Source organism: Ceratosolen solmsi, unplaced genomic scaffold (genome assembly GCF_000503995.2).
Source record: "Ceratosolen solmsi marchali unplaced genomic scaffold, CerSol_1.0 scaffold30, whole genome shotgun sequence".
Classification (NCBI taxonomy): domain Eukaryota; kingdom Metazoa; phylum Arthropoda; class Insecta; order Hymenoptera; family Agaonidae; genus Ceratosolen; species Ceratosolen solmsi.
This window is the reverse complement of record NW_011948421.1, coordinates 6,741,768-6,852,475: the sequence shown is the minus strand read 5'-3', so window position 1 is coordinate 6,852,475 and position 110,708 is coordinate 6,741,768. Positions and strand designations below refer to the sequence as shown.

Sequence of the window (110,708 nt, the reverse complement as noted above, 5' to 3'; positions counted from 1 at the left end):
TGTATTAAATTATTATTATTACCGAATGTTTCTAATGAATGAATACATTGTGTATTATATTTTAATAACAAATATAGTTACAAAAATAAAGTTATTTTTTTATGATTGTAATATTAATATATTTTCAAAATAGAATATAGTATTGAGAATTTAAATAGTTTTATTATTTTATATGTAAAATTTAAATACAATGAATTCAATTTTTTAATTGAAAATTCAATTTTATTTTACTAAAAAATAAACAGGAATATATTGGTAATCATTAACGATGATAAAAAAGTAAAGTTGAAAAAAAATGAAAGTAGAAAACTTGTACGATATTAAAATATCTTATTAATATTTATAAATTTGTTAATTATATGTGGATATATGTTGCTTAAGTTACTGAACTTCCGATGTGAAAACTGTGAAGAATACGATTGTACCTTTATAGCATTTCTTACCATAATCATGTTATCTAAAAGTAAGTATTTGACACATAACTTACATTAATTCCTTTATTTCATAGATTATATCTACAGCTTTATTATAATTCGCAAATAATTTAGTTATGATTCGATTGGTATTAAAATCTATTATTCAACAAATTTTATTTATTATGAAATTTGTTTTTAGGGGCGTACACGTAGTTTATATATTATTTACAAAGAATACAAATAAAAATAGATAATGACATCATTGTGAGATAAGTATCGAAATTTGTGAATTAAAATTTTATTAGGAACAATTGACAATCAATTACGAACAAATGAATTACAATAAAAATTTCAAATGAATACTTTATCCATAAATATGAAATTGACAATATGTTAATCGTGTATGTGATATCTTTTGTATTTAATACTAAATAATCGTTTTACTTAGGAACTAGAGGCTTCTACAGAGTATGTAAATAGAAAGCAAAATAAAGCATAAAGTAAATTATATGTATAAAAAATATATTGATTTATTTAAATTAATGAATAAATAGTATAATTTAAGTAAATTAAAATACAAATATACAAAAATATTTAATAATAAAATATAAAAACATCTACTCAGATTTAGATTAAGCAGTCATAATGAATTCAAATTTTTCATCTGTTATGGATTGTAAAAACAATAACACCAAAGGAAAACAATAGTGGAAATTGAAATAGTTGTGTAGAGTTAAATAATAATACAAAATTATTAATAAATAATTAATTACAAATAATACTTGTGATTAAATGAAAGTAGTTTATAAAAATATTATATTTAATTTAAAATAAAAGTTTTACAGAATATTCAGGACTACGATTTATGTATTTAATATCTTATAAACTAAATCGGGTTCTGTACACTATGATAATATTCTAATTTTGACCAAAACTTTTGGAAAAAAATAAAGAAAAATACGTATTATGAAAAAACCTGTTAATATATAATTATCATAAAAATTCATATATTCTAATGAATTGTTCATTTTATTAAGATACAAACTAAAAGAATAGGCCCTGATAAAGGTAATTTAAAATCAATATCTAGCTTGGTTTTATACCTTAAAATACGTATGGGTTTATTTATTTTTCGTCAAAATTTTTTGAAAATATACTAATGTTTATACGGTTTATTTTTTCTCTTATTTTAGTTGAATATTTATTTTTTGTAATTTAATATTCTATTAAATGTGGTGTGGTGTAAAATTCTATTACTTGTGGTACTTTAAATCTTTTTTATAAAGTTAATATTTCGAAAATGAAAAACATTCACATAAGCATAGCTCTTATAATAATAAAAATTTGTATGTAAAATAGATATTGTATGTTTTCTAAATAAACTTGTTTAATTTTAATATTATTTATTTTACATGCGTAACTTAAATATTTTGAATATTGAATGGATTGTTATTATACGATTTATTGTTAATAGGATTATAATCCTATATAATAAAATATAATAAAATATTAGTTGAAGTAGAAATTCAATAATAAATATTTAATTTCTTCATATTAATTCTGTTATTTGTATATTTTTGCTTATAGAGTTATATGAAGTATAGTGTAATAATTTCACGTAATAATTATTATAATTTTTTCATAAAACTCTTAAATCGTACAAAATAAAAATAATAAAGATATTGTCAAAAATTAATAATTGATCCAAAAAATATTAAATAATTATCAGATATATTTCAGATATAAAATACATTATATTATACTTTTATATATTTGTCAATAATTCTTTTACTATATTATCTAAACAGTTCTGGTATTCAGTTCTGTTCTGATAATGTGTATCAATAAAAATAAAATTTTTAAATAAAATAAATATGCATATGAACTGTATGAATACACGTTTTTATATTTGAAATATTTTTTATTCAATCACTTTTCAAGGAAGAATATTTGTATGTTTTTGAACAAGATTCCAAGTTTAATAATTTAATTTTCTATTCATTTAATTGTCAAATGTAAAATATCGAAACTCTAATTATTATATATATTTATTCAAATTCAAAAAGGGGGACATTCATGATTTTTTTCGTTAACTAAATATACGATTTTTATGATATTTGAATATAATCGTATGGTATCTGTATAGATCATCAGACTTTTTAAATAAAATACTCGTCCAAATAAAAATATTTGTCAATCAAGAGTATATGAAAAAATTACATGAAATGTTTTTACCAATTTTATGCAATAATTATAATTTTTTTTTTATTTTCCTAACAACTATTTATAAGATTATTTTGGTAGGAATTTTTATTAAAATTTAAACAAATTTTTTTAATAAATTCAGTAAACTATAAGTGAATTAATCTATCGATCTATATTATTTTCTAACTAACAAGTGATATTAGTGGCAAAAAATAACTACAGTCAAATAATTGAATACAATTTAAATAGACGATCTCTTATTTTAGTAAAACATTTCTGCAATAATATAATACAGCGCCACATAGTGATGTGTTAAGAGAGTAAATGAAATTTGAATGTGTACCGACCTGTGTCAGAATCAAAGAGGTTTCGTCGGTAAAAGCCACTTCTTTCTTAAAATTAAAATTTGAATCTTTTTCAGTCAATTTCCTTCTCTCACTTATTTAAATTTAATAATCTTTTAATCTTACGATTACAATTTTCCATATTAAGAAAAAAATTAATCTAGCAGTGTAGAATAATTAATAATATAAAATGATATATGCAGTTAATACATTTAAATACAAAATCTATTAATAAACCAGGGTATGAAAATAATTTGTGAAAAACTGCAATTGTATTTAAAATTTTAAAAACGAAATTTATCTTATAAGTAAAAATTTTATTAATTGAAATTAGATAACTAAATCCAAAATCTAAAAACTAGATCCAAAAATCGAATTCAATCAGACTTGCTTATACATATATCATTTATAGAAACTAGATGCAAAAATTAATAATAAATAAAATTTTAATCGGAGAATGATCTTGATGCGATTTCTCAAAATATTGATCAAAAATTGAAAATTCACAAATAACGAATGTATATTTTATTAATAAATAATAGAATAATTATTAAAATTAAAAAATTGAGCGTAATTTAAAAAATATTAAATAAGCTTACAAATCTATTAAACAATGATTTATCAATCAATTCTACTATTCATAAAAATTTATTTAGTATTTACGTAGTTATTTAAAAAATGTTTTTATGATTTTTAATTGTAAACATAAAAATAATTAATATTAATTAAGTAAATTCATTCAATTTCGGACCTTCAATATCACCTGATTAAGTAAAGCTCAAAAAAATATTAATTCATATAATTGATATAGTATCAACATCAATAATAATAAAATATTATTTTTTAAGGTTTCCTTGTATTATTAAAAAAATAGTTAATAAATATACAAGCCTTCTCGTTTATAAAATAAATAAAAATAATAAATTCTTAAGTAAACAAAATTATTCGATACATAATATTACATATTATACATATTGATTATTGGTAACACTATTTTAAAAGAACACCGTACACCAAATGATTTACTCTTGTTGAGTTTAAGATATTCACCACTGAAATAGAATCAATCTGAAATTCTTAACCTTGACATAAGTGTCGGGAGATATCAATAACAAATCGACCTCAATAAGTGACGATTTTTAATAGAAGATTAGGTGTAAAGCCTTCCAGAATATGATTTAATAATATTAATGATTAAAAATAATGCATTTTGGAAAAAGTAAAAATAATCGAAAATTTAAAAAAATTTCTTAATTTTTATTCAAGATATATATATATATATATATATATATATATAACATAAAACTGAATATAAGCAGAATTAAAAAACTTTATCTTGGTACTGATAATGTTATCAAGCAATTACAATTATGATAAAGAATAAATTGAATAAATGATCAAGAACTAAGATAGTAATTCGACTTATTGTAGAATTAATGAATAATCATTTAGTTCATTATTGATTATAAAAAATATTATAAGTAGAAATATATTTAGAAACTGTTTATTTTGGATTTTTTGTTAAAAAAATAGAGATGTTTTACAAAGATATTTGGTATTTTGTTTTATTTGATGTAATTTCATATTTATAATAAATTTATATATATAGATTTATTTTTACGTAATCTCACGTTACTTGAATGCATTTAGAGCTATGTATTCGAGCCGTCGTGCATATATTCATGTATCCATGTACACAGAATAATAATATATAATCTTGTTAAAATGTTATATAGAGACACGAACAAATTTAATTTGTAATTTGTACATATTAATATTAAGATAATTTCTCGTACACATTCGGTTTAGTGTATTTTATAATATATTTAATAAAACGGTATATAAATAGTAATATAATAGAATATAGGATAATTACAGAATAGTTAACTAAATACTCAAATAAAGAAATGAATGTTTTTGTGTATTTGATAAATTTATTTATAAAACAGTAAATTTCAAAATGTCTACGATATGAGAATATTATTATTTTAAATGATGCGTCATTACATAATGATAACAAGAAGGAGGCGAAATTTGGGATGAAAACTTGATTGGCTGTAGTTGATTAAGCGTCATTAAATATAATTTTTTATTTACAAGATAAAAAAATTTATTACATTATTTCTTATGTTGATAAATTAACAATATTGAAACATTTTGAACAATTAGAATATTATATTTGTAAGACAATATGTTATTTCCTGACTGTTCTAACATATTTTAACTTTTCAGAGAAAAAAATATTTCTCGCGTAGAAATAGAAATAGATATTTTGAATAGTTTGATTAGATACCCTACATATAAAAAAATCACAAAATTATTTATGTGTATACCACAATCCTTATAGAATAACAAAATCCATTGATAAAATACAATCAACGAATAAACAAAGTTATGAAGATAGCAAGATTGTTAGTACAAAACATAATTTTGTTTGTATTTTATTTAATTCATTAAGTTTTCTTTTATTTACTATAAGTTTATAATTAATATTGTTGGAATTCTTATTTCTTATATTTATATTTATATTATTCTATATTTTCTTTATATTTTTAAAGATTAATCTATATTTGTATGTTGTATATTGATTATTCCAAAATTTTTAAAATGTATATAATTGATTATATTGTATATATATGTATTCATTTATAATAAATATGGTATAATGAGAAGTTTGAAATTTAATAATATTATCTATAAAATAAGGAATAGTTTTTATGTACATTACTTTAAAATGGCATTATATAATCTATTATTTTATAACACGCTTGAAACATTGTATCTACTAAACTTTTCATAAATGACGGAATTTAATATTATATAAGTATAACAAATAAAATAGAATAAAACAGTATCTGAGACTTTCGTTTCTTACAATTTGTTACAATACAATAAAAATTGTTTGTCAATTTTATACATTTGTTCTTACTTCAATAAAGAAAATAATTGAAAAGATAAATTATAATTTTTGTATTAGATAACTAAAGAGAATATTATAAAATATATAATATAATGTTTCGGATTTTATGTATTCTTTGCTCTATAAATATACAGTAAATTCAAATAAGAACAGAAAAAAAATCCAATAAAATTATATAAATCATACATCATAATAAAATAAATAATACACTATTATACATTTCATACTTATTCATTTAAAGCATATTTAAAAAGTATAAATAATATTAATATAAAACTATAAAACGTTATTATTATTCATTATTACTTAATATTATTTTACTAAATATTTATTTGATCAATTTATAATTAATACAAAATACAATATATCGTATCTAAGTTTGAATCGAGTATTTTTGCTAGGCATAAAAACTTATAATAATTTTTTGCAAGTAAAGAATAGTTTTGTAGTTCACTAAATTTTTAATTTGACAATTGTTTTATAAAATATTATAATTGTATGTATTCTAATTTAAAAGTAGAAAATATGTTGTTTTTGAAGGCTTTCATGATGTCACTGTATTCTTGAAAGTGTAATCTTTATATATTTGTATGTAATTTTTATATCTTTAAAATATTGAAAAGGATTTTCTAAATGTGTGTCATTGAATTAATAGGATATATTACTATCATACCAAATGGTATATCTGCATTGCTAAAATATTTTTCTTTTCGTTAAAAATATGAATAACACATATATTAAAAATTATAAATGTCAATGAAAAGTTTTTAATTTACTACAGTCAATACACTTTACATGATAAAATATTATAATTTAATAAAAAATTAGATTGGAAAATCTAAATAAAAATGAGTATAATTTACATTATTCAAAAATATTTAAAAAAAAAGGTTGATATATAGCTTTTAATACATAAAAATAAGTATTCATTTCAATTAAATTTATATTAATTTTATTATTTATTTAAGCAATAAATCTTGTTTTACTTATTTATTATTGTATTCTTAATATTAATACTGCTATAATTAAAAATATAGGTTATACAAAAATGCCTATACATTATTATTTCATCTTTAATAATATATTAAAATATAGTTTTTAATTAAAATTGAATATTTGATAATTGAATATTAAAATAAATAATTCATATTTTATTTTGATCAGCTAATTATTAAATAAAATATTAAATTAAAATTTAATTAATACAGAAATAAAGTCAATAAAATTATTATAATTTCAATAGCTAAATGATATATATAGAATTAGAGATGAACATTAGTTAGTAATAGTAATAATAAGTAATAATTAATAGTAATATTACACACACAAAAACTGATGAAAAATATAAAAAAATTAAAAGCAAAAATATATTTTCTGAAAGTTAATTTCTTTAAATTAATAATATGTAAGTTATTAATTATTAACACTAATATTTTGAATGCATTAATATGTAGAATATTTTCTCGTTTCTTTTTTTTAATCTACAAATAAATTTAATTTATAATCAAATATCGAAAATGTATGAAGTTAGTACGTAAAACACAGGATAAACAATAGTAATTTCACTCTGTTCCTTTAAGAAAAATTTATTAAACTGAAAAATTTAATATATTAATTCAAAACATATATTAAAGTATTTTTATTTTATTTTTTATCTTTTAATAGAATAGTTTTTATTCATTTTAGAAAACAAAAATACATAATATTTATTTATTTATGCAATAAATAGATAAACTCTATATTTTAATTTCATAAAATAAGTATATAAAATATGTTTGATTTATCAAATATAGATCAAAATTATCAAATCAAATCTGAAAAAATTAATGAAATTATAATTTGTTTATTACTACATTAGGATATCTATCAACTCGTTATATAAATTTCAATATATTGCTCACTTTCCAAGACAGGTGTTAATATATTTTTGTACTCATAACAATATTATTCTTACTTCTAAGATAATATATTAGAAACAAAATTTATTATGTTTTAATATATTTTATTTAATTATTATTTTATAGATAATAATTTTTATTATTTAGTCAGGGATGTTGATGCCCCTTTGAATTTTTAAAACACATATATCAAATGTGTTTGATCAATACGGAATCAAGCGTGAGAACGTGTAGCTATTATAGCATCTTTAAATGAGTGCTTTTGATTGTAGGATGGAAAGGAATTATCAACTAGTGATTGGTAAGTTTTGTGATTTAACTATTTTGTTATATAATTATCATATAAAAAATATTTATATATATGCTTAAATTTAATTAAAATGTAAACATCTATGTACCTAAATTTCATATAGTTTGAAAATCTCTACAAAAAATTAATAATTTATTATTTATGTAATTGTACTACAATAATTTGTTCCTATACATATATTTTAAGATTCATATTATGTATAATATTTATAAATATTTTTTTGTTCTATATATTCTTGTATTGGTTTTAAATTTTGAAACTCTTAATGGTTTTGATAAATAAATAATAAATATAAATAATCAGCGTATTTATATAATTTTTTAAAATATTAAGATTTAAACATAAAATAATTATGTATTTAATGATTAAAAAAAACAAAATACTTATTCACTAATGAAAATATTGTGGTGCCTCTTCTTTAAAATTGAATTTGATTATTATTATTTCTTAAATTATTATTCGTATCATTATTCTTAACAATGAAAGTTCATATTGAAAATAATAATTCTATTTTTTACATTTATAATGGATACCATTTCATTAATGAAAAATACTTATTAAATTTTTTTAAAATAACCATTAGAAATAAATTTTATTATTAGATAAATCAAAATTAATAAATATAAACAATTTTATATTAGTTCAATATACTATTTAAAATTATTTGAAATCGCAATTAATTTTAAAAATTTGACTAATATTTGTATAAACAAAATAAAAAAAAATTATTTTGAAAATAAATAATAAACATATATTAATATTAAATAATTTATGCAAATTTCATTATGATTAAAAAATTCATTTATAATTCATTTTAATGTAAACAGGGTATAAATAGGGCATTATTTTTAGTCTATAATTTGTTTGTAATGACAATATAAAAAAATGATACCAATTATGTACTAGCATCTATATTTAAAAACTGTTTTAATAGCTTAAGATGTGCGTAAAAGAATGCTTGTCCTAATTACAATTATGTTCAATAATATAATTCAAAACTACGAATTTTAATATATTTTCCATTATAAATATCAATAAATATAACTTAAAATCCGTGATATGTATACAAGTGATTTAATAGTTGTTGTATTACACAACGTAATGTAGTGTATCTGTTGATTTCTTTTTGGTAATATATATTATTAGAAAATCATGACAAATTAAAATACTATATAAAGCAACATGTAACTGTAAATAATTTTAAAATAAAATAATTTCTATTTTTTAATACTAATATATAATACTTAGATTAAATTATTCCTTATGTTACTTGTGTATTTAATAATAGTTTAAATATTGTTCTCTTAATTTAAATTTAAATTACTTATATATTCTTTTACATAGATTTATTTTACCAATATATATATTTAATATAAAACCTGTTTATCAATAGAGTTATTCTAATCTCTACATTATTCATATTATAATTTATTATTAGTACTTCGTATAAAATATATTGTATTTATAACACTTGCTGTACATAACTACTACTAAAATATCTTTTATTTCAAATACTAAGATTTAGTTACAATTGTTAATATTAATATTGTAATAGGTTACACTATAATCGGAATAATATTAATCATTAAATGTTCTGGTATAATTTACAAATATAAACTTATCTATAGTATCTGTCTGTGTTATATATATTAATTTAATTAAATTAATTTTATTGCATTCTAATTATTAGCAACAGTAAATAAATGTAGATAATGATATTTTTTTAATTATTGTATATTGTCAACAAATAAACCATATAAATATGATTTAAATATTAATAGTTTTTAATTTTTAATTATTTAGGAAATTTTATAAGAGATATGTTTTTTATGTTACTTTATGTTAATTTTATATGAAATTTAATAATTTTTGTATAAAGTAGATTCTTTTATACAAATTATATTTAACTATTTTTTATAAGATAATTATAAATTATAAATTATTATGGAAAGTCATTTGATAGTGTTCATACCATATGTGTACTTTTGTTTTTATTTAAGATAAAATGAAAATTATTAGAAATATATCAATATTCAAATATATACTCTGACAAATAATTTAGTTAATTAAAGTAAAATTATTACTTAGAATTTATTTTACACAAAATCAATCTAGTATATCTGATATAATTGAATCTATGTTGGTATAATAAATAAAATTGAAGTATGTATACTGTATTAGTAAATAGTAACATTTTGAAAGTGAATTCAATAATAGACGTTGTAACAAAGATTTTTTTTAATATTATTATTACATCAATTTTATTGGTATTATAGAAATTAAAGAAAATCCAATAAAGAATGGAAAAGAAACTAAGAATGAAGATCATCTTGAAAGTGAGTAAGATGGCAAAGCAGAAATTTTTGTTTCTCCGCTTCTTATTACTGAACATACTGGGACGTTTTTCATGAGAAGCGTTACAATTTTTCTTCAGTTTTAATATCCAGAGGATCGAAGAGCCCCATTCGTGCATTTTGAGTAGCGTAAGAATTCTAGCATATCAAAACATGTGGTCCAGGAAATCGCCGTTAAATTCAATTATTAAAAACGTAGATATTATGGAAGTACTTAAAAAGAAAACAAAATTCTCTAAGTAAATTTCTATTTGAATTTGTATTTATAAAGACAAATAATTTTTATATTTAACTATAAATGAAATATAGAATAGAATTTTCTCAAAGAATATTATTTGTATTAACTTTTATTTTCGATAGATACTGTGTAAAATGATCTAATTTTTTGTTTCAAATAGTCAATCTTTATTAGATCAATTTATCTATCGATATTTTTTAATTTGGCTATTGAGTTATATGAATCATAAATATTTTTTTATTTTATTAAATTCTTTTATAAACTAAAATCAATCTAAAACTTATATAATTATAATGCTATTTTAATAATATTTAATCATAAATAGAAAACCGTAAAAAACGAATCGATATGTTGTACCGACTTTAAATTTTTTTAAAAATTATTCATTCTATTGGCTAGTTGCTTATGAATAATACTTTTAAACTAAATCATTTAATATCTTATTTGTCTGCAATTTAAGTTTGTATTATTTTTCAGAATTAATATAGAGATTAATTTATGATTTGAAGTAAATAAACGATTGATAACGATTCAAAGATTAAAATCTTCGAAATATTTTTATGATTAAAAGTTTAAATAATTATTATACACTAAGATTGATTAAATGAATGTAAAATTAAAAATACCTCTTAAATAAATATTTCAATTATTCAAAACTTATTAATTAAAACAAAAAATTTAAGATAAAACAAGTTCTGTAAATAATATGTGAAATCTATAATTACATATTATGAGTAGTTAAGCAAACTGTACAATATAAATGACAATAGATCATTAAATTACAATTTGAAATTGTAATAATTTATTTGAAATATTTACAGAATATTTTAATTGAAATAAGTTAATAATTTTTGTAAATAAAATACTTTATATATATAAAATCATTTTATAAACATAAGTCTAATTTAAGCATTTTTTATTTAAAAATAAATTAATTGTTTTAAAAATTTATAAACTTATAAATCATGTTTAAAATTCATATAACATTAAAAAATATGTTATAAAATTTTAGAGAGGATTTGGAAGCATTAAATAAAATATACGATAAACTAACAAATACGACAGGCATTAAAATAAACTCTCTGACTAATGATGGCAAAACAGATTTTCTTCCTTCGATTTATGTAATTGATACATTTATTTTTACTATTGCGTTTTACTTTTATATTGAAAATCATACCATGGAATACCATGGAATAATTCAATATTAAATTGGATATCACGTTTATTTAGTATAGTATTATTTGATAAAATATAAATTATGTGATTATATTTATATATAATTAAAATTATTTTAGGGTATTAACAGAGCTGTCTTTAGACAATTATTACAGAATACTTTTAATCTTTTTGTAGAAGATTTGTTAATAGAGCGCATATTTTCTTGCTGGGACAAAGACAGCGAAGGTACAATAAGATTAGAATTTTGGATTATTGGCTTAAACATATTTTTACATGGGAGTTTTATTGAAAAAATGGAATTTTGTTTTAAAGTATACGATTTAAACAACGATGGTTTCATAACTAAAGATGAAATATATCAATTGTTAAAGTGAGTTTATTATTATATATTTATATTTAATAATTACATAGTATTTATTTATACGATTATATAAAACAAGTTTCTAATAATTAACAGAAAATTAGAAATTTAACTAATAATTGTACTAATTTACGTTTTAGAACATTTTACTATTTACAGTTGAAAACAAATAATAAAACTACGTTTATTTACAATTTGCTTAACGAAAGTTTATATAAAAATAATATTTATATATTATTTTATTGTTTTAATTTTATTACTAAAGTTTATTTAATGAAGTTGTACATTGAACATGTAAAATATATTTCTTGTTAATTTGTAATAAATTATTCTGAAATTAATATATAAAAATTTTATATATATTACTAAGAAATATTATTGATAATATTATTGTTATAAAAAATAAATATTTTGTCAAATTATAAATATTATTGATTAAAGGAAAAGTCATTATTAATATTATAGGAATTGTTTAATAAAACAACGATCCGAAGAAGATTCTGAAGACGGAGTAAGAGATCTTTCAGAAATGATTTTAAAAAAGCTGGACGTCGATCACGATGGTAAAGTTTCGTTACTTGATTATGTAACTTCTGTTCAAGAGGAACCGTTATTATTAGAAGTCTTTGGTAAAATTTTACCAACTGTTGAAAGCAATTCTGCATTTTTATTAACAATTAAATCTGTGTGAATCTTTCTTTATTACAAAAGAAATATCGTGTAGAAATAAATAAATAATTAATATATATATATATATATATTTAATAAAATCAACTATTTAGATCTTAATTATAGATTAAATAAATAGTGAATTAAATAATTGATATTAATTTTTAATGAAATCTATAAACAATTGTAATAATATTAAAAACATTATATTAAATAAACAATTAATTTTTTGAATATATATTTTTAAAAGACTGAAGTTTATTATATAAGTTATTAAGGAAGCGACTTTTTAATACACACATTTTGTTTATTATAAAAAATATAATCTATTAATAAAAAAGATATTCTCTCAGTATTATTTTAATATGTACTAGAGTAATATCATTAATATAATAATATAATACATTATTACATAAAGATTGTTCTAATTTGTATATTCTTAATTAAAACATTACATTACGTTAGACGAAATACATTCGTAACGCGAAAAAATTAGATTAGATTATAAACGTATATTTTAATATTACTATGATTTTAAATTATTATAAATATAAAAATAAAATTTATAGAAAATATAAATTTTATATTTCTGTATTAATTATGTTGTATGTGAACCATAATTATAAATACTTAATTTGTAGCTACTTAATATAAGTGTCTAAATTTTGTCCTTTGAAAAATAGTAATACTTATTAAGTAATACTCACAAGTTAAAATTATTTATAATATTAATTAATAAGATAAAATTTTGCGAAGTTTAATATTAATATATACGAAGTTAGTACTTTTTAGTTTTTATTAATATATTATATAGAAAAATATGATCTCATGTTGTAAACAATTACAATAATTTATATTAAAATAAAAAAGTATTTTAATCATGCGAATATAATAAACTAACAAATTTAGAAATAACAGTAAAGAAAACTATTCGTTATTATACATTACATTGCCTCACTTGTTTCATTGTCTTTGCATTATCTGAAACAGTATACAAACTCCAATTAATTTATCATAAAACTTGACATTTATGAATATGTAACAATAGTCTTTCGTTCGATATTTATAATATACTAAGAAATTGCATGAAAGCATTACATATACTTTATTATATGGAGAATAAAATGGCAATTCTTCCAAACTCAATTTTCTTGAATTATTTTAAGCCCATAAATTTTTAGAACAAAAAGTATACATATGTCTAAGGAGTATTAAAAATGCTTTGCCATTCGACTCTTAAAAAAGTCTATTATCAATGTGTACATATCGAACTATGTTTTTATGGGTTGTCGAGTGACCGCGATAATATCGAATAATGCATCATATAGAACGTAACCAAAAAAGTTTTTTTATGCTTATTATTCTCTCCTTCCATCCTCTATCTTATATTGTCTTTAGTATTTTCTTCCGCATATCTATTTTTTTTACTTTTAAGTATATATATATATATATACATATATCAATACATATTTATTTACAAATAAATATTGTATTATGTTAATATATTATTGTATATTATATTATTTTATAATATACTCTATATTACTGAAAAATAAACATTTTTATTGTGTTATGCTATACTATTATTTAAAATATCTATATTATACTACACTATTATAATTATTAAAAATGTATAAAATTTACACTATTAAAGTCTATTCTATATTATATTACATTGTTTTCTACTATTGTATAATGTTATGTCACTTGTTTAATATTAAATTACAGTATATTGTCATTTTACGTAATGTTATACGATACTAGATTATTTTTAATTTTAATACATAACATATTATATTATGTCATTATATGCTATAGTACACAGAATGATATTATAAAATTATATTTTATACTATATTTTATTATATTATTATATTCTGTTAAATTAAAATTCCAATACATTACTTTAACATTACAATATAACATTGCATCATTTCACATGATATTCTATTATATCAAATCATATTATAATATACTATTTCAAATGATATCAAATCACATTACATTACACATATCAAATTATATTGCATAGCATCGTATCACATCAAATCATATCACAACACAAAACATTACAATACATTTGTATTATATCCTCATTTACTGTTTAGTAAATTAAAATATCCTGTCTGATATATCTAAAATATTGCATTGCATTATATGAAAAAGTAGTTCATTATGTTGAATTTTAATATAATATAATTAATTATATTAGAATGCACAATACATTATATGTGATTGTACTACATTCCATGCAGTACATCAGGTCATATACTTTTTATGACATCGTATGGTATGTATCTTACCATATTCTAATATATATCAAATTAAAACATATATATTATGTTATATCAGGCACGGGCGTCCGTGGACACACACACACACACACACAAATAAATATATATGTTGGCTATTATACATCATATCATAATTGAACATATATTATATTGTATTAAATTATGCATGTACCTATATATATTTATATATTTTTTTAAGACAAAGGTTCTACTCATAGAGTTGAATAAATTACCACGTCCATTTTATGCTCGATTGATTATCGAATAAGTATAAGAGGCAGCTTTATGATATAAGCTTTGTAGAAGTTTCGCTTCATTGAACGTCGACACTGTGACGTTTTTGAAACTCAACCATGCGGCACTGGCTAGCTTTTCTTGCGTTATTCATCGCTACGCCTTTACAAGTAAGAACGAATAAATTCATTTAAATGTAATCATTTTTATCAATATAAAAATATTAATTCAGTTTAATATTTTTATTATACATTAATTTCTTGTGGTTGAACACATTTGCTTCAATCAATGTAATATAAATTAATTCCTTATTATGTTCAGTTTGTTGTTAAAAATGAATGTTATTAAAATTTTTTAAATATAAAATATAAGTAAAAGTTTTCAAAATCTAATTAAAATAATTTTTTTTAAATAGTTTACTGTTTATTTAAATAAATCATCTTAAATCGATTAAAATTTCTGATTTCAAATAATATAGAACAGAAAGATTTTATATTCAAATTGGTATATAATGCATAATATGTTATTTTTATTTATTATGAATAATTATTTAGAAAGAGTCCGTAAAGAAATAATTTACAACTATAAAATTTAAATGTTGAAATTGAATAAAAATTTCATTCTAAGTAAATGTTATAATTTCATAGTATAAACTAAAATAGTTATATGAATATATATATATATATATATATATATATATATATATATATATCTGCTGTAAAAATTTTAATTATTTGAAGACTTTATTTTTTAAAGTTTTTTAACTATATAAAGTTTTTATGTTACTTTATAAACACTTTTAAAGCATTATACACATTTTTAAAAATTTCATTATATAAAGTCAGTTGACTTTGTTTAAAAAAATGCATGAGTATGTTTAAATAACTCAAATGAAATTTTATATATAAGAAATATTTTCTGATATATTTTACATCTAAAACACATGCTTTTGAACATAAATCATTGATTCATACATCAATAAAGTATTATTAATTAGGTGATATTTAATTAATATATAACCTCAGTTAAATAATTTAATTAGTTTGAAATTAATCTAGAGATTTATTATGTTAATTTTATTTTCGAAATTTTTCATAATTATATAAATACTAATATTTAATTACTTAATTAAGTAATATTATTTATACAAAAATAATAATATATTTATAGTTTTCAATTAAGTATTATGAATTATAAGTGCATGAAATTACATCAAGTAATTTTTTGAAAATTTTAGGAATTAGAAGCTCAACCATTTGCACATAACATAGGTGGACAGCCAAGGAAGAAAGTAAGTTATTTAACTTATATATACAATTTGAATCATTATTTCAAAATTTATAAAACAAAACTCTAATGTAAAAAATTTGTTTTAACTGTTTTAATATATTGTAAACTAAAAAATTTTTTAGACGACAAAAAAGAAATCCAAGCAATATTTAAATAAATATTGTCAGTTTTAATTCACAAAATTTCTGGCACAATTAGCCTTTTCAAATCTATCTCTATATAATATTATAATATATAAATAAATACTATTATTCCATTTGATTAATTTACTGTATTATAAAATAAAATTGATAAAAATATATTTGCAGTCTGAAAGAATTCAAATTATTATGAAATAAAATGAAATATTAATTAAAATATAACTTTTTAAATATAAATTAAATTATAATTTATATATAAGTAATATAATTTATAATATGATAATTTGCTATTATTATATTTAAATACTGTATAATATTAACAAAAATTTATTAAAATGCAATAAAAAAATTGTAAAAATTAGTGATAGGTTCCAAATAAATATATATGTTTTAAGGCTTTTTTTTAAAAGATGTCATATTTTCTTGAACAGTATTTGTATAAAATTAACATTAATTGAAAATTTTTTCTAATTTTATAAAAATGTTTTTCGTGTTAATTTATAAATTAATATATACTTGTGAAATATAAAGTTCAAAAAATTGCATTTCAATCTTTCAATTATGAAGCTTTAATTGGACCTATTAAAACACTTAAAAAAAAGAAATATTTGTGATAAAATGTAAAAATATATAGTGTACAAGTTTTGTAAACTTTGGACTAATTTATTGAAATGCATGTTAAAGATAATTAAAATATGAGAAATCTAGTACAATAACTTTTAATACTTGGATATTTATTTATTATATATATTTAAATAAGAAAAGAATCATTAAATCACTAAAATTTAAATAATTTCAAATAATCTAAATTATGTCAGTACGATCTGTTTGCAAATATTATTCGCTATTCCATGCATTTATGTAATATATAGTATTGTAGTATTATATAGTATTATATAGTAGTAATTAATTGCTTAAATACTTAATTACTTTAAAAAATTCTGATTTCACTAAGTGCATTGTAAATATATTTCAGTTAAACAATTAAAAAAAATTATGATGAAACATAATTTTATTTATATATCTTTCAAAATGTATTTTACATAATTTTGTAAATTTAATATTAAACTTATAATTCTTTCATAAATATATTTAGCATAATTTTTGCTATATAATTGAAATAAATATAATATATATTATATAAAATTGAATAAAAATTCGAACTTCTCAAGTACATAATTTATATATGAAAATAATGCTTATTTTATAAGAAAATGTTTTAATATTTATTGGAATTACATTATAATATTTCTGAAATTATATATTATAATTTTGAAATTTTATATCAATTATATATTAAATGTACACGGATAATTTCTTTTTGTGTTTTCTTATTAATAACAAATTATGCGTTCGATAAAAAGAAAATAACATTTTTTAAATGTAATACTTATATTTTAGACTTTTCATAAGAAAAGCTTATAATTAATATACGAATGCCAATTTAATATGAAAACTAAAACTTCATTTATTCCTAGGCGAACAACATTCGTAATAAAAATGTTAATATCATTGTCAATATGGATCCAAAACAAATTGCGAGTGAATTATGGAATGTTATCAAAGAACATTTGGGTACAGCTAGTGCAAAGGATGCAGCCGTCACCATGCGAGAAATAGAAAGCGTTATTACTCCAGTGGTAAATCCTAGTCGTCGAGGAGGTGTCATTCCTGTGACTCAAATTGCTGACGATCTTGAAACTATCACTCGTCGACTTATTATCAACGAAAATCCAAGCATAGATCCAATGAAGTTAGAAACAATTACGAAGGAAGTTTCATCAGATCTTATGGCCTCATTGCAAAGCTTCTGGTATGGAGTGAATATAGATGATAAAGAAAGTAAACGAAAGAAGTCTATCGATTCTCAAAATAATAATGGTAATGATCATTACGTTGATCTGCGAGTAAAGATCGAAAAAAATGATCTTGCCAATGCCATTTTAGAATTATAGAAATGAATTGTGACCAAATAGTGAGTCTTTTTCACAAAAACTTGATTCTAATTTGTTGAAAAGACTTCGTTTGGAAAAATAAGTAAAAATAATATATATACACCCACACATATACACGCACGCACACACATATATATATATACATTTGTGTATGTGACAAATTGTACGTTAAATAAAATATCACCGTGAATAATATGGTTATTAAGCTTTCGGATGATTATATTTATGTTTTTTACTATTAATTAATAATAGACAATATATAAATGTGTGTTTTTCAATTAAAATAAATAATTAAAATTCGATTTTAAACATTTTATTAAAAAATAATACTAAATAATACTAAATAATAATAATGTTATACTATATTCATGATATACATAGAGGATGCATGTAAAAATGTAAAATTTTATTAAGAATGTAGAAAAATATATAAATATATGAATCTTATTTATTAGTATTAAATACTACATATTTTGAGTATAAGCACAATTAATACTATAAAGTATTACAGTGTACATTTTATAAAATTTATATTTCATTTTCTATTACTTAAAATAAAATTATAAAGCAAGTGATAAATTATTGATAGTTGACTGAAAGAATCTTTAAGCAGAGATTCTATTTGAAATTATTTTAACAAATGTTATTATTACGTTATAACTTATGAATAATTAAAATCAACTCTAAAAAAATTATTCTACATAAATAATATTAGACTTATATGTAAAGTGAGTAATTGTTCAATTTTTCATATAAAATATTATTATTATTAGTTGTATATTGTTTATTATATTTTATATCACATTATTATATTGTATCAAATTATTTTATTATATTTTAAATTTTAATTCATAATCTCAAACAATAGACATAATAGGAATATAGTGCATAATATTAAAGATAAGTTTTATAAATTATGTATTATTTATTTGGTTATTTAATTAATTTTCGAAAACAGTTTTAATATAATCTAATTAATAAAAAAAGATAAAATTGATTTAAAAATATAAGATTGATTTAAAGATATAAAATTGGTTTAAAGATATAAAATTGATTTAAAGGTGTAAAGTTTATTTAAAGATATAAATTTGATTTAAAGATATAAAATTTATTTAAAAGTGTAAAATTTATTAAGATATAGAATTACATATATTTAAAAAAATACAAAGAAAATAATGCATTAAAATATTTTTTGTTTATTTATGAACAATTTCACAATTAATAGATTTTATTTTTGTCTAATATAATTCTTATTAAAATATTATTCTTCTCCAGTTTATAAGTCTTTACATAAGCATTTAAACATTTTAATCATTATCAATAAATTGAATGATTATCTTTATGATAAAATTAAATTTATGAGTATATAATTAATTTTTGAAAGATTCATAATACTTATTTAAAATCCACATTTACTCTACTATAATAAGTATTCTGTAATATTATAATTTTTAAATTTCTATTAAATTTTAAACAATGCTTCTTGATACTGTTTTGTGTTATGTCTTCAATATTCAGTAAGAAAGAGGGAGAGGGGGTAGAAAAGTAAATTAATATTAATAAAATATTAGTCTTTTAAGATTTGTCAAGTTTCAAATAAATCATAGCTTCTGTGTGTCTGCGTATTTTTAATTAGAAAAATATATAGACATATGCAAACATACACATTTATATATTCACTTCCACTATAAATATATTTACCCTTTTATTGCTAGATGGGAATATAAAATAGATTTAATAGCATATACTTTGCAATTACCTGTTTTTCAAATTTGAAATCCTAATATTTTAATAAACTTTAAAAATAAAAAATTATTAAAGAAATAGTATTATACAAATGTATCTTTATTTTTCTTCCATTTAGTAATTACATTATGTAGAATTTTTATACTCCAATGATAAATTTCAAATATTTTTCTATTATTTATCATATATTTATACAATATATATTTATTTAAAATAATTATTTATATTTATATATTTATTTATATAAATAGTAATTATATTATTTATATTTATTATAAACAAAAATAATATAAATTATTTTTTAAATTAAATTTGTTTTTGATACAAAAATTTTTTAAATTTTTATAATAATATGATTTTCTTTTCTCTACAAATAATCTAAATTTTTTATTTAAATATAACTATTTAAAATATTTAAGATGATATATATCATTTTCAAAATTTTTATATCTTAAATTTATTATTTTTAATTTCTTTTTTTACCGAAATAATGTATTGTTTTTACTAAAACTATTTATACAAACTATTTTTCTTACTAAAGAAGATATAAAGTTTGGTTTTAACTTATTAAATTTAGAATTAACTTGTAATAAACTAGACAAGTCATATTTGTGTCAAAAGAAATAATCCTTTAAAAGCATATTTAAAGTATATATAGAAATATATTTTGAAGTATATTATGTTAAACATTTCTGTTAAAAATAATTTTATAATAAAATAATAAAGCTGTATCTTCATTAAAACATACATTCTTCTGTGCTTGTTAACATCCCATTTATACATAAACAATTTTTATCCTTACATTTATTTGTTTCTTACAAATTTATAAATCAATTAATAAAATATGAATCAAAAGTTACACGTTTCATAGATTGTATTTCTGAAATAATATTAATTTTTAACCAATTAAAGTAAACAAAACATTTTTTCTATCGTCTAGAACAATTATCTGTAATATAATATTATACATTTTTTCATTCAAACTTTAATAAATAAATTAATTTTAATATTTTTAACTATAAATGATATGTTTATCTTTAATTGAGTATTAAAAGATATATTACTATTTTGAATTTTATTTATATAAATACAATAAAATCTAGATATTATCAAAATTTCATAATTTATTTTCATTTATCAGTAATATTAAAAATTAATATGTAATAATTTATTTGTAAATGTTAGTTTGTATAAATCAAGGTTTTATGATGAATATCAAATTAACTAAGTTAAAACTGGGTTTTAAACAATACCTTAAACCTGAGCCTATTGTATTATTTTAAATTAAAAAAGTCTATTCATTAGAACTTACATAAATTATATTTTATTCTATTCAATTAAAGTAATATTAATGTTAATTAATGTTAAAGTAATGTTAATTCTTTAATAATTTAATGTTATTATAATATTTTTAATCTAAAATGTGATTTTTATCAACAAAATAATTTACTGAATACTTTGTATATGCTACATTTAGGGAGTCCTATTTTTCCTAAATTGTATATAAATTATTAATTTTACAATTTATATGAAATAGAATGCTTTTGAAAGAATTTACTTGTTTATCTAAGTAATAAATTATTTATACACATATTTTTATGTATATTTATTATTAAATATATATTTAATATTCATATTATATCTTATATATTATGTATTATAAAAATAAAAATACTAATAAAAATAAAAATAAAAATTATATTTCTCATTATAATTCTATAATATATAAAGTGTATATTAATTTTAAATTGATGTGTATGAATATAATTATACTATCATAATAATTACTTTATTTATAAATGATTTATTGAGTATAATATATTTATTGTTTTTCGATATTTTGTTATTAAGTATTTTTTAAATTAATTATATTAATTGTTCAGAATTTTAAACAAATTATAATATATGATAACATATAGGTTGTTCGACACAAGCAAATAAACTCTGGTTTAATTTTCATTTTACTAGCAACAAACTTAATAATTTGCCGCATATCGAAAATGAAGCACGTGCAAAGTGTTTTTTCATAAAATTTTTATGTTCAGCGTACTAACCCACTTATTTTTGGCAATAAAATGGTTTACTATATTAACTGCTTAACTCTGATGTGTCAAACTTTCAGTTGTAACAAGTCATCAAAAACATGTCGAGCAGTAGTGCATCAAAATTGATCTTACCCATAGTGAGTGAAACTGTACTCAATATTTTTAATATAATTATTTGTTTAACAGTTTCTATTTATATTTAACTGAAATGAAAATGAATTATATATTTAGAAAATAAGATATTCTTTATCTGTATTAAATTTGTTGTTAATATTTATAATAGTTATATATTTTTAAATATACACATTATTATATAGTAAAAATAACATTTTACTAAAACTATCATTTATGAAATTTCAATCCTGTCATTTTTAAAATATTGGTTAACTAAGAAAGCAATCATCTTACATAGGTTCTATTTCTTTTAATACAATGTCACAATTCGGAAGCAGGAAAAATGGCCAATTTAATGCAATCTATTTTAGATACATTAAAAAGTATCGAGAGTCTATTAAAAGATGAAAATGCAGTTGTTGATAATAAATCGGTCTGTACAATGTTTTCTTTTATTGAATCTTACACTTTAAATAATATGACAAATAACTTTTTATATTAGAAAATAAATTAATTATTTATATATTTGTTAATATTAGGCAATTACTTATGAAACTGTAAATGGTGGAAAAATTAATGCAGAATTAATTAAGTTAAATGAAAACTTTAATTCGAATACTAATAATACTATTGATGAGGTAACTGAAAAACAAATGGAAGAAGAACCAACAGAAAATACATTTTCATCATTTAAAGAAAAGCAAATTCACAAAAAACTTGGGAGAAGAAATTCAAATGCTAATCAAAATATAAATCAAAATATCAATCAAAATCAAAATACCCATTGGCCAAAACTTCGTTCAATTATGGAAATGAATGATCCAAAAAAAAAAATCAAATTGATCGCTAAAAATAGTAACAATGAAAGCGATCACAAAAATGAAGATATAGTGAAACGCCTTTTTGAACCATCAAGCGAGGAATTTGAATGATGAGTATTGAAAGAGAAATGAAGTGTAAAGCCTATGATGTTTGTAGATAAAAGTATTAATTTGTTATATAAAATAAAATTTGATTTTGATTATAAAAAACAATTTTCTTAAATATTGTGGTGAATTTTGAATTCACCACATCTTGAACAACTTTCAACTTTGACGAGTGATATGAAATACAGAAATTGCAAGCTTCAAGCGGCAGGTAATTTTATGCTTTAATGTCAATTTACATCATGAATTTTGATTCGCGTACGTTGTCACCTTTGTTTTCATTTTATTGAGTTATTAATCATGACGGATTAATGAATAGTAGCTTATACTTTTTTCTAAGATACCAAACTCAATTGTATTAGATATTATTATATAAATTTAAATTTATTTATATTAAAATTATTATTCAATATTTGATCAAATTATGTTTTTTTTCATTTTGATATACTTTATTTGATTAAATTATAATAATTTTCTAAATTGCTAGATCACTTTAATAAGGACTTTATTAATTTATTTTCATCATTATTATGTAATTACATTCATATCATATTTTGAATAAATATCATAATTATATTTATTTAATTTATTATCACGTTAAATGATTGTAGTATATAAATATGTTTTGTAAATAATTAATTATAATTTTGAAAACAGAATGCAAATTTAAATGCAACGCCGGATTTTACATCAATATTTTGACTTAAACTTTGCAATTTTATTCTTGCTTAATAAAAAATTTTATTTTATCTGTATCTTATTTTGTATTCAAAATACTATTTATAATTTATTTTAAATATTCGTTTATACTAATAAGTTTCGATCGTAAAATTTATTATACTGTTTAATTGAAGATTTTCTATTTATGATTGTTGATTTAGAAAATTTATTCATTTGTGGTTCTATGATAAAATTCTATTAATTATCGATAAATAAATTTCTGTAATTCTCTAGTTACATACAATATATATTACCGTCTAAATTCGAACTGCAATTTTTATTTTCATTTAAATGGAATGTAATACACAGGCACACACACAATTATATATAAATGATATATATATATATATATATATATATATATATATATATATATATATATAAACTATGAATAAAAACTAATATAATTTATAAATTACATTACATTATATTAAATTATATAAACTCATTTAATTCATGTTTAAGACATTTTACGTTATATTCAGTATTTTATGTCCAATTTCATAACGTTTTAAATTAAAATTTGATATAAAAGATGAGATATAAGATAGAAGCTAATCTTATAAATGTAAATTAATAAATATTTTCAAATCTTTAATTAGTTTTAATTAATTTTACTACTTATAATAAAATTTTTTTTTAATTTTTAACTTTATTATTTATTTATTAATATTATAAATTCTATTATTTTTATTGTTATTTTTGTTTATTGTTATAATGGTTGTGTTGTTGTTATTTATTGCTATCATTGTTTTTCTTATTATAGCTATTTTGTATTTTTTTATTGTTATAATAACTATTATAATTGTTTATTGTTAACATTTTTATTATTATTATTTTTATCGTAGTAATTAGTATCGTGGAAGTTCTTATTCTAAACTATCCAGATTCAAAGGAAGTTATTTTAATAGAATTATTTCATTTTGCTTATTAAATAATTTCTTTGAAACTTGTTTATTATATTAATATTATATTCTTTATGTAAATTATTTGCTTATCACAAGCGCGTAATTAATAAAAATATTAAAATTTATAAACGATATTTATCATGAATTTGAATTAATGGACATAGGGTAGATATATTAGCATTGGTAACAAAATTTGACATAAGCAAAAACTCAAATGTTTTATTTAATTTATATTTATTAATGCATTGATAATTGCAATAATTATTACTGAAAATACAATAGAAATATACATATATAGAAGAAAGTTTTGATGAAAGAACATGAGACGACAACATTAGAAAATACTCTTTTAATTTGAAATATAAATAAAACATAATATTCTTAATTACAATTCATTGTCTTATAATTACAAAGCATTAAAATTATACTTTACAGCTCAAAACTGAAAAATGTATAAATTTTAGTAATAAGTACGAATAAATCGAATTTAATTTATATGATTTTTACAAATGGTAAGAGATCTTTGATCTTGTTTTTTAAATAGTAATTTTAAATCTTGTGTATATAAAATATCATTTTTTCATTATAATCTTATTATAAACTGCATCTATTTGTGATACTTATAGTAAAATTAATTAATGGTATATGGCTTATTAATATTTAAATTTACTTCAATATTAATTAAAAATAATTTTATTTTATGATTTAATGCATTAATTAAAAACAAGAATAATTTAAAAAGTTATATTTTTTAAACAAGAATTCTTTCAAAAAAGAAACTATATAATAAATGAAAACGTTATATAAAATTACATAATAAAAGTATTTTTTTATTAGATATAGTTAACTTTTATAAATATATTTGCTTAAAAATTGTCAAATACTGTCTGAATACAAAAAGTAAATCCAGAAGTATTTTGAATTCGGGCTGCGGAACGAGATTTCATAAATGAATGACGGGCTTGAAATTGGTTAATTTTCGATCCTTTTGCGTACGCTACGTCGTATAAGTCGACACGGTAAGTATAAAATAACCGCTGGACTTTATTAACAATCGCGGTAACTTGTGATTTAGACAGAAAGAATCAAGGAAACATGACTCCGTATACTGTGTTTGTTTTCTTGGCACTTAGCCTCATCATCACTGATGTAAGTTGAACACAGAACTTTTGCTTTGAAATGTAATACAATATAAGTATAATAAAGTAAAATTTATTTAACTTAAAAAACTACTACATTCACTCTTTCTTGATGTTGAAACTATTGTAATGATTATTTCTTCAGTATCAAAATATGTTGCTTAATATTATTAATATCATAAATAATAATATTAGTTTATCTTTTTAATATTTCATTAATTATTTTACATATAAATAAAATTTTAAATACATTTTAAATAAAATAATTATTTTAGGTACGAGTAAAATCATATTGTTTAATGGAATACTTGAATATTTTAATATGCAGTTTAAATTAATATTCAATTAATTTTATATTAAAATCTAAGAAGATATTTAATAATTTAAGAAAACTATTTATTTTTTTTTATTTTGTTATCTTATAAAAGCTAAATAGATAAACGATTATAAGATATATGTTATAATTCATTCTAGATTTTATGTATAATTTAATTTAAAATCTCTACTTATATTCCATAGGATATTATTTTAATGTTTAATATATCGTATTTTTAAATTTTATTCAAATATTATTTTATTTAACAAAATTATTAAATTTTACTAACAATTTTAACATAATTTTAGTAAAATCCATGGAGTAATTGAATAGAAAATACGTTATAATTGTATTGAATCTAAAAAAAGTTTTAAAGTAGTACTTGTTAAAACGTTAAAATAGTAACTAACCAATTTACGTGTTTGTAATTCGAATTTTTCGATAAATAATATAAAGAGAATATATATTTTTTTGTATTAAAAAATTTTTTTATTGGTATTATATACATAACAGTATTTAACATAATAATATTTTAAAAATCAAATTTCATAATTTAAAGAATTTTACTTTATATTTAGATTAATATTAATAAACAAAAGTTTATATTTTATTTTAATTAATAATTATACAAATTTTTCTATAAATAGCTGTAAATATTCTTTTTTCTATATATCCAATAATATATTATTATTAATTTATTAAAATTATTTTCATATTTAACATGATTTTAAAGATTATTCCAGTCGAAGCACGTTATAAATCGTATCAAAGACGTAGGGCTTCAAGATTTCTAAGGCAAGTAAGTATTAAATGGTTTATAATGAAAAAAAGGTATTTCTCATTATTAGATAAACTATATGATTTTTTAAATCTAATTTTTATTTTATTTTTGTATAACATTTTTTATTTTCTAGAGGTAGTAGATTGTACAAATATTTAATTAATATGGGGATTTATATTACCAAAGAGTATAAATATAATTAAGCTTGTGATATTTACCTATACGTATAAATTGTAGTTACTGACTTCTTGGTTATATAGTTAATCAAGTATTTTTAAAAGGAGAATTTTAATTACTTAATTAAAATTATACCGATTACAATTATTATTATTCTATTATTGAAAATAAATTCTACTGAATTTTATGCTGAATATTTTAAATGTAACCCTTTCATAAATGGCGTGGAAAGTTATTCTCATCAATATTTTGTTTATATCAATTTTATTAACTGTAATGAATACATACGCAACCACAACCACACAGCTACACAGCCACGTAACCGCGCATGCACACACAGACACACACATGAATACGTAAGGAAATATATCGTGATGATTTTCCATTATAACTATATAAAATACTATATAAAATAAAATTTTCCATTTTCAACAACTATCCATATATACTATAAATTATTTCTTTAAGCGGCGACAATTCGATGAAGATTTGGGAGACACCGGAAATGCGTTCCAACAGAAATTGATTGATGTCTTAATTCCGGCAGTTTCACAAACTATATATGCAATCGTAAATGATCCAGCATTCGGGTCTTGTACTTCTTCGTTACGTAGAAGAAATGCTAATTATAATTCTAATACAAACATTAATACAAATACATTTGCTGATGCAATGGGAAGGCAAGGAGATTTGGACGAATTGGATATAATAGACGACGATCCAGAAATTGGTAAATAATAATAACATCATAGTTCCTTCAAAAAGATTCTCATTGTCTCATTCATTAAGTATTATGGTATGTATTTAGATTTATTATAAGAAAGTTCACTGTTATGCATTACAAATTATATAATATTTTAAGAAAAGGACGGCAATATTAAATATATATATATATATATATATTACATATATACATATATATATATGTGTGTAAGAAAATAATAACAAAAACTTTAATTAAAAGAAAAAAATTTATATAAAATTAAAATAAAATAAATATTTTATTGGATGGAATTTTTAAATAATTTAATTTTTATTTATTATTTTTATTAAAATATATAATATTTATAAAAAAACCTATCTTTTAATATGTCGATTGATCTAAACAGAAAATGAATTTACAAATATTCGAGTATTAAAATATATTCGAATAAAATAAAAATGTTTTAAATTTTATTGCAAAGCTTCAAAAAACGTTTTATAATTGTTCACGTATAAGATATAAATTATATTTTTTAAATATTTAATTTAATTTATAAATAATTAAATCAACTTTTAACGTTTAATGTATAAAATTACGTATAATATTTATTTTATAATATAATAAAATAGTCAAACACAGATAATAATTTGTATTTGTTCATATAAAACAAATTTTTCGTGTAATTTAATAATCATTGAAATGTTTTGAGTTTATTTCAATAAAAAAAAAGTTTATACTCTATTGATATTTCATAAGTTTAAATAGCATTATAATTGATTAAGTAATCAAATAAACAAAATTTATTTATAAATTCTATGGTTCTCTTTAAAAAAATTTTAGAATTATACAGTTCACTTTAATTTAGATTAGTTCAATATGCTTCCCTGATTACAAATTCATTAAAATTACCATTGCGTGTATTTTCAAATATTACTTATGTATAATGTAATTACAATATAGCTGTATTTTATTTTTTACTTTTAAATATATTTATTACTTTTTAATAGTTTTATCCAAGAGTTAAGTTTTTATATTAAAAATTTTCAAAATAGGAATTAACTTTCATTGATTTCTAATGTATTTTATTTTTAATATTTTTATTATAAAAATAATTGATTATTAAATTGCAATTTTTATATTTCCCTATATATTAAATTAATTAAAGTTATGTGTAAATTTTTCAAAATGTTCAAAATTATTAAAAGGATATAAATGAAAAAGAATTATTTTCAATTTGATTTAATATATTCATTTTTTAGTACGTAGAGTATACAACAAAAATAAATATACTTTTTAGTTGGTGACGAAGACATTATAAATTTAAATAGTGATGATATTGAAGATGATATTGCAAGTAAACGCAGTGTAAGTAAATTCATAATTATTACGAATTCTACCTATAATAATTTTGTCTTAATATTATATCGTGAAATTAGTTTCAATCACTTTAATTGTTAGTGTAAAATTGATATTCCTCATTCAAAATTTCGATAATAAAAATATTTTTTTCAATATGATTTAAATTTTAAATACACCAATTGAATTAATCTTATTTTCAAATATAATATTTTTTTAGTTTTAAATAAAATAAAAAATGATATTTCATCAACTAATATTATTTGTTTTAATTTTTTTATTTTATTGATTATTTTCATTAGTATAGGAAAATTAGTTGTATTCGATTGAAAATCTAATAGTATAAAATGTATATTGTAATAATGTTTTATAATTTATTTTGAATGATTCTATGATTTTTTACAATGTTTAATCATTAGTCAAAATAAAGCTTCAATAAGAATTTTTTTAATTTATAATTTAGAACTTAAGTTAATTAAAATAATTTAGTTAATGTAAAGTTTTAATTAGTTTAATTTATAAATAGTTTTAAATAATGTGTAGAAACAAATGAAATTCATTTTTGTACATGGAGATACTTCTAAACACCATTCTTATAGATTAAATAATATTTTGTAAATTTTAGTACTTCTCTTAATTATACTATATTTCCAACCTACATTTAAAATACTATAGTTAAAAATAAACTATATTATTGTTTATTGTTTCTCAAACTAAATTTTTTTTACTTAATATAGAATATTTTTATACGATATATTTTAAATAATTAATTTCAGATTCTGAAGTTAGTTATTAAAATATTTACGGTTATTAAAATATTATACTGAGTTTCATTTTTTTTCTGAAATTGTAATATACACTGCATCACATTTTTCATTCTACATATCAATTCTTAGTGTTTGAATTTAGTTATTAAGAGTAATATAATCAAAGGAATAATTAAAAGAAGTAATGTAATCATGGAATAATGAATCATGATAAAGGAGTGACAATAATTTTGAATAATTAATGATGATTAATGTTATTTAAAAATTATTTTTTAATATGAAATTTTTTTTTCTTTGAATATACCTTTTATTTAGGAATAGATTTTTTTTAGTATCTTATATAAATACTGTAATTACAAAAAGTAAAATTTCTATCATTTATATAAATTTTTCAAAATCATAATTACGTTAAGAAATTAAAATTTTAATATTCTAATGAAGTACTTTTTTGATAAAATTAAATTAATATAATAATCATACATTTTTATTCTACTCAATATCTTTATCTATTAATTTATTTTAAATAAAACAAATATTTATGAAGTTCAAATAATTTATTAATCATTAAAAAAAATTGAATTTTAATCATTAAAGATATGAATTAAAGAAATGAACGAAGAAATAAATTATATAAATTTTTTTTATATATTTAAAAAATCTTATGTTTTAAATTCTTATTTAAATGAATTATAAAATATTAATTATATGCAATTTATTATAATTCAAATGAGCTGAATAAAGTTAAAATAATATTCAAACTAATAATTTTATGCAATTTTCATATATAAATATATATGTCATAAAAAATGCATTATTATGTACTGTCATTTTCAGATTAAAAGAAGGCTGCTGAGAGCTAGAAGAAGAAATCGAAATAGTAATGTAAACGTAAATCAAAATTATAACGCCAGCGCTCGTAAAGAAGAGACCAACACTAATCCAAGTGCAGAAGCATCTAATGAAGAAGAAACTACGACTGAAGTATCGAATCGCCGTCGTCGACGTAACTTCAAATAATTAAATTCAATGCATTCTCAAATTTATTTGCCTTGAGATGGATATTTTATTGATTTGTAAACATTATGAAAATTTATAACAAATACAATGTTTCACATATCACATATTTTGCATCATTTATCATTCCTTTTCCTATTTTACTATTTATGTTATAGTCATATTTATATAACGAAATTATAAATCTACTATAACTAAAATTAGAATTCATTTTTATAGTGTTTTTTAATTATAATTCCTAGTTATTTTAATGTTAATTTTATTATTATATATAATTTGTATAATTTCTATAATCATTTTTAATAAAGTATTAAATTGAATAACGAAAATAAAAACTATAATGGTACTTTATTATACTGAGAAATAATATATAATTTAAGTAAAGGAAATTTTTTTAATTTATAATTTATAATTATTTATTTTTTATTTTTTATTTCAATTTTTAATATATAGTATAATATATTATGTTTATAATAAATTTACAATAATTCGATTAAAAATAATAAGTAATGGAATTACTTTACACTGTTAAATTCTAACAAAATTACATTGAAGTCTTAATTTTACAGATTTTAACTGTTATTAAAATAACAGATAGATAAAAATAATTTGTTTATTGTTAAAAAATTACGATTAATAAACCACTCTATATTTACTCAGGCATAGTAATATTATAATTTATTTTCTAGAATTCATCAAACGCGAAGAAAATTTCTATTTTTTTTAATTGGATTAAGATAATGACTTAAGGAATAATATTATTATAATGATTAATTTAAAAATTCATTTGCTTGTCATATAAGAAATTTATAACGCTATTGATATTAATTTTAAAGCATAAAAATCTTTTATAAATAGGGATAACTATAACATAACTATATAACTATATATATATCTTACATAAAATATAAGTGTGGTGAATGAATGTACATTAAATTTGTATAATATTAGTCTCTATTATGATTTATTAATAAAATAAATTAACCTACTTTTAATATTTTTTAATATTATTTCTTATAATAAAATTATTATACTATTTTAATAAATAAAAATAATTAATGCATATATTTATATTAGAAATATAAATAACAATAATATTACTATATTTATAGGGATTTCAAAAATTCTGGTATATAGTTAATATTACAATATGTACATGCTTAAATTTATCTATTAATATAATTATTGTTGAGCTTATAGAATGGGAACTATAAAAATATGTAAAATTAAAAATTATATACATTTAGTAAAACTTTCATAACATAAGATTATCGAATTTGTTTAGATGTATATAATTTTTATCGTATAGAAGATAGATCCATGAGCAATTATTTTACAACTACTTTTACTTTACTGTATGATATGTAACTATAAATTTTGTACGAGAATTAGTAGGACTAAAAATAGAAATGTAATGAAGATAACAGATTAGTTGCAAAAAATAATATACTTAATTATTAAAGAACAGCTCAACTACTTTGATTGAGCATAAATAACTTATCATTTGTCATATTGAGTTTTTTAACCATTGTTAACAATTCTCCTCATCAGCGAATGAAGGATGTATCGAATGCATTGTGAAATCCAATATAATAAATGTTAGCTATAAAATTAATCTATATAATAAGAATGATCACTTCAATAAAATAGTTTAGAATTATAAAATCCATTGAGTTAACAACAATGTTATTGTTCTCGTTCATCCTAGTTTTCATTTGGATATTAAATTTAGTAGAACCGGTATATATTTACAAAATTTTTTTAATAGTTTAAAATACTTAAAATTTAATTAATATTCAAATTAAAATAAATAATACATGGTAATCAATATTTTAGAAACAATACGATATAAAAGGTTTGATTGAAAAATATTTAGATGACAATAATTATCCGATTTCAAATTTAGAAGAAGAATCTTTCCCTGCTATGCAGCAAGTTATGATTTATCCTGATAGTTATCCAATAAAAATAATTATTCTGTCACCTGTTAAGTTTTCACAGCAGCCGTGTTCGAATTTGGTAAATATATATTCTAATTATATTAATTTATAAAATAAATATTTATAGAAACTTTAAAAAAATTAATAAAAACTTAATCATATTATTACTGAAAATTAATATTAATAAAAAAAACAGAAAAATCTATTAAATTAATAAAATGAACTAATGTAGTAGAAACGTAATATAAAAAAATACTTTCCCAGTGTATTGTTCCATTAATTCAAATTCCTATAAATATTTTACATTTATATATCAGAATTTCAAAACAGGCCAAATTGGTAGACGAACATTAATAAAACCGCAAACACAAAAGGAAATAATGAGAAAAACATCTGACAAAACATTAATGCAATTTTTTGAAGTAAGTAGTAGTAATAAAAGTTTCAATTTAACTTACATATTAAAATTTTTAATCATTTCTTAAGAAAGCTGGACTTTCCTTGCCAGCATTACCACTTATACCACCGACATCACCACTAAGGAAAAAACGAAAGCTGAAAATGAATAAAAAAAAATCTAAAAATAGATACGAGAATAAAAATATTGAACACGATAATGATAACGATGATACTAATGATAAATCTAATGATAAATACACAGAAGGTGACCGAAAAGCTCTTTATTTATTTGACAATAAATTTATTCTTTCAAAATGAAACATTATTATTATAAATAATTTCAAACAACTATTGTTACAGATAATACACAAACATTTAGAAAAGAATCTCAAGCTGTATGTATACTAATTTAAATGTTCCTTAATATATAATATGTATAAAAATATAGAGATATGTATAAAAAAAATCAAAATGTTTCTTTTTAGGGATTGCTTTCTGATAATATAAATTCTGATGAAGATGAATCAACTTCATCGTATGAATCTAATAATGAAAATTATAATTATAATTTTAATGTACTTAGTCCCCGACGAAATAGAAATATAAAAGTACAAAGGAAAAAATTAAATAAACCATATGATTTACACAGCAGTTTATCATTTTAAGATAAATTTCAATAAATTGAAACAAATTCAATGTAATAAATATTAAGTTTTATTAAATTTAATATTTTCAAAAAAATTTTGAATAGCAGATTATGAAAATTATAATTAGATTACTTTGTTTATTTCCATAACTCATTTCCAAATGCTATTTCATTAAAATTAGATAAGATCAAATATATTGAAACTTTACATATATAACTTATATGAATAATATTAATTCGTTAATTATTATCTTCTATGATTACGGTCCCTAATATTAGTTACTGTTTAATTATAATCACATGATTTTAAAAGATATATAGCTATATCTAATAGATTTTAAAGATTATAATAGTCAGTATGTGATAAATAGAATCATTCGTGAATTGATAGACAGAAGAGTATAATTAAATAAAAGTATGTATAATGCTATTGACAATACTTTTGTAAACAAATTCTCAATTTTAATTTCATATTTTCAAAATATTATATTAATTATAAATAAAATATATAAGAAATATAATTTCAAATAAATATCTATATTTAATTTTTTAAAAGATAATTGTTAAATTTCATTTATGAAAATATTAAGAACTTAAAAGTTTATCAGAATTTACTAAATGAAAAATTAATAATAAATATTTAAAATATTATGTATTACTTAATATAATTACAGCACTATTATTGATAATATCATTATAAAATTTAGTCAGTGGATTTATTCAAGAAATTTATAAATATTTTGATTTTAATACGTTTTTACATATATTTTAATATTAAAAATAATGCAATTATAATTTTGAAACAAATTTTATAAGTATATCATAAAAGCAAAACAAAAATTATTAAAAATTTAATCAGTAACTCTACTTATAATATAACAATAAAAAATTTCTTTAAAAATGAAATCCATAATATATAGATTAATTGCTTCGAGAACAACACAAAAATTAAGAGAATATCTTTATATATAAAGAATAATGGCACGATTATTTATATATCAGTGATTAGAGATTTATTTTATAATAATTTTCATACCAAAATCATATATAAGATTTTGTAACATATCAAATAAAAAAATCTATATTTCAAAAACTATAATGTTTAACCTACTTATCAAACAAATATTTGGAGTAAGGAAACTCATTTAACCATAAATATTATTATCGATAATGGAGTCATATCAAATGATCAATTTAACATAAAAAATAATAGACTGTAGTCTGCAATTTGATGAAACTCGAAATTATACTTTCTATAATAATTTATAATGAGTGAAAATTAATTTATAGAATTTATGACATCTTTCAATTTTATTATTTTAATAAAATTATGGAATTTGAATATTGAAAAAATAACGGATAGAAATTACTTAAATATAAAATATTTCTAAAGGATTTTTTTATTTTCGCTCTACGTAAGTTTTCATTCTTAATATTTAGTATAATAAAATTTCACGAGACATAAAAAATATATATATTTATATATATCTATAATATTTTAAACTTTTATATTAAAATAGTATATTCAAGTATTAAAATTTTTTCTCATTTTTATATTTCTTCTATCTTTTATTTGCTAAAATAATAAAATTATAATTTAATATTATAAAATAATTAATTTGTAAATATTAATTTATTGTAAAATTACATCGTAGTGAAATAATGTTTTATAAAAATAGATCCAGATATATTTATTATATACAGAAGTCGTATTTATTATAGGATTTTCTATTGGAATTATCTTGGAATTTATTGGAATAATGCTTTTAAGCATTTTAGAAATATTTTTCAAGAAAGCTTGTAACTTCTATAATTTATTATATTTTTATATATCTCATATTATACCTTAATTCTATAATTATTTTAATATTAAAAATTCCACCATTCATCCATAAACGAGAATCTGAATTAAAGCAATTTTTTATTTTTCCATAGTAACACGATTCTTAATATTTACAATAGTTCTAATAGGATTAAATATAAAAACTTTTAAGGAGAAAATATTCTTTTTATATTTATTACTGCTATATTTTAATAAATAATAAATACTTTAAGATAATAAAAAATTAATTAAAATATATTTTTAAACAAAATATAAATTTTCAAATTGTTAACCGAACATATAAGATATATATATGACATTATAAATTAAGATTAATAGATTAAATAAAAATAATAGATATTGTATGAGACAGTGTTATGTATATGATTGATCATTTAATTTATAGTACATTCAGTTTAAAACATTATTATAAATTTCATAAGAAGATACTTTATCTACCTGCATCACTACATATAGAGCTACAATATAATGTTCTTGGTAATTTAATGAAATCTCTTTCTAGAAATTAATGAATATATAAAGAAAAATTGATCATCTCTATTAAAGTGTAATAATAAGTATGTGTCACGATGCGTATGTTAGGGATAAATAGATGCAGGATTCTTTATCGTCCATTTAAACATCTAAACAGCTTTTGTTCTTTTTATACAATCCGTTTTCCTTAATCATTTTCCTTATTCTACAATAATCATATCCAACGCCATGTTTTCCATTCAACATAAATCATAACGAACACAATTTATATATGTAAGTCACTGACGTGTCTGCATGTTACAAAATCCTTAATTCAGTATTAAATTTATATATTATAAAATATAATTTTGAATTCATTAGTCAATGTACTTTATATCAATTAAAATTTAATACTTTTTCAATAAAAAAAATATTTATTAAAATATCAGAGGGTATACATTTCGATATAAATTTTGTTTTTATTTTTAAATAGTACTATTTTTATTTAATCATGACAAACTATTATTCCATAAAACATTACAAAAATTATACATGCATCAGTAAATTATTCATACATTAAAACTATTTTTAATTTAAATATGTAAATTTGATTATTAATTATGAGATTTACAATTATCTCTGTTTATATAGGTTAATATTAAATTTTATTTATTTATATAACTTAAAAATGAGACGTTGAATAAAGTATCGTCATAATTATAATTATTATCTTTATATTTATTATTACATTAATACAGAAAGAAAATTTTTATTTTTATTTCATATTTTTTATATTTTTATCTAATCAACAATACTATTACTCATAAAAAAATATTTGTTTAGACACTTCACAGTATTCTTATTCTTATTAATTAAGATAATCCGATTAATTTTTAATAGTAAATGATATTTGTATTTTCTTTTTCAAATTATGGTAGTTACCTTTTATTAAGAAAAGATTTACATTTATCATAAAAATTATTAGCAAGGTCAAGATAATAATTAAAAAAAATACTGAGTCAGTATTAACCCTCAGATTATTAGGAAAAAATTATGAACTAGCGACAATACGATTTACAATTAAATTTTACTTATTAAAATCTAAAATGCTTCTACATAGATATAATTTAAACAAATTCATCAATAATTAATCATTAGTATTCTTTGGAATGATATACTTACAGTTCGAAACTTTTTTTTATAAATGTACTAAATAATCCGTTAAAAATTTCGTATTAAAACGAAATTAAACACTTTGTATACAATATTTCTGTAATGTTTATTTTAAAAAATGTTCGTGTAAAATTGTAATAATTGTAACTTTGAACAGATACTCACATATTTACTTAAATTATAGCGAGCGATTTTATTTTAGACAAATCACAATAAGACGCTTAAAATATAATTAATATTTACTTTATTTCATTTGAATTACTAACAATTGGAGGAATTAATATAACAATATTTACTGTTTACACAGTTTGTCTATACATTTTCTAACACAAAATATTGTTAATTTAATTAAATTATATGTAAAGATTTGAGAATAAAGAATTAAAAATTTTTTTAAAAATTATACTCAATAAATTTTGTTTAAAACATCTATAATGCAATCTGTAAATAAATTCGGTGTTAAAAATTGTGATCGTTCTTAATTTTTTATAACATCTCTATTATAGCATTTAAAATTTACGCAATATAAAAAAATTTTTTAATTCATATATAAAATAAAATATATAGGTTTACGCTAAATCGTATATTATAATTTATGTGTTATAACATAAAAATTGAAATTTATTCTTCTTATATGTAAACATAAAATATATTTTATTATTATTAAAATTGTAATTACAGTTCTTAAGTATTAATACGATTATAATAATTATACGAAATAATTAAGTGAAATTTATTGTAAGTATTGCATAATTTAAAAATGTATCAAACTATCTCAGCTTTAAAAATAAAATATTCTCACCCAGGATAATTTAGTTTTTATTATTTAGCAATGAAATTAATTTTTATAATAATACGTTCATTACTAATGATAATATAGTAATACTATAAAATAATAACAATACTTCTTACATTATTATTTAACAAATGAAAATGAATAATAAATTAAAATAACAATTTTTTATTTTCCTAAAAATAATAAATAAATAAAAAAAATAGGAATCTTTATTATAGTATTATAGTATTATACGTATAGTATTATAGTAATAGTAGTAGTAGTAGTTGTACTAATTCTATAGTAAATTTTTCTTTATTTTTATTAATTTACTATTATTTAATTAGGTTTAAATGACCTAAATCAATGACAAATAAATAATTTCATAAAAATATTTTTAATATATTTTGGTGTAAACTTTTTAGGATATTACTTTTGATAGATATTTTATTTATATAATAAAAAATTATTTTAAAAAAATTATTTTTTCTTATGAATTATAAATAATCTATTACTGAATGTTTTTCCTTCTTTATACAATTGGCTAAAAATCTGTAATATTCACTTAATTTTTACTATATTTATAAAATTTAAGTCGAATTTCTTTCTAATTTTACGATTATTATAAATTAATAATAGTATAATTTTAAAAGTGAAATAAATTGAATGTTTATATTGTAAAAGTGCTTTATACAAATTTGATAAACAGGATTAAAGACAAATATTATAATTTTAAACTACAAAATAATTAGTTTCAAAATTTAAATATATAATAGGAATTAATATAATTAATAATTTTTTTAACATTTTTAATTAAAGTTCGAACAATTTTTTTTTAGTTTACAGATATAATAAAAACATATCGAAATATAATGCTTTGAATTTAATGAAATTCTTTTATTTTTATAATTACAGCATATAAATATTTGACATGATAATGATTTGAAAAAATATGTCTATTATACATTTATCTTAATTATATATTAGATGAACAAAAAAATAATGCACAATACAAAATTTTTGAGAATATAAAAATGAATTTTAGAATAAAATTAATTATTGGAAATTATTTTAATAAAAATAAAATAATAAAAAAAACTTTATTTTTTATAATAAAATTATTAAAAAATATTAAATTAATAAAAGATTAAGAAATTACTATTGACTAAATATTGAGTATTAATCTAAAATATAATTAATAAAATGTATTGATAACAAACATAAACTGAGAAAAATTATTATATTGTCATTTATTTCACTTGTAGAATATACTGTAATAAAATATAAGCCTCGAATTTTCATTTTTTCTTCATCTTCCATTGTTGGTTTATTCTATTTTCTAATTTAACCTTACATTCACATTTTCGATAACTATGTACATACTTTTCGTAGTCATTACCATTATAATTTTGTTCTTTAACCTCCTCAAATTTTGTAAAAATATATCATTGTTTAAAATTTGCTTTAAAATTAAAGCAACGATGACCATATTATATATTTTCCTATAACTTATGTAATTCGTTTCTTGCTAAAATTACCAAAGGAATATAAGTTTATATTATTATAAATAAAAAAAAGTTTATAAAATAAATCTGTATTTATTATTAATATTTAGAACTTCAATTCAGCAGAAATTATAATTTAAATATTATAATTAATCACTTCAATATTTTTATAAGGTATTCTATGCACGTTTTCATTTTTCGTACCTGTGACAGCTGTAAAATAATTAATTTTCTTAATGAATATAGGAAGATGTTCATTTAAATTCCTCAGGTATGCAAAATTGAAGATCGAAAAAGTTAATTAAAAAACAGATAATATATTTTTATACATATATGAAAGGTTAATTATAATTTTGTTAAAATACATAAAATATTACAAAATTTTCTTTTGAAATATATACATTTATTTAAATGAAATTGGTTTAATTCGGTACATACATATTTTATAATTATATAATGAATTTACAAAATATATTTTATAATAAATATTTTATAAATTCATAATATATGAATTTGACAGAAGTATGTATCTATCATCTATGTATTTTGTATAAACGATATATCTTAAATTTTTATGTTCAATGCTTATATTTCACTTTATTTCATATTATATTTTTATAAAAATTTAATTGCTTATTCAAAATTAATAAAAAATATACTTTTATTTTATTTATTTTATTATTAAAAATTCATGAATTTTTAGTAAATAGCAAAGCTTTATTTTAAAAAATGGACCAGTAAAATATGAATAAAATATTAGTAAAATATTACATATTTAGAATTATATTTTATTTAAAAAAAAAAATACATTCTCATAAATTTATATTCATTTTATATTCAGTGCCTTCATTTTCATTTGGACAAATTTTATATTATTTTTGAGGCTTCACATAAATATATCATGGAATAAGTATTTTCATTTATCTCAATGATATGGTTTTATAAATAGGTAAATATTTACTTTAGTTTTGCTGTAATGTACTGAAAATAGTATTAGGTAATTAATTTTTGTAGAATAAAATGTGATTAAATTTTATAATATAAAAATGTTATTGAATAATTTCTTCAGTTTCAAAAAACAGCCATTAATTAGTTTCCATATTTACCACCAATGATTGTATAAAATTGAGATATTGTTACATTTGTAAACCTTATACAGATTATAAAAAACTTTTCATTATATAATCAAATAAATTTGATAAAATGTAATTATGTAAATATGAAATGTAAATAACATTTACTTTTTTTAATAATTGAAATAAATAAAATAAGATTTTAATGAGTATTTCCATCTATTTACATATATTACAAAGAAATATCTTTCTCCATTTCTTTTTAATATTAAGAAGTAATGAGGTAATTATCCAACTCCTATTATATTGTGCTTTCATATTTCATGCTAAATTATAATTAATGGTTTAACTATCATTTAAATAAAAAATTTAAATATTCAGAAATATTACCATCATTCATTATTATATGATGAAATTTTATTTTAACCATTATTTAGATAAGAAAAGTTTAGACTTTTGTTTGTTTCTCCATTTTTAAAAAACTAACGATAAAAATACAAATAATGAATATAGTATTGATTTTAATTAATTAATAATAACAAATTTTTCATTAGTTTCACTAAAATTTATATATAATTTTAACTAAAATTTATTATAAATTATATTATATACATATAAAATATTATTTTAGGATTATTAAAATGATTTCAATTCATAATATTATAATATCAAATATTAAGTTAGTATAATTTATTTAGAAGTATGGAGTTTCAAAAATTAGAAAAAAATTTGTTTATATAACTTTCATAAATTTTATATAACATTTACTGTTTTAGAAAATATTTCTAAAATATTTATTATTCAGTTTTAGAACATATTTATTTTTCATATTATAGATGTTAGTCTTTATAATATAAATTTCTAATTTATATTTCGAAATCATACTAAAGAATTTCTTTAGTACAATATTTTACTATAGTGATGTTAATAGAAAAAGATATTAATTCGTTTTTTCCTATAGATTACTTATGATTTCATTGAAATCATTTTATTCATATCTACAAATCTTTTGAGTATAAATACTTAAAGATCTTTATTAATTAATTCAATATATAGTTTCCTGTGTTATTACACGACGTAAGTTTTTATTTATCTATGAAATTCATACTCATGTGTGCTTATACCAAAAAATAAAATATAGGCTTCTAGCTCCAGATCCGTCAATGAATAAATGGTTGTCATATAATTAGCTGTTTAAACACAGTATATTTTATATGTTGTTTCATAAGTACTCATTATCTATAGTTTGAATATCTTGAGTCTTGAGATTTCTCATCTCCTCTGAAGTACCCACCTTGTGTTCTTGCTCATCCACAAAATTTATGCTTCCAGCCTTGTACCAAACTATCATATCAACGATAAAAGCTAACGCCAAAATACCACCAGTTGTACCTGTTAGAGCGAATAAATTCATTAGTTGTTATTTATTTCTTTTGATACTAATCTATTGAAAATACTAACAAAATCATTAAATTTAAAATCATTAAATATTCCATATAAGAAATGCATATACGATTTATTTAATTTTTATGTAATCTAAAAAAAATAACTTAACTGTAGTTTATAAAGTTTAATATAATACATATAATTATGAAATATAATCACGATTTATTTAAAATTTTTGGTAATTAAATTATTATTATTTTTATCTGTATAACTTGAAATATAATTACTTTCTTCACTGTTCGGACTGACTTAATTACTATATTAATTGTGTTAAGGTTATTTGAAATGCATAACTTATCATGTAATACATTATAAAAATATTTATGCAATAAATATAATAAATAATGAATTCTTAATAAGTATAAATGAAATTAAGTACAATAACTATCAATTACATTAATTAAATAATTGAAAAACTTGCTAACAAAAGTATAATATATACAATTTTATTTATTGATGAAATTTAATTATATTCTCTTCTTGAAAGTATAAATAATTCTTGCTTATTCTTTTTACGTTATAAATTAAAATTAATTTATTTACATAGTAAATTTTTTTAATGTTTTAAAAAATGTTAAATTACATATCTTTAAATTAATGAATATTTATAATATATTTAATTTACATGAAAAATAAAATGTCCGAATAATGTTAGGAAATAATTGTTTATCTTCGTATATATATGACAGTACGAAATAAATATTTGGGTTTAAGTAATCACTGTTAAATCAAATACCATGAAAAAACATCCTAAAGACATTGGAATCATACAACCAACAAGCTCCACGTTCACCGCAGGAGTATTCCCAAACGAGGCAGGCGGAATCAACAACAGCGCCGTACACTATTGGACAGGGCACATTACCTAAAAATTTTGTTCTAAATTAATCCATAATCTTTGTCTTAATTATGTATTATATACAAAATGTGTATAATAGAATACTAAATAAAAATTGAAATATAGTTCATTGACTGATGTAAAATTACACTTAGAAAATATTGAAATTCCATATAAAACATTATTAAAAGAATTTTTATTTCCAAATTGTAATTATATATAAATAATAAATTTATCTTTAATATTTAAAAAATATTTTATAATGAATTATTTAATCGCGCAATAATATTGTAATTATATTTCTTTTATACATGGTAAATATTAATTTTTCACAATATAAAATCCAAATTACATTTATATGCTTATTTTTTTACTAGAAAAAATATTAACAGAACATTTTTATACTGATTATTGATTATTCAACTTTTTTATTTATTTTATTTTTTTAAATAAAACACCGGCTTTTATAAAATCCATAATACATTTATATAAAATAAAATCAATAATATATTGATAGATTTATTTAACAACTGAAAAAATACAAGCAGACTTTAAAATATTTATATTTATTTTCGCAAAAATAAAAATGTAACAATATTAATAAAATTAATTTCTATTGAAATATTCATATATAGATTTAAGTACAGTTTAACTATAATTATTTTTCAGATTAGTTGTTTTTATATATTAACAATTTATTTATTTATATTTTAACACCTGTGTTTACAACTGGATGCATTAATTTGTTATATTACGCAAATAAATCCTTTTATTACAAATTTTAACTTTATAATAATTTAAAAATTATAAACTTCATTAAATTTAAACAATTATAAATTAAATTTCATTTCAAATTAAAAAAAATACATGCATATGTATCTATCTTTCAAATCATATCTTACCAAATAAGCCAATCGCAAATTGTATGAGACCAAGAGCCATCGCCTTATCTCGCGGATCAACACAGCGCAGAATAAGAAGCATCGAACCAACCTCACTCGTCGAATGAATAAAAACGAAGACAGAGAACAAAATTAGATATATGTAGAAATTATTGCAATCAAGAGGACAGTAGCCGGTTTTCGCTATGGCTGCAATTTCTAATATCGTGTGATTTTTTCTAATACATTGACAATCTGTGAACTGTACCAAAAAACATGGAACACTACATAAAAATTTATATATTTATTAATTATATCGATAAATGAAAATATGATTAATTTATTATAATGCTATGTAAAAGGATTGGAATTGATTAAATCATGTTTTCATAACATTTAAATTTTACAAATATATCTTAGATACACTTTAGATTATTTTAATTTTTAGTAATATTAAATATCTAAAAATTATATATATATATATATATATATATATATATGTATATATATATAAATGCAGCAAATTCAATCGTTTATTTCATGCATTAAAACTTGAATTCTATCTTTGCTAATTTCATCAATATATAACAAGATAAACTATATAATCAATACAACATGTAAGACAATAAATACGTAAAATACTTTATAATAACATAATATTATCGAAATATTAAAGATTCAATTTTCTAAATTTATAAATATCATAAATGTCACTAGTTAATTATATGTTTGATTACACATATATAAATATTTATTTTTTAATATAGTTTCATAGCTATGAATTTTTTGCGTACGTTTGCTACTTTTCCTTCGAAAACTGTGTAATTGGAACAACCCGCATGACAAGCTGAAAAGTATGTTCTGCCATCCATACCACAAATCGGACTGAATTTATTTTTATCACAATCGCAAGTTGCCTCACAAATAGGCTCAAAATGAGAAGATCTGGAAAATAGTAAAAATCAATAATCTTATTAAAAAAAATTTATTCAATTTTATAAATTTCAAGAATTAAGTTGAAATTAAAAATAAAAATAATTTGTATTTGTTATATTATTATACCTTTACAAAATTATTAAATATAAAAAAGATGAAGTATTTGATTAATTATCAATAGTTTCAATAATGTAGTTATATGTAGTTTATATTAATATTATTAATTTAGTTTAATTATATTTATAATTTAAAGACATACTTTTATTTCAATTAAATAAAAGATTTAAAATAAAAATCAAAAATGTTTTATGTATTTTTAATTTTACCCTTCATTATTTGTAACGAGTCCAGTAAAATCATTCATTGGACATCCAACAAACATTAGTATTCCCATACCGATAGCGTAAGCAATTGCTGTAAAAGCAATCCAAGCTGCAACAAATCTTGCATTTGGCTTAGCCTTTAAAATAAAGAACCCACTGAGTATTATTCCTAGACCCATTACTAAAATACCTCCAACACCTGAAAATATAAAAATCAGTGTATTAAAATGTCTAAATAATGCATTTTATTTAAAATTACACAAAATAAAATCTAATTATTTTCGAAATTGGTATTGATTAGGTTATAGTGCATTAATTGTCAAACATAATTTTGTAATTTTGTTATTTTATTAAATATAAATAATATAATATACTAAATGTAATAATAACGTCAAATATATTACTATATAGTATGATATTTATAAAATTTATCTATTTAAACATCCCTATACTATATATTTAAAGTATATTTTAATGTTGATTGTATACAAATAAAAATTATTGCATGCCAAAATATGTACTCATTATTTATGTGGACTTTCAATATCTTTTCAAAAATATTTTATTATATACCTTTGTACAAATTTATTTACAAAACCTTATAACTGGGAAAATAAAAAAAAAATACGAACTTTTATATTCATTTCCCCAAATAACATATGGTATTTTCTTTCTTCAACATCTACAAAAAATATTACATCATATTTTATTATTTATATTCCTTAAAATAATAAAATGGCAAGGATGCTTTAAAAATTAATGTTATCCCTTATTCCAAAGTTAAAATAATCTATTTCATAAAATAATAAATTAATACCATATGCTCTTTTGCAGATTTATTGTTTTATTTTATTTAAAATAGCAACAAATTTAGTTTAGCTTACAATTATTTTTAACACTTGATAATTATTAAAGTAGAAATTAATTTTTCTGCATACAAACTTTACATACTTTGCATACTTTTGCAAAGAAATTTTTATACAATTTTGAATAATTATATTAGATAAAAACTTTAATCGATCCATTGATTAATCAAATTATAATAAATTTGAAATATTAACTATATTATTATAATTTAAACATTTGATAGATTAGATTTTATATTTCATAAATACCTGAAATCAAGTTAGCATGATGAGCCGCTAAGCGAAATTGGCTTTCAAGATACTTCGGTAAAAACGTATATAATCCTGCAATAGGTAATATATGCAAAACACTACTAGCTGTTCGAAACATTAGAATATCATTTTTTAATAACCTCTTAACAGCTTTAGGAAAATCTGGAATAAAAAAATGTTTCACTTATTTTTAATGTATACAATAATTCATATTACTACATAATAAAAAACGTGCAAATATTATTAATGAAAATTATATACACATTGATGTTTAAACATTATATTAATTTTGAATAATATTTTATATAAATATATTAAAGTAATGTTATTTTATATATTCAACTGTTAATCATTTCAATAATATTAAAATAATAAAGAATTTATGAAAATAATTTTTACCTAATTATACTAAATTAAACTCATAAAAAATTATTCGAATAGATGTAGAAAGTATAATAGAATACTACTAAAATATACTATATTTTATTCTTAATGAAGAAATAATAATTTATTATATAGAATCGAACATTCTGTGTGTTCTAAAAATTAACTACATAATAATAATTTTGTAAGAACCAACAAATTATTTTTCTGTACAAAGTTATATAAAATATTATATAATAGTCGGATTAATATTCATAATCGTACAATTTGAATGAAAAAGTATTTTTATAAAAACTGTTTTTTTGCATAATTATAAAATTAGTTCTATTTCCTAAATTACAATGAATATGAATATGTAATTAAATAACCTATGAATGAAGAACAAATAATAAGTTTCAATTAAAATAAAAAAAATTAATCTTAAAATGATAAAAGTTTATGCGAATAATTAATTAATATTATGATTTATTAACAAATTGCTACAAAATGTCAGAAATAATCTTCAATACAGACAAAAATTAAGAATTTAATTATTATAATTGTTTTTAATTCATTTAAAATTTTTCTTTCCTTTATAAGTGTTAAATTCCTTTGCATCTACCATAATTGAAAGATACCTGTTCTTCCATTTATTTTACTTTTAGAAATTTAATATCTCTATGAACTGAAATAAATAAATTTGTTATTACTTAAAAATTATTGAATGTTTTCAATATTATTCATTAAATTCATAAATCGTCTTTTATTTATTTGTAATTTATAAAAATGATGTTTGTTCTTTATAAGCATTCGTATATTAATTCTTAAATAATTTATTAACTAAATAATATTAAAATAACTTGAAATATGTAAATTATTTAAAGCTATTTATTTTCAGTATAATAAATATTTATTAACTTGTATGGTTTTTAAATAAATTTGCACTTGAAAAATTATCTATTATAAATAATAAAACTAGTTAAATATAAGAAAAATATATATACTAAATAGTAGAAATCGACTTATTGGTGTTATTATTAACTTTATTTATTTAATATTTAAGTTTAAGTTAATGTTAGTGTGAATTATGTTTGCTATTTTAATTCGTAATTTTTATTATTTATAGATTGATTAATAATACATTATATAATTTTCATAATAGTCAAAGCATTTTCAAAGGATAAAAATATTGTGTCATATAATTTGTAAATTAATAAAGGAATTGATACTATTATTGGAAAGAAATAATTGGTAAAATAATAAAATATTAAAATTTTATTTATAAAAAAGTTTTTATTTAATTAATAAAAGTACATTTTATATATAAAAATATTAATATTTCATAAAAAATATAAATAATTTTATTATCATAGATTGTTGTACAGCTCAATATATAAACTATTTTACGTATTAATTATTTTGTATTAGTAATTCGTTTTCAGTTGAGTAACAATTTTATTTTATTCTATTTTATTTGGTTGCTTTATAATTGAAAACTATGTAATTATTAGTTAAATTCTATAAATAAATGGTACACACAATTATAATTTACTTTAAATAATTTCAAAATTATTAAAATGAATTATTATTTTCTTAAACTATCTTTTTAAAAATAAATTATTATACCGATCTATTCGAATATCCATTTATATTTCATTTAACTTCGAATAAAATCTTATGGTATCGTATTCAATATCACAATCGTATCAAAAGATCGATTAAATTCATGAGATGTTCAAAAGTGGTGGTTATTTCTTCTAAATATCGAAAATTAATTGTGTAAGTAAATGTACATATTACATGAAAAACTTGTGTTTCTTGATTTTAGAGGTCTATAGATATAGATATACAAAAATATTATTGAAAGAAATAAAACAGCATTAGATACTAATATTATATACTAATATTCATGCTTTTTAAATATATCATTTTATCATATATCATATTATCCATCATTTTATAAGTATTTTTTTAAGTATTTGAACAATGTAACTTTACTGCTTTGAAGTCTATAGATTTATAACTAAATAGTAAATACTTATATAAAATAAGAATGAAAATATTAAAATGATTCAAGTTATTTCTTCATATTTATATATAATTATGAAATAATTGTAAAATAAACTAAATAAACTTGCTTGAATTAGCAGCAAGAATTGAAATTACTTTCTATGAATTATTATGATTAGAATATTTATTTTGATAATTATTATATACCAATTATTTTAAATTAATTACGATTTTACAATGTAATACAATTAACTGAATTAAATTAAAATATAAAAATCCTGGTATCGTTAAAATAAAAAAAATATATGTTGGTACTAAAAATTAAGATTTCGAATCTTCTATTTCATTTTAAATTAATACATATGAAACTTACCTATAAGACTTGGTTTCTTAGCATCGGACCTTTTTGGTGGAGTTCTACTTTTTGGCAATCGCGTAGGGAATGCAAACATACCAATGGTAACTAACATTAACATCGTTGATATAAGAACCAAACCTAAAATTATCAAACATATTTTATTCTTTGTAAGGGTATATAATATAAAGATATTTAGAATAAAAAGTTAATAAATTATATTAATATTATACATTTAAACTCCCACATTTTTATTTATAAAATCTATTATTTAGCATTTATGCAAAATATTTTATTTAAAAAATATTTTATTTAAAAATATTCTTTAAAAAAATCACAAATATTGTTTTTATATTAATATTTTGTCATTACATAATATAATTTATAAATATGTATGAAATATTTTATAATAAATACATTATGTTATTTCATAATAATACAATAACAGTTATTAATTTTTATAACTTTTTACATAACCATTTTGTTCTGTTATTATTATATAATAATGTATAATTATTATATTATATATATTCATTTATACTGATTATGCACTTTAATTAGATTATTTTAAAACATTATCTTTCTACAAGTTTCAAAATTTAAAAATAAAGTATATAATATAATCTGCATAATCTTTTCTTCATAATTCTTCACAATGACAAAAAGATCATAATATTTACTGAAAGGTATTTATTCATTTTATGAATATTGCTTAATATGTACGTTTTACAAATATGTCTGTAACAACATCCATGATTGATAAAGTTTCAGATAATTTAAAATAACATACTATTGATTTATTTTATTACGATTTTTTTTTATTCTTTAATGATTTTGACAAATTAAAAATATGTAAATAATCGAGCCATAATTTATAGTGGATTAATTGGTGATATAATGGTAAAATCAGTAGACGTAGTACAACTACAAAATTTATTTTAAATCCTCGTAGATTTACAAATTTATTTTGAAACAATAATACAATAAAATTTAATATTACTTATTGTCGCCATTATAATTTCTATCATCACTGTATTAACTAAATAAATAATTTCAAATAATAGTTAAATTGGTATCTGTAATATTTGTTCAAATAGAATCATTTTAACTTTCGGTTAAAGCTAAACTAATATTAATATTTTCAGACAATTATTGAATAATAAAATATTAATTGTGCTATTTGTTTTGTGATGTGAATATTATATTAATATATATTTATTAAATTATTAAAATACATTTTTATATATTTCTATTTAAAATAGCATTCAAAATTGAAATGTACTTGTATTTTCAGTCAATCAAGATATACTTCATTTATATAAATGGTAATATATATAAAAGTTATGCAGAACTGTGACAAAAAATAATAGCTATTAAGATCTGTATTATAATTTAATATTTTTTCTTCAAATTTAATATCTCAATATGATTAGCATTTCAGGTTTTTAAAAATATTTTCAATAATAGTTGCAAATACATTTACTTATTAACAGCAGATTTTTTTAATAATTAGAAATCTTGAACAATTTTGAAAAATCAATGTCTTATTATACTTACATCTTCAAAATTTTATTAAAATAACATACAGAAATTCAAAACTAATAATAAAAAATTTAGGAAAAATTATATGCAAAAAGAAATAATAAATTTAATAATAACTTTATAAACTTTTTGAAATTCGATTTATAAAGATTATTTATTGGAATAACCATTAAAAATATAGAATAATTATTTAAATTATGTTAATCTAAAAATCTATTTATATATATATATATATATATATATATATATATATATATATATATGCATACTTTAATAATACTATATCGAAGAAATTTTAAAATAAACTTTTGTAATTTATTATTATATATTATTAACATAAGCTACAAACTTTCATTTAAATAAAATCTTGGTGAATAATTTGCCATTAAATGAAAAAAATATAATTTAATATCATAGTAGTTGGCAGCATGAAAATAAATACCAAGATTTACTTTTGAAATATTTCAAAATAAGTGTTTAATTTTGTATCAAATTTTATACAATAAATCTATATTTTATTTACGCCTTTATTATTTTTGACAAATTTTACATATGAATTGCAACTTACCAAACCACCATGCTCCTACCCATCTTGGATCCGAAGGAGTAATGGGAGGATCTACTGATAAATCAGCGTAAACCATTGTACATAATGATCCCAGCATAAAGCCCATAGCTGGACCAAGAATTCTAACGCCTATCGTAATGGCTAATATATATAATAATTAAATATATATATATATATGTGTGTGTGTGTGTGTGTGTGTGTGTGTGTGTGTGTGTATATTTGAAATGATTTTGAATGCAATAATGATTATATGAATATTTTATCAGTTATAAATAATATTCTTTGACTAATGTAAGTGATTTTTGTAGTTATTTTTAGTGGATAATTATATTTAATTTATAAAATAATATTTGCATACATAATTTTTTTGTTTTATTTACATAACTATTTTAATGATAAATAAAATATATTTTGGAATGAAAATTATTTTTTTTCATTATTATTATTATAACAATCTTGTTGAAAATATAGTTTTAAAGCATTTTTAAAATGACATGTACTTAATAAAAAATTAGTAGAAAATATTCAAGATCTTTTCATTAAATTTTTTTAAAAATAAATAAACATTATTGGTAGTTATTTTTAATGGAGGTGCATATAATTGTACTTTTTAATTTATTTAAAGTTCTATAATTAATACTAATGTAATTATTTGTATACAACTATTATAAAAAACTCGAATTAAAGATATGACCGCTGGTTTTTTAATGAAATGAGAATTAATATTTCTACATATTCTATGTCCCTAAAATTTCATGTTTTCTAATTCATATTTAACTTAAATATGATCATATACATTATTTATACTATATTTTAAAAACATAATTGTATTAGATTCATTTTTAATAGATATTGATTCAATGACAATGGTCTGATATTAAAATTATTATTTTGATTTAATTATTCTTTAAAAATGTTATACATTAAAACATTTTTTGAAAATAATATTAATATATTATTCTAATTCTTGATTAACATTGCATTGTGTGTAATTCAGTGTAATACAATAAAGTAACTGTTATAATTATGAAGATCAAATTTAGTATTAACATCTTTTATAACTAAAGAATATCACGAAGAAAATAATTCTATACTTTAAATTCTATAAAACTTCTTTTCTTACGATATATTTTTCAGAAAAAAGTTATAATTCTATGTATCACTCTTATAAATAGATTTTTCAGTAATTACGTATAATTTACTACTTTTTAAATTTTGTACTGATTATAAATCCATTTTTATATAAATATATTCTGCGAGTAATTATATTTTATTTTACTTATAGTATTCTTATTGATATGTTATTTTATATATCTATCAATTTTATACTCACCAAAATATAATGGACTCTCGCGACTAGCTACATTGTCATCTATATAGGGTATACCTAAAGTATAAACAGCCGTTTGACCCATTCCAACTCCCAGTAATGAGACGAAGAAAATAGCTAATACGACAGTGACTATTTTGCTCTGGATTCGCTGTTCTGTTAGGAAATCACCTTCGCAATATTCCGCAGTGTCAGTGCGTTGACGGTGCATTGCTACACCTGATGACCATCTGTCAAATAAAATAATAATAATTATTTACGAATTATGCTATTTCTATATTCTACTTTCTTGATTTCATAAATAATATATATATATATATATATATATATATATCACATGTTTAATATTAAATTTAAATTTGCTTTAGCAAATAATCAGAAAGATCCTTAATTATAATGTATAGTAAATAATAGTTTTTCTAGCTATTGCTTAATGTTTAACAATTCATTATTTTTCATTCGAGGTTACTCCAATTCAAATTTTATAATTATTAAGAAGATTAAATCTTAAAAAAAATTTTAATTGTTAATGAAATAAAATCAGATTTTGCTTAGAATAAAAGCATAAATAAGTACATTCATTTTTATTTTCCTAATATAAAACTTAAATAAAAATGGAACGTGTATATTCTATGAAATAGCATTCAATTTTCAATCATTATTAAAAATTTTGAGTTCTTTTTTGTTAATTATGCATTAATGATATAAAGTTTAATTTTCGACTTAGACATATGATGAACGTTTGAAACACAGTTCAGATTTAAATTAGCTAATCAAAACATATGTATCAAGTTTATGATTTCTCAATCTTTACTTTGAACAATTATTTTTAAATATAAAATTTAAAAAACACGCATAAATTGAAATTTCCAAAATAACGTATTAGTGAGTTCATAATAAACAAAAATACACATTATTAAAATATTTACTTCTTTTAATATTGAAGAAAGAAAAAAAATTGGTAGATACCAATATGTTCCTACGTTATAAAAAAGTTATAAAAAAAATTACTAACATAAATAAATAATTAAATAAATTACTAACTTACAAGCAAACTAATATTCTCGTGATATTTATTTGAATGTGGAATAAAACTATAGTTTTATTAACTAATGAAACATTAATAAAATATTATATTTGTAATCACAAAATCTATAAGAATTAAACAAATCATTTTAATAAAGAGATTAGAAAGTGATTTACTGGTCTTCGTATTTTCAGTTTAATATGTCTTATTTTCTCACCGTTAAAAAATAGAACAGTTTAACAATATACAATAAAAATAAAAATATTAAATATTGAAAAATAAAAATGTTTTTATTTACTATAAAATTAATAATAACATTATATTATAATATATATATTATATTTTTTAAAATTTAAATTAATTGAATTATCTATTTTTCCAATTATTAATATTAAACTTGATATTATTAAAGATGCTGTACTATAAAATAATGTACATTTATTGATTCGAAACTATTTAGACATATAACCAATAAATATTTATTTAAACTATAATTTTAATGACTAAAAAATACAGCAAGTCTACATTTTATAACAAAATCTGAATATTAACAAGCTTGCTAAACATTAATTTTCTTATGGATATACGTTTTTGTTATATATAGATCTGTTGTTAACTACATTTAAATCTTTTAAACATAAAAAATCTTAATTAATAGGACCATTTTTATAATAATAATTCAGTTATTTAATTGATTTAATACATAAATATAATTTTCATTTTTATTTTTAATTTTAAATATTATTGTGCTTATTAAAATTGAATTCGACCGATTTAAAAAAAATCAGTTTTTTTATGTACGTTTATAAAAATTGATGTAATATCGAAATTGATATATATTATTAGTTAAACTTATTTTTAATCATAGTTAAATTTTTCCATCTATTCTTCTATTCAAATAATTTTATAATTACCTACGTTAATATTAAAATCAAATCCGATACGTTAAAGAGTTTCAAGTTTCGTACATATACAATATGCATTATTCAAAGCGTCATCGTTCAATAATCTATATTTATATTTAATATTTTTTATTATTTCAATAATTTATAAATGAATTTTAAATAAATTATGTAGCTCTGTGCATCATTAATTTTATATCGATATATATAATTGATATCTGATTAACAATCTTATTGTCAGTTAAAATATTTAGAGTATGTAGATATTGTGTTCTTTCTTACTTTTATATGAAATTTAAAGATATATCATGTATGACAACTAACATTTTATCCATTTTATTACTCGTTTAAAATATTATACTAAAAGACAGAAAATAAAGTAAAAACTCACCCATTGAAAGATGAATTTTCAGGTTTCTCAAAAAATTTGCAGAGGTTCGCAGGTATAGGATTAGTGACGTTAGTTCCATTAACCTCACCACTTAAAGTACCTCCATTGAACAATAGCTCATTCTGCTTGATAAGCTGTTCACCGAAGATAAAATGTGGCATGGAACAAGTAAAGGAACTCGCAGCAAACAGTATCATACCCCATGCTATCCACTTGGGCCGATGACCTTGACCACCATAATACGTTAAGAGCAAAGACGAACCGATTTGACCGAGTTCAGTAGCCGACATTATCAATCCTGTCGTTTTAGATTGGATTTGAAATAACTTTTCAATTGTCGTGATAACCGAAACAAAATATGTAAAATACATCCCTTGGAGTACCTATAAAAAAAAATAAAAACAGTTTTTCTAAATACTTTATAAATATTTTAATTTATTATATTACATTCTTTATATAAATATCTAAATGTAATATATTTTTTATATTAGAAATTTATCCAAATATCTTGTATGTTATACTACTGTTTATATATCAATAGAATTACTTTAAATTCTATCAGAATTATATAGCAAACTAATATTTTTTACCTTAATAAAATATATTCTTAAGTAAATTTATGAATTAAGCAAATTTCATTATTTTGAGCAATACCTTATTTTATTTAACTATAACTTACAATAATTACAACGATACTTATATTAAAACGTTCATTAATATACTATTTAAGATAGTGTATTCACTCCTTTATAAATAAGTTTAATTTAAATATATTTATAATTTCATATAAACACATACATTTACAATTGCACAAAATAAATTTATGTTTCCTTGGCAAGAGTGTTTATAATTTTAAATTAAAATAGAAAGAAGCAAACTTTGTATTATTGAAGTAAGAATACTTTTTAATTTCAACAATATGAATCTAGGTATTCCACCATATGTATTATTATATCAAAAAATTAATTTTTTCAAATATTTAAAGTTTAAATTTAATTAATATTAATATTAAAGATAATTTTTGGAAATGTTTAACATATTTATTTTAAATCATAAATATTTCAAAACGTATTTAAATTTTACTATAAATTGTTATATACAAATGTGTCTTCTACAAAATGAAAAGAAACAATAAGAAGAAATTCAAAAACATTAATACAAATGTCTCTTATATAGTTTGTTATATTATAGCTAAAAAAAATAGTTTATTTTATTTGGAAATATAAACTGAAATAAAATAATAAAATTATTAATTAAACATTAATTTCCTATTTACAAAACTATATATTATAGCATGACATATATTATAGCATAACTCTGAACAAAATTGATCAAATTATATCAAATCACTATAACAAATGAATAATAGATAGTTAATTTATTCATAATAATTATTAATTATTTATTAATTAGAAAAGCGATAAATAACTCTTAAAATTAGATATTATTTTATTTTGAAAACTTTTTTTAAATTATTGCTCATTCATGCAAGAATGTTAAAATTATATACAATTTAATACTTACCCATGTAATACAAAAAATAACAAGGAACACTTGCTTGGTGGCAAATCTTTGCAGCCAATGAGGCCTGATTGGTCCCCAACCACAAGAAATATCTTCATCTTCAAAATTGGTTTGATAGTTACTACATTTTTTGTTTGTTGCGATAAGTTTACCATTCTCTACAGCCGATATCTTTAATTCTTTGCCATTTGACATTATTAAACCATTGTTGTTATATTGTTCCTTCTTTAATTCATTACTTATAATCAATTTGCCGTTGCATGGAATAATCGTCATTGGCTCTATTGCTCCATTTGAAAGTGTCAAAGTATTTTCACCTGCCATTTTTCATTAATCTTCAAAGTACGCTATTTAGGCAGGCTTAAATTAGCAGTGCTAATATATTTTCAATTCGACTAATTATATCAATATTAAGATCACATCTTTGACCTGCAAAATTAAAATTATATTTGGGGTTAATTATCGAATTTCATTTAAGTTACATAATAGTTATTTATGAATTATAAGTACAAAGAATTATGAGTCTAAATAATCTATAGATATAAAAATACATTTTAATGTTCTGCAAAAAATTGTTTAATTAAATTAGTTATATTTAAAAATAATAAATTATTTCTAATTAATTACTTTAATCATAATACTTTAAAATAAATAAAAATTAATTATAATCTATGAATATTGGTAACTAATTAATTGGCATATTCTTTCTTTTTATTAAAATTTTTCGCCTATTCTTGATAGAAAATTTATAATTTATATTTAAAAAAAACCATTATAATCTTAATAAGCTAAGTAAATGTTTTATATATTTATATTAATAGAATAAAAATTTTATTCATAAACAGTTTTTAAATTTTAATCTATACATTTATTATACAAATATTTACATATAATTTTATTTTAACTGTAAATATTAATATTTAATTTAACTTAACTATATTAAATGTTATTTAATAAAATAATTAATTATTTAATTGCATTTAATTAATATGCATTAAAATGTCTAACAATTATTATAAAAATTAAGTAATTCTTTGCAATGATAAATAAAAAGTAGAATTTGAAAATAAATGCTTATTTTACGTTAAAAACTATAAGTTTATTAATAATTTACAATTATTAAATGCATCAAAGTTAATACATACTCACTGGCGATTATTATTGTATAAAATGATTTTTAGATTATTACATTTTGTATTAATATATTTATACTTGAAATATCTTAATTTTATTTCCAGATTTATATTTCAGGATTATATTTATATGTAAAGCGATTAATAAAAATTGTATTTTAATTTTTGTATGACAATAAATTACCAATCTATAATTTGAAATTGGAAAATTGATATGTAAGATAATTTATATATTCTCATGCAAATAAAGTCAACGATTCTATTAGTCTTCTTTTAGTTCATAATTAATTGTAGAAACAATATATTTATATTGAAATTTATTTTTTATAAATAAATTAAATGTTTTTTAATTTCGTATTAAAAATATTTTTTGTAAATTTCTTCTATAATAAAAATAAATAATTCAATTATCAGCCTATCAATACGGTATATCTATATGGCAAACAATATAAAATCTAGTGTTAATAAAAATATTAGCTTTCATTACACGTCAATTCGAACAACTATAAGCGTGGAGAAATATACGAAAAAACAAGTAAAAGTCAATAAATCACTGCTTGGTAATTAACTTTATTGTACACATGCTATCAGAATAATTTGAGTGCTAATGTGCTAAAGATAATAATACATCGATGAAAGATAAAATATGCAGTGATAGTCATTAAAATTTATTGCAACTTTTCGTAATCTGTGTTATATGAAACACCATTACTGTGGAAAATCAATCAGCTCCACTGCTCTTATCCAGCTTCCCGAATAATTCATTTCATTTTCATCAATAATTGCTCTATTTTCTTTCTTCTCTAGAATTGTGGCTGTATTGCGGCAGTATCGTCTTCCATCATTTGCCTCTTTATATTAAAATTTTTTACTTATCTCTTATAAGTGAATCCACATCTTGTCGTATATTATCTTTCGTAAAGATTCTATTTTATTATACTATTTAATTGATTTTTTTTACTTAATATAAGCATTAGATAAAAAGTATTTCGTTCATAAATGTTTCTATTGTTAATTAAAAAAAGTAAATTTAATTAGTAAATTTAACATAAAAAATAAATTTAATTTAATGTAGTGGTATTCATTGACTATATATATCAAATTATTATATTTCAAAATTATTTTTTTTAAATATATTTATTACTAAGCAAGTTCTTAATTTACCAATAAATTAATAAAAAGTTAGGTATGCTGTCAAAAATATCAAGTTATGATAGATAAAGTTTATTATTTATTTAATTTAATAATTATATATTTAAATAAATATGCTACTGTGCTCTACATCAATATGAAGTTACTCGAGCTTCTGTTCAACGTCAAAACACTTAATTCACTTGATAAGGTGCTTCTTATTTTTACAAATAGTTAAATTATTAATATATATTAAATAAAAATTTTATGTTGTAAAAGAATTTTTTCATTGCCGTATTGCCGTAAAAATTTGGATTATCATAGGGATTAGAATGAAAAACTTTGAATAATTTAACAAGATATTAATAGATGTGATTTATAGATTTAAATTATTATAAATATTAATTTTTTTATTCATCTATATGAATTTTTGTGTTTTTATTTCTTTTATAATTATTTTTTGTTATATTTTTTTTTTTTTAAATAAAAATAGTTTTATACTATAAAATATTTGGGTCTTATAAGTATTTTTTCTTACTCAGTTTTTAATTTAATAATTGAATTTAATAAGTACAGTTTCATTAATTTTTCAATATTATATTAAAATTTTTTGAAAATAATTATTTTAATTAAATATAACTATGTATTATTAGAATTAAAAATCTTATTAAAGTATTATATCGTAAATATAATAGAAGATTAATTAATTTTATTTTAAATAATAAATTTAGCTCTTAAAAGTAGCATGATGTTTATTGAAAAAACATTTAATATATACGCATAAATTAGATTTATAGTTGTATTTATTATACAATAAAAATATATTTCTGATATTTATTTGAATTAATAGATCTTAAGAAAAAAAAATTTAATTCTATATGTATTAAGTCTATACATTTTATTAAATTACATATAAATATGTGTTGCAAAATAATTAAAAAGTTGTCTTGGAAGATATATGAATTATTAATATTTCATTATAATTAGTTTCCAATTTTTTTTAAAGAGAATTTATATCAATTTATAACTTAATGAGTATATTATTCAATACTATTTTTCTATAATGTTATATATATATATATATATATTTATATTATATTAAGCATTTTAATACGGTTATTCAATAAAAGTAATAAATATTTATTTGCATATGAATATTAAGATATTATTGATAAAGTTTAAATCTTACGATGCATTTCTGTATTATTGATTAATTATGTTTCAAGTACTAAAAAAATGAATAATTGTAACAGATTTAAATTTAATTTTATATCTAAATTTATAAATAATCTAATTTTTACATTTATAAATTATATAGTTATAATACTAAAAATTGAAATCAATAATATAATTATATTTCTGACGCAATTTTACTTAATGTTCGTTAATATCTATGAACAATTTATTAACAAGAGAAAATTATTCATTTATAAGTTGAAGTTCTTCATTATATTTTTTACTATCATAAACTTTGCTAAAATATTATTTTATGTTTATAATACATTTTTATTTATTTGTTTACTAATATCTATTAAGTTAATGATTAATAAAGATAAAAAATAATACTTATTAATTTTCAAAATTAATTTTAGCTTTTTTTTCTTATACATTAAAATTAAATTTATTTTTACGTTACGGTATTCAAATTAGTATTTTGAAATGCCTATTTTATTCCATTTTAATATTTATAATTGTAATAAACACTATTATTTTTGTTATTGTAATTACATATCAAATATTGATTATAATAATAATAATTATTATTATTATTACATTAAGTATCATTATAATTTATAATTATGGAAATGTTAGTTTATTTTTTCAATTTTAACTTTGTATATTCCTAAATTAGTTTGTAATGCTGCTTGATTCCATTCTCTAATATTTCAGATATACAACATTCAGATATTTTTGTCTACAGTCTGTTTACTGAAGTTTTTAATGAAATGTATCTATCACATAGCTTCTTGCAAGTATTTTCATATGTTAAATTAAAATTACTATCGTATTTATTTGCATTCTGGTTCTTTTCACATGGTTGCCTAATTTACATCTTTCTAAAAATAATGAATAAATTGTTAATTTATATTTTAAAAAATTCATAATCTTGCTGTAATCGTAATAATAACGAAATTTTTCATAATTAATTGATATATATAAAATTTATCAAGAAAATATACTAGATACTTAAATCTATTGAAAAACAAAATAGTTTCAAATTCATCGAATCTCTTTCTGTTTCTACTTTCACTTTTTATGATAGTAATTATTAAAAAATAAACATAAAATTTTTTTTTAATCAAATTAGTTTATTCGTTTTTTATTGAAATTTTATGTAATATATACTCAATTATAATACATATTTTTTACTTCCTTATAAGTATAAGATGTTATAGAAAATAAATAAATGTTTTATTATAATGTTTCTAAAAAAATTTCAGATACTTCAATTAATTATTGAACAAATACATTATTATTTATTTGTTTAAACAATTAGGTTACACAATGAAAATTTACAAAAATCTGGAAAGTTTACTAATTTTAAACATTCAATATTATTTATTTTTATTATTATATTTTTTATTTAATTAATACTTACTTAATAATGTATTTGTAAAATGTTTGACTCATTTGTTATCAAACTAAAATTATAAAAACTATTTACATATTTACAAATTTATGTAAATAATTTATAATATATACTAATTAAAGTGCTAAATATCGCTTTAGATTTTATAGAAACCTATTTATTGTTGGCAAAAATTACGAATTGCATAAAAAATAGTAAAAAGAATAAAAATAGTAAAAATAGAAAAATAATTTAATAATTCTATTTTAATCATAAGTTATCATTTAATAAATATATGAAAAAGGACTTTTTATATTCGATCCAAAAACAATTTCTAATAAATTTAGATAGAAATTATTTTACTGCATACAAAATGAAGCACAATTACATAAATTTAAAAATGACTTCAATAAATATACATTACTTTTTTATTTAACATGAATTAACAATAATTATTTGAATGATTTTCACATCACATTCCACAAAAATACAATTTTTTTAAAATATAGTTGAATTAATTACAATACAATCGATAATTTATATTTATATTTATATTTATTTATATTTATATTTATATTTATTTATATTTATATTTATATATATTTATATTTATTTAAATTTATATTTATTTATATTTATGAATTAAGATTCATATTTATTAATTGTTTCTAATAATTTATTATTACATAATATATCCGTCTAAGTTTTATTTTCCTTTGAGGTAATGTAATTGATTTTTCTGTTACAAATAAAAGTTAATGAAATATATAGTACGCATATTTATAAATATATTTGTATATTTACATTATTGTTCATCTTAATATTCTTTATATATATTATACATCTATATATATATATTTTTTTGTTTAATATTTATAAATATAATATAACTATTAGTTTTTATTGAACAATCTTAGAATTAAAAAAAAAATAAAATCTATTTTGTTTAAAGAACATATTAAATGTTGTCCATATAATACTCAAGGTACTATAAAAAAATACTTTAAAATTGAAACAATATCAGCTTACATATGTATAAGAGACCTACTCCTACATAATATACGATTATAAAAAATGTCTATTTGATTAGAACTAGGTCTATTAAACTGACAATAATATTGAAATTAAATTCTTTTTTAATAATTTTATTTTTGTTTGTTTTTTTTTAATGTACATATAGTGCTATTTTAAATGTTTCGATGAAAATTTCGTAAGTTTGAAAACAGTTTTTATCTTGTAATAATTAACTAAACTATAAGATATTTGGTAATATGTAGTAGAGGCTGTTTTCAATGATGCGATTCCCGCCAATCCGTTCTTACCGAGTTTATATTGTTAAGGGGTCGGCACGATAAATTCCTGAATGATTAAACGGTCTTGGGGCGTGGCTCCGTAGAGTGTCAATCGTCTTATTGGTATTTTATGGCACGAATTCTTCCTTGTCGTGCACATACAATGTATTGAATGCGATTTCTTGACAGGGACCTCCCTTCTTTCAAGAATCGAATGTTGTTGGCATATGTATACTAACGTGAGTCGTGTATGCTGTCAGTCGGTGGGACATGGCCCGTGTGCAGGTATGCTTGTGACTGAAGGGTTTTGTATTTATTATAAAAATAGGTAGCTTGTGGGTTGCCTTAATCTATGAAAAATCCTTAGTTGTTTTTTTAACCAGCTATGCTTATTGCTAGGACACTGGTGTCGTTCTTTTTATATGCTTCATGTCTTTATTGTAGGGCTCAAATATCCCTCTTGGGTTCTGCAAATCTTGATGCGCTTGTTGACATCTTGGTTATTTGGCAGGGTTGATTCGTGGTGTGCGCTGTATGGCGCGCAGAATTAGCTTGCTTGTATGGGTGTGTCGCGAGCTTGAGCGCGAACTAGAAGATTTGAATGTGTGTCCCGAGCGTAGCGCGAGCTTGAAGATTTGAGTGAATTCGCGAACTTAGCGCGAGCTTGAAGATTTGTATGTGTGTCGCGAGCATAGCGCGAACTAGAAAATTTGAATGTGTCGCGAGCGTAGCGCGAACTTGATGATTTGTAAGAATGTCGCGAGCTTGAGCGCGAGCTAGAAGATTTGAATATGTCGCGTGCATAAGCGCGAGCTTGATTGAGTAAGTATGGCCACGAGCTTGTGTGTGTCATAGAAATGAGTAAAATTTAAAATCTTGAATTTGTCGCGGGCATAAGCGCGAGCTTGGAAGCTTGAGGTTGTCGCGTGCATAAGCGCGAGCTTGGAGGCTTGAATTTGTCGCGTGCATAAGCGCGAGCTTGAATAAGTGAGTATGGCCACGAGCATGTGTATGTCGTGGGCATGAGTGAGAGAGCTAGAAGATTTGAGTTTGTCGCATGCATAAGCGCGAACTTGAGGGCTTGAAGTTATCGCGGGCATAAGCGCGAGCTTGAGTGAATGAATTTGTCGCGGGCATAAGCGCGAGCTTGTGTATGTCGTGGACATGAGTAAGAGCTTGAACGAGTATGACCACGAGCTTGTGTGTGTCGTGGACATGAGTGAGTTTGAGGCCTTGAATGTGTCGCGGGCATTGAGATTAGTTAGGATAATGTTGCGTTTACCTTGAAACGGCTTGTCCTTGAAGTATACTCGGTAAACTGACTCCTGTCATGTGTTGAGTTCTGTACATTCGTTCATGAAGTTTCGTGATGCTCACGATAGACTCCATCCTTTGATAATTGTTTTATTAAGCTTAGTAGACATTGATGAGCCTTGTAGTAGGAATTACCGAGGACTTCCTTTTACTTCTTGAATAAGGTAATTGTTGATGATTCTGTGCTCGTTTGAATAAACATCAAGCTTTTCATTGTGTAAATTGTTCATTAGGTATTCATAATTGAGTAATACCCTGGGCCTTGATTTTTCCATGTAATTATGCTCCTTTGTGAATGCCATGGAAATGAGTTCTGTTGGAATTCTATCCTTGTACCCGTATGGGTTATGCGATTGTTTCTTTCTTGTGAGGTCAATGCTTCAGCACCTGTTTCTTATGCTTGTTTCCTTTCGACTTGATAAATTTTTTAATAGTAATGTAATGAGAAAGGAGAATGTGAAATAATCACTTGATTGAGGATCTCTCACCTTTTAATAGATTGTAATGCAATGTAATAAATGTTGGTTTACCTATTCTTGTTAGGTCGATGCATTAGCACCTGTTTATTTACCTTGTGTTTTCTCATGGCGTGACATCTCAACATTAATGCAGTATTAGAGAAGAACAATAATAAAGTACTCACTTATTGGAGATTCGTGAATGATTTGTGACATAAACACCGTATGTCCTTATAATTAGAACTTCCAATATGTAATCTGAGTATATCTGTGTCTCCTGGATTTGTATTAATACTGAACAAATGCACTAATGTCCACTTATCCGGCTCGAAGGACCAAAATGTCTAAATATAGAGTACCGGGCTAGGAGGGCCAAATATCTAGAGTTAGGTGTAAACTCCCAGATGGTGGAAGGGAGGATTGCGGGCAAGTGGACAGGATAGTGCATGTATTCAATAATAAATAGATTTGGTATTTGTTTTAGTTCATTGCGATAATTGCATTAGCTGTAGTATAATGAATTTTAGTTTATGCTTTAATGCCTTCGTTTCTTGAGTTTTGTATTGCTATTGCCACAGATCTGTAATGTACGTTGCATGTACAGTTAGAAGGGCGTAGCCTTCTGGTCCTCTATATGTAATGCACGTGGTGGTGGTGTTATACACGTAGAAGAACAAGGTCGTAAACCCCCGTGCGTCCTTGTGCAGTGGCACGTGGCAGTAGCTTGAATTTGCCTTTGTATTGTCTTATTGCTTACATTGAAGGCTCTGCAGGTGTGCTTTTGGTGGCACTTCATCTTAGTCTGCAGATATTGCTGCGTACGGCGCCTCGTAAGTCTTTCTTGTGGGAGCTAAACTTGCCCCTTATGTGTTTGTAGATTGTGTCAGCTTGGTCGCTCTACAGTTCTTTACCTTGTGAGGCATATTGTGTATTATTATCGTTATTAAGTAATGGAACTTTACCTTATGAGTTCTGCAGATTTTTGTGCTCTTGATGGCAGCTAGTGATGTCTGCAGGTTGTGCCTCGCGCGGCAGCTTGTAGTTTATGTTTTGTGTTTTTCTGGCTATACCTCGTATTGTTTGCTGAGTTTACCTGGTACGGCTCCTTATGATTGTGATTATGTTGTGCTTTGTGCACCACTCTTTACTTGTTCCCTTTTCCTTATCTTGCACTGCTGCGAGTGTATGATTTGATTTGCATTTATCATGCACTTGATATAAGTTGGATATGACTAGACTTTGCCTCTTAATTGGCCTTTACTGTGTATGTCTACATTCTTGTTATTTGGCGTTCCCTTGGAGAAGCAGCCTTGCCGGCTTCTCTGGTGACAAGAGACTCCTGTGTGCGCCTTGCCGGCGTCTTTCTTGAAGGCATTCTCTCGGCCACCGCGTGGCCCTTATGAATTTCCTGCTTCTTGACATTTCCAATCAGAACGCCTCTTTTTGGGCGTCTCTATGACTTGTTGTCGATAGATGCTTTGTAGCGAGGCTGTGTCAAATATCTCGTAGCATTAGTTTTATGACTTGTTTTACTGGACACTTGGAAATTTGTTCTCGCCAGATGTGTTTATGAATTGTATTTTCTTTAGATATCCGATGTTTTACTGAATTGTTTAGATTTAGTTAATCCGAGGCGCGTTTTGAATGTTATTTATCGAGTAGTCGAGAGTTAGCCTTTTTCGGAACTCTATTCGGATTTCTTCTCTTCGGAACTTCTATTTGGATTAGCAGCTCAACTATTCTCTTTATTACTGTTTCTGTTCCAATTAATATTCTTATTCACAATTAAGTTATTTATTTTATTACGACGTCGAGAAATTTCTTTATCGGTCTTCTTCATATTGTACTAGACTATTTCCATACTTTGCTTTTAATTTTCTGTTCTTCATTCTTTCTGTCATACGTCTTGGAAGTAGTTTAATGTCTACATCACCTCCATTCTCCTCTCCAGAGAGCATTCTCTAGACAATTCTCCTTCGATACTTCTTCTTGAATAACCATCCAAATTGACATTTCTGTATATATTGACGGTAGCATTATTTCTTAAATTTGACAATCTATGTTTCTTTTCAAAAGAAAATAATAATTATTAAACAAATTTTAATTCTATTAAAATAATTAATGTATAAATGAAAACTAAGTATATTTATTATTATCTACTTTACAAGAAGAACAGCTACTCTGGAAATATATATAATACATATATTTAATTTCTTTAATTATTATTTAAGAAAATAATTATATATTATAAAAATGGTTTCAATGTATTTAGATTGATTACATAATATGATATAAATAATTTATTTATATCATTATTATTTATTTTTGAACATTTTATAAATTTTCGAAGTATATTAATTTTATTACATTTAATAAATATGAATCATATATATTTATATATAGTTCATTCTCCCATTTTTATTTCTTATATATATATATAAAATATTTATAATTGATAAGATATTTAAAATATGTAAAAAGGTATTTGCAATTCTAAGAATTTAAGAATTCTATTTACATTAAAAAAATAAATATATTTATGTTTAACCGAAAGACAAACACAATATACATAATTAAATTTTTCATGAAACTAGTTTAGTGACTAATATTTGTATTAATGTTTATTAACTATATAATATTATATTATATTTATATAATTATATATAATAATAACTATTAATAACTATGATATTTGTATTAATGTTTCTATTATTAATAATTGAGATACTAATTCTTATCAAGTAAAGAATAAATCATAGCAAAGTCTTATAATACAAATATTCTTCCATTGGATAATCAAATTACTTAATATTTTTATAAAAAAAAGATTAATGTTATTTTTTTGTAATTTATAATATATGTAACTTTAATAATTCACATAAATATTCATGATATTATGACGAAAATAAATCAATTAATACACTTTATAAATAGTATATTATTAACAATAAATAGTATAATTTAAAATAAATTAATTTATATACCAAGTGCCATAAAAAAAAATAATGATTAAAAAATCTACTCGTTCATTCGCATCTTGACTTACAAAGCGATAATAACCTGAGGTTTCGTTACCTACAATATTTTCAATACTTTTTAATATATCCAAGATAGCAGATAAATAACTGGTTGATAACTGTAAATTTTGACATTCTATCGTCACTCCATTTACTGAATTACTAAATCAAAGTTCATAATAAGTTTTTTTATTGGATTCCTTAATAATCTTTTTTCTTTCTCAAATAAATAATTAATAGAGGTTCTTAAAATTAGTTGTTATTTGTAACACTGCAGAACTACAGAAAAAAATTTTGATTGTTTTTTATGAAACTCCGTTTAATATACTAACAATTTTATTGTTAAAGGTTAAATGTAAATAGAAAATATATATTAATATTTTGATATGCTTCGAATTATTTTGTTAGTTTCTAGTAAAATATATATTGAATTAAACTTCACATGTAGATGTAGTAGTCACTTCTTCATCTTATCATACTTAAATTTGATGCACCCTCTAAAGAAATAACACTCTAGTTGATGACACAGAAGATGTAATCTTCTTTTATTAAATAATAAAAATTTAATGACCCATTTGCACCACGATATTATTATTACTGTAATGAAATTCATACCGATGATTGTATTTAATGAAAGAATTTAAAATATGATTATGAAAATGTTGCTGGACACTTAACAAATCTACTATTTGTACAAGCAAATATGTGTAAGCACACTGCGAGAACTTATGGTTTTATGCATTTGAGAATATTTACTGGTACGTAAATAAGTACTAAGTTAACTAATGGTACCTAAGAATCATATAACCACAAATAATATCCCTAAGTCGTAGCTATTATTATGCAAGTTCGTAGGTATTTTTCACTTACATTATAAAAATTTGAATAGCATAAGAGCTACATATTTTGTCTAAAAATATCGTTAGTAAGCGGCTAGACTATCCCCCTCTCTCCCTCACTCACGCGCACACATGCGTAAACACGCATATATTGTCTATCTATCTATATGTCTTTTCCTCTGAACATTGCATATTTCTACTTTCTATAAATTCTTTATTGTGTATACAATTAAATGATATGTTATAAAATTCAAATGCAAAATTGATAAAAATGATTAAACAATAAAGGAAACTTAATATATAATTACTTTTAGCTTAATTAATGTAATTTTTCTGTAGAAGAAATTTTATTAATTATATTATTATTTGCATATACAATATCTCTTTTAAAATAACGTTAATGATTTGAAAATTTTAGCATCGTTAGAATATATAATATAAGGAATTATGTGTCAAAATTTAAAATATTTTATTAGTTAAATAAAATTTTAAATATGTGTGATATATAATCATAAAAATGATTACAACGAAATTTCATACAAATATTTATAATATTATTTTTAGACATTTTAAAAAGCAAATTTTTTATGTAAACGAATTCATAATTTATTAATTTAGTAGACTAGTTCAGATTACTTTTTTTTATTTTAAGAAGTGATGGATTTTTATTACTCTTCTGCTCAACAATTCTTTAAAATTAAGAAAATTTAATAATCACCTAATATTCAGAGTAATTCTAACAATTATATGTATTATTGATTAACAAATGACTAATAAAGTTTATTCAAAAGTCAATAATAAAATATTATTTATAAAAAATAAAATAGAAAAGAAGATTGCACATATATCCTAAAAACTTACCACGTAAGTTTATAAGTGATGAAATGAATCATAAACAATAAAAGTTGGGTTAATCTATTGTGATATACTAAATTAGAAAATTAAAAAATTTTGTTTCTTATATTCAAAACTTTCATCCGGTACTAGTAAAATTTTTTTACGTAATCATAAATATAAAGTTTAAACATCTAAATTACAGGATAATTATTTAATATTTAATCAGTAAAAACAAGATGTGGTGCAAGGAAAACGGCAGTTTATTTAATTATCGAGAAATCTTTCAATGACAATATTTCTTCCGATGTGATATTCTCACCACTCAATTATACCACGGAGTTAGTCTAATTAAAGTACATTTACTTTATTCTATAAATTTATTGTATTATTTAATAATTGCATAATTATTTATTTATAATAAATACTTAGATAGATACATCTTTAATGAATATACAATGGATGCACTTGGGTAGTGTGCGAGTGGGCGCAAGCATATTACAACTACTAACAAAACTATTGAAACTTAATCTAATTCATAGAAACACACAATAAAATACTATGATTTTACTTTACTACTGTTCATATACTGTTTATTACTATAAATTTTTATTTTTTAGATAGTTATACGGAAAATAATATTATAATTTTACAATAAAAATAAATGCTTCATAAATTATATATATTAATTGAAAAAAAATATATTTAATTAATTTCAATTCAATTTAGACAATAGATTATAATTAAAATACAAAAATTCTATTTGTAATGATATCGAACTTATATAGAGTAAACATGATTTTAATTAGCCTAATAGATTTATTTAATACGATAAATATTTAAAATACACAAATTCATTGGGTTAATTTTTTAAATATTATTATAGTGAATATATATTAAGTTAATCAAATATAATTTATTTAAGTATTGACTAAATTTGTAAATAATTATATTTTCCTTAATTTTATAAAAAAAACTTAAAATATAATTTTTATCATTATATTAGCAATTTCATAATTTATAAGTAAACTTCAAATAAAAGATTAAATAAACTTTCATAAGTTGTTTATTAAATATATATATTATCATTAATATAGAATAAATAAAAATTATGTAAAAAATAATGTATTACAATCATGCTCGCCAAAAAAGGTGTTAAATTTGTATATACAATTAATATTAGTACCAATGAAAAGGGTATATAATTCGAAAAACTAAATAAATATAATTTGTTATTTTACACTAAAAGGTTATTTATTATGTTTCTATCCTACTTCTTATTCAAACTATTTTCTGAGAGAAAATTATTACCTAACAATCGATCCACGTATATTTACATGATAGCCAAAAAGGAATTCTTAATTCTGTAAATTAAATAAACAAACAATCGTAAAATTCATTAAAAAGTGTCGTGTTTAATAACATATAATTGTTATAAATTTACAAACTGTACAACAAAAAATGCTTCAGAACAAATAGTGTGGTTGGCTCGTAAACATTCAATATAGTACTAATCTAGTGATCTGGATCCGATAAAATATAATAAGAACAAAAATATAAGCATCAGCCTGAAAGATAATTATCTAGTAAGCAACTAATAAATATTAAATGTATTACAGCCATATAATTATTATAAAGAATGATATCACAAACAATATTTGGGCTTCTACAGCCTCACGTTTTAAGCTAAATATAAAAAATTCTAAATATTCAAAAAGATACAGTAATACATTAATGTTGCTGAAAGGATAATAAAATTTATTAAATGAAAGGAGAATCAATTGATTTAAATATTGCATTATACTCTTAAATTCTATTTCAATCTAACAGTATTAATATTTCTACAACCTAATAATAGTGGTCACTATTAATGTTCAGCTTACAAAGTCAGCAATGAAGAAATGAAAACTTGAAATAACCGGACAAATTTATCAACAGCTATTGTTGGGAATAGAAATATATTTATTATAATATTTATAGATATTTGTCCTAAAATTTAGAAGTAAAGTAAACACTATTTAAATTTATAATATTAAAGTAAATATAACTAGAAATAATTCAAAAAGAAAATATTATATTTTAGCAAAATATACTTTTAACTTTATTAAAAACTTTTATATACCTTAACAAATAAATTAAATTGAATAAAAAATAAAATATTTACTAATATATCCTATCGCAATGCTTTAAAAAAACAAATTATTACATAAATACTTTCTTGTGCTGGTTTATTAAACTGGTTTAATTTTTTCATGTATTCCTATACTAATATATTAATACACTTTTTCATAAACATTACCAGTGAAATTTAAATGCATAATAAAATTTCCTTGAAATTTAGATTATTATATATATTTAAATACATAAAAATATACTTTTTTCATTTATTAAAGAACCTTAATTGAAATGGGTTATCCAAGATATCTCCGATGTTAGCGGTATTCCCGATGAGTAAGCGGTAGGAATTCGAGAAGAATCTGATATAGTACCTATATAAAACCAGTTGACTCCTACAATAATTTTTTCTTACTACTACAAATTTGTGAGTGTGTGTGTGTGTGTGTGCGCGCGCGCGTGTGTGTGTGTCTGGGGCTCAATCTTCTTATGATTGGATACACACTTGTTGAGTCACACAAGAAACAACAAAAATAAAACTATTAAATATTCAACCACGTTGAAGTAAATCTATAAATATATGGAGATTTCATTATTTATAAAATCTTTACTTCATTTTTAACATTTATATAGACACTTAATTTTTAAGATATTCATAGAAACTACAGTACTGAAACAATATATATGGAACATAATAATGAATTTTATTGATATAATATTAAATAATATAAGGTACTGCTTATCATGATATAATTCATCGATTCTTTGAAGAAATCACTAATTCCTTATAATATCTGTATTATTATTCTTAATCGTAGTTATGGTTCATAATTTTTGGTTTTCTTTAAGGAATTATTGGAATTAAATAAAATATTGTTATAATAAGTTAATAATAAGCAGTTTCTATATATATATATATACATATCATGGTCATTGAATAATCGAATAAAATCATATTAAGTTATGAAGCATTTTCCACAATATAGCCATAACAGTTGGTATTATAATAATATTAGTTTATGAAAATGTAAACTTTTTATACAATAATAAATTTGTTTGGTAACAAATCTACGAAACAAAGAATCTTTACATTTATATATGATTGAGTGTTTTAGATTTTTCATGATGTTTAGCAGTGCTTTGACTGGCTTGTAGCCGAAATGGTGAAGTGTTCATTATTTCTGACAGCACCCATGTATGGCGCAAATGACCCCGTTATTTCATAATAAAATAACCGTGATGTCTTGTTGCAAATTCATAATTACAACGTCAAGACATTTGTAATCGACACTACGAATTAGTTTTCTTTTCCTCTCATATTTTTTAACATTTAAATTCCTCTTTGTATATACTCAGGATCAAATTTATGGATTTAGAAGATTTTTTATAATATTACTGTAATTCATGTAAATAAATTTATAATTGGAGTGAAACAAATAAAAACAATTATCATGTTATATGCTAACAAAATTCGGTGATTATTATAGTTAGTTATGAAACTAATTAAATCAAAATACTAGAAGAAAATAATTTATAACTTTCGTCCGTTATATTATAACGTTAATTATAGATTAACACTACAATATTTTATTTCTATTTTTTTCTAAATCTTTTAATTAATAATTTTATTATTATGTATAAAGAATTGTTAAACTATTAATAAAAAATAGAGATCACTTAAAAATAAAGAACATTAATTTAAATTATTAAAAAACTTTTTCTCTAATTAAAGCATTTACATGTCTCAGTTTACTGTAATTTATATTATATTAATATTGTAATATGTATATTCTATCAGGTTATAACAAGACATGTAAGTAGAAAGCAATTATAGTTACTTTCTTTTATTTATAATTTATAATAAATTATTGAAAATTTACAATCATGTACCAAACTTGTAAAAGGTTAATAAACCCATGCGTATAAGTACAAAAAAAAGAAAAATTTCGGAAATATATAAGAATCTGTTTGGTAAATGTTCAAATAGTGACGTCAAAACCTTAGAAGATCGTATTTAATTTTTTTTCCAGAATCCAAAAATATTTAAATAATTACTTTCGTTAAAACAATAGCAACAATATTATTTGAATGTAGATTAATTTACTATAATCTGAAATCAACTTTTAATCGATTATTAGTTAATTTTTAAAATAATTAGAAAAATACATATTTGGATACCAATGCAGATTTATTTTTAATGTACTGAATTAGACCTATTCATAAAGGCAATATAATTGTAATTTTACATATACATTTTATTTATTTCCATTTTTTAGAAATCTTATAAGTAATATTCCAATGCGACTTAAATTATATTTACAATATATTTATAATATATTTAATTATTAATGTTATATTTTAAATGTTGTTAATAACATATAAAAAAAAAATATACTCTCAAATAAAAGGTTAAATATAAATTATCTAAAATATCATGTGTTACATACTAAATACCAATAAACCTTAAATATTACATAAAAATGCTCCGGTTATATATATAGTTTAAATACATATTTAAATTTATTCCCATCGTATGTTTCAAATATTAATTTTTTTTAATAAAATGTTTGGTATTGTTTAGAATCAAATATAATATTGTAATAAATAATTAATTAATTTGTTATATTAAAATTACTTTATTTTATCGGTATGAATCTAGTTTCAAATTTTAAATGAAATTCATTATTCCTTACTTTCAAGTTAATTTATTAATTGAATAAATTAAGGAGTAATACAAACGTTACAGTATAAAGCTATAGCAGAAATTATCATTTACTGAAATAAAATGTGAAAATAGTAAACCATAAAATTTTAAAACATATATAAAGGTCAACACACATTTGAGTGAAGCGCTATTTTATCCCTAATTATCATGAAATCGTTTACCTATTTTATTATTTATACTCGTTAAAACTATTATTTTTAAACTATCAATGAAATGCATATAATTCTTCAGATACATCCGGTTTTATTTATATAATAACTATGAAGTAAACACCAATAAATAGAATAATTAACATTTCTATCTAATGAACGCATAATATATAACAAATATAATATATTTAATTATACATGTCTTATTTTTAAATGAAATACGAATTTACTTACAAAATGTCTTCATAATTCATTTCATCATTTTAATAAAAATGTATATATTATATAATAATCAATTTTTTAACTATTTAAATATTTTTCATGTATGTGCATTAACAATAACATATATAATGTTATATATGAATTTGAGAATGATATATTTTTTTAATTAAAATTAGTTAAATAGTAGTTGTAATGAATATAAGTAAATATTTTTAATCCACATATTTGCGATTTGAAAGATTTACTCGAACTCTACGAAAAAGTTTAAATCTATATTTCAATGTAATTATATTTAATGTTAATAAATTATGTAAACTTATATTATATTTTACCATTATTCAAATTCTAATGATACATTTTGAAAATACGATTGTAAAAATTTAGAAATCCAAATAAAATAAATTTCGCCAAATATAACAGTAATGAATCTTTTATTAATTTATAACTTTAATTGCAAAATGTGAATTAATAATTAGAATAAATCGAATAATTTTATAATATTTGAAAACTTGAAGTTGTATTTTATTGCTTATTTCAACACAATTATTAAAGTAATTATAATAAATAATTTAAAGCATACCTTTCGAGTTTGAAAATTAGTTCATATATTATATGAAATTTTATAAAACGACTGGAAATTTAAATTATTATAATTATATATTATAGTAGTATTACTTAATGATTACAAACACTTGATAGTAAAAAATATAAAATAATTTGTTGTAAGTAAAGTTCAAATATATATTATTTAATAAAATAATTAAAATATGCCTTAACAGATTCCAAACAGAAAATTCTTTTTAAATTCATATATATATATATATATGTGTGTGTGTGTGTGTGTGTGTGTGTGTGTGTGTGTGTGTGTGTGTGTGTACATAGAATTAGGACTCACTTCGGAAAGAATCCAAAAGTAAATGTAGATAAAGAAACGGAAAAAAAATATTCGAAAAACTGGCCTTTTTAACCCATGTCGGTCGGACGAAGCCGTGTGATGCATACGTAAACACAACCAATGACATGGAGCAAAATTAAGATTTTTTACATGGTGTTCAGCTTATCCTTATGCTATTGTAGTCGTCGACGTATTCAAACTTTCAGAATGTAAGGAATTTTCTTGACAACATTGAAAAAAATGAATAATTCGAACCCCCTCCCTATATTGCATACTTAATGTCATGTAAGATAAACAAAATAAAAAATTAAAAATCTCATTTAGTAATTTTTTATTACATATTAACATTTTTAAGATTAAGAAGAAATTCTTTCATATTATACTTGTAACAAGATATTTATCACATTGAAAGTAAATTTGTATATTATATGAAAAAAATATGTAAATTATGAAGATATAATAATTAATTAATAGCATTTTCGAAAATTGAATACGTAACATTCTGATAATATATTTATATTATAAATTTATCTTTGAATTTTCCACATTTTAATATTTCACAAAAATGTATTGTTAAAATTAATATTTTATCGTTAATCAATCATAAGTTTAGGTTTTCTATAACGTTGTATTTTTTATATATCATTTACATACAAATTACAATTAGTAAACATATTTTATTAATTTACTTTATATCTATTTGGCTTCATTTTACTTGATTTACTTGAAATATATATTACTTCAATGACAATAAATCTAAACGTAGTTTTATTAATTATTTGTCTTACGTATGAATTATTTCGATTACATTACGATAAATTGCATATAAAAAATATATTAAAATGGTCTTTTTTTAATTTAAAAATTATATTTTTCGTAGATTTAAAGAATATTATTTATAAAAATATTAAGGTTTTATAATTATATATTATATTATTTAAAATTATAATACATAATTATAATTTGGTATATTTGATTAAAAAAAATAGAGTATTCTATAAAAGAAATTTTCAAAATTATATATTAGAAAAATATGAAAACAATTTTATAATACAGAAAATTTTTTTCTAAAAAAAAATTATACTTAATAATTAATTATTAAATGAAGTTGTTTAACATATATTTTTGTAAGTATTTTAATTTAGTTAAGAATCAATAACAAATATCTTTAGTAATACATTAGTTTTGATAAATAATAATCCTTATTCACAATAAATGGCTAATTTATATCAGAGATAACTAGTATTTCAGATAAACATTATTATAATATAAAAACAAAATTTTCTGCAATCATTTTTAAGAAAGCACATAAAATCACAATAAATATAATGATGTAGTTTTCAAAATAACAAAACAAAGAAAGATGGAAAAATAAGTCTAGGATCTCACGTGTATAGACTTATAGTGTCATCGCCCTGCGAGGTCGTGGCGCAGCGCGCGGCAATCGATAAGAAGGAAAGTACAAAAATTGACCGGCTGTTCCACTTTTAGAGCGAGCGCTGCTGAGTTACATCTCGGTCACGCCAAGCGCGTTTACTTTTATACTGGATGCTTCGTTATTTTATTACTACTTCACTATATAAATATATGTGAGTAAATTAAATACTCTGATAAGAATAAATTATTTTATATTCTATGATTTATATAATAAAGTATTAAATAATAATAAGCATAATTATAAAAGTTTTACTTTATTATTTAAAAATTTGTAAATATCTTTCAAAAACTTTATATAATTATTAAATTTAATATATATATATATATATATATATATATAATTTGAATTTGAATTAAAAAATTTATAAAATAATAAAGTAAAAGATTTTTAATTAAAATATATATATATATAAGTATAATTTTTTATGTCTTTTTATCCAGTAAATATATTTGAGATTTAAAATAAATTTATAAACACACAAATTGAAATTTAAAACACAAATAATTTTGAATTATTAATTTTCATAATTGCATTAGTTATTTTATAATTTTTTTAAATTATTTCAATTTTAAATTATCTCAAAACAATAATATTTTTTCAGAAGTATTAAACTAAACCATACTTGATACCAAGATCAATAGATCCTAAAGTCCATAAATAAACAAAATAAGTATAAAATATCCTCTTAACAGTATCGATAATCTAAATCCCATAAATTGAATCTGAATACTAGAAACATGAAATATCGATGAAAATAGATCTACAAATGTAAAAATATAAAAAAAACCTATGCCCTCTCTCTATTGTGCATTGCATTGGAAAGATAGAGAAATATGTTGAGTGTTTCAGTCCACTTTCATTGCTATTATACAACAGACGTGGACCAACTGCGCACACTCGACACTGAAAAGGAAAAATGAGAACGCTCACTGCATGAGATGGTGCAGTGCTTCTCAATGAGAGGCACAAGGCATTTGTAATTTATGATGACGCAAATGGACGTGGTTTTATTATCCATGTATATGTTTAATTTATTTGATACTTTAAAAAACCAGTGGACTTTAATATTTAAAAAAAGCTACTCTTTATCAGAAAAAACATTTAAATACATAAAAATTTCTATACTTTATTATATTATTAGTACAGTATTTTATTATATCATTAGAATTTATATAATTATAATTCAAGGATTGATAATAAATTCATTACTATATCATTATGTTTCATGATTTTTAAAGCCTGTTTCAATAATGCTTTCAAATATTGTTATATTACACATAATTTTTAAACTTATAGTATGTTATTCAAAATAACTATAATTACCATTAAATGCAATGGTATTTTGAAACTCAATATAATAAAAAGACATTTCATAATCCATGTCAATACAATGAAAAATAATGATTTAAATCAATCAAAACAGAACAAGTAATATTAATGTCTAAATCACAATTGAGCATAATATAAATATACTCACAATAATCTTAGTAATTAATAATAGTAAATTCTTGATTAGTTAAAAAAACATATCAAATTCATATAAGAAAACAAAAAATTCTAACTTATTTTTCATGAATGTATTTCATATAAATATATTAAATTAACTAAAATTTATATTATATTAAAAAGTAATTAATTACAATTTAATCGATAATTATAAAATAATGTTTGTATTATAGCATTTATAAAATAAAATATTAGTCAACTAACTAAAAGTTCTAAGTTTGCAATTCTTATAAGAGAATAAATATATATAAAATGTGTAAAAGATGAATAACTTAAAAAATTTAATTTATAATTCTATGCATGTATATGTACCTATATATAAATACTATATTTTCTCTATTCACATTCTTTTTAAGAAATATTTCTTAAAAATACCAAATTAATTCAGTTTAAAAAATATTATTGTATTATTCAAATGAATTCACTAATTTTTCATTGATGTTTTACTTGTATTAAACATAAAATTTAATCAAAATACTTATTGCCATGAAATATTTAAATAAAATAATCTTTTAATTTAGTTAATTTATATTTTCGATATTCTTATTTACTATAAGTCTATATAAATTAATAAAAATATAGTTAAGAAACCATTAATTGAAACTAAAACTACATACTATATAATAAAATCAAATTATATATAAAAAAGATAGTTGTTACAAATTGTATACAATTATTTATTTTCAATAAGCAACAAAAATATGAAATAATATAAAGATTATTTATATTTTTTTGTATTATTATTTATATTTTTTAATTATTTGATTTATATATAAAAAAAATTTTGATCTGGGAATATATATTTTAAGATATATATATATATATATATCACTCTATCTCATAATTAGATTTATCATTTATTTATTTGAATAGTACATCTATTTATCTAATAACTTCAGTTCAAATTTGATTAGCTTTAATATAAACTTTAATTTAGCTATAATAATAAAAATATCAAGTAATAATTTATCATATTAATTATAAAAAAAAATATTTCTGTAAAATCATCATCTGTATTATCATAATACCATCATAATATTCTTATGTTTCATATAACTTTCATAAAAAATTTTGTACGAGTTTCATCAAATTTTCATACACGTTCATACTAGTAAAATAAATTTTATATAAAAATAAAAAAATGATTCGATTGTTTTAAAGAAATGTCGACAAATATTTCAAGTATTCGAAGCAATTTTGAAACCAGTAATATTATTTATATTAATATGTATATAATCTTTTATCCATATTTAAATTTTTAATATATTACAACTTTTTTGCTACTATTTAAAATAATTAAATAAATGTTTATGCATAGTATTATACATTGTTATATTATATCACTATACAATAAAGTTATTTTACTATAAAGAATATTTGTATTCAATCTTAATTTCAAAATTCAACGAGAGTAAATTAAAACAAATGTTAACATATTAACAAAATATTAAATCTGTTTATATATTATTCTCTGATAATTATATTATTGATTTAATTTGAAATTAAAAACATTTTACATATTTTTATCCTAAATATATTTGCTGTTTTACAACACCAATTTTACAATTATTTCGTTCTTAATAATACATATTTAAAATGAACAGCAATGTAAATATTAAAATCTGTATTTAAGAACTAGGGCTTTCTATAGATTTTTGTAATTCAGTTGTATATTTATTTATTGTAAATAATAATGTACACGTAACTGCAGGAAAAAATATTTAGATTTTTCATTTTCTCATTTCAAACATAAAGAAATTTATAGCTATCAGAAATCAATACATTAATTAAAATCTTATATGAAAAACTTTCTTCAAATGTTTGTCGCTTATCAATCTATTTTTAATTCAAGTTCTTTCAAATAATTTATATATTGATTTTTTTTGTTTTTTTTATATACATATTTTTTATGAAAACTAAATTAACACAATCGGATACAAAAATGAATGAGAAACACCAAAAAAGCGTCGGAGGGAGGTAGTATAAAGCGCAAGAGAAAAAGAGTGAAAGAAGTAGAACAAGGCATCCTCAAACTGAAAACACGTTTACGCTTTTGCATCAGTGTTGCGTACGACGGTGATGACGTCGCCAACAGTTAGGTTATAATCAATACAACTTTTATTCATTTTGTGGTTAAATTTATTTTAATTCATTCATCGTTGTAATGTTTTGAATCTATCAATTACCCAGATTTAAGTGTACAATCAACTAAAACAATCACTTTTCATATGAATAGTTGTTTTTATATTTTATTATTTGTAGCATGTTTAATTTTAATTATACTATTTATAACTAATCGATATCTTCAAAAATATCGGATAACAGTACTAGCAGAATATTTTATTCAAAAAAAAGTTAACTATAAACATTTTTTAACATAATGGAACTATAAAATTTTGAAGAATATATTAATCTTTAAATATTTAAATTAATTATAAATATAATTTTTTCTTAAAAAATCAAATAATAATTTAATAATTTATTATGTTAGATAATATAATTGTTAATTCAGTTAACTCTTTAAAATCAATCATCCATATACATTTTTAATTATATTTAATTATCAAAACTATGTAGTACATATAAAGTTAATTCACAATGATAAAAAAAAAGGAAATAAATTAATCTACGTTTTGAAGCATTACTTGGATTTGCATAACTACATTGCGTTCCTCTCTACCTCTTTGCTTCTAAGTGTATATAATTCTATGTGAACCATAAGAATCATTATTCAACATTATTCCTTTTGGATATTCCCAATTCTTTTTTGATATGCAGTGGATCTGTTTGTATTATGCTTTGTCTTTCTCTATTGGTTTATGAATAATAGACTCTAACAAGACTAGTTCAATAGCCTATAATCAACACTGCTGTTGTGAATAGATAATGTAAGGCAGAACTCAAACGTATTTGCAAGTGCAGTCTTAATTTAGATCTCCTCTTCCGCTTGCTAAACACAGTATATAACATAATAACAATATATACAGTATTTTCTAATGTCAGAATATTGAAGATTTTAGAAAAGAAATTTAGAAAAGAATATTTTAAAAAAGGGCAAATATATATTTAGAATCTCCTACGTAAACCCAGACATCCAATTTAAGGTGTTATATTTGATATAATAATAACATTTCGATAAAATTATAAAAATTCATATACTGTAAAAGATAAAAGAAGTCCCAGGACGTCATATTTCATTACTAATAAGATTCGAGATTTTATAGCTTTGTGTAATTATTTTTTATTTATTTTTCGCCTTAGAACATAAAAATAAAATTCATAAATTATAAATTTTTAAAGTAATAAGCATATAATATTTCAATTGATTAACTTATTTCTTTCTAATAAGGATTCTAATATTAAAAAATTTAATAGTTTTGATATTATAAAAATATTTTCAAATTTCTATTTACATATTTATTCTAATGAAATAAAATATAAATTATGAATGATTAAATTTACAATTATAAAATTTACACATACATATTTTTTTATTATAATTGTCAGGATAGAATCATTGCATCAAACAATATAAAAATAGAAGTTTATGGTATAGAGCATTTATTGATTTTTTAAAATAATATTTTTTATGATTCGATTAAAATTTAAAGTAATTATTACATATTATATTTTAAATATAATGTTTAATTTATTAAAATTTGTACAAGTTTTATAATTTGCAGTGCAATTTAAGTGAATTTTTTTAATAACTGAATATATCACATATGTTTATGTAATTCATATGCAATATATTATATGCAAATTTTTAAAAATTGAAGCAATATAAATAAGACTAAATATAAAAGTTATTTGCTATGAATGAATATACAGTAAATAAACTATAAGATGAAAAATTATTAAATGTTATAACGTTTTACAAATTAAAAAATATTTCAAAATAAATTGTTATTGTACAATTATTTTTAAAGTCAATAGTACAATTAGTACAATATTGACAATTATTAAAATTGAATTACAATAATTAAAATAAACATTATATTTGTACAATACAAAAAAAAATTTTGAAATATGAAAGTATTATAAAGTAATCTACATGAAATATTTACTTGAAATTCTAAAAAGTTAAATTGAATTCTGAAGATAATTTATAAAGATATATATCATTTATAATTATAAATATCTTTTTACATATAAAATTGATATTGATTTATTGATATTATCACTATATTGATGGAAATAAATAATTTGTATAATAAATATGAATTATTAATAAAAATAAATGTCAAAATAAAAAATTAAAGTTATATTATAATATTATTATTATTGTTAGACCTAAAATAATCACATTTTAATAATCATTATCTTATTTTTGCAAATATAAATGCCGCACGCAGAGTCCAAAATAATCGAATATTGAGAATTTCAAGTCGATTTCAATACTATCAGTCTGATCTTGTGTGTCAAAAAATCTATAGGATTCACTTAAAGGCCAAAAAACGTATATCGTTGAAGGTTAAAGAATTAAAAATTTAAACAATACATTAAGAAAATATACAATTTACTTTTTGAATTATATATAATATATTTTAAAAACTAATTGTTTACAATATTAGATTTATATAAAAAATATATAAAATTTTTAATTGATTATAAATTTTTTGTCAAACTTGATTATGAAATTATTTCTCAAAATAAATAACATTGTTCGTTAAAACGTAAAACTTATATAACTATTGCAATTATAAATTTGATTGAAAAAATGTTTTGGACCCTTTCTTTTATTTTATGAAATAAAATATTTTCATGTATTGATTAGAATAATAATAAATATATGTATATGTTATAATAAATATAGCATATGTTATAATAAAATAGTAAAAGTTTCTTTCTTGAATTAATAACATACGTTCACGAATTTATCGTGGAATGAGCAAAATAACACTGTTCCATAAAATAAATCTTTTAATTTAATCGAAGCAGCATTATTTATATTTAATAAGAATATCATCTCGATGATATGGTTAGCATGTCAAACAACTATCACAAGGTTATCAAGTTAAATGAAAATACAGCTTTTGTGTACTATGTTCTGAACAAAATTTAAGATTAGGTAAAAAAAATATGTAATTTAAAAATTTGTGATATAAAAGATCCCATATAAAATTAAAATTATTTGTTCATTAATAACACATACACCCAGAAAATTAAATTACTCGATCATTTAAATAAAAAAAAATTAGAATAATAATATTTTATACCCAAAGTATGTCATTACTACATACTTTACTTACTTAGGAAATTAATATTTTATTAGTATTGTTATTTATTTAAAAACTATGACTCTTTACATATTTGTTTTTGTAGACCTTTCAAATTGTATATAATAAATAATAGATTACTTTTTTACATAAACAACAGAAAAATTAGACTCACGAACGATATTACTGAATACATATTTCCTCTCACCTAAAACAGAATAAAATATGTATGTTAATTATATAATATTGAAGTATTTTCTAAAAATAAAAATGTAAAATTTTTTTAAGCAATTTTTTATTCAAATAAAATGATTCAATCCTTATAAATAAAAAATATAAATATTAAAATTATTTTATTATTTATTAAACAATATTCAATGTTACTATACTACAATTTTAAATCTATTAAATTCATAAAAATTCTTAATTTAAAACAAATATTATCCTTTTATTGATTTATAAAACTTCAAGTACTTTTAAAAAACAGTTGAAAATACGATATAATTCAAAATATCGATAATCAATACATTAAGTAACACTATAAAATTTCAAAGTGCAACACAAAACATTTTAATCATTCGTAGAATAAGCATTTTGCAACTTTTTACGAATTATTTAAAAAAAGGATGTAATAAATATTTATTATAATTCCTATTTATACAATTTAATTTAAATTTACAACGAAAATTTTTTTATAAAATTACAAGAATAAGGGATATTTTTAATTGAGGCCTTTTAAAAGGTTTCCAATTAAAATATAAAATAGTTTAAAATAAAATATTATTTTATTAAAGTAAATATTTTAAGAATACAAATTAGAGCAATTATTCAGGTTTTTTTTAATATAATTATCTACCGATTGTAAAATCAGGTTTAGAAACAGCGCTTTTAAGTTTTTAAAATATTTATAAGGAAAAACTATTGTTCGTATGATTATTCCGCTACGCTTAAATACACAGGATATCTTTCGTTATATTAAAAAAATTCTGATAAAACATCACTATTCTTTTTCTGTTACTCTATACTGTGCTGAAAAACCAATAAGGGTTATCATAATTTTGATCGTAGTTAAAATCATGGTAAAATCTAAAAATTTGAAAAGTATAATAAACATAGAATTTAACCATGTTCAATTACTGCAAACGAATATATATTTAAATAAAAGACCAACCTAAATAAAATTTTAGATAACTCATTGTTGTTTAAATTTTAGATTCGAAATATCTATCGAATAAATTATTATTTATGAAATCAAAAACTTTCATTAAAAACTAGTTCAAATGAATTTTTTTGACACGTATGTACTGCTTTTCTTTACTGAAAAATTGTTATAAATCAGTTGTAGGCTTTATCAGTTGTAGTTTATGATTGATATACTTAAAATTCTGTATAAAAAAAAATATATATATATATATATATATATATATATATTAACAATTTAAATCTATTTGACAGATACGTATATAACAATAAACTTTTACTTAATGCAATTTCAATCTATTGCATACAAATATATAATTATATAAATTATATTTTTCAATTATGAAAATATTTTCAATTGCAATATAAAGCCAATAAAATAATAAATTATTTAATATATTAATAGTTCTTGACACTAAGTATCGTGCAATCTATTTCGATAAAAATATTCACTAAAAAAATTCAATTTATTTAAAAATCTCTTAATATGTTATCGTTTAAAATCTATTTTTAATACAAACAAATTTAATATAAATTTGCTTTCTTTAGGAATTACGCACAGTACACACAATTTGATATCATCAAAACTTTATTAATTATAATTTTTCATTAAGAAGATTCACGATCATATATAAAATATTATAAGTACAATGCCTTTTTTTCATTATTTGTAATTTTATTTACTTAGTACAAGTGAATAAAAATAAAAATAACACAATCGAAAAGTTTATAAAATGATGTTATTAAAATTAATTTTTTATAATTAATATTTGGCTTTAGTGAAGAAGTTAGTTAATTAATTCAAGACAAAAAGTTTTTAAGTTACTGCTCTAAAAAATGAATCAACGTATTTCTGATTACTTATATTAATATGTCTAATTATTTCAATATTGTTGTATTACAACTTCATTTGTTTAAAAATCAAAAACATTTTTTAATATTAAAATATTATCAAAAAATATAATTAATTATTTAAATATTAGCTACTAAAAAAGTAAATGTATTAAATATAGAAATATAATTAAACGATGATCTTTCTTCTAAAAACATTTTATAAATCTGTATCTTATTATATTAATCACATCTTATTATATTAATAGATTGTTTTTGACTGAAATTTAATATCTAAATAGTAATGCTTGTCAAGCAATAGTCTACAGCTTCACATGATTGAAAAGTATATACTGATCTTATAACATTGTCGCTGTGTTTCTATCTCTTATTTTCTTATTCTTGCATTTTCATATACAATCATGTGTGATTCATTATTTCTTTTAGGAATTTCATAATCACATATCTCAGTAATTAAACTAAATACATAAATTTTCTTCATAAATTTATTACTAATATAATTAAATTGATATAACTGAATTGTATAAAAAAATCTTTTTTTTAATTTGCATATATTTATTATAAGTAAATAAAATTACTTTTAATACAATCATACTATGTTAACACAATACTAATATGGAATACATAATAAAGTTTTAAAATTTGATCTAAATAAAATAATCTTACTCTGTAAAAATTATAAAAATAAATTCTACATTACATAAAATTATACAGTCACTAGATTAAAACTAATTAATGATTTATATGTAAATAAACATTAAGAAGATAAGGAAATAATTATAAAAACTTTTTTTAGTCTTTAAATGTTCATTCTTTTTAATCATAAATTTCACCGAATACTGTATTGTACATTTTTCAAATTAACATACATTCATTATAAAAAATCAATTTTTACTATAATAAAATGAAAGAGCAGTATTAACCCAAATTAAATTAATATTTAAATATAAATTAATTTGCTATTAAATATAAAAAGATAATTTGACCTAATAAAATAATGTAATTTGAAATTGTTGGTGAAAATAGTAATTTATTTTAAAAATGAATTTAATCAAATAGAATTTGAGTGAAATAATATTTAGATATTAAATTTATTTATATAAAACAAATATTGATTAAGTTTTTTAAATTATCCTTTTAAATTTATGCCTATAATATTTCAAAATCAATTCCTTTTTAAATGTATTCAAAATATTTAATATTAATTTATTACCATCCAGAAGCAAATAAAGATTATTAAAAATACATTTCAATTCCCACTAGGAATTGACTTATAAGATAATTTAAATACTAATATGATCAAATACTAAGCAAATTTTCAAACAAAACATAGATGCTAATAAAGTAAATTAAGTAAATATAAAAATAGAATTAAATGAATATTTTTCATTTAAAAAGATTTTACAATAAAATTATGCTATTATATTTCAATCATGATATTTATTATCCATTACTTGAGCGGTGACGTAATAAAGTACTGTATCTTCACATATTTAAAAACTATACGTCGATCTTATAAAATATTTGGCTGATATTTTCATTTTTTTTAGATACGTAAAGTAAAAATAATATATAGTCCATTAAGAATGACGTACATATACAAATTAATGACATGTTTTTTACATGAATAACGTTAAGTTCCTAAACCAATTCAATGTAAATATACTCTTCAAGTGCTATATTACATATATATATATATATATATATATATATATGTGAATGTACAAATACAAAAAATGGACGTATACTGTTGTATACTCATGAATGAATGTAGGCCAAGGCGTCGATACGAAATCTGCGTCTACAAAAAGATAGCGATGATCACATTACATATTCTACTTCCAGCATCATGTACAAAAGAAAAATATAGTTGTACTTTTGGACTTACATTTATTATAAAAATATCTTGCTTAAAAAATGGTAATTCCTAATAAATTTTAAATAATGAAAATTATGAATAAATATTATGATCATATAATAATTATTTACTCTTTTATTTATTAAATAATTAATTTTTTTAATTTGATATTGAGAAACCTATAGAATAACATATACATATTACATGAAATTTTCTTATTATTTAATTCACATAATTATATAGAATCTTTTTATTGATATTTTTGTCAATTTTCTATTATATTTCTTTCATTAATTTTTCAATTAAGTTCTGTTATTTATAATTTTTTCAATTATTTCTTAATTGACTTCTTATTTCTTTTCGGTTGATTTCTCTTAAAACAATTTCGACGTCATTTGCTCTTGGCAGTATATGGTTTTATAATATATTGTCTAAATTGCTTTTAATTTCTAAAATATCTATTTATAATATTAATAATCTCTTTTAGAAAGACAGTTTCTTCATTTATTAGATCGTCCTTAGTTAAAACATTACCTACGCAAAATTCATGTTTTCATTATACTAATAAAATTATCTAATATTAATTAAATTAAATTAAAATAAAATCTAATATCAAATCATTGAAAAAGTCTTCTTATACATTTTCTTTATAGTGCCGAAATTTTGTCTACATAATAATTAATAATATACGCATAATGGTAATTATCACTGCCATCAATTTGAATTAACATTTTTGTAAATTCAAACATTTTTTCATTCAAGTATTTTAAAAAATGACAATAATCTGATTGAAAGAACCATATAGATAAACATAAAATTAATCAAACTAACATTTTGTGCTTACGCATGAATAACAAGTTTGTTTAAGTATTATCAATTGTTATGAAATAAAACAATAGATTTTTATTTATATACTGATTTGATATATTAAATTACAATATATTATAAACAATGAACACCTGTCAAAAAACTAGATAGAATTGCGATACAACTGAAAAACAAAATATTTGCTCTTTTCAAGTCGTGTCTATGTTTATATTTTTTCTAATTTGGTAAGTATTATGTGCGTTTACCTATCACACGCAACGTACAAAAGTTTTGTTAATATATATTGATGAAAAGTTTTCCTTTTTTCTGATTAAATTTCCATGTATTCATGTGTATTCAACTTGAAAAATAACTAATCAAAGAAGATGCATACAATAAACAGAGTATATATTATTGAAGGAATAGTGTTAAAATTAAGTAATACTTATATTTATATTTAAATAATTAAATGATTGTCTTTAATAAAATTTTATTGCTTTCAAAGAAAAAATTATTTATTTATTTATTTATAGGTTATATATCTCGAGAAAAACAAAAAACAAAGAAATAGCAATGAAAAGTAATTATTTAAACACAGCAAAAATTAATGAGTAATGTACAAAGATCCTAAAACATTTTAGATATTTAAAAAATAATGTATGTATATTTTTTCCTTTTCGATCTTATTTTTTATCAAAGATTCTAAATAATTAAAAATCAAATTTCGCTTTTATTAAAATTAAGCTACAAACACAGATACCAACTTCTAAAGTAATTCTTAAATAAAAGATTATATGATACAATAATTCTACTATTAATCTCTTATATTCTCATCATACATTCAATAATTTAATAGAAATATTACATTTATGTTATATTAAATGTTATATAATACGTAAGTAAGTATTCTCTAAGATTGTTGTAGATGTATTATAAATGTTTCTACACATTAATATTAATTTTACAAAATTCCCTTTAGAAATAGTTATTTGCGAAAGAAAATTATTGATTTGATCTATTTCGAAAAATTGATATATAGATATAATTCGGAAAATTTTAATTTAAAGATTTATATGGATGTACTTACTACAAAGTAAATTTTAATAATAAATTAAATCATCTTTTATTTTAGAATAAAACATTAATCATTAAGAATTATATATATTATAATACCAATTTTAATTTTCATAAATCTATGTAATTTATATATAGATTACACTAATGAAAGTACGATCGTTCAATATTTAGTTCATTTAAATATTATTACAAATTATATTTAAATAATAAAATATTTCAAGGTTAATAAATTTATAATTAAAGCTATTTAATACATTAGATTATTAGATATAATACTTTCAAAGTTGGTATAAATTTGAATTGTTAATGTATTACTATGGTCAATATTTATTACTAATTTTTATATTATTATTTTTTGCGATTAATACTTACAAAATACAACATAAATCTTACAATAAATTAAAATAAGAGAAACATAATTAAAAAATTATTTATGAGAATGAATTATTATAATATAGTTAATTGTAAATTGTATAATTTTTCATAATTCCAAATACAAAATCTACTCATTAAATTTAAATTTCAGAAACAACAAGCCCAAAAGTAGTATGAAAACATTTTATTTCATTTAAAATTCATTTCATTTAAATGGAATTTTTTATGTTAATATATTATTAAAAAATCTAAATTTTGTGTATAAAAGCTTTGATTTATACAATCAATAATAGAAAAATGGTAGTATATATATATATATATATATATATATTATATACTTATAGCCGTACTGAATAGTTTACAATACCCAATTATTTTTTTAATTTGTAATAACTTTATGGATTACTTGAATTATATAATTATTACCCTATTGAAAATCATGTACAAATGAATTTTTCATTTGGTTTTATATAACTTTTGTTTAAGTAAATACCATCGCTTCTTTTTAGTATTCAATTTAATCAACTGAAACGATACATATGTGCAGTTAAATTATAACCAAGTAACATAAAAAATATTTTTATTATAAATTATATTATATTATTTTATCAGATTTAGAATTTATAAATTTATAAAAGTTTTATTAACATTTTTAAAATGATTGATAAATTGTAAAATATGTTTATTTTAATTTAAATTAGTTTTATTATTATTATAATCATTTTAATTATATAATAAGATTAATTATTTCTTTTAAAAATTAAAAGATTGTTATAATTTCACTTAGCTACTTTTAATAACTGTTCTTTATAATTCAACGTTTTTTTATATAATATTATTTTTATAATAACGTGAACTTCTATATTATTTAATAAAATATTAAAATATCAGTATATGAAAATTCTTGATAAAGTAAATGTTTTTCTTCAATAATCCTTTAATTTATTTCGCTTAATAATTTAATACATTATATCGTGTTCTGATACCCTACACATTCCTTAACTCACTTGAAGTTTATGTTTTCTCCGAATAATTAATGGGAAAAAGTTTTGAAAAAAATGATAAAGAAGATTAAAATATAGTGCATCTAGGTACCTGTGAAACAATTAAAGTTGCACTTGCATTCTTTTGAAGCCAGTATAACGTCGTATGGTCGTTCTCTTTGGAGGACGCGTCATCGCCCGTCACATGTGCATACATTTAACTCTTCTCTCTTTCATTTTCAGAAATGGGTTCCTAGGTTTTTATCTGTCTGTCTGACTATCTGTCTGTCAGTCAGTCTGTCTCTCTCTCTCTCTCTCTCGTCCTCCTATTCGCGCGCTACTCTTCAAAAATAAGTACAGCACACGCACCACTGTATATACGATGCTACCGGTACTGAATACACTCTCATTTACGCTTTCTGACGCGCTGCTGTTCTCTCGCAACTGCAGATATCCGTCGTGCCTCTCCCTCTTTTGCAAGTCCACGCTTTTTCCCTTAACTCATCGTCTTCTTCGTCTCTTCGTGTTCCCGTTTCCTTTTTCTAAATTCCTCTTCTTAACACTTACTTGATCCTTTGCTGATACACGTTAGGATGTGTGTCTAATATCACATTAGAATATATGCGAAAATTTTATCAAATGCGTTATTATTTTGGATAGTTCAAAATTTATCTCAGAACTGTAGATCAACTTAAAATAGTGTTTATGATTTTAATTCACGTATGTAATTAATACTAGATTTAGCTAGTCAATTGATGATCAGCTAGATATTGGCAAGATATACTTCAGCACTTTTAATAATAATCCGCTTTTAAATCTACTATATTTTGCATCCATTCCCCGTTTTCAGATTTGTGTTTTTTTTAATGAACGAAATTCATGCTGGATCATTCATGTTTCTTATAGTTTAGTAACTATAGTTTTCTCGACTTAGCAGCTGCAATTATCTCTTATCTAGTTACATTTTTAATGGTATATTCTACCTTCAAATTTACGAGTCAAGAATAATAATATTTTACGTTTAATATACACACACACACACACACACACACACGTGTGTATATATATATATATATATATATATATATATATATACATATTCATAAGGGCACATACATACATTTACGCACATATATACACCCACATTTATTTATTTATAGTAACTATAATTCGTGAAAGAGAATGTATTCACTATTAAACTAATTAAAGTCAAACTAAATATAGCAAATTTTTTACAAATTAATATTTTTGTATTCAAACTCTTACTTTTAGATTCCAAAACAACATTACCTATAATCAAAAGTAATGAAAATCGTTCAATACAGCTCTACTACTCCAATAATTGACGGAATCAACCGTTTTTGTTTCTATAAACTTACTAAGATTTCGGCGCACAGCGTGTTTTGTCACAGGCGCAGAAGAACCAAAGTAGCATCACCTCATCCCTTCCACTTCTCCCAACGTTATCGTTTTACAGCTTTTTGCGTGCCAAATTTAACGCGAAACTTTTACTCTAATTTCTTCTGTTAATTTCTAATATCTACTAAGTTAATTTATTTATTCATTAGCGGAATTTGTCATACCGGTAAATATCAATATTAATAATAATGACATTTTTGTCGTGTTGCACCTTCATCTCTCTATTAAATAACAATTCGAATAAAAATAATTCACCCTTTTATTACTTTTATTATTTCCAAAATCTTACAGTTCATTACCATATAATGTAGGTTGGCAATGAGTAACCGTATAGAAATTTTTTATGAATAACCAAAACATGTTGTATATACACGGTGTAACGATATAAGTTCAAATTGACAGAAGGAAGCCTTCATGCATACAACTCAAGGTAAACAATAATTGTAAAATTAAATAGACCCACGCAACACCGCGGTTCGCGTGCAACTGATTTGACGCTACTGATGCCGCAGTCTGGAGTTGTACACCCCACCGTGAGAATGTATGCGTGCGCACGATGGAGTGACAAGAGTAAGCGAGGCGAAAATGAAACTGAAACTCTTTCTCCTTTTTCTCTTTTATCTTTCTCATCTCTCTCCCTCCCTTTTCCCCACTTACATATTACTATTTGTATCACACTGGATACGAATCCATCCACCTTTGTCTCATTTCCTTGTTTTCTGAAAGTATACTTACAGCATTGACAAAGTGTCACATCATCAAACATACAAAAAAAAACTTTTTAAAGATATGATCAAAATTTTGTATAATTTTTTCAACTATTATATATTATTAATTATTTATCATTCTTTATTATTTAAATATAATATTTTATTCATAATATCGTAAGAATACCTTTCTATACCTATATATCATAAGAGTACGTTCTTATGAAAATATATTATAAGAGTTACCTTCCTTTACTTATCTAATAGTAAATGATGAAATTTGCAAATAGAGACATATTTTAAATAGTAAATATATACAATATGTAATAACAAATATATTTATATGTACTATAAATTAAGATGTAATATAAAACTTATAAATATATAGATATTAAATCACTTATTAAGTAAGTATCATTAATTTTGACATAATTGGTTTGTATACTAATTATAAAAAGTACATTTTAATTTATTATATATAGTATTTAGTTTTGTTAAAAGATGTTGGTTTTCCTTTAATAGTTTCGTTTTGCGATAGTTGATATAATCAATTCTCAATAACACTTCATCTCCATTCTCTCCATTAACAATAACCATTCACTCCATTTTTAACACGTTCTATTATAATTAAAGATAAACATGTTACACTAGTCATCTCTTATAATTAAATATAAAAGGTTTGTCACAATTAAAGAATAAAGTCAATCGACTTTATTTCATTATATTTTGCTATAAATATATTTATTTTATACAACCAAATGTATATGTGCATTAGCAAGATTAGCGTTTATGACGATATTTTAGTGTAAAAAAAGATTAATACAACAATAAAATATCAATATTATTTTTATTTCTTCATTTTTTATTCTTGAAATATAATATATAAGTACTATATAAGCAACATTAATTCACTGAAATCTAAAAATTGTAATGTATACATAAAATATATACATTACCTATTATATAATAAATTATATGAAACTTACTCAGTATCTTAACATATAAATGCGTATGTGTTAAAGTTATATTCATGATAATTCAAACTTCTTCATTATTTATTAACATTGTTAGAATTTTAATTTCATTAAAATATGAAATATTCATATATTAGCAGATATGAAAATAAAGTGTAGTGAATGAAATATATCATATTGGTATACCAAACCAAAACCAACCAAACCCCTTAAGTTAAAAATGAACTATTTAAAAATATTTATTTATTTAGTTTGGTAAAAGAATAAAAATTTTACACAGGTACTTTTTCATTATCAAAATCATTCATTTATAAATATCACATATTAAATCAATGATTTATCATTAATGATAGCTGTAAGTCTATGAATTTTTTATATTTTAATGTGTTTATAAGTTCAATATTAAATAATCTCTTTGCAAGAAAGAATTTACAGCAAATTTTATGTTTAATTCTATAGAGAATTTATTTTATAGAGAACCTAACAAATTTCATATTTAGTGAGTTTTTTATTATAAAATTTCAATAGATGTAATTTATATTTTTCCTCATTTTACCATATCTCTATATTATAGAAAATTGAAACTTTCTACATATTTCTAAAAAATAAATCATTTATTTTCAAATTTAGTATTTGTCATAAATTTATTTAAATGTATATTTAATATTAAATTCATATAAAATGATTTTAAAATACATTGCAAATCTAAACTCGTTAAAAAATTGAAGAAAAGCTTTCACTGCTCTTATAAAGTAAAACAATAATACTAATCGGTGTACACAAAAAGTACGTTTAACTATAATAGACATAGAGATAAATACAAAATATCAAGTAATTACATAGCTAAAAATCAGCATTATATATTATATATATATATATTTATGTATACCCATATATGTATATATACATATGCATGTTATTATGTATAAAAATATGTAAACATATGTGTGCGTGTGCGTGGGTCTAATGAAATACACGTATTAAAAGTTGAATACTTTATAAATATTTATTGCACCATAAGTATTCATTTCTTGATGATATATTTTGATGTATATCTGAAAAAGGAATTTTCAATAAGAAAATTGAAATAAAATTGCATATTTCAATACTCATGCATTTAAAATATTTTATATGACCATGGTTATATTAAGTATTGACTGAATTTCATTATTGAAAAGGGTGCATCTATTTCATAGACTATTATTATTAAACATATAAATATAAACCATTGTGTGAATAATAAAGCAAGTATTTGAAAATAATAAGATTTTACTTTTATTTTTAAATACAATGGATTAGAAAGTAGTATTATAGTAATAATAAATTACTTTAATGAATAAATATTATTAATTACGTTCATTAAAAAACTAAATATAAAAATAAATTATATTTTGATGACTAAAGTAATGATATCCTAGATTTGAAAAAATTTGTAATATTAAATTGTCTTATAATATTAATTGTACGCTAGTCCACCTAAGTATCAATTTATTTCTAATCGTTGTTCAATATTAAAAAACATTTAATTTTGTATATTATAGTATAATTCGGCACCTCATCAATAACTTCTCTTTAAATAAATAATTATAGACATATAATTTACATTAATAATAACAGATTTATTTTTATGTAATTGGTACTCTCTCAATAAACGATATGCTTTTGCCAAAAGTTATCAATGTGTAAACCCTATTTACAGTATATGTCAAGTCTTCAACTATCAATCAACGTTTAAAAATAATTCAATGATTAGCCATCTTAATATATCAAAATTATTTAATTGATTCAAAATAGTAAACGGAGAAGAATAAAATTAAATAAAATCAAATTCTAATTTCATATGAATAATAATTTGTAATTTATCATAAAAATTTTGTATTTCTTCATGTACAGTTAAATGAATTATTATGTATATGAATAATACAACGATTTGAACAACACTTTCTATTATTGATAAAAATTGTAAATAATATATTTCAATTATAACTTAAACTTAATTTAAAAAAACTCTTATAAAATGTTATAATATTAACATCATATTAATCAAATAATAAATACATTGATTTCTGAATATTTTAATACACCATCATTATAATAAATAATTAGACGCATAATTTTGTAAAATATTATAATACAATATTTAATAATTATATAAAATTATGTAGTATGTATATTTCGTATTTATATTATATATTTTTTTATTTATTTTATATTATTTATATTTATATTAATTTATATATATATATATATATATATATATATATATATATATATATATATAAAATAATGTAATATGTATATTAGAATATAAATTTCAATAGTATAATCAAAATATTAAGTAAATAAAAATATTTATTCAAACACTTTAAAATATTTCAAGAGTAATTAATATTTTTCTTAAAATAATTACACTTGCTTTTTTTACATCATAATTTTTTTTATACTTTATATTAAAACTTTGAAAATCATTTTCATTATTTCAAAATATTTTATAAATTTTACTTAATGTTATACATGCAAATTTCCAAATATTTTATAAACTTGATAAATCGAAATATGTACATTTTATCATTCAATAATTAATACTAAATTATTTAATGCAATATATAGATAAGGATACGATTAAAAGATTCAAGAACATCACTTCCTAGATGTTGTCACCTTAAATATAAAAATAAAGTAGAGTACATGAAGTGTATGAGTATATAAAAATACGTGTCCAGAAGGAAGATCAATTTGAGTTATTAATAATTATATTATTTCCTTTTATATTTTTACTTTTTTCGAATAATAAATTCATATTCTTATGAAAATTATCTCAAAAGGTTTTAAAACAAGTTTTTTTTCAAACTATTATATTTCATATAACTAACAATTTACTCTGATAATTTATATTTATATTTTTAATAATATTATTGCAAAACACATTGTACACAACAAAATTTTTAATTGAATAAGAGAGAAAAAATGAAGAAGTACGTATCGAATTATTTATATGAAAGATTTTCTTTACGAATGGTCAAATATATTATTTTTAAATTATACATTATGTCAAATATAAATTATATTAAATCTTTCAAAATATGAAAATTGTAACATGCAATTAGAAATGTAAATATTTACATACTTTAACATTTTTTATGACATTTATTGTAATAAATATACCTCTTATATTATATTTATATTTTAATATATATATTGGCATTTATATCTCTGTAATAAATTATGTAATTTTGGTTATTAACATTATTTGTACGATTAATTTGACTATTTCATGCAATTTTTATATGAAAATTGACATTTATATTAAATAGTTAAGCTTTAATATTTTTTTTTCTTTAAAATCAGAAAATTTATTTTTCTCGGTTACTGTTTAATTGATATTTTAACTCGAAGTATACAAAACGTAATATTTTAAACTGTTATTTTTATCATTATTTAAATTTTATTTTATTGCTGTAGTAATATATCGGATACCACTTATTATTTATTGCGTTTTTTAATTAAACTTGAAATAAAAATTTTTCTTATTTATTTTAATTAAAATGTTTTTATTATTATATTTTTATGATCCAAATTTTTATTTAAGTATTAATAAAAGTTAATATACTTTTACAAAATACTGTAATCACAAGTAATACATAATAATAATAAATAGCATTCAAAATACACATATAATATGCTATTTTTAATCACTTAATTAAAAAAAGGTATAGAAAAAGAAAAAGTAAAATATGACAACGTATATATTAGAAAACGAGAAAGAGAGGAAAATAGTAAGCCATAGAAACAAAAAGAAATATTAAAATAATAAAATATATCAGTAACTATTAGAATAATTTGATAATTATCAATAACATATGAATTAACATGGAATATAGAAAAATTCTGATATAAACTGTAAACAATTTTATTCCTTTTTTTAAAATAGTATCTTCTGAGATTTCTCAAATTAGACTATACTATACGTAAATAATATTATAATTGTCTTATAATAAATAGGAAGAGAAGACTCTAAAACTTATATAAATATTACCAAAAACAAGTAAATTATAGAATATATAATTATAATTATCGATCATTCATTTCTAATACATTAATATTAATTAATTATAATATTGATATTCTTTATAATTATAATAAAACCCATATATAAATATAAAATTTACACGGGTAATCTTTTTTTTATTAATTTATTGTCAAATCATTCAACTATTTTTATTCGATTTAATAACATTCAATCGCAAGTTATAAAATGATAATATATTTAGTTTCATGTAAATCTTAAGTACACGTAGTAAATGTTGTAAAACAACAAATGATTGTACAGCAATAGAATCAATGGAACGCACTCTTGGTAGGTGAGGTCATGAAAATTGGCAAGTGCTTCGGTGATTCGTCGAAGTGCTCTGGTTTCTTGCTCGTCTTCGTGGTTTCCAACTTCATAATGTGCATTCAGAATAGGGATAAATTCTCGTACAAATATACGTTGATGCATATAAATATTATTGCATTTATCGCTGTTTAAACTGACTAATTAATTTCAAAATATAGTGAATAATATTATGACAAACGATAGTACCCATTTCAAGTTTTGATTCACACTACGTTTTGTAATATTTTAATTTATTCGCGTTAATTCAAAATTTTTATTTAAAATTTAAATATATTATATTTTTTACTAGAATCATATTCTTGTTTAAAATATACATATAACTAACAATATAAATTCTATCAATAAATAGAAAATCGCGGGAGATTTCAGTTGAGACAGAACAGATTTACAATATATAACACAATCCATTGTTGTAAGATGTGAATTTTAAAAGCATATTTCATAATAATTGAATTAACAATATTAAGAACTATTAAGCAAATATTAATAAATAACTACTAACAAATTTAGTAATAATCAAACTTAATACTATTCGTTTAATTTCTCATATTAACATTTTTATTCCAATAGATATTATATATTAATACATAATATTTTATACTAATTATATATACATTTTACTATAACAAAAATATATATTATTCATCATATGTAAATTCGTAAAAAGTGATATTCTTTCAAATTCTATAAAAACAGAATTTCTATTTTTTTATTTCATCCAATCTGATGAAAATGAGAAATTATTTTATGAATATAAATCACAAACATTTAGAAGTAAAAATTATGTGTTATCATAAACAAAAAATCAAAAATGCAATAACTGTAAATCAGAGGACTAAACGTAAAATTGACAATGATAAATTTATTGTGATTTAGTGGCGTAACAAATAATCTAACTAAAAAAATTCCTTTAAAATCGTTAGTAGGAAACAATAAATTCAAAGTTATGAAAATTTATAATAAAATAGATCAAAATCAATTAAGCAAGTACGAAAATAAAAATTTAAATTGTTGTTTATTTTAATTTATTTGTTATATTTAATTACATATAATAATTGATAAAGTTCTCAATGAACTTAATAATTTAACACTACCATATAGTATTAAATTTCTGAATTGATAGATGTCTACAAATTTGATATAATTACATCGACTTATTCAATAAACTATGTTGATATATCATGATGATCGACCTTGTCCAGTAACTTCATCTACCGTCTAGACGAAGGAACCCGAATGCAAGCTTCATAAGATTTACTTATTCTCACCCTACTTTTGCACTTGCATTTTCTCTTTTGACGTTTTCTTTTACTTTAACTTATATTCTTATCTGTCTCTCTATTATGATATAAATCATAATATATTGTAAAATTCAAAGTATAAATTTTCGATATTAATTACGTTAGAATATTTAAATATAGAGAAATTTATAATTATTGCTATATAAATTTTTGATGTTTAATAAAAACATAATTGTTTTAGAAATCATTCAATTTTATTTCCTTTTTAAATGAAAATATATAACTATTTATATAATTTAAACATTTTATTTCGTTGCAGCTGTATAACGTTAATGAATATATGAAATACAAATATTAATGATACTGTTGATTAATATTACTTAATGAAAAGCAAATATACAGAAATGCTGTTTTAAATATTAAAGCAATAATTATTTATACAAAAATAAAGATTCGATTCTTACAAGAACATAATCTTAAAAAAAACTTTAATAAATTCATTATAATTATTAACAATTTATCTGAAAAGAATTAAAACAAAAATTATTTCGAATCATATTTATTATTTACATGTATTATTCCTTCAAGGCAAGAAATAATAATATATGAATATTAAAAAAGCTAACTCAACAGTTAAATACTGGTTAATGAATGAGTAAATGATAAATTAAAACCATATATAATATAAACCTATATATAAAAAATAAACCTACAAAATAGAATTAGGAGATTGAATAATAAGTTTTCAGTACCAGTCAATTATTTGATGCCTGTCAGACATACAAATAAATTATATAAAAGTTTGACCTCGATTTCGTATCAAGCCTAATTTTTTCACGGTCAATGTGAAGAGGTCAAGAGACTGAACAATAAATATATTAAAGGATCATTGTAACTCTTAATAGAAGTCAGACAGACGTACATAGAAATATTATATAATATAATATACATTTACGTTTGGTATTCTTGAAAACACTTATTTTTTCAATTTTATTTAATTTTATTTTAAATCTTAGAAAAATAAATAATTTTGATACATATTTTAAATTGCTGTTTTTATAAAGATTTTTTAGACAGAAATTATTAGATAATTAATTCGATTAATAATTTAATTCAATTTAGTGTTTTCACTATACTGCTATTTCAGAATAAAATATAAATTTTATCTCAATTATTTAATACCGTAATGCTTGAAAAAGTTATTATATTATTTAATATGACATCTGAATCAGTGTATTCAGTTTGCGCTTTTGATTAATTGAATATTACATGTCAACAATATTCATTATGTTTGGCAATCTCAATTTTGATTTTCAATCTTTAATACTTCAATTTTTGTTAATTCTTGTTAAAGAAAATATGTAACTTTCTTTTACATTTAATAGAAGATTTTTTGGAAACAAATCAGACTACTTTTAATGAAATACTTATAAAACTAGTCATAGCATATTGCAAAAGATAGTTTTCAATAATTAGTACATTATCTGACGATTTACAAAATATATGATTTATAATATGTTTTTTTTAATTATAAGTGCTTTATAATATACAAAAATGCTTGATTATTTTCTTATCTTCCTAAATCATTTGTTCAACAACACTAATTGTGAACATAGTGTACAGAATAGAAGGTATTTTAACTTTCACGAAATATCAATTCCAATTAAATACCTTTCATAGTCTGTTTATAGAATAATTTATTATTTCCACCTTTTTCTTGTAAATTACATGCTACTTATATAGCTAATCTCATTGATTAAATATTTTTATAAATGCTTGGTATAAATAAAATTTTTATTTCAAATCTGTTTTCTTTGGTGAAGAAGTTCATCCAGAAATTTTTACTTTATATCTCATTCTTTAATCTATATTGTACTGATTTCAAAATACATAAATTGATTACAATGTTTTATTTTAGTTAAAACTTACAGTAGTTTAATTTAAATTAGCTCTTATCAATGTCGTTATTTATTATATCCTTTATATTTTATTTTATTCTTAAATTATTCTATTCTTATTTTTTTTATATACTGATAATTTATTGTAAAAAATGTCTAAAAGAGTTCGATAATATTATTCGAATGTATTCATTAACATAAAATATATTCACGACTGACAAGAGTTTAGAACGATTTTCTAATAAACACATCACGTGTATTGTTAAATATTTTATTACTATCTATTTAACAAAATAGTTTATATTTCTATAATATTTTATATATTGCTAAGCACTGAATTAATATAAAATTATAATTAAATTCATTTAAAATTAACCTAGTGGAAAAAGTGATTTGCAAAAAATTTGTAATTTGAGAAGAATTTTGTGTAATATTTTTAAACGTACTTTTCTATACAATGAATAAATCAAATACACCATTTTTCATTAGTTATCTCGTGATTCATTATGTAAAATGCAATATATTAATTTATATATCATTTAATTGATAAGAACAAAATATATCTAAATTTACTATTCTAATAGTTTCAATTACCTTACCTACCTTCCTACAAATATTATGTAATTTACTATTATAGAGAATGCAGAATAATTCATTATTCTTCAATGTTCACTTACTAGATTGTTAAAAAATCACAATATTGTAATTCATCAAAACTAAACTTTATGTAAATATGTAAATCTATTAGATTTTATAAATCTATTAGATTCATTTGTAAAATTATATAAGACTATTTGTTTATTATACTACATTATGATTCAAAAGTACCTGGATTTCTTAATGTCACATATACTATTGCATTTTTAGAACAATTTTTCTTATTATAAAAATTTTCGGTAAATTATCCATGAACTTAATAAACCATAATTTTATAGTATGACTTTTCTCTTTTAATTCTTTTCTTTCAGATATTTACGACAGTTGATTTTTTAAATGTAAGTTTATTGTTTCGGTTCAATCAAATGGGAACTATTTATTTTAATTACATCATACTATAAAAAATATAAGAGGTCTCTAAATTGTTGAACTAACACAAATTTGATTATTGACTTATGAATATACTATCAATTATATATTAAATGAATATAAATGCAAATATTATCACTCTGTAGAACATATATATATATATATATATATATATATATATATATATATATATAAGATCACATAATAAATTAATTTAGTAAAATATAAAATATGTGTTTAATGTATCAAAATATATGTAAATATATATATATATCAATTAAAAAAAATTAGAATAATAAGTAACATTTTTATTTATATTTACGATTTTTATTAAAATCAATTCATAATAATATAAAGAAACATGTTTATATTTTATAATAATGTTATCATGTCATTAAATTATTAATAATTTGAATTTAAAAGAAAAATGTATTACTCATTTAATCATTAAATATTACAAATAGAAACTTGTTCGTAGTATTCTTATTATATTATATAAAATATAAGCATCTTTTTAGTGCCTATGAATTTATTTTACAAAATAAACACAGTTCAATAATTATTTTCATTTGTGTAAGCTCATATTATTTATTGAATTACTTTTTGCATATAAAAAGCAGTTATAATTATTAAACTTATATTAAACAAAGATATTTCAAATAATTATTTTTTATAAGAGAATCACAATTAATAAATATTAATATGTTAGAAAAATGAAATAAATAAATGATTAATTATAATATATTAATATAAATATTTTATAAAAAATATTTACATAAAACTCTGTTATATCTAATTTTATTGAGTATAATATTAGATTTCTATAAATTTATCCGTTGTCATTGGTCTTCGATTAGTAGAGTACATTGAATCATTTACAAGCGAACAAACAATGAACAAAAACAAGTTTCCGGAAAACAGCACTATAGTACGAGTCCAGAATATGAGTGTAAATAATTAACTAGTAACCCAAACTTAGGTATTCTTTCAATGACATGTTGGATGGAGGCTTCCTCATTCCAAAGTTATACCATTGTAAATATCTTTCACAGTACGTGTTCTTTCATCGTTTCGCCATTTTACCACACATGCTCCTCTCCAATATGCAAATGCGATGTCACAGAATTTGTTTTAAAAATGTTTCTTAACTATATTATTAATTAATTAAATATATTTTACAATAAATTTAATTATATATACAACATCTTTACTCTACAAATTTTTGAAAATTACTAGAAGTTTTTTTATATTTTCAGATGAATTTTTAAATTAAATATATTTACGATTTTATAACTTGAACTTAAAATTAATTTTCATATGATTCATGTTATAATACAATTCTGTAAATCTTTTATGTTGAAAAATATAAAAGTTATAATATATTATGTTATATATTATAATAAATTATAATATATGTTATAATACATTATGTTATAATGCCATTTTGTAAATCTTTTATGGTAAAGAAATATAGTAGAAATTATATATTAAAATCACTAAAAAAATTGAAAGTTTAGATTAAAAATTATATTTGTATTTTATAATATTAATTGAAATAAATGATAACATAAAAATATAAGTATATATTAAAATGTTATTTTATATGCATTATATATACATTAGTACTATATATATACTTAGTTGAACATTACTTTATTGATAATTTTTAATGGTTGAATTGAAAAATTTGGAAGTTTATTTACTTAATATAAAATTGTTTCTTATTGCGAAGAATCCTTTTGTTGCATGTAAAATTAGGTAAAAATATTAAATAATAAAATAAAAATATTCTTTGAAGACATCGGTTTAATCATCATCGAGAACGAAGGTGAATGTTCAGGCTAGCTGTCTGGGATCAGACTAAAAACCTCCTTAGATGGCGGGTGGAAGTGTTGCTGGCAAGTGAAGGGACAGTGCAATTATTTAAGACTACCTTTAATGTTTATCTTTGTTTATTTATTAAGTAATAATAATAATAATAAATGATTAATTAAGAATCATAAATGATATAATAGATTAAATATAAAGTTTCCTTTATTGTTATGTATTTTTCCTTTGTTGTATAATTAATAAATGCTATCTTAGCATACATTAAATTGTTGATGTTTGTGTTATACTTTGGTGCCGCGCCTATGATACGTCGGTCTTATCTGTGAGATACTTCAATAGTAGTATGTTGATGCCGCCCCTATGATACGTCGGTCTTATCTATAATATGTTTTAATAATGATAGCCTATGCTACATCGGTCTTGTCTTATGTATGAGTTGCTTCAATATATTTTATGTTTCACTATTGTTTTATAGTCACTAATACGTTATTAATAATTTTAGAATAAATTTCACTATTTCTTTGTAGATTATTAATTATTGATTATTAATTATATATTATTAAACTGTGGTTTCTGTAGATGTGGTCGAAAATATACAGTGCGTATTATAATGATTGTGTAATGTTAATAGACTGAGGCAAACTAAAATGCTGCGCGTGTAGCGCAGCCCTTAAATATTATCGCTCTAATTTTCCAAAGCTGATGTTTGTTACCATGACGATATTGGTCGTGACATCATCATGGCATAGTCTGGAACGTTCACTGCTAGTATTTTGTTTAACAACTGAATTGCGTTTTCATACCTCTCCCACTTTTGACTTTCAATTTTTTGTCCGTAACACTAGCAGAACAAGATTTTTTCGTTTAATTGTTTCAGACCTATATATTTATTTGAGAAAGTAAATATTCATTAAACTTAAAATATTTTCTTCTTCTTACACCTTCCAATGATGTCTTTCATCTTCATAAGTTGGTATATACGAAACATACAATATAATTGGATACAAAACATTTATTTTAAGATTTTATCAGCAAATATATATTTATGATTGTTTAAAAATAAACTGTATATTTAAACTTCATTTTTGCCAAATAAAAAGGAAATATAATGACTTGCTAAGTAAAAGATTGCTTAATAAATATTTCAATTAATACATACGAAATTACACCACTGCAATTATACCACTGCTGTAAATTTACTGTTTCTGGCTGTCCTTTTTGATACAGATTTATGTATTAGTCTGCAAATCTCGCAATTACATATTCTTTTGTTTTCATTTTACCATTTTTTAATCTGTTAATAACTTAACTACTTAGCTATTAATTTTTCCTTGAATAATAGTATATGTCAATAATAATATTTACTTACTATCATACAATCTACAACAACATTATTATTACAATGAAGGCCTCCATTTTGAAAAATAACATACAAATAAATATATTGTAGATCAAAAATTATTAGAAGCATATAAATAACAAAGGAATAGTTGCATAATAGAAATAAAAAAGTAGGGATCTTTTTTTTATTTATATAGTCTTAACTTAAAATCAGAACGGTGCCCTAACAATGTATGCACACAAAATAATGAGTACAGAAATTTAAAATTCAAATTACATAAAAATATAAACTACCCATAATATAAATTTATAAATGAATGGATTACGGCAATTCAAACATATATTACTGGAAATAATAAAATTTATGCTTTAAAAGTAGTTTAATAAAAATAATTGCTTTTGTATATAAATGCTTCTGATCGTCAAAATTTTTAATTTTGTATGAAATATTAAGTAATAAGCATATTTATCGCAATAATAATAGAACAAGATTAGGAAATTATAAATATCAACGCATAACTATATTTTTACACGAATATAATAATTTAAAATAATTTTATGTAAAAGAATCTTAAGAATATAGAAATGTTAATAATATCTATATAATTTTCGCTGTGACAAAGTCTTATACAATAAACTAAAATAAAAAAATTGTTGTATTTGAAAAAATATTAGTATTAAAAAGTATGAATATTGTCAATTATCAATATTGCACTATTCTATTTGATATTGAAATTGTTATAGGTTTTTAATTAGAGTATAGTAACTATAACAATCATGACGAACTATATAGTATAATCAATTATAAAAATATATAGCACTAAATAATCAATAATAAAAATAATATATCAATAAAAATAAATAAATTAATAAATCAAAAGTAATTTAAAATTGTAAACTATGTAAATTACTACATTATTCGTTTATAATTATAAATATATCGATATAGGGGTTAAAGACATAAAATATAGAATAATTGCAACAGAATTAAATATATATAAAGTTTCATTCTAAATTGTATAGTTAATTGAATGTTTATTATTTAAAGTGATTTTTAGAAATCTGGTTGAAAAAATAATCTTGAAAATTTATTTATTCTTATATTAAAAAGATGTAGCATGAAATTAATAATGCAGCACATTCTGGTAATATATTTTACTAATAATATCTTTACCTGCATTTTCAAATTTGAAGTTTTATAATAGTATAAATGTTAAGAATTTTAATGTATGTGTTCAATTATTAGTAACATCAATCTATATCATAAAAATAAAATTAATAAATTATAATAATATTTCTTTATTTCGATTTTCTATTTTATAAATAACAAAAATTAAATTACTATTATGTATTTGTTTTTTAGTTTTATAATAACAAAATAATTTAAAATATACTATTACGTATTATCATTATTCTTAAAGTTGTTTGGATTTATTTAAACTTATTCAATTGTATTCAATTTGTAAATAAATTAGAAACTTAATATTAGTAAAAATTTAATTGAACTTCAAAAATTAGATACTTTTATTGTGTATCTTTTACTTTTATTTTTACTTTTTAGATGATTTTTTTGATATTCGAATTATTTTATTCCATATAAATATGATGTAATAGGTATTTACGTCTTTGTAATAAATGTAATGATTCCGCTCAATTGTAATACGAAAATTTTTTTATAATTGATACATTTGATAAGTTACACACGCCCGAACTTATACCTACATAATTATCTCCATGTATGCATATATATTTAACATATATTTTTTCCACTGAACATTGTTTTGAATATAATAATTGCATTTCAATTTTCATTGCAGTTTCTGAACAACCATATGTAAACCAACTGAAATCATTATTATTAAATTATCACTAAATGTAATTATCTAGAGTATAACTTTAGTTTTGAATATAAGCACTGTTAGTTTTTATGAACTAACTGCTCTTTATACTGTACGTTTTTAGTTATAAATAAAATATGAAATTAAATTATCCAAAGCTTATGTAATATTTTCTCTTCATAATTAAAAATTGATTTCTACAAATCAACAATTTTTAGTAAATAGGAAATTCCTTTATTATTTTTTAATAACACCTGATTGGAATTTTACACTTTAAACTCTATTCTGACACAAGAAATAGACAAAATAAAGATGTTTCCATCATATTACTATCTTATACCAAGATTTTATTTTGGTCAATGTTTTACTTTTTAAACACATATTTTATATCGTACTAGATTCGATTTTTATTTGAATCACGTACTGTCTACTTTGCTTGCTGAAACAATAACACTAACGCACTGTATTCTCGTACTGATCAAGTATCATAATCTTGGTACGTTGAGATGCTATTTAAACAATAAGTGATGATTAGTGCTGCAGTGCACTGATTTAACACGACACAGGTACTAATATTTACATACGCTTATTTTTAATACTTATTGTTTAATATTTGTTTGAAACTACAACAATTTAAGTACCATAAAACCTATAAATAACTTTCATTTACTCATTTATAATATTACTCTGCACAGTAGTGGCAGTTGTAAAAGCAATTCTATTTACTCAAGTCATCGACTCTTTACACATCCATCGATTTAATGATTAATTTCAATAAATACATTAAATTTACTTTCCCAATTTTAACAAACGTATCATCGTTTTATTTAAACATTAATAAATATTTCTATTAATATTGATAAATATATTGAAATTTTATTTTTTCAATAAATATTATATTCTTAATTTATGTAACAAATACGGAGTAAACAATGCATTCAATATTTCTCAACAAGTTGTCTCGTGCAACTAATTATTAAAAAAATTTCTGAAAGTAAATTAATATTTTTAACTTTAAAATTCATTTTATATCAACTTTATGTTTGTTAAATAATTATAATTACCAACAAAAGTTAAGAATAATTCCTTAAGCAAATGATTTACGATTATACGTAAGAGATTTATAATTTGTTATAATATATAATATGTTAACAAATACACGTTCTTATTAAAATATATATTATTTAATACTTTATTTAATAATATTATTTAATAAACATTAATAGAATGAAGAAAATCTTTAAAGATGAAAAGTCAAGTATAAAGTCAACTCATCTTAAATTTATTCAATGTAAACTCATAACAAAATTCAATAAAATTAGCACATTATATTCTATAAAAAGGAAGGAATAAATCAATTTACAGGCTTTAAATATACTTTACCAACTGAAATACAAAATGAAAGCACGATATTATTAAGATTCAATACGTACAAGCACTTGACTGTTTTAAAAACGAGGTCAATTTACTGTATAGCCGTGATCATCGTGTACGCTGTTATTACACAATCAGTATATTTACTTAACAACATTCAATTGAAGTTTCAACATCCTATAATAATATTACTTTATTTATATTAAAAAATAATAATAAATATTCAAAATACTTATAATCATAATTCAATTATTTAAAATTTATTCATATGTCAATTGATATTTTTATGTTGTTATTCTCAAAAGGTTCATACTGTATATAGATATACTTATAGATAACTACGTGAGAATTAGAAATATGCAATTTAAAATACACTTGAAAACCGATAAAGAAAATATCACTGCAAGCTGAACCTTAATTAAAAGTTACAGTTGCTTATTTTAATAACGAAGTTTATTTGAATAAATATTTATTTATGACAAAAATATGAAGGATATATTTAATTATTTAAAATAAAATTTGAAACTTATTTTATAAAAATTGAACTTATTTAATCATGTTGAGGTTGTTATACAAAAAAAGCAAATACTATTACAAAATTTGTATTCTTTGTGAGTTCTTTATTTTGTTTTCTATTGAAAAACTCAAATTAGTTATATTCTTACTAAAAAAGCTTTAATTTTTTAAATTGGTTTTAAATAATATTTTAAATTATTCAAATATTTAAAATAAATAGATATTACTAACGCCCCAATTGTAATTAATTATTCATTAAAAGAAAAGTAAAAGAAAACAATTTTTTAATTCCATCAAATTCGGTATTTAAAAATAAAAAAATTTAAGTAAAACATTGAATTATATATCTTGAAAACTTAAGCAATACGTATATTAAGTTACATACACATTAATTGCTTATGAATAATTTTCGATATATGTTCATATTAATATTAATGGCATAAATAATATTAAAAATTAAAACTTTAAAATAAATAGTAATTTTTTTTAAGAAATTTTCTCATATATATATATATATATATATATATGTTTACGTGTGTTTTGTATAAACTTCAACAAATATCTGATTATAACAAAATATAATAAAAAAAAATTTTTTTTACTTAAATTTTAATTAAATTACTTATAAAACATTTTTAAACAAATATTTTTAATCTTTATTAAGTATTTATAATATTTTTTAAGTAAATAAAAAATATAAAAATTGTTGATTTATTATAATTTGACATGAAAAGATTGTCTTATTTATAATACACTAACAGAAACACTTACATAATATTTACTATTCACTTACTTATAAAAGTCTTATAAACAAAAGAATTAAACTTCTCCGGATAATTTGGAATTTAAATGATTAAAAGTATAATAGGGCTGAATACTTTTGTTACTTCTATTAATTTTGTCCACATATATAGGGTACCTGCTTTTTTTATTTATAACAAGAAAATGTAAAATGTATAATTGTAATAAAGTTGTATAGTATAGTTATGTAATAAGTAAGATAATGTATTTTGTTAAAATAATGTAAAATTATAATGATAATGTAATGTTTATTTATAACATTAAATTTTTTTTTAATGAAAATTTTTAACTAATAATCTTTACAATTAAAATTAGATATATTTTTTGTTAAACATTTATTTTTTATCAAAATTGAATATATGATTAACCATTTTTAGTGCCAGATTTATTTATCAAAGATTAAATAAGTATTTCAATTATTTGAGTTATAATTAAGTAAATAATTGTTTAATAAAA

The 110,708-nt window shown here is 20.2% G+C and overlaps 5 protein-coding genes across 9 annotated transcripts; 4 read left to right on the top strand and 1 right to left on the bottom strand.

Annotated features, from left to right (window-relative positions):
- The first annotated feature begins 12,082 nt into the window (after positions 1–12,082).
- On the top strand, positions 12,083–15,596 carry LOC105361474 (EF-hand calcium-binding domain-containing protein 1). The gene is made up of 3 exons (XM_011498666.1): positions 12,083–12,237; positions 12,694–12,857; positions 15,391–15,596. The coding sequence occupies exons 1-3, from the start codon at positions 12,161–12,163 to the stop codon at positions 15,417–15,419; spliced, it is 270 nt and encodes an 89-aa protein (XP_011496968.1). The 5' UTR covers positions 12,083–12,160; the 3' UTR covers positions 15,420–15,596.
- LOC105361476 (uncharacterized) lies at positions 15,465–23,699 on the top strand. Of its 2 annotated transcripts, XM_011498668.1 has the most exons (6): positions 15,465–15,595; positions 16,663–16,716; positions 18,334–18,736; positions 22,679–22,738; positions 23,014–23,148; positions 23,255–23,699. In XM_011498668.1, the coding sequence occupies exons 1-4, from the start codon at positions 15,545–15,547 to the stop codon at positions 22,711–22,713; spliced, it is 543 nt and encodes a 180-aa protein (XP_011496970.1). In that variant the 5' UTR covers positions 15,465–15,544; the 3' UTR covers positions 22,714–22,738; positions 23,014–23,148; positions 23,255–23,699. The 2 variants fall into 2 exon arrangements, with proteins under 2 accessions (XP_011496970.1, XP_011496969.1); XM_011498667.1 differs by lacking the exons at positions 22,679–22,738; positions 23,014–23,148; positions 23,255–23,699 and having other exon boundaries at positions 18,334–18,893.
- Positions 23,700–26,298: 2,599 nt separating this feature from the next.
- On the top strand, positions 26,299–31,631 carry LOC105361473 (uncharacterized). The gene is made up of 5 exons (XM_011498665.1): positions 26,299–26,418; positions 27,458–27,523; positions 28,151–28,412; positions 29,683–29,750; positions 31,343–31,631. Exons 1-5 carry the CDS (start codon positions 26,365–26,367, stop codon positions 31,523–31,525), a joined length of 633 nt encoding a protein of 210 aa, XP_011496967.1. The 5' UTR covers positions 26,299–26,364; the 3' UTR covers positions 31,526–31,631.
- Positions 31,632–33,205: 1,574 nt separating this feature from the next.
- LOC105361682 (ankyrin repeat and ELMO domain-containing protein D-like) lies at positions 33,206–34,526 on the top strand. The gene is made up of 6 exons (XM_011498933.1): positions 33,206–33,262; positions 33,359–33,541; positions 33,780–33,884; positions 33,949–34,126; positions 34,222–34,256; positions 34,347–34,526. The coding sequence occupies exons 1-6, from the start codon at positions 33,206–33,208 to the stop codon at positions 34,524–34,526; spliced, it is 738 nt and encodes a 245-aa protein (XP_011497235.1).
- Positions 34,527–42,366: 7,840 nt separating this feature from the next.
- On the bottom strand, positions 42,367–92,820 carry Oatp74D (Organic anion transporting polypeptide 74D). Of its 4 annotated transcripts, none has more exons than XM_011498664.1 (14): positions 92,600–92,820; positions 92,271–92,531; positions 83,915–83,947; positions 56,884–57,312; positions 55,360–55,742; positions 53,043–53,269; positions 51,710–51,838; positions 49,618–49,740; positions 46,869–47,033; positions 45,757–45,952; positions 45,289–45,439; positions 44,516–44,756; positions 43,512–43,640; positions 42,367–42,721 (listed from the first exon to the last, which is right to left on the bottom strand). In XM_011498664.1, the coding sequence occupies exons 4-14, from the start codon at positions 57,205–57,207 to the stop codon at positions 42,552–42,554; spliced, it is 2,238 nt and encodes a 745-aa protein (XP_011496966.1). In that variant the 5' UTR covers positions 57,208–57,312; positions 83,915–83,947; positions 92,271–92,531; positions 92,600–92,820; the 3' UTR covers positions 42,367–42,551. The 4 variants fall into 4 exon arrangements, with proteins under 4 accessions (XP_011496966.1, XP_011496963.1, XP_011496965.1 ...); XM_011498661.1 differs by having other exon boundaries at positions 42,368–42,721; positions 51,710–51,850; XM_011498663.1 differs by lacking the exons at positions 83,915–83,947; positions 92,271–92,531; positions 92,600–92,820 and adding an exon at positions 91,004–91,020 and having other exon boundaries at positions 42,368–42,721; positions 51,710–51,850.
- Positions 92,821–110,708: the final 17,888 nt, after the last annotated feature.

Coding starts and splice junctions, on each gene's coding strand:
- LOC105361474 (XM_011498666.1), top strand. CDS start 12,161: ATGGAATTTTGTTTTAAAGTATACGATTTAAACAACGATGGTTTCATA. Junction 12,238..12,693: donor GAAATATATCAATTGTTAAA/GTGAGTTTATTA, acceptor TTAATATTATAG/GAATTGTTTAATAAAACAAC. Junction 12,858..15,390: donor GTTATTATTAGAAGTCTTTG/GTAAAATTTTAC, acceptor TATTTTTTTAAG/ACAAAGGTTCTACTCATAGA.
- LOC105361476 (XM_011498667.1), top strand. CDS start 15,545: ATGCGGCACTGGCTAGCTTTTCTTGCGTTATTCATCGCTACGCCTTTA. Junction 15,596..16,662: donor TCATCGCTACGCCTTTACAA/GTAAGAACGAAT, acceptor TGAAAATTTTAG/GAATTAGAAGCTCAACCATT. Junction 16,717..18,333: donor GTGGACAGCCAAGGAAGAAA/GTAAGTTATTTA, acceptor ATTTATTCCTAG/GCGAACAACATTCGTAATAA.
- LOC105361473 (XM_011498665.1), top strand. CDS start 26,365: ATGACTCCGTATACTGTGTTTGTTTTCTTGGCACTTAGCCTCATCATC. Junction 27,524..28,150: donor CTTCAAGATTTCTAAGGCAA/GTAAGTATTAAA, acceptor TATTTCTTTAAG/CGGCGACAATTCGATGAAGA. Junction 29,751..31,342: donor ATATTGCAAGTAAACGCAGT/GTAAGTAAATTC, acceptor TGTCATTTTCAG/ATTAAAAGAAGGCTGCTGAG.
- LOC105361682 (XM_011498933.1), top strand. CDS start 33,206: ATGTTATTGTTCTCGTTCATCCTAGTTTTCATTTGGATATTAAATTTA. Junction 33,542..33,779: donor AGCAGCCGTGTTCGAATTTG/GTAAATATATAT, acceptor TTTATATATCAG/AATTTCAAAACAGGCCAAAT. Junction 33,885..33,948: donor CATTAATGCAATTTTTTGAA/GTAAGTAGTAGT, acceptor TCATTTCTTAAG/AAAGCTGGACTTTCCTTGCC.
- Oatp74D (XM_011498661.1), bottom strand. CDS start 57,207: ATGGCAGGTGAAAATACTTTGACACTTTCAAATGGAGCAATAGAGCCA. Junction 51,851..53,042: donor CGAGAGTCCATTATATTTTG/GTGAGTATAAAA, acceptor TATATATATTAG/CCATTACGATAGGCGTTAGA. Junction 42,722..43,511: donor CTTTAGGATGTTTTTTCATG/GTATTTGATTTA, acceptor TCGCTCTAACAG/GTACAACTGGTGGTATTTTG.